This window comes from Tyto alba, unplaced genomic scaffold, assembly GCF_018691265.1.
Source record: "Tyto alba isolate M040663 unplaced genomic scaffold, T.alba_DEE_v4.0 Super-Scaffold_33, whole genome shotgun sequence".
Classification (NCBI taxonomy): domain Eukaryota; kingdom Metazoa; phylum Chordata; class Aves; order Strigiformes; family Tytonidae; genus Tyto; species Tyto alba.
In genome coordinates this window covers 6,472,465-6,575,123 of record NW_024881308.1, presented here as the reverse complement: position 1 = coordinate 6,575,123, position 102,659 = coordinate 6,472,465, and the positions used below count along the sequence as shown (strand labels likewise).

At 53.6% G+C, this 102,659-nt stretch overlaps 6 protein-coding genes across 13 annotated transcripts in view; 2 read left to right on the top strand and 4 right to left on the bottom strand.

The window, feature by feature from the left end:
- The window catches only part of KCNS1 (potassium voltage-gated channel modifier subfamily S member 1), a 14,525-nt gene extending 9,490 nt beyond the window's left edge, over nucleotides 1-5,035 (bottom strand). For 3 of the 8 annotated variants that reach the window (XM_033003599.2, XM_033003598.2, XM_033003600.2), the window contains exon 1: nucleotides 2,950-3,901. The gene's annotated coding sequence lies outside the window, so the exon portion shown is untranslated. Of the gene's footprint in view, nucleotides 595-2,949; nucleotides 3,902-3,960; nucleotides 4,090-4,501; nucleotides 4,573-5,022 lie in introns of those variants that run through there. The other 5 variants (XM_042800938.1, XM_033003601.2, XM_042800941.1 and 2 more) reach the window with 5 other exon arrangements.
- An 11,377-nt stretch (nucleotides 5,036-16,412) lies between these two features.
- Nucleotides 16,413-17,315, bottom strand: LOC104363432 (caltrin-like protein 2). The gene is made up of 3 exons (XM_009969876.3): nucleotides 17,215-17,315; nucleotides 16,870-17,031; nucleotides 16,413-16,665 (listed from the first exon to the last, which is right to left on the bottom strand). The coding sequence occupies exons 1-3, from the start codon at nucleotides 17,276-17,278 to the stop codon at nucleotides 16,661-16,663; spliced, it is 231 nt and encodes a 76-aa protein (XP_009968178.2). The 5' UTR covers nucleotides 17,279-17,315; the 3' UTR covers nucleotides 16,413-16,660.
- A 4,165-nt stretch (nucleotides 17,316-21,480) lies between these two features.
- On the bottom strand, nucleotides 21,481-39,539 carry MATN4 (matrilin 4). Its single transcript, XM_042801267.1, has 11 exons — nucleotides 39,455-39,539; nucleotides 29,177-29,289; nucleotides 27,195-27,764; nucleotides 25,828-25,950; nucleotides 25,241-25,363; nucleotides 25,015-25,137; nucleotides 24,755-24,877; nucleotides 23,871-24,284; nucleotides 23,363-23,515; nucleotides 22,474-22,578; nucleotides 21,481-22,295 (listed from the first exon to the last, which is right to left on the bottom strand). The coding sequence occupies exons 2-11, from the start codon at nucleotides 29,247-29,249 to the stop codon at nucleotides 22,237-22,239; spliced, it is 1,866 nt and encodes a 621-aa protein (XP_042657201.1). The 5' UTR covers nucleotides 29,250-29,289; nucleotides 39,455-39,539; the 3' UTR covers nucleotides 21,481-22,236.
- On the top strand, nucleotides 36,559-53,454 carry RBPJL (recombination signal binding protein for immunoglobulin kappa J region like). Its single transcript, XM_042800743.1, has 13 exons — nucleotides 36,559-36,705; nucleotides 39,084-39,093; nucleotides 39,426-39,498; nucleotides 47,110-47,235; nucleotides 48,776-48,846; nucleotides 49,110-49,225; nucleotides 50,102-50,276; nucleotides 50,677-50,814; nucleotides 51,373-51,482; nucleotides 51,586-51,726; nucleotides 52,081-52,236; nucleotides 52,437-52,540; nucleotides 52,966-53,454. The coding sequence occupies exons 1-13, from the start codon at nucleotides 36,559-36,561 to the stop codon at nucleotides 53,237-53,239; spliced, it is 1,641 nt and encodes a 546-aa protein (XP_042656677.1). The 3' UTR covers nucleotides 53,240-53,454.
- A 10,758-nt stretch (nucleotides 53,455-64,212) lies between these two features.
- On the bottom strand, nucleotides 64,213-83,558 carry SDC4 (syndecan 4). Its single transcript, XM_042801230.1, has 5 exons — nucleotides 83,436-83,558; nucleotides 69,358-69,499; nucleotides 68,373-68,425; nucleotides 67,950-68,133; nucleotides 64,213-66,681 (listed from the first exon to the last, which is right to left on the bottom strand). The coding sequence occupies exons 1-5, from the start codon at nucleotides 83,517-83,519 to the stop codon at nucleotides 66,530-66,532; spliced, it is 615 nt and encodes a 204-aa protein (XP_042657164.1). The 5' UTR covers nucleotides 83,520-83,558; the 3' UTR covers nucleotides 64,213-66,529.
- A 6,114-nt stretch (nucleotides 83,559-89,672) lies between these two features.
- Nucleotides 89,673-92,115, top strand: SYS1 (SYS1 golgi trafficking protein). The gene is made up of 3 exons (XM_033003684.2): nucleotides 89,673-89,865; nucleotides 90,430-90,497; nucleotides 91,081-92,115. The coding sequence occupies exons 1-3, from the start codon at nucleotides 89,704-89,706 to the stop codon at nucleotides 91,319-91,321; spliced, it is 471 nt and encodes a 156-aa protein (XP_032859575.2). The 5' UTR covers nucleotides 89,673-89,703; the 3' UTR covers nucleotides 91,322-92,115.
- The last annotated feature ends 10,544 nt before the right edge of the window (nucleotides 92,116-102,659 follow it).

Below are 102,659 nucleotides of genomic sequence, written 5' to 3'. Positions count from 1 at the left end.
CATCTTTAGGGAGAATTTTAGAGGAAGAAGTGTCAAAACAATTTGTCTGCCTGCTTTGTTTCCTCTTGTGTGTTCTGTCATGTAAAATATTAAGATTATTTTTACAATGTTGAAACATAACAAAAACATGATTCAGAATCATTGGTGACTGAATTAAAAATCTGTACATTGGTAGGGAAATAAAAACCAAAATTTTGATTTCTATTGTGTTTCATGATCTTAAAAGTTTCAGAATCCTGGGCTTTTAGGTGCAGCAGAAATCCCATTTTCTAGTGAGAAGCAGTTAAAGCACCTAACAAAGATCCCATACCTTCATATGCATTTACCCATCTTGACCAGAAGCTTAGAATAAAAAAAAACAAACAAAAAGGTTTGTGATCTTCCTGTGTCACCTTGAAATCAGACTTCTCCACCTACCTTATTCATCAAAACGCCTGGGGATGTGTGGAGCAGCCCCGTACCCACGCGGTCCCCCCCGCTCCTGGTGCGGGAGTGTTGGGTGCGCTCAGGAGGGTCACTGCATTTGCTCTCTTGGTTGAGGAATTACATTTTTCCCCATGCATCAGCTACTTTGGAAAAATCCCACTATTAGGCACGACTTGCTCCTGAGCTCAGCTCGCGCTTCAGGGTCACTGCTGGTACCGACACGATTTCTGCAGCCGCTGATGCTTTTGCTGCAGCAGTCACTGAGGCAGCTGTGACCTCCAGACTGGCCTGTCTCCTGTCTCAAAGGCTTCCCTCCCTGGTTTTAATCAGCTGGTGGTTTATTAGAAAAATCCCTCCCCTTCTCTGTCTTGTGGCACCCACTGAAGTTTTCGAACTTTTAGGTGACGCAGGCACAGAGGCCTCAGACAGGCAGCAAGAGCCGAGGGAAAAGGCTGCAGCAGCTCCCGTGGTGATGCCGAGGAGCCACCAGACCCCGCACAGGACAGTCCGGCCCGGCAGCGGCCACCGAGGGCCAGGTCAGTGACACGAGGAGGGATCCCCCCCTGCCAAAGGGCGTCCCAGTTCCCCTGCAGACCCCATTGCACCCCAGCCCTGCTTTGCTCATCTCATGGGGTTTATGGGGCAAACGCAAAAGCAGGGGAAGGGCTCTGCAAGTTTTTCAGCGTTTGAAAAACATGGTGTAAAAGGTTTGTCAGACTGGGAGGGACGTGGGGGACATTTTCACATATAAATCTGGAGGTCAGAGCAGAGCTGGAGAGAAACAGGTACCAAAGTAATGGTTAAAAACAAACCCAAGGTATGTTTTTTAAGCTGAGCAGGGCAGTGGGTGCAGCAAATGCCAGATTTGTGCGAAATAGCCTGGCAAAGGCATCTGCTAACTCCACTGCATCTCCCAGCCAGGGCTCCTTAAAAACACAGGCTTTGCACCACAAAGCCAGCGCTTCGCATTACACCATGTCTGGAGGAGGCAACCGGCTTGTGATAAGCCTCAGAGCTTAATGGACTCATTGTCTTGCCTTTCAAAGGGGAGGAAAAAAAGAGAAGGATCAACTTTTTTAATGCTTAAGACAAAGGCAAGGAAAAGGGTGTAAACACTCCTTTACAGGGATAAATTGGAATTTGTGACAGATTAGCTTTTCCAGGGAAGACATCACACAGCCCATCTGTGGGGCGGGGATGACTAATCCAGGTTCCTTCCAGAATGATGCTCATGTATTCAGGCTACAAACACACACACAGGGGCCGTGAGGGTGGCTCTGTGGGATCCAGTTTATCCCACACCCACCCTCATCCTCTCTCCACACCCCCCCCATACAGCAGCCGTGCCAGGAGACCAGGCCAAATGTCACCAAAATCAGCGGAAATATCATTTGGGAGCTGGGCTGGGGCACGGGGCAGCCCGGGTGGCTACCGGGGGCTGCACTGGGACGGCAGGACAAGCCTAAAGCGATGCTCCAGTCCAGCAGGACCGTCCCCAGCGCCCGGCTGTGCTGCGCGGCTGCAGCAATGGGTGAGACGTGCCAAACCCCGAGAGCCAGGACAGAGCCAGCTCCCACCTCCAGAAAAAAAAAAAGCAGGTGTCAGTACCCTGCAAGCCTTTGTACCCCAGGGAAATCCCTCCCTCCCTCCCGCGCAGGAAGCAGAGCGAGGAGAAGGGTCGCGAACTGTCTGAGATGCTCCTTTCTGATGTTGGCTTCTGAATAAGAGCAAATTATTTCTGCCCACATACAGCTTTCATCTAGGAATCTAAAGCAGCAATTAATAGTTTTATAACTCTTTTCCCTACTCGCTTCACGACTAGCTAAGCTCAGCTTTAGAACAAAACTGAGATTTGAACTAAGACTTGGTGTGATTTCCCCAGCTGGATCATCAAAGCATGAGCCCGTCTCGCATTTGCAGGGGTATCTATCTGCTGGGAAACAGAAGCTTACTTCAGGAAGGTTGGGTGATTTTTTATTTTAAAGTGCAATGGACAGAGAATACAAATGTGCCTGTCTGGAATAATGTGAATTTGCAAAATTTTCCTTTAGTTAAAGCAAAATTTCCATAAATGATTGGTAGAATAGAACAGATAAATTCAGTCTCTTTCTGGTAAATTTTGAAATATATTGTAAGCTATTTTAAGGAGACAACCATCAGAATTACACAAGCCCAGTGTGAGCTGGGTGTTGGGCATTCAAATGAATATGTATCTTCTGGAGGAAAAAAATCTCTTATATATGCATTTATGACAGTAAAAAATATAAAAACAGATCAAGCATATCTGTAAGAAATGCTAGAAGAGTTTCCCTTGACAACATATTTTTTTCTTAAAGGCTTTCAAATGGAAGTTATGTATATTTATTCTAACTGGCAGAGGGGACCCAAGGGAGTGGGAAGGAAGATGCTAATAGACATTCAAGCGAGGATGCAGCAAGTGCAGGGAGTATTGCACAGAGGGGCTTTTCCAACCAGGTACAACGGATTTAGATTAACAGTCCAAATAAAAAGCCCTGTACTTACAGCTCAGTGAGGCTTCCCAGCGGGGAGTCCTGTGGCTTGTCTCAAAGGAGCCATTAGAAACGCGTAGAGAAGGAGGAAACCCTTCATCTTTTGCCTGTAGCCCAGTCCTAACCGCCCTGTCACCCCGGGCTTGCGACCCTGCACGTCCCAGGTGCGCAGAGGTGGTGGCTGCAAACCGGTGGGGAAGTCCTGTGCGGGATGCTCATGGGGCTGGGGTAGGGCTGGGGGGGCCCCGCTGGGTACCTGGTGGGGGGGAGTGGGGCAGGCTGACCTCCCAGCTCCTGCGGGATGGTGTCCCCATCAGCCAAGAGCTGGGGCAGGGCTGGGGAGACGCCTGCTTTCTGGTCATCCAAAAGTGCCCCTGCAGAGCCCCGACCCCCTCGCTGAGCGTCCCTGCGCTCATCGGCCTGAAGATGCTCAGCACCAAGCGCTTCCTTTGGCGGTGGGGCGGTTTGCCAGGCGGGCAGGGGGGAGCGTGGAAGGGGGATTCCCACTCCTGGCTGCTCCCTCCAGGCAGAGCATAACCTGCTGCTGTACGCTGAGAGGCCACCAAAATGCCCAGGGCTGGGAATGCAGATAACGGGGGGGACACGACATGACTCCCCCCTCGCTTCAGGGTGCAGGAGGGGGTGATTACCAATAGCTCGGCTTCCTACTGTGAGCCGGCAGCCCAGCGCCTGCTGCAGATGATGCCCTGCCCTGTGCCAGCCTCTGCTCCCGGGTCCCACGCAGCGGGTGCACAGCTCTCCAGAGGGGACCCCCGCACCTCTGCCCTGTTCCCTGGGGATGAGGAGGTGCAGCCCCCGTGGGGCTTCGGGGAGAGGGACTCTCCTACACCCGCCTGCAGAGGGACGGGGAGGAGAGTCCCTGTGCCCCAGGTGCCAGCAGCATCCCGGGGTGCATGGCGGCTCCCTGCTCATGCCGGGATGCCGGTGACTCGCTTCCCCTCTCATCCCGCTGCGCCCATTCCTGCTCACCCCCCTCATCCCGCTGCTCCGGTTGCCCTCTCACCCCGGGATGCCGGTGCCCCGGGTGCCTGCCGCGCCCCAGGGTGCAGATCCCTGCAACGCCCGGGGATGCCGGTACCCCGAGTTCCAGGGATGCCGGTACCCTGGTCCCTGCTGTTCCCTGGGTTGCCGATCTCACGGTCCTCGCCGCGCCCCGGGATGCCGGTGCCCCCGGTCCCCGGTGCCTGCCGCACCCCGGGATGCCGGTGCCCCCGGTCCCCGGTGCCTGCCGCACCCCGGGATGCCGGTGCCCCGGGTCCCCGGTGCCTGCCGCACCCCGGGATGCCGGTGCCCCCGGTCCCCGTTGCCTGCCGCACCCCGGGATGCCGGTGCCCCGGGTCCCCGGTGCCTGCCGCACCCCGGGATGCCGGTGCCCCCGGTCCCCGCGATGCCGGTGCCTGCCGCACCCCGGGATGCCGGAGCCCGGCTCTCCACCCCGCCTCGGGATACCGCTCCCTGCCAGCACCCCGGGACGCCGGTGCCCCGGGTCCCCGGTGCCTGCCGCACCCCGGGATGCCGGAGCCCGGCCCGGCGCCGCCGCTCACCTGCCTCGGCGCCGCCCCCGCCGCAGCGTGCGCGGAGCCGCGGAGCCCTGCGGGGCCGGCGGCGGCAGCTCGGCGGGGCCGGCCGGGGGGGTCCCGCCCGCCGCCCCTCCCGGGGGTGCCGCCCCCCGGCCCGCCCACCCGCAGCCGCGGGGTGGGAGCGGGGAGGCGAGGCCGGGTCCCCGGTCCCCGGTTGCCGCCTCCTGCCGCGGGCGCCTCGGCGGCACGGTGGGACCCCGCGGCACGGTGGGACCCCGCGGCCCGGTGGGACCCCGCGGCCCGGGCAGAGGAGAGGGCTGGGGATGCTCGGAGGGGAGCCCACTCCGTCCCTCGGGGAAGCAAGCGCTAAACGGGGGACCCGATTTGGGTTAAAACCGGTTGGCGGGCGGGCACAGCTCCGGTGCGAGGCAGGAGGTTTCCCCTGCGAAGGCAGCGCTGCGGCGGCCGTGTGGGGCTGAGCCAGGGCTGGCAGCGGGACGAGAAACGTGGGCCGGGTGTGGGTACACCTGCCCCCATCGCCTTACCTGCTGGAAGCGCCTTTCAGCAGCCGGGAGAGACTGTGGGATGGCCAGTGGGAGCTGCGGTGGGGCTACGGCCGGCCCTGGCCTACCCCAGCTCTTTGCAAAGCTGCCCAAGCGGGAGGCTCTGCCTTTGGGGGGGCTGAGCCCCCGGAGTGATGTGGAGCGCAGCGTTCAGGCCGAGCAGGGCCCCTGCAGTGGTGCTTCCCGGCAGACGTTGAGCCTCTGCCCTCGCAGTCGCCCTCCATGAGATCCGGCTCCTTCTTCCTTCTTGGGATGAGGGGTGTGTAGGGCACAGGGACAGCCCCCCCCCCCCCCCCCCCCCCCCCCCCCGGCTCACTGAGCTCCCTGTTGTCTCTTTAAAGGCTCACTGGGAGGTGGGTGAAGGCAGCAAGTCCCAGGCACGGCACACCCTGGGTTTCAGGTCAGCGAGCTGCTCCCGCCACCCCGGGGCCATTCCCACACGGCCCAGCGACCGCTGCGAGCACACCAACTCCCCCAGAAATCAGCTGCTGGAGCAGAGAGACGGGAAAAAGAGGGTGGGAAATCTTCCCCAGGGTGAGAGCCGGGGCTGCGTGGCCGCGCAGCGATGGCTCATTGCGCCGGCAGCCAGCGCAGAGCGGCTGTGTCAGACAGGCAGCTTGCGCGGGGCGAGACTTCACACCAACCCCCACATCAGATCTGTTGGCTTGCTGATTCCAGCCCAAGGGGCCGGAGCCTGTGGGTGCTCACCTTTGGGCTTGCACGTGGCCGGCCGAGAGCTCTTTTTGGTGGCGAGCATCCTTCCCCCTGCCTGCACGGCCGCCTCCCTCGGCCGCGTGTGCTGCCAGCCCCATCCCTGTGCCAGGCAGTGCTCGCCGCTGCGGGGCCATCAGCGGGTTTCCATGTGTGTGATGTGTCAGACTGTGTGTGCCGTGTGCTTGTTTACATGGGAAGGAGGCAGCGGAGAAAGGGGGGAAGGGCTGACTTTGAGGGACGCCTCAGAAAAGAAAGGAAAAACAAACCGAGGAGAAAAAAAAAAAAAAAAAACAAAAAACAAAACAAACAAAAAAACCTGATGGAAATTCCTCTGTTCTGTGATATCAAGCAAAAAGCATTTATTTTTATGGCAATTAGGGATGGCTGAGCATCCCTGGAAGCTGAAAGATAAACATGCCCAGTTTTGTCTGCTCTGGGCACTTGCAAGCCCAGCTCAGAGTGGGTGCTGAGGTGCAGCCCACTGGGTGGGAGGAGGGCTGGCTCCCGTGTGGGGCTTTGTCCACCTGTCACTGACATACAGTGATCAGGGTGATTTTTCTTTCCTTTTCTGAAAAATATTTATCAGCCAGCCATTTTTCAGGGAAGGAGCTGTGCCACACGCTGCAAGGGCACCCACTCCATCCAGCACTTTGCCTCTGCACCAGAGCCTCATTTAGGTACTACCACAGGGCAGACCTGAGCCCTGTCCCCCCGAAAACCAGCTCTCCCAGCACCATCAAGTTTGCTGAGTGTCCCCTGGACCGTGCAGAGGAGCTGAGTCATGAGTGGGAAGCAAGGCAGGGAGCGGCCAGGGCTCTACCTGTAATGGAGGGATCACCCTGGGAAGGGGCTGGGGAGACACTTCTGTGTCTCCTGTTGTGGCCCAAAGCCTGGAAGCGGCTGCAGCAGAGCAGAGTTCACCTCCCAGGCTGCAGCGGCCCTGCATAGGCTTGCGCTGCCGTCACAGCATCCTTCAGAGGGGACTTGGCTGCAGGATCAGTAGTACCTGCGGTGAATTTTCCCTTTGCTGCACCAACTCGGAAGCGAAAGGCCTGACTCTCCCGTTAGCTGACCAGAGCTCGTTGGCTTGCCTTCGCGTTGACACTGGCAAGCTGTGGAAGGAAAGGGAGACTCCCATTTTAAGGCTCTTTCGCAGCAAATTAAGGTGCGAGGGCCCTTCCTTGGCACGGCTGGGTTTGCAGCTGCACTGGAAGGGTGCAGCTCCCCGCGGCACGGGCCAGCCCCGTGCCTCCACTGCCACTCCTGAGCTAACTGGCAGTGATGTGGAGATGGGGACAGGCAGAAAATCAGGTCAGCTGGAAACGCCTCACCACCTCTTCATTTCATGTCTCCCCCCATCTTCCTCTCCTGGGGAAGGCAGGTCTCCTTCTGCCGAAGCCCAGGGTGGGGGTTATGTCAATAACCCCATGGCAAATCCTCTACGCAGGGATGGGGGGCAAAACCTCTTGCCATGGTTTCTTCTGCAGTCTGGAAGCAAATGTAGAGGCAGGGTGAGTCTGAAGCCAGCAGCCATTTCAGTACTGCAGTGAGTCATCCCGAAAGGCGCTCAGCTTGTGGCAGCTTCCTTTCTTTCTTCTTTCTGCCTTTTTTTTTTTTTAAATAGCTGATGTAGCAACAAATTAAAAAATAGGGGAAAATATATATATGAATATAACATGTCTGCAGAGCTCCTTTAATTAAAAGAAAAATCTTCAAGCCCTTTTCAGGCCCTCGGACATCCATTATGAAAGGCTGGAGCTGCTGGGTACCTGCCACGTGGGAGGGTGGGATGGAGCGGGGCGAGCGCAGGGGGATCTGTGGAGCCAGCTGCCGCCGGGGGCCGATTAATGCTGGGGACATGAATACAAAGCATTTCACAGATAGTCCTTTCCAGAGGGAAAGATCTAAATTAGGGCAGATGCAAAAGCCTGCTCTTGTGTTTCTCAGTGGCAAAGAAGTTTGGGCTTTCCTTAATATTATTTTTTCCCGGTGGTTTCTGCTTTCACTGGTGTGTTTGTCCCCCTGGCCTCCAGCAAGCTCTGGGAGGGGGTTGCTCCAGATGGAGGGGTTTGGGCTTCTCCTTCCCGTGCCATCAGCTGTCCCTGTTCCCGTGCCATCAGCTGTCCCCACGCAGCCTTGCCTCTTCTTGGAGCCATCCCAAGGGGTGGCGGGAGGGAAAGCCGAGCTGTGATGGCAGCATCCTGAGAGGAGGAGAGGAGTGCGGACCACCAGCTCTGGGCTCCCATCCCTACAAGCCCCGTCTTCCTCCCAGAGCCACAGGGTGTCTACAGGCACGGCTGACAGTGGGTATTAGCCTGCTCCATGCTGGAAATTATTTAACCAACCTCCTTCAGACTCTGGAGCCCTTGGGTGGACCCGTGGCATCCAGTCTGCTGCAGTATGGTGACTGTGCTGCCTTCCGTCTGCGGCGGGCATGGGACAGGCCCTTGGTGTATTGCCTGGCAACAACCCACGGCTCTAACAGCCTGAAACTTCTCTGTCTTCGAGTTTTACTGAGTCCACTGGGTGCCTAAGCCAGGAAAGATTAATGAACATTTGCTGAACTTGCTGGAGACCTTGGCTTGCTGTTGGGCTCCAAAGCAGTAACCAGAAACATGAGAAAATTTGGAGAGTTGTAACACAGCAGTAGCTATTTTTTATATAGATGGGGAACCTCCAGAGAGGGAGAAGGGAGATGCTGCAGTGGAAGGTCAGGCATTTCAGAGCAATGTTTTACTATCTGCAGGGCTTCCACATGCCCCGAAAACATGCACTGCCTCCATCTTATAGCAACTTGCAACGTGCCATGTGCTGCATCCCCTCCCTCCTCTCTGTATCTGCCCCAGGTTGTGTCACTGCCCTCCAAGGCCAAGGGCACATCCCCAGAATCTAATTCAACAAAACCAAGGGCCATTCCCAGGTTCATCATTAACGTGTTGGAGCATCTTGGGGGCAGGGCTTCCCGTGGCCAGGCAGCTCTCTCCAGACCATTCCCAGCAGGGTTAGGAGCCGCTGCAGGCAGGGATGCTGGCAGAAGGGCAGGCAGCGTGGTGTTAGAGGGGAGGTTAATAGTGAGGACTTGGACTGTTCCTTGCCACCTTGTTTTGGTGCCAGAGTCAGCACAGGTACATTTCATTTACTAGTACAAATGAAGACATAGCAACTAATCATCATACCCAAGCTTGCACAGGCAATGCAGGCTCACTGCTTGCTTTCTCCACTGGGAGAGAAACAGGTGAAGGTGGAAGTAAAAATTTCACTGTAATTAAATCTTACAATATTGCAGGTCAAATCATGCGAGTAACCATGAGTGCAGCCCAGCCTTTGGCTCTCCAGAGGCTCGTGCAGTGCAGACGCCTGCCCTGCGCCTCACTTTTGATAACTGTGCACAGCCACGGCCACGGCCACAGCCACGGAGGGAGTGCGTGGTGGCCCCTGGCCCCCACCAGGCACGGCCAGGCAGGATGGAGCAGGGAGGTCCGTCCCCTGCCCCTGTGCTGCCCCGGACATGATGCTGCCTTATAAATTACTATTTAGTGATGATATGAGGAGATAAGTGGGAAATCAGTCTCTTTATGCAATAAGTGGGTCGGGATAAAGGGAGATGCTGTTTCCTTGAGACAGTTGATCCTGCAGGTACTTCCATCCCGTAGCAAACACAGGTGAGTGGCTGGCATCGGTGGGAGCAGGGGCAGCAAACCTGCCCCTTCAGTCCCTGCCCAGCTGTGATGACACAGCTAGAATTTTCAAGCCAAAACTATAAATTGCTGGTGAATTGTCACTATTGTTATTTTGCAGGTGGAAGTGCCCCAGTGGTTTGAGGCTCTCAGTGAGCACCCGTCTCCTCTTGCAGCTCTGCCTCCAGCTGCCCCTGTGCTGGCAGGGCTGTGAGTGCAGAAGCAATTACAGCTGGAGATTAACGGGGCATGGGCTGGGGGGGAAGCAGCCCACCTGCCTCTGCAAGGGTGCTGCCTTTCAGGCTCCCTGCAGGAGGTTTTGGCAGTGCTGGGGGTGATGAGAGGGGATCCAGTGGCAGAGGGTCTTCAGGTCTCGAGGCTCTGAAGGATGCCAGGGGACTTGCTGGCTTCATCCATCCCATCTCTGCCTCTCCCTCCTGCAGACGTCACCCCTGCCTGGGCAGGACACCTCGGCCCATGGACAAGAGCGGGGTGGTGTGTCACCTCAGAGCTGCTCTCGCTCCCCCCAGGGAGCCCTTGACGGCGGATCAGCCCGGCCACGGTTCAGGGCTGGTGACTCAGTGCTGGCCCCAGGAAGGCTGCAGAGCCATGGTGGGGGGAGGGAGGGTGGCTGATGGCTCCTCAGCCTCCTAATAGATATTCCTCTGCTGCTGCATGGGGAGTCACCACTGCCTTCATATCAGAGTCCCAATTTTGCAACTCCAGCTATGGATTTTTTCCCCGCTGCACAGCTAGCCTGGCGTCTTGTCACCGTATTTTTGTAGTTTTGAGGTTTTTTACTGGGAATCTTTGAGTAAGTGGCAGAGGAGCAGCCAGGGATGCAGGGGAAGACCCAAGGGTGAGAGCTCGCTGGCTGAGCCTGGCTGGTTGGGAGAGACATGGGCACTTGTCCTGTGCTTCATCTCCTCCTTCCACCAGCACTGGCATGTCAAAGGGCACCCTTCACTCTTTCATTGATTTACAGAGTTCAGGGCTTGCCTTTTTCAGTAGATTCAGGTACCAAGAGAGGACACATCTACCTTCTTTCCAAAGTCTTGAAGAAGTAGAAGAAGCAATTGCATCTCAAGAAAACACCTGTTGGTAGACAGCCCGCGCTGGGATGCAGCATGGCAACCAGGCAGAAGCCCCGTTTGCCTGGGCCCTAGAAGGAACTTGCCAGTAACATTTCAGAAAAACATTTTTTCTATTTTTAGTGGCCGTAATGCACAGAGCCAAGGAGTCAGCATGTGAGTTCGGAGCACTGGCCCAGTCCATGCTGGAGACTGAGGCTAATGTGAAAAGCAGTCATGCATCTTCGAGGATGCTCGGAGCAGCAGCAGGCTGCCCTGGGCTCATTAACCTGATCGAGTCACAGTTGCTCCTGAAGCAGAAAGGTATTTGGGCAACAGCCTGCTGCCTGATTTTGGTCTCCGCTCAGTCAGGCTCCAGTCATGTCGAGACCAGGGTGTTTCTCTGATTTGCACCATATCTCTGATTTGTGCCTTGAGGGTCCAAACCTCTCCATTTGCTTGCCTGTGCAAGAACACGGCACAGCAGTCCGCGATGCTTTGCTGCTTTTGCCCATCTCTCCCTGATTAATGTGAAACTCAGCTTCATGAATCATTCATGAAGCTTTATTTAGTATAATGATTTCTGACATCCAGTGCCTGGGAATAGCATTTGGGACAGACCGTTTGCGACCAGCAAACTCCAGAAATAATGAGCTGACGTTTATCCCATCTGAACCGGGAACATACAGAAGGGGAGGGAGAGGGGCGAAGCAGCCGTGCCTCCTTCGGAGGGAATCACAGGTTGCTCTCTAATTAGCCAAGTGTGTAAAAGCTAAATATTGACAGAGCTTTGCGGTTCCCTGTGTCTTGCAATCACATTGCATGTTATTAACCTACATAGTTGTCGGGGAAAGGAGCAGCTGTGTGCGCCTTGGCACAGGCAGGGCTGAAGAGGCAGGAATTCCCTCATGCAATGCTGCTGGCGCTAACGGGGAGCCGGTGCCGGGACCTGGAGGAGCCGGGAAACAGCTTCCCCTCCACAGCTGGAGCTGTGGAATGGCAGGAGCTCCTCTGTGCTGCCCTCCAGCACAAATAGCCCAGCCTCCTCTTCCACAGTCCTCTTCCACAGGCCTCTGCTACGGGGAGGCACCAGTTTCAGCTGGGAGGGTCTCTCATCAGGTGAGTGGCCCCATTTGGGAGGGGTGTGCAGGTGCTCTGGTGCCTGCGCTGGTGGGTTTGGGGGTGATGGTGAATTTATGACCTTGACCTTGCCTGGAGCGTGTGTGTGGGCTGTGAGTTGGAATCTGTGTTGCAGTTTGGTGTGCGAGCAGGGGTTGTTGCAGGGCAGGTGCCTATGGGAGGTGCGTTCCTCTCTGCAAGCTGCTTCGTGTGAGTCTTCAAGTGCTCTGCCAGCCCTTGCCAGAGCTGTTACTTGGATAACATCCCAGCTGCCTGGCTGAATGCAGACATCAGCCTGTCTGAGGGACTGCGGGTCCGGCCCTGGAGTCAAGAGCCGGGGATGTGCAGAGAGGGCATGGGAGAAGAGGGAGCCCAGCACCCCCAGCCCTGCCCGCAGCGCTGCCCAGCCTCCTGCCCAGCTCTCACACATGGTTCAGGCACCGTGGCTTCCTGCAGAGGAAAGAGGTTTTGTCCCTTCCCTTCTCTTTCTGCATGGGGACAAGGGACTGTTGGCACGCAGGGATCTCCCCAAGCTACAGGGTGCTGCCAGTGCCTCTTTTTTTTTTTTTTTTTTTTTTTTTTTTTCATTTGGTCTTCTTTTCCTTTTGCTTCCCTGGCTCAGGGAAGTCCTGCCAGCATCTGACAGGCTTCCTGGCTGTGCAAGCCTGTGTGTCTGCAGCAGGGAGCAGCCTGGTGAGGATTCCTGCTGGGATGAAGGGGGGGATGGAGCCCGGCGGCTCGGCACAGCTCTGCTGCCTCTCGGCTGTCTTGGGGCACACAGAGCCGTTTCCGCACCAGATCGAAGGGCTTTGTCACAAGCAGCTTGTGAGGCTTGGCAGCACTTTAGGCAGGAGAGAAATCACAGCAGGCTGCTCTGGCATCATTCAGTCATGGTCCCATCCCCTGCCAGACCCCGCTGCTCTGGGGCTCCCCACCACGCAGGGGGAGTGCGCAGCCGGGGCGGTGTGCCGGCACCAGGCAGAAGGGACAGCTTCCACCCCAGCTGTCTCAAAGGCTTCCCAGTGGCAGACACAGCCTCCCCCCCACCGTGCAGTCCCGGGATGAGGCTTCTGCCCCCCTCTCTTCCTCTGCTCCCCCAGCACTGTGTTTGGGGACGGTGAGAGGGCACTGTGAAGTGTTACTGGTGCATCCTGCCCAGGCAAGCCAAGGCGTGTTCATGGTAAGACTCCAGAGCAGGAAAAAGGCATCCCTGTGTCTTCAGAAAGAAAATGCTGGAGGGTATCAGCTGGTGTGGGACAGCTCTGGCCCTGACCACCCTCTCCCTGCAGCTGGAGGGTGACTCAGTCCAGGTGAGGAGCTGAGTTTATGTAAATCATCCCACAGAAGAAAGCAGAGTAAAGTCATACATCTGTTGACCTTCAGCAATGTGAAGATGGTTTATTTTTCTGCAGAGGTGTGTATATATATTTATTTTATGGTGGCAACCAGAACAGTATTGACTCCTTTTCCCACCCGAAATACTGCTGTTTCTCTGCAGAGGAGATGAGGGCTGTGCATAGCACCCGGCCACAGGCAGAGTCGCTGTCAAGTGGGTCTGCTCAGCCCAGGGTATTTTCTCCTCTGGATTTGATGCAATTGCTGCATCCTGTTGGGACTACAGCTTCCCACTTCTGGGCCAGGCTAGCTAAATAACCCTCCCTTTTCAAAGGTTTTCAAAGCTGTAGTAATTCTTATTAGGCTGGTTTGAATCATCTCTTGAAAAGGTCTCACATCACTCTTGAGCACCAAACTGTTCTGTATTCAAACCCTGACCACCCAGTCTTCTGAGCCAGAGTGTAAAATGTGCATGGAGAAGGCTCCAAGAAAATATTTAAAACATGTTTGGGTGTGCTGTGGGTGAGATCTTGCTTCTCCATTGTCTGCCTTGTCTCCATCTCGGAGTGGACCAAAGTGTGAGCAAGGCTGCCTTCAGGATGCCAATGGCTCCCTGGGGAGCGCCTCTGGATCCCATCCCCTGGGATGTCAGGGAGTGTTGGAAATTTTCTTTGGGATTGGTCCAAGAGTGACTGGCCCCAAAACCCCTGTTTTAAGGGAAGATGGAGTAAGCCAGACCTGCCACGTGCAAAAGAAGCTGAACGGCTCCCTGCCCTGCAGCAGTGCTGCTGCTGTGACGTGCCACGATGGATGTTTCTAACCCAAGCTGGGTCCTGCAGTGCAGCCTTTGCCCACGTTCCCAGCACCACACCTGGTGGGCTCGTCCCAGGAGAAGGTCCCACTGCAGTGAGTCCTGAGCTGTGGTAAGGCCTCGGGCAGAGAAAACAAACCTCTCCATCTCCAGGCTGCTCTAGTGCTGGGGAAGCAGACGACATGGAAAGAAGCACGGAAACATCTCCTCTCTGGCACAGGACTCACTGCTTTTCCTGTTGTCTTGCTGGCACGTACCTAGCATGCAGAGAGGAATTCCCTTCCTCCCCAGAGACCTGGATCCAAAGGAATTTCAGCCAAAGCACATTGCCAGGAGCTTACCACAACCAGTGATCCTGTTCTGGTGCATTGCCCAGCTTCTCCCAGGCGGGTGCTGACTGCAGGGTGGGTACAGGTGAGTCTAATCCATGGTGATGGGAGCTCCCCAGTACAGCTGGGTGTTGCTGGAAATGCTGTGCACAGTGGTAGGGACCTGTGCCTGGGGAGAGGGGGCAGAGGATTTGTTGATGCAACTGCAGGTGGATGTACACGGTGCATTGCCTCAGGGGTTTTTACTTTGCAGTGTCCCCAGACAGAAAGCAGCAGGACCAAGGCAGACCAAATGTCCCCCATAGCATCCCCTGGCCCCAAAGCCACCTCCTCCTGCCTGCCTGGGCCAGCAGCTTGGTGACAGTGGTGACACGGGCAACGGTGGCTCTGATTCAGGGTAGAAGGAGGGACATCACATGGAGAGCTGGAGGCCCCAGGCAGCAGTTTTGGGGAGGATGAAGCCCTCCTGGGCTGCTGCCTTGCCCCTGTCTCTGCAGAAGGGCTGCTGTGCTGGGCATGGCAGCAGTCGGGCTGTGCGGGGCCATGAGCGCTGCCAGCCGAGAGGCACTCCATGCCTGGAGCTCTGTGTTTAGTCAAACCAATTAGCAATTTAATCTTGTTAACAAACCAAGATAATTGCAGCATTATCAAATTAGCCAGCTGTATGGAAATGCCTGCTTAATAGCTGATAATAGCTGGTCCTGATGGAGGAGAGAGGGCTGTGATCTGTGACTAATGACCGGCGGGAGGTGTAATCAGGCTTCTCTGCCCTCGGTCGCTGTGCCAGCCCCGGCTGCCTGGGTAAGGGGATGTCTGGGGGAGTGCTGGGGCTCTGTCCCTGCCACCCCACAGCTAATGTGGCATGGTGCTTCTTGCTCAGAGGGATGGGTTGGTGTAAGGGTGGCAGAAATTATTTTTTTTCTCCAGGCTGGACACTGCACTAGTCAGAAGCAATGTCTGATTTTACACTGAATTTGGCTGACAAGCTCCCAGCCCTCCCTTGGCACTGCATGAGCTCTCCAGTTATCTCTGCCTTCCCTCAGCTGAGCAAAGCAGAAAGGTTGTCTTTCACTATAGGACTTTTTCTTTCTCAGTCACTGAGTAATTTCGGCGTCTTTGCCTCCCTCCCTCCAGTTCCTCCATGGGGGTGACCATGGGTGGACTCGCTCCATCAGATTCTCTCCCAAACCTTGGCCAGGGAGCTTGGGCCAGATATTGATCCCACAGCCAGGGGTTTCAGCCTGCTGTATTTGTGGGTGGCTTAAATATCTGGCCAGTTCCTGCTGCTCTCCAGATTGACTTGCTCGTGCCTGGCAGCAGGGATCAGTAGCTCAGCCCTCGCGCAGCACCAGCTCCCACCCCAGGCACCTTTCAGGCAATGCCTGCAGGTCAAAGGAGATGGAAGCAAAGTGCCTCCCCAGCCAGCCACCCAAATGCTCTTTTCCCCCAGTTGTCCAGCACCCACACACTTTTCTCTCTGTTCTCTCTAGTGTACGCAGACAGACAAGGCTCCTCTCTCAGTCTGGGCTGGGTCCGCTCGTTCAGAGTATGATAATGGCACGTGCAAGCCTGGTGTCAGCGGTGGGGCCGGGCAGGGGCTGGCAGGCCCTGTTTGGTGGGCATCGGTGCGGGCTGGGCGATGCTCTGCCCCTGCAGCACACGGCGGCAGCGCCCGGCTCTGCGGTTGCACCGGGCAGGTCCCTCAGGCTGCACACGCTCTCTTCTGCTGAAGTTTCTCAGCAGAATTGGCCCTGGCACTCTGCTGTACAAAAGTTACAAGGACACCTTAGAGCTGTGGGGTTTTTTTGCCCTGTCTTGAAGCTTTCCCAGGCAATTTTCTTCATCTGAATTTTCCCCACTAGCTCAGGTTCAGTGAGGGACTCATCACCTTTTGGGGTTTGGGTCTATGTAACCCCCCTTCTCTGCCCTCCAGATGTGCCCCAAGTGGGGTACCCACAGGGAGGCTCTACATCCTGCATCACCCCCAGGCAGGCAGGGTCATTCCCCTTCCACAGCCCCATCCAGCTTGGGGCATGCCTGGGGGATGTGCTGCTTTCCTGGGCCTCTTGCAGCCTGCCAGGAGAATCCCCTAAAGCATACACTCCAGCCCCTTCCCACTGCCCTCTCCTCCTGGGTCTGTATGCCTCTGGATGGATTTGCTCCACCAAGCCAGCCCCTAACCACACTCCGGGTGCGCAGCCGGACTGTTTTCTTCCTCCTTCCCAGGAAGAAATTCTGGGATGAAAGCAGCAGTGGGAGCATGTGCCAGGATGGGCCTGGAGAGCGGTGGGGAAAGAAGTCACGCATCAGGAGCATCCCTGGGACAAAATCTTTTATTTGTTAAAACAGCAGCAGGGAAGCGGAGGGAGAGGATGAGCAGGCAGCATGTCAGTGGGGTGGTCCTGGAGCTGAGGTGGCCTCTGAGCGTGGGCTGGTGGCTGTCGCTGTCCTCCCAGGAGCTGGTGCCGGGCAGGACAAGCCTTAGCAGAGGCGTGGGCAGCTGGCTGGTGCCAGGGTGGCATGGGGATGCTGAGAAGGCCCTCAGTCTGTCCTGGGAGCAGAAACTCACACTGGAGAAAAGGAGAGAAAGCAACAGGTTGGGTCTGGTGCTCAAAGTAACCCCCAGCCCACGTGTTTGGTCATTAATCACCCCACCAAGCTGACAGCAGAGGGCTCTGGCAGCTGGACACAGCTCCCTGCCCAGAGCCACCGTCGCTGTGTCCCCCCCCCGCTCCCTGGGGAGGTGGGCGCGGGAGGGTCTCCTGAGACCCTACCGTATGAAATGGCAGGGGAAGGGAAGCGCGAGATGCATTTCCTCCCGCAGAAGGTCTGACAGCACTTCTTGTTCCGCGGACAGTGCCAGTCGCTGGAGCACCTGTTCGGTGGGTTGGCCATCGCGCAGGTGAAGCGGACGGGTGGGCAGGACCAGGCGCTGCCTGCAAGAGGAGGGAGTTGTTTGCTCCAGGCTGCCGGCAGCTGAGGGGTCCTGGGGAGACGCTCCCCAGCAAGCACCCCCCTCCTCTCCCCTCCCCTTCCATCCCCCAGGATCCCTGCAAACACGGCTCCTTCCCAGCCCCTGTACTTTTCCTCGCTGTACCTTGTCCTAGGACATCTCATACCTGTTGGCAGCTCTGTCCAGAGGATGAGCATCCCCACCAGGAGAAGGGCGGCCACCGACTTCATGCTGCCGTGTCCCTGAGAGATGGGAGTGTGGAGAGCTGGAGGACACCAACATTTAAACCCTTGGGGAGGATGGGGGTGGGGAACGGGGCTGGGCACGTGGCTGATGTTTGCACCTTTTTCCTCTGTCATTGCGTTGTGTTTTCTGTAAGCCTTTTGCACAAGATACAAACAAGATTGTTCAGTTGCTCAAAAAGCAGTTATTTCATTGCTCAACTGTCCCCTGCAGCCACACCTGGGGCTGAGGAACAAGCCAAAGGGAGATGGTCCAAGGCATCATTCCCAAGCAGGCTGGAGGTGGTGGAGCTGCTATCTCCTGGGCAGGTATGCTTCTTCAGGAGAAACAATCATGGTGACCATGCTGTGTTTCCTTCTGGGGGTCCATTATGTGGGTTCCCCTCTGTACCTTGCTTCCACATCAACCTGCAAACCAAACGTTACAGCAAGATCCAGATCAGTGTGGGGCTGCCTGTGCTTCCCAGGGGTGATCCTTCATGGTTTTCCCAGAGGAAACCTCCTCCAGCCCCAAACCCTGCTGGTTCCTGTCCCACTGGTGGCATAAGCTAGTTTGGGGAAAGCACCTTTGGATTAGCCAAGGGTGAGTCTTTCCCAAGCTCCATGAGGGTCACCTGAAGCGCAGCATCTTCTCTGGGTGGCTGCTGCCATACAGGAAGCAGGTTGGTGCTGGAAGAAAGTGTCTGGCCTCACCAGGGTACGATCATTAGCTCCATACAGCCCTGTCATCAGCCAAACATCCCCGGTGTGACTGAGCTCTAACTCTGCTCTAACTCTGGATGGCTGTGGGGCTAAGGGGCTGTAGTCCTTGCTCAGAAGGCAAAGGTCTCACCAGCCTTCAGGCCTCCATCTTCTTCCTCACAAGGAGATTATACCCTGCCTCTGGGCAAACCTGTTTTCTTTAGGTGCTCTTGGGCAATGGGAAATTGCTCCATTTCCCACCAGTGGGTCAATGTCCTCCTCACCTTGTGTAACAGGTTCCTGGAGCCTTTTCTTGAGATTTCTGGGGCTGACAGGAATCCAAGCTGTGCTGGAAACAGGCGCTGGGAATGCCCCAGGAAGGGAAAGCACCCCATAGCAAAACACCCAGTTCTTCTGCAAAAGGCAGGCGGGGACAGCCCCTGATTTCGCAACTGGCCGGGGCAAGGAGCAGCAAACCCCCAGGCAATGCCAGTGTGTGCTCCACGCAGCCCCCAACCCCCCCCACACTGCTCTGCCCCAGCCTCTGGAGCCCCCACTTTCCATCCAGGGCATGGGGGGCATCTCACTGTGCCCTTTCCTGCTCAGATTTCCCTTCTCATGTCTTGATGTGCCACACTAACTGGACCTTAACTTGCTGGATATCTGTTAGTTACTGTTCGGTTTCCCTAATGGTTCTGTGGCTGCATTTATCTCTTTGTAAAGTCATTTATTAAATAGCTGGGAGAGTATTTAGCCAACTCAAACAGACTTTCTTGGCCGTGCACCAACAATTTAGCACTTTTAATGAGAAATACAAGCATTGGATTAATTCTTAATCAATCCCTTGGTGTTCAGCTGCTGCTGGAGCTGGAGAGGACAGTGCTGTGCTCCCAGCTGATGCCAAGATCTGGCCAAGGTGGTGCTTGGAGCTGCACCTCCAAGAGAGGAGAAAACACCAAGGAGCAAGGCTTGGATTCAGCTGCAGGGAAGCTGGAGGGAAAGAAGTACATCTAGAGGACTTTAGATAGTGCTTTATCCATAGCAAATCCATTGCTTCTGTTGCAAATTCCCATGGAATAACCCAGACCACGGCATTTCTGTGCACAGGACTGCCTGCCGTCCTCGTGTTGTGCTCTGCCACATGCGCAGCACCAACCGTCCCCATCCCACACTGCTCAAACTCTCCTCCATGAAAAGCACTTTGTGAGCCTCATCCCGAGGCAGCAAGGCCTGAGCTCTGCGATGCCAAGGATGCTGCCAGCTGACACTGCAATTTCCCAGCCAGGCCAGTGCTCTCCAGTTTGTATTTCCTGGAGATGGCAAGGAGGGAGGCCAGCAGCCCTTGGTCCCTCAGCTGAGGGCTTTACCACGGCCAAGCCCCAGCCTTAGCAGAGTGCACAAAACACTTGAGGAACAGTTTTCACCCGCAAAGCAGCCCTTGTGCCCTACAAGGTGATGCAATGGTTTCAGCCTGACTCCCAGCTCCATCCATCCATCCCCAGCTCATGGCTGAGGATGCTCTGCTTGCCCCCCGCCAGGTCCACCGCCTTGGGGTGCCCAGGAGGAGAGGGTGCCCCCAGCCCAGCACACCCTCATTAGCACTGGTGTCTGGTGCCATCTAGTGAAAATCCATTAATGAGGCTCTTCAGGACCACACAGACACAGCCCTGCTCCCAGATGTGATCCCACAGCCTGTCCTGGGGATGCTTTCCCAAAAATCCACCTCAGCTGATGCCCAGTTCCTGCTGCTCTTCCCCAATCCTCCCACCTGCCCACCGACGCTTTGCCATGCCTGAGGTCAGGCCGTGCTGCCAGCCCAGCTCCACTTTGTCTACAAATTCCCTTAGGATTTGCCAAAATCACATTGGGCCAACTGAGGCTTAAACATGTCCTCAGGGCATGCCATTATCTGCTTTAATCAAGCCTGTTATTAAATGCCAAACTCAGCTAATTGCTTCCTTTTGTCCCCCACCCCTCCCTTTTTTTTTTTTTTTTTTTTTTTTTTTTTATTTTTCTTGCAGTTACTGTGTGGTTTTTAGGGAGCTGCATACAAAGCAGGGCAGCCCCAGCCCTACACACACACACACACATACTCTCCCCCCTCCTCCCCGGGCTGTCTGCTGGGCTGTGGGGTAGGTGAGAGGGATAGGGAGACTGGGGAGGGGTGTACATGGATGGGATATAGGGCTGAAGGGTGGGATATGGGGCTGACAGGAGGGCGATGGGCCTGCCAGCTGGGATATGCACAGAGCAAATCAGCGCTGCTTGGTTTGCTGACCCAGCAAACAGCTATAATGAGGCTACAAATGCCCCAGTCCACATCAACGGGATGAGAGCCCTGCTCACAAGCCATCAAGCCCTGACAGCAAACTAGGGAACCCCTGCTTTTGATAGCATGTGGAAAAAGCTGCTCCTTGCCTCGTGAAGCAAATACCTGAGCACTTCCCATAGCCATCCTGGCAAACCCCCACACCCCAGGACCTGCTTTCAGCCTCCTCCTCGCTGGCTCCAAATCCCAGCCTCAAGCACACAAAACATCACCGCATCCCAGCTCCAACCCCCTAGGACACGAGTCCCATGGAGCAGAGCACTCCTGGAAGTGGGGCCAGCAGGCTGTGTCCCCCAGCCACCCCTGAAAGTGTCCTGTAAACCCACCAGGAATATTCATGGTAGTGGAAACACCCAGGCTCTGCAAGCAAAGCAAATTGGTCAAGGTGGGTGCTGGAGCCACTAACAGTGTCCCTGGAGAGAAGGAGCTGTGCCGAAACGCTGTGAGCCCAGGGCTGTAACCCTCTTCCTCCCACCAGCACCCTGCACAGCTCCACGAGTCCCCTGGGCGCACAAATCCCCCCTGCGCAAACTGCTAGTTGAGAAACACTTCGCTCTCACCTCCTGGGTACAGGACCAGCAAGCAAGGTGGGTACATGAAGGGCACTCCAAAAACCTGTCTTTGTGCCTATCCAGCAGATTCTACCTGCATGCAAGAGGCAAGACTAAGTGGAGACCTCCTTTTGCCCAAGCGTGGGGCACGGAGGCTACACCGAAGTGGGCTTCTGTGATCAAAAAGCCACCTCTGCCCCATGCACCTGCAGGAGGTGGGTCCCCAGATGCCTCAGCATCCCTCCCCTGCAGCCAGCCAGGGAGCTCAGTGACCCTCCTGCCCTGAGCAGACATGTCCCAGCACTAGGGCCATGTCCCCCATGGGTGTAAGTGGCCCTGCACCACTGACTTGGCACGTTTACATCCCACTAAAGCAGGCACCGAGCTCCCAGTGCTCTAACAAGCACAGGCTTCAAAGCAAACCCTGGGAATGGTGACACAGCGTCCATGCCACGCTGGCTCCTGCCAGCTGAGACCAGGTCTGCAGCAGTCTGGGGTGGCCACAGAGCAAAGGTTTTCCCAAAGGACGTTTGGAGCCTAAGGACAGGCAGCCTTTGCAAAGGCCAAAGGCCCTGTTCTGATGCAGAGATGCCCAGCCAAAAGGAGAGAGACATGTCATACAAATCCTCAGAGTGTTTATTGTCAGGATAGAAATTTCTTTATATAAAGAAGTGTTTAAAAATAGCACTACCCTGCTCTCAAAATGAAATATATATATATATATACACACACACACACGCATAGATATTTATAGAAAGAATTATTACCATTTTTCTATGTGATAAAAAAACCGAACAAGATAATGACCGATTCCCAAACAATTCTGCCAAAACGAGGGCAAAGAGGTCTGCCGGTTCCTGCCACCCCTCTCCCGTGGGCGCACCCCCGTGCACTGCCCACGGCGCCCGGTCTCCTTGCCCCTCCACTCAGCAGCAGATGCTGGGATGGCAGAAGCTCTCAGGGTGCAATCACTGTAGGCTTTTTTTCTCTTGCAAAGCAGCTTGCTGGGCGCTGGGGGCCAGGGAGGCTGCGCAGGGCTGGTTCATCCCAGTTGCTCTGGGAAAAGGCCGGGTGTCACATCTCCTTGTCCAAAGCCCAGCCTGCCCTCACAGTCATCCCACCTCATCCCAGACCTGCCAGTTCAGAGGAATGAGGCAACAGCAACAGCTGAACCCCTTGGCTGCGCAGCAGGGGTTTTGCTCAAGTTCTTTTTTGTTTTTTTTTTTTTTTTTAGGATTTTGTTTTTTAAATACACTCCACGTTCCCCTGGGGATTTTGCGATACAAGAACAAACACTGATGCTTTACAATAACCTAGCAATAACAATGCCACGTAGCTACTGTAGTCCCCATGCCCCGTTGGAGCGCTGCAGCCCTCTGCAAGGATCACTTCTTCTTGGCAATCTGCTTTTCCAAGTCTTCCAGTCTGACTGTCATCTGAGCAAGTAAATGTGCTAAGGAAACAGTTTGAGCCAGATGATCTGGTGGGCAAAGGGCTTTTTCCCCTTGAAGGAGACTAAAATTTTCCCTAACCCCACATACCCATCCCTCCCTTCCCAGTGTGTGGTCTCTCCTCAGGCTGCCCTGCACCCCGGCAAGACCAGGCATCACCCCAAAGGATATTTTTCTCAGTCAGGCTCTGCAGGATGGCCACGGTGTTCGTCTGGAACTGCACCAGTGCCTCGCACTCACACGGGCTGCGGATCTCCGTCTCCCCTTTGCCCTCCTCTGTGACCGTGGGGGTTTGGGTGCAGTCAGAGCCACGGCCCCGTGGTGCCCGGCTCTCCCCTGCTCCCACACAGCACAAGTCCCTTGTCCCTACAGTCACCCACTGGGGCCGAACTTGAGCCTTGGGGCTCTTCCCCCACCCACTTTCCCCTCTTTATCCAGCCTCATTCCTTTTTGCCAGGCTGCCTCCCCATTAGCCCAGCAAGCTAGCAGACAGGCATCCCATGGAGCTGCCACGCTCGTGGTCACAGTGTGCCAAGGACAGCCAAGGCTGAGCTTTACTTTGCCTTCAAGCCAGTGTGGCAGGGGGCATGCTGACCCCACATCTGCAGCCCCTGGGGGGGTCCCAAGGGCACTGGGGACCTGCAGCCTGCCCCAGGGCAGGGAGACCCTCACAGTACCCCATCGTGGTCCTCCTGCACAGCAGCAGTACAGGTCTGGATGAGACAGGCCATCTTCGGAGCTGGGGCAGCATCCCTCCAGGCAGGGTGCAACCCCAGTCTCTGCCCATGTAGTGGCGCTGGGATGCCTGGTCACATTAATACTTTTATATTAAACCCCCCAGCTCCACCTTCTCCTCTTCCAAATCCCTCCCTGCGACCCACCTCTTTACCCCCAACAGCCTGGTGAGATCCAGAGACAGCCTGAGCTCACCCCAGCCCAGCTCAGCCCTGGGGTACATGACAGGGTGACAGACACACAAACTACCCCCCTGGCTCTGGGGTGAGTGCAGGGCTGCCCCCAGATTGGGGCTGAGCCCCCTGGTGTGGCCAGGGGCACCCACCTGGGCAGATGTTCAGCTTGAAGTTCTCCACGAGGTGAGTCATGGTGGTGAAGTCTGCCGAGTAGGAGAAGTGCTGCTCCACTGGCTCGGAGGCGATGGCTCTCAGCTCCTCTTCCACGGCCTTGCCGACACCCACGGCAAACATGACAATCCCTGCGTGGCACAGACAGATCCTGAGCACTGCGCTGGCCACCCTGCAACAGGCAGCCCCAAGCCCAGAGGGAGCAAAGCCAAGGATGCAGGATTTCCCCTGGGCTTCCCAAATACACAGCAGGAATTTGGGAAGGATGGGCAGGAGCGTGGGCATGGCTGTGGTGCAAGCTGCCGCGCGAAGGATGCTGCTCGGAGCACCCTGCGATCACAGCAGAGGCAGATCTGCCTCTGCAGACACAGGCGATGCAGCACCTCAAGGCTGGATGCTGCAGCCTCCCCCAGAGCCAGCCACACCAAAGAACCATCCCAGGACGCCCAAAGCGCTGCAATTTGGGGTTCCCCGGCCCCCCCGCACCTGAGTCCTTTGCTCTCTTGGCCCATTCGGAGATGTCGTCCTGGGAGCGCCCATCTGTGAAGACAAGCCCAATTCTGGGCACGTTGTGAGAGAGAGGCCTGGCACCTTCCAGCTCAGAGAAGCTGTGCTCCACCATGTGCTTGAGGGCAAGGCCCGTCATGGTGCCTTTCTCCATGTACTCCACCTCCATCACCGCCTTCTTGATCTCGTCCGCGCTGTGGTACTTGTTGAGGGGGAACTCGGTGCGGACGCGGCTGGAGTACTGCACCAGCCCCACCCGCGTGCCGTGCGGGGACACCTCCAGCAGGTCCACGATGCGGTTCACAAACTGCTTCACCAGCTCAAAGTTTTGGGGCCGGACGCTCTTGGAGCCATCGATCACCATCACCAGGTCAACGTGCCCAGCCCCGCACTCTGTGGGCACAGGGGGAAGGTGAGAAGGGACCAGCCTGGCTGGGGACACCGCTGGGGTGAAAATGCCCAGAGCTGGGGCAGAGCTGCTGGGCTTCAGGACATCTCGTGGACCCCCTGGATCTGCAGCCAGGGTGATGCCAGGAAGGGGGGCAAAGTATGCCCTGGGGTCTCAGCTCAAAAACATCCACTGCCACCCCAGTGTCTCCTGAAAGTCTTTTCTAGGTCTCCCTTCTCCTGGACCTTTCCTCAAAGGTTGTTGCATCTTCTGGGACATTTCTCTCAGGATGTGAGCCCTCATCCATCCCTAGAGCAGCCAAGGTGCACCCCGAAGCCCAGCCAACTCTCCACCCTCTTCCAACCCGGCTCAGACAAAGTCCTGGTTAGACCCCCAGCCTAGTTTCAGGTAAGCCCTTGCCAGGAGCATGGAGCCCAGACGAGGAGGATGCCAAGAGCCGTGTCCTGGTACTCACTGCTGCACGCCTTGCCGTCAGCCTGGAGCTGCTGGCCCTCGGGGCACACACAGCGGTAGGAGCCCTCCGTGCTCACACACTTGAACTCACAGCCGTGATCCACCCCGTTGCAGAGGTCAGTGGCTAGAAGACAAGCCAAGGGCACAGGGTTACCCCCATCCAGGCGGGGTGACCTGGGAACAGCCCTTCCCCTGGGGACCGGGCAGGACATAAAGGCATCTGCTGTACAGGGCAGCAGCCTGTGCCATGGCAGGACGTACCCCTGCAAGACCTGCTGTCGGGCTGCAGCGTGAACCCGCTGCGGCAGCGGCAGTAGTGCCCGTTGGGGATGCTCACACACTCGTGCTGGCAGCTGTGGTTTCCGAAGCCGCAGTAATCGATCACTGGTGAGAGAAGGAGAGGGGTGTGCAGAAAGGTAAAGGCAAGAGAAAAGAGGGAGAGTGAGAAGCAAATGGAGAAGGGACAGGGAGGGAGACGGCTACTTACTAGAGCAGCTCCTCTTGTCCTGGTTGAGGTAGTAACCCACGCGGCAGTGGCACGAGTACGACCCACGAGCGCTGACGCACTGGTGCTGACAGCCGTGTCTCCCGTCTGCACATGCATCGATGGCTGCGGGGCAACAGGGCACCCGTCACCCCCCGTCCTGGCCTCCCCAGGGCAGCTGAGCAGGGACTGCTCCAGGGCTTCAGAACAGCTCCCAGCACCATAAGACAACCTCCCGGGGTGGAAGCCAGACCAGCTAATACAGATTTACACTCAACCTACCAGGCCAAAACACCATGCACTTTGGCGGCTGGGACATGCACGCTCTGGTACCCACTGCCCGGAGCCCCTCAGGTGACAGGCAGCCGGTTGTGCCCACGTGAGCCCCAAGTGTCCCAGCCCAGAGAGGTGACCAGGATTTAGCAATGCTGAATGTCTAAAGTCATTACGGACCCGGGAGGCAGCAGGCCCAGTGAACAGAGCACCCAGGCTGCTGCTGGCCTCGCTGGCCTCTGCTGCGTTTCAGCTTCCCTCCATGAGACCTCTGACTGCAAGCCCTCTGAGAGTTAGGATAAAGAAAGGGTTTTTACGGGAACAGGTCTTCTTGTCCATGTTGAGTCTGTAGCCTGGGTTGCATTCGCAGTAGAAGGAGCCGGGGGTGCTGACACAACTGTGCTGGCAGCCGTGCTCCTGCTCCATGCACGTGTCCACCCCTGCAAGACAGAAAGGGCATTGGAGAGACCCAGAGGCATGCCAGATGCATGGGGACCTCGGCTCCAGCATGTGCCCTGTCCCTGCAGCCAAAGCCACTGGGACAACCCACACAGCCCCAGCCCTTCCAGCCCCAGCACTCGCCCACCAATTTCCAGTGCACAGACACGGACGCTGCGTGGGGCAGGTTTCTGATCCGCCACAGCTTTCCGATCTACCTCAGCGCTAAATCAACACTCACTCATGATTAATTGATCCTGTTGATAGCTTGAGCTGAGTAAGCAAACGCTTGAGCTCAGTTGGAACGTGCTGAAGGGACCAGGTCTGCATGTCCATGCGGCCAGGAGCCTGCAGAGCTGGCCGGGAAGCGGGCACCGAGGCAGGCAGGGGACGGGCAGGGCATTGTAAGCAAAGGCATCAGGCACAGCAGCACATCAGGGCCCCGGGGGCAATATCTGGTCAGGCCTGGACCCCCGTCCCAGCAAACAGGGCCTCCCCACGACACTAACGCAGCCCTGCAGGCACGCACGAGCCCCTGACTTGGAAACGCTTCCTGAAAGATGCTGGCAGCTCCCTTCTGCCCTTCTACAGATGCTGAAGCATGTGAGCAAGGTCTGGCCAGCCCACTGCAGTCCCAGGTCTCCAGCAAAGCCTGCCAGCATGGGAGGGGACAGACAGGTCCCAGTCTGCGAGCTCCTGACCCACGCCAGCACAGCCACGGTGCGAACCAGCCTCCCGGCTCCCAGCCCAGACTGGCCGGACACTCCAGAGCAGCACCACGCAGCCAGGGTTTTATTAAACACAAATGTGCCTGCAGCAGATGCCATGCACATGTCTGCGTAGGAAGAGACCCTGCTAGAGCCACGTCTGAATGTATACGGGGCTCTGGGACGTGTCACTTGTCCCCGTCACACCCAGGGAAACCAGCTCCACACGTCCTGCTCTCTACTATTCCCATCGCTGCCACTACCACATCCTCACTTGGGGCAGAGCTACCAGGCACAGGGGAAGAAAAGCACTTGCTTGCAATGCTTTCAAAGCTTTCCTTATCTCACCCAGCAGAGGAAAGGCGAGCAAGAGGAAAAGCCACCTGTCCCAGCACCCCATCGGGGAGGTTGCTTCCCTGTCCACGCTGCTCCTAGCAAGGGCAGCCACCTCAAACATCCATCGGAAGGTGATCTAGCCTGGATGAGGAGCAGGCACCAGGGGCAACCCCTGCCACTCCACCCCCGCAGCTCTCACCCACCGCAGAGCTTGTCCTGGAACTGCTTCCCAAACTGCTGGATGAGCTCGAAGGACTCCACCAGAAAGACGTGCTCCTCCAGCGGCGGCGAGGCCATGGCCCGCAGCGAGTTCATGTCTGCCCGCTGGATGCCCACGGCGTAGATCTCGATGCCAGCGTTGCGGGCCTGGGTGGCCACCTCGGTGACACGGTCCTGGGGCCGTCCATCCGTCACGATGATAGCAATGCGGGGGATCTTCTTGTGCAGAGGGCGCGCGCCCTCCTGCGTGGTGAAGGCCACGTTCATGGCGTACTGGATGGCCAGCCCCGTCATGGTGCCCTGGGCCAGCGGGACGATGCTGTTGATGGCCTTCTCCATGTCCGCTCGCGTGAAGAAGGTCTTGAGGGAGAAGATGTTCTGCACCTGGCTGGAGTACTGGATCACCCCCACCCGTGTAGCGTTGGGGCCCACGTCCAGGCTGCCGATGATGTCCATCATGAACCGCCGCATGGTCTCGAACTCGAAGGGGCGCACGCTGCGGGAGCTGTCGATCACAAACACGATGTCCAGGGGGCCCGTCCTGCACTTCAGGGCTGGAAGGGGGAAAAGAGACAGTTCAGCCTTGCGGCCACCTGTGGGGAGCTGGGCTGGGAACAGAGACACCCCCATGGGGTGGCTTGAGGGGTGCTCAGTGGGGGATGGAGAGGGTAGGTCTGGGCAGCCCCCACAGACCAGCACCTTCCCACTGCCAAAGAAGACAATGGAGGGTGCTGGCAGAGCAGGGCAGGGATGCCAGGCTGGGGAGACGTGCCCTGGCCATGGGGCTGTGGGGAAATGGCAGTGTCTCCTCCTCCCTGACACCATCCCCACAGCCAGACCTGTTCCCTGTATTTCCAAAGCCGATGGCCCCAGAGGCTGCAGAAACACCCGTCTGTTGGCATCTACCCTGGCAAGGTTTAGGCACAGGTTTAGGCAGCGGTGTCTTCATCTCCGTAGGAAATCAGAGCATTAAAGGATAAAACAGCCCAGTGCCTCGTGCTATCCTCCACAAGCCGCAGCTCCTGCTCCAGACCTCTGTGCCACACCGGCTCCCACTGCTGTGGTACCAAGCAGAAAAATACTTCTTTGGGCAATTCTTCTGTCTCCCCCGCACCTCCAGCCTCCCCTGGTTTTTACAGCGTTTTGCTAGTTTCTGCCTAAAATGAGGGCTTGCTTTGTTGCTTTTGGTGTTTGGGTTTGTGTTTTTTTTTTTAAGGGCAGAAAATGAGACAGTGAAAAGCACAGCTAAGGGCACACACATGGCAGGGATTGAGCCAGAGAGCCTCGCTTGGACATATGGGTGCTACTTCTAGTGCAAAGCAGGAGAGTGTTTATCAAGTTAAATGCCAATGAACATATTTTGCTTGGCTTGCATGTATCCAAGCCTGGGAGAATTTGGCCCTAATGGTAAGCAAACACTTTGAGTCCCCTTGGGCTGATGCCCAGCCCGGGGCTGTCATCTCAACTGCTCTGAGCGTCTCTGAGACATACCTGCAACTCTCTCTGTCCGGTGCCTTCACTGTTTTAAAACTGGAACTGACTTATCCCCCTCTGCCCTGAGAGGAGAGAGGCTGGTACCCCTGGGTTTGCTTTGTCCCCCTCATCAGGAAACCCACGTGCAGGGAGGGGGTTCCCCCCGATGCCTGTGCCTCCTGCCAAGGTTGGAGCCTGTGGACAGGAGGGTGACAAGCCCAGAGCTGGGCTCTGCCAAGGCTGAGGACATGCCCAGAGCAAGTGGCACCAGATCCACCATACCGGTGCCAGGCTTGGGTTCCCACTCCCCTGGGCAGCACTGGGAAGTTCGGACTCCATGCCTGGGGGGGATCCTCTGTCTTCCTGGGGATGCCTCCAAAGAAGTGGCATCAGATCCCCCCACCTCAAGCAGCAAGCTGTCCCCCACGGGCTTCGCTGCCCTGACATGCTCACTTCTCTCTCCTCCAGACAATTCCCACCGGCCGGGGCTCACCTGCAGGCTTTGGTCTGGCTTCCAGCGCTGTCAGGAGAAGCAGGAGAGGGACAACGGGCAGGAGCTTCATCATGGCTCTGTGAGACCACACGACTCGGGGGCTGGGGGACTTGCTGCGGAGAGAAGATGACATGCAATCAGTGCTGGGGGTGGGCTGAGCTGCGGGGCCACGCTCGCCTGCGGTGGGTGTCCCCAGGCAGTGCCAAAAACCCTGTAGAGCAGCAGTTTCGACAGATCCGTCCCCAAACTTCTCTGAACCCACGTGGGACTTTTCCCATTCAAGGACTGGCAGTCTCAGCACAGCTAAATTTCATTACAGTAGCAACAATCTGCCAAAGGGTCTGATTTTCTGCTCTGGGTGGAGCTGGCCATCGGACAAGCCTTATTTTCACTTGCAAACCAGGCGGATGGGATGTTCAGCCAAATGCTTTTTCACTGGCGGTGCAGCTGCTCTCCGCAGCCAGCCGGAGGGTGGGAAAGCTGCACCCGGGGACGCGCAGCACCGGCCCGCCTGCCACCCCCTCCACACGGGAAGAGAAGCCCCAGACGAAACACCAGCACAGACAAAACCTGCTCAGAAGTCTCTCAAAGTCACTGGCAAAGACTGTTTTTCCAAGAAGCTCCATAAATTCATTCTCTGCCTTTTTCCAAACTACTTCTGGAAAGCGGAAAGCAGAAGCCTCTGCAGGCACAAGGCTTAACGGTGCCTGTGTGGATGGGCTTGCACCCGCTCTGTCACCAGCACTTTGCAGCTCTCCCCATCCTGCCAGCTTTTCCGAGGGATGCTCTTCACCCTGACAGTTTTTTCATACATTTGAGGTGGGATACTTGAGGGAAAAGATATTTAGACTGGTTACCCAAAACCTCAGTTTGTCACTTGTCTCCCTCCCTGCCCACCTCTGTGTTGTCTTGCCTTGCCTTTCCCTGCCCTTGCCTGGCTCCTGCAGGGACATGGATTTATTTGGTTTCTTTTTCTTTCAGCTCTGGTTGGAAAACCAAGGTGGGGGGAGGGATAAATGCCACAGTTAATGTGGCTTCCCCCAGGAGACATGCAGTGCCACGACTGGGCACAGATACTGGAAAGGTGCTTTTAAAAAAAGTACATGGAAATTCATTTTATCAGTAGTTATCAGCCAATATTTATTTAGCCCCAGGAGGTCTCAGCTGTAATTCATCACCAGGGCTGCCATTTAATTGCTCGGTGGTTACGTGCAGCCCTGAACCTCATGTATTTGATAGGGACGCTGATAATAGGTTTCACAGCTGCATCTTAAAATTGTCTCCAGACTCAGTGTTCACACCTGAAAAATGATATTGAGGAATTAGAAGGACAGAAAGGGGCTACAAGAGGAAACTGGGATCCAGAACAGCAGTCACAAAGTGAGAGACACTGCCTTTTCCCAGGGAGCGTGAGCAGCTCAGCCAGGCTGGGACGGGGGAGCTCTGCAGCGGGACCGGGAGCCCTGGCAGAGCTGTGCTGCGGAGGGGCCGGCGGGATCGCTCGGGGTTGCAGAGGGGAGGGGAGGCTGCAGCCCAGCAGGCATTTTCTAGGAAGCCGCAGGGCCGAGGAGAGCAATGTTTTAAGGCCAGGAGGTCTGGGCTGCCTGTGCCCCCTCACAAAAGCTCCATGTGCAAGCGGAGGAGCAAACAGCCCCTCCTATACCAGCTTCATTTCCCCATTTATTTAACAGATTATTTTTTTGGTGGGGAGAAAGCATTCACTAACTGCTAAATATTTTGGGGACTGTTCTGCCACCTATAACGTTTCTGCAGCTCTCTGCTCTCCAAGCCTCCCTGCAATGGCAGGCTGGCACGCAGCCTGTGTCTCGCAGCATCCAGATAGCTTCAAAGCCAGCCCAGAGAGAGGAATGAGCTCTCGGGCCAGGAACCAAGGAGGAGAAAACCAGTTCGTGACTGATCTATTTTTAACAGCATCTGAGCTTTGGATGAAGTCTTGGCACTCCCCACGGCTGGAGGGGCTGATGCTGCCTGGACAGGGCAGGGCACGGCGGCTCAGCCACGCATCCAGCACCGGTCCCAGGTGCAGAGACCCAGGCTGAGACAGTGCCCTGGTCCCCGATTCAATATAATGCCCAGCCCTGCCCCAGCAGCACGGCTGATGGGGACAGGGGAGCAAAGGTGAGGGGACAGATGCCCCCCCGAGTGTCTCTCGCACCAACTTCCCAGCTGCCCACTGTCCTCACTCGCCCAGGGCTGGCAGCACTGGGGCTGACTTGCAGCCCTGTGGAGGAGTCCCCCCTCCTCCAAAGGCTCCCACACCCCCCTCCCCAAGCCCCCTGCTACCACGCAGGAGCAGGAGGGAGATGGGTGGGAAGCGACCGGCTGGCAGGCAGGTGCTGTGAGGCAAGGCAAACACCGCGCCGGCTGTAACGCCAGAGACCTTGAGATAACACAGAGCTATAAAGGAAAAAAGGTCCAGGCAGGGCAATTGCTGCTGGTTGGACTGGCTCATCCAAACCCCACAGTGACCGAGCCGAGAGGGACACTTGGACCATCTCCTGACCTTCCTGAGCAACGCACGGGGAAAACCAGCCACTGCTTGTCCCTGCTGAAGGAGATGCTCAGTACATGGTGCAAAGAGGGTGACCAAGGGAAGAGCCACATGTAAGGACAGAAGGGTCGGCAATGACCCCAGCCTCTTCCTGACTCTCCTCGAGATCTTGGACAAGGAGGACATGGAGATGAATCCCCAGAGGCAAACAGGTAAGCCAGCACGCCTTCCCCAGGCACCTCCACCGGCACTGCTGCCCCCCAGGGCTCTTGCATCCCTCCCCGCTCCACCACTTGTCTGTCAGCTCTCCCTGCCAAGTGCTGAGTCTCGGGAAAAACAGCCGCTTCGGGTTTCAGCGTGGCCTCCTTGGCAGCTCTCTCCTGGCTACAGGTTAACAAAAATGCTCTGAATATTCCCCTTCTAGTTCATCTGCTCAGCTCGGACCTGGGCACATCCTCCCTTGGGCAAGCCCAAAGGACAGGGCATGGCAGGGAGCAGGGTGAGGGATGCAGCCAGCTCCCTACCCTCCTTGTTACAAAGGTGGGGACCTTATATACTGAATTTTAGAGGGGATGAAGCAGGTAGATTGAGAAAGGGGTGAAAGGCTCAGGAGGTGGCAGTGCATTCACAGCCCAGGAAAAGCCCTGACCATAGTGTCACGAGGAAGAAAACAGGTTGGGGACTGTGGCTATGGAGTCATGAGCCAGGTCTCAGGTACAACCACATGCAAGACTTCATACATCTGGGCACATCAGCCTTTAGCTGAGATTTCCGTTTACGGCAAAAAACACACCACTCCAGCCACCTGCCTGGGCTTGGCAGCCATTTGGCACGCTGTGGGAGCAGCAGCAGCAGCTCTGCCCTGGCTCCGGACGCCACGAGAAGCCAGGACGAGGGATTGCCATGCATTGCAAGGAGTGGGGAACAGCCGGGAGCCCCTGACCGGGCACGCTATTACCCAACACGAGCAAAGCCAGAGGGCTGCCCCATGCAGCGTGCCCACGCACAGGAGGAGGCACTCAGAGCGTGCCTGGGCAGGCATGGCCCTGATGCCACACGTGCTACCAGCTACCAGCACGTATTTCTGTGCTGGAAACCCTGGCCGATGGTAGAGCAGCCCTAGGTGTGATATTCCTGAGACTCACTTGCCTCACCTGCCTCTCCATGTACCCTGTTTCGTTCTGCAGGGCTTTTCTTTGTGGAGACCCAACCAGGCAGTTTTGGCAGGCCATAATTCAACTCCCACATCAGTGTTATTTGATTAAAATGTCCAAAAAAACCCTAACGAAATAAGCTCAGGAGCCTAGATAAAGACTTCTTGTGCTTAGAACGCCAGAGTCCTACCAGGAAAACAGCAGAAAACCAGCAAAAGCTGGCCTCAGGCTGGAGGATGGGGAGAGAAATTTTCACATCCTCAGCAGGACAGCAAGTCCTTCAGATCCATGCCCGAGAGAAAGGCTGCCCAAAAAGCACAAATGGGACTAAGAGGATGGCCAAATTGCGTCTTGCCCCAGGCATAGGGGACAATGAAGCAACCAGAGCTACATGGAGAGATGCAGACAAATCAACCCGGAGGCACCTCGATGTCAGATTTTGCCGTGGAAACCCCAATGGACCGCTGGCATGCTGTCCATGTATTTGCAAGACCCTCACGACATGTGGATGCATAAAGCCTGGGACAGCCCTGGAGCTGGATCCACGCTCTCCTGGAGGGCTGCTCAAAGGTTGGTTTCTCCCAGCACAATCCACAGTCTCAAGGTACTCCATGCCTGCAGGTGCATGCCTCTCAGGGGTGCCTCTGCTGCCCACGAGCACTGCGCCCACCCTCAGGACCATTTTACAGGCAGCATTGACCTTGTGTGCAGCTCCAGCATCTCACTACTCATCCTCCACAGCAGGTGGGTAACGAGTTGCAAATCCCACAAGAGAGGACAGCAATACAGTTTTCAGAGCAAGAAAAAGTCAGGGAGCACAAGCGTGTTGAGACTAGGGAAATGGCATGAATTTCCAGCCAAAAATGGGGGCTTCCCCCCTTTTTAAGGACTGATGTGTCCTTGGTTCTTCCCAAACACACGTGTGGGAGAACAAGAGCAGACTCTTTCCAGGACATCACAGTACTCTGGTTACAACTTTACTGGGCCAAGTGCCACCTGGAAGTACATGTTTGAAAAACAAGGCTGTATTTCTCCAACAGCACATCATGGCTCCAAACCCAACAGGAGCGAATCGGCAGGAGTGCTGTAACAGGAAAACCTTGCTGGATGCATAAAGGACTTCTACTCTCCCCTTGTTCGCCCAAAGAGCCAATTCCCTGCTTTATGGGGCCCACTCCTACACCCACTAGGATTAGCATGTTGACAGGGAGGGCAGGAGGAAGACAGGTTCCTTGTCCAGGTCTGTTTGCAGGCTGAGTGACAGACATCTTTGTCTCACAGCTCATGGACTTAATACCATACAAGTCCCAACAGGCTTGTACTCTGAGATGACATTTGTCGTCCCCTCAGGAGGTAGATGCTGGATGCAGCAGTGGACAGAGCATCCCTTTCTAGATGTTCTCCACAACAGCATGTGCAGTCTTTCTCTGCCACCGACCGATTCCTAAAAGACCTCTCAGTGCTCTGCAACGCAGCTAGGAGGAAAGCCGCTTGCCTTGCCAGCCTCTTCACTGAAACGTGTTGTACCTGGGCTGCTGTGGCAACATCTGGCAAGAATAAATGCCATATTCACTTGTGAATTAAACATGGCCTTTCGAAGCCTGTGTTAAAGATCTAGCCAAGAGGAAAACATCAGATGGTCAGCCAGTCCTTGCTCAACTCATGATGTCAGGATAACTCCTATTTCAAAACTGCTAGTGGCATTTCTCTGTTCCTCAGGCTGCACTTGTCCCCTGAGCTGCATGACAGGCAAACTCAGCATCACTCCTAACTGGTATTTTAAGCAAAACTGGAGGGACCTTGGAACACTTTTAGATTTTGACGAAGAGTGATCAACAGGGGAAAGACCCACCTTACTGACTTTCTTTAAAAAGTAAATGCTCTTCTGCAAATGGGCCCCTGGAGGACAGCCAAACTGGGCCAAGAGACTTCAAACTTTGGAGGAAAGGATATCTGGGCCATTCAGAAGCTGAGGCAGCAATCCACTGCCCAAGTTCTGGGAGGAAGGTGTTACAGTGCATTTTTTTCCGCCAGAAATATACATGTTCAACCACAAAGGAAAGAGAAGTGACCCAGAGCAGCTCTTGGGCTGGGGCAGCGTTTGTCAGCAGAGCTCCTGATGCAGCAGAGGCGGCATCTCTAAGCAATGAGACTGAGAGTTACCAGCAGGATGTCTGTCTCCTGAATCTGCTGGGACCAATATCCCCAGCTGACCTCCAGCAAGTTTACACAGCACAGACAACCACAGAGAGCGCCTGCTATTTCATCCCCGCAATCATACATTCATTGCCTGACCTCCTTCTCTAAATCTTTATATCATATTTCTCACTCTGGAGACGTGACTCAATGTGTTGGCATAAGGAAATACACCAGCAAAATATTCTTGTGCCTCTCCCCTTTATCCTACCCATCCTGCTGTGTGTTTAATTGAAATAGCAGAAAGCGAGGAGTGTTTGGCGGCGGCAGAAAAGCACGTGGAGACTTTTTGGCCCTCCTCAAGACAGAAAAGCAAGCTGGTCGAATTCTTTGTCTAGATACTTTTCACAGGGAGAACCCCAAAGGTAGCACGGGAAACTGCTCTCACCTAACTTCACGGCTGCCACGTCCCTCTGACAGCAGGACAACTGCTGTTCCAGGCCCAGGATGCTGTCAAGCCACACGAGATGCACCAGAGCAGAACTTCCACCAGCGTTGCAGTGGCCCGTGGCCTCACTTCTGCCCACACTGATGAGCAGGTGCCTTGGGGACCCTTGTGCCTCAGCATCATCCTGTTGTCAGCACACATGGATGCCGTGTGGAAACCTCCTGCGAGACCTCCCCGGAGACTCAAAGCAGCATTTGAGGCCATGGCTGAGGACCACTTGACCTCAACCTCACCCCATGTGAGATTAGCCCTTTCTGGCCAACCTGTGAATAACGAGTTAAAATCATCTCATTCTGTTGCATTTACCAAGTTCTTGCCAAAGGTGCCTACAAGGTCTTTGCTTCCAGGACAGATTAGGGAACAGTCCGAGGTTGCTTCACTGAGGCTCTCGGGTCTCATGAGGCTCTCCAAGGAGAGTCCTACAGCATGGCATGAGGAACCAGGGACCAGGAGTGTCAAAGCCACTTGCCCAAGTCTGTGGGAAGCCTGTGGCAGAGCCAGGGCCTGGGCTGGCTCTCCCACCTGCATCCCGGGATGAGGGTGCAGACCCAGCCAGGGTGAAACAAGGGCACTTTAGACAGTTGAGGGAACGTCCAGATGTGCTTTAGGGAACCTGGGCACAGGGCAGCCGCTCTCATCCCCTCATCTGCCTCAACAACTTGACACGAGAGGTTCAGCAGATGAGAGGGAGAGCGAAATGGAGGAGCGGTAGTGAGATTGCTGCCTGGCATCTGAGCACAGACTGAAATGGTTTTTTGGGTCACTCTCATCCTGGCTGGTACCATTAAAGCCAAAGTAAGACGTGAAAAGAGAAAAAGAATGAGGGAGATGTCTAATGTGACACTTTGGGGAAGCCACCCAAGTCCAGCTGCAAGTGTAGGAGCTGTGAATACCCAAAGGCAGGGGTTTTCCATCTTTTTCACCTTGTGAACCCTGTTAATTTTCCAGCCAAGACAGACTCTCGTATAGTGGGTTATCTCTGCTGTCAATAGATCTGCTCCTACTGAGTCCTGCCGCAGACCAGGGACTCCTACGGGTCCACAGACTAAAATTCAAAGACTCCTGAACTTATATGTTGGCAATCAACCAGCAAAGCAGCATGACACAGCCCAGAGATGGGAAGGCTGAAGTCTGGAGAGAAACCAAGTTACTACCACCTCTCTGCAAGGGACCACAGCTGATCCTTACAGAAATCCCTGATGGGCACCAGAGGGACCAGGTTAGTGACGGGGTCGTGCGTGCAGCCGAAGGCTTGCAAGGAGAGAGATCAGAAGTTTGCAGACAAACGCACAGGCAAAGGCAGAAAGTTGCTAGGGAAGACGGATCCAGCCTCCAGTAAAAAACACCAGGAAGGACAAGCTGCCCGAGAATCAGAAAAGCTTCAGACACAGGATCAGGCACAGCAGCTCAGGGACAGCCTGCATGGAAGCGCTGCCATAGCTGTGCACCAGTCTCTGGAGTCTCCCAAGCACACACCTATACCCTCCCCTGCTTTAACAGAGCTGGTTTTAAACCCTTTACCTTTAGCCAGGACAGGAGAGGGAACCAAAGCCTTTTAAGTGCTATAAAAATGTTACTTGATACCTAAAGGTACAGCTGTGCTGCAAGTATCTACCTTGCTAGCCCACAGCAGGTAACAGAAAGTGCAAAGTCCGGGTCCCCACGCCGGGCTGCTCAAGGGAGCCCTTCGGCAGCTGTGTGAGCTCCCCTCCAGCCAGCGGAGCCCAAGCGATCAATCTGCTACTGTTTGGGCCCAAAGTGGAGAAAACACGATTACTGAGAGGTAATGACAAGCGGCAGGAGCCGCTCAGCCTCCTGGCACAGCTGGAGGAGACACGTGTGACATCTGGCACAAGAGGGACTGACTGGTTCTGGGGGACTAGCTGATTTTTATAAGTTTCTTTATAAGCACCACTCAATTTTTTACTTTTTTTTTTGCTGTGTTTTTTCTAGGTCCCATTTATTCACTCACAGGAGAGCTTGTCTGTAATTCCCATGTGCGTGTAGATACAAACACTACTTATCTGCCTCTCCATGTTTCAGCCCTATTCATCAAGCATTTGTAAATGGCATTTTATGAGCGCTGAGTTTTTAACAAGGCAGGCACACTGCTCCAAAGTGAACAAAGGGGCCCCTATTGGAAACTTTAAAGATGTTTAAACAAAGGCTTCTCTTGAAAACCTTTAACCCCTAATGCCAACCTCAAGGGAAATGCTATGTTATGAGCAATTGGAGCACAAACATCTTCTGTGACCGCAGATTGCCTACAACGGGCTGCCTTGTTGGCTACGTCTTTTCTGTTTGCTGCCATTGCCAACAAGGGCAGCTCCCGAGCCCATCTTGCACTGATCACATAAAATTTCTTTAGTTCTTCAAGAAAAAAGAAAGTTACAACTTCCACATAAATCAACAACAGCTTTTTCCAGTTGGATGCAGCAATACCCCTCCTGCTTCAATGGCAAGTGGCATTTTACTACAAACACCAAGATCTCTTCCATGCTCTCCAGACGGGAATTTGTATTTCGGATGAGGCCAAATTTATCCATATCCTGGTGGCAAATACCAAGGATGAGATCCGAGAACAGGTTTCCCCACACACACTTTTTGCTGATATCAAATGCCAATCTAATGAATCCCTGAAGAGATCACAAGAATACGCTTATGAAATGCAGCTTCTACTTGTTACTGAGAACCTGTACACTCACTGCCTGTGATTAATTGCTCCTGTTCTTGGAAAAAGAAAAAAAAAAAAAATTATCTTTACCGTCCAGAGACGCTACAGAGGGTCCCACAGGGACGACTTCACAGGAACTTTATAAATAATCTGGGCTTGACTGAAGCAAAAATCCTATGGGTTTAAGAAGAAGACATAAAGTTGTGTGCCTCATCTCAGAGTCTGGGCTTGGGACAGGCTCCTGTCTCGGATCCCTCTGTCCCCCCAGTCCCACTGCACACACGTGGGGGCTTCCTTGGAAGGGAGACAGTCCCAAATCCCTACCAGCCTTCTCACCGACACCGGTTCCCTGCGTCCCGGCGGGACTCGGCACCTCTCTGACCCGCAGCAGAGGCTGTCCTCACAGAATGGGGGCAAAACGCCAGCGGAGCACGTACCACCACACCGTGTAGCTGCTCAGCCCCACTTATCTCAGATGGCTGCGTGTTAGCACAAATACAATGAGTGCAGAATAATCTGATTTTCCAAACAAGTTTTCCCACATAATTGCTTGGAACAAAAGTGCCCAAAGCTAATTTTTCCCCATGAAATGACTGGAATTATACGCCACAGGCGGTTGATTGCTTGTGCAAACATATTTATGAGTATGCACAGGCTCAATTTTCCAGTCGTGCAGAAACAGCACATAAAAAACTTAGGGCACACTTTTAAGCTTATCGTTTTGCAGGATCTCGATCTCCTACTGCTCAGTACACCCTGCCCAGGTGTACCAGACCTTATTATTCTCTGCGAAAAGAGATCCTGGCTTGTATAAGCAGGAACCTGCCCGATCGCTAAGCAAAAGGTGAGCGGAGCAGGCAGACTGCGAACTGCACCATCCCGGCCGGGGGAAGAGTTCACATCCTCCGCACCGGCGCTGACAGACAGAGCGGGGTACCCTGCCCCCCCCCCACCCCACCGAAAGGTGCCCCCCCCGCCCCGCAGCGCTCGGGAGGGCAACGGCTGCCCCAACAGCACCCAGGCGGGGGGCTCCAGCCCACAGCTTTGGGGGTAAAACCCCCTGTTAAAGGCTCTGCTCTTTCCCACCTCCCCGCCACGGCTTTGGCTTTTTGCTCTTCATCGCTGCCCCCGCTCCCTGCCAGACCCACTCCAAGGAAAAGCCCCCTCCGGAGGCTGCCGACCCCCCCCCCCCGCGGCAGCGCTGGGCGCAGCCCCGCGGAGCCGGGCTCACCCTCACCCCCCTCCTCTCCTCTCCCTTCCCGCAGGGGCGGCGGCCGCGGAGCCCCCCACTCACCCGTGCCGGCCGCGGAGCCGCTCCCCGCCGCGCTACTGGGGCAGGTACGGCGGGCGCGGGGATGCGCGGGGCGCGGAGCGGTGCGCGGCTCGGGGCGCGGCAGCGGCAGCGCTGGGAGGCGGCGGGGCCCCACGGCGCATTTAACGGGGCGGGGGGGGGGGGGGGGGGGCGGCGGGGCGGGCACGGCCGATCCGCCCCGGCCCGGCCCCGGGGCAGCGGTGGGGGGGTTTGGGGTGGGGGGGAGGGGGGGGGGCGGGGAGGTGTCGAGCCGCCCGTCCCGGCGTGGGGGTGTCCGCGGGCTCCCGCCTCCCGCCCGCCCCGCGCGTCGTGTCCGTGCAGGTGCCCACGGGCGGCGGGAGCTGCGCGCAGGTGGGCGCGGCGGGGAGCGGAGCTGCGCGGGGCAGCGGCGCCGAGGTGGGGGCAGCGCCGGGGCCTGCGAGGGACCCCGCGGCCCGCGAGAGGCTCGCGCGTTTATTTTACTTTTCCTTTAAAAAAAAAAAAAAAATAAATTTTTTTTCCTTTTTTTTTCTTTTTTCTCTTTTTTCCCTTTTTTATTTTTTCTTTTTAAAATGTTTTTTTCTTTTTTCTTTTTTGTCTTAAAATTTTTCTCTTTATTTTTTCTCTTTAAAATGTTTAATTTTTTTCCTTTTTTCTTTTTTATTTTAAAAAGTTTTTCTTTAATTTTCTTCTTTCTTTCTTTCTTTCTTTCTTTCTTTCTTTCTTTCTTTCTTTCTTTCTTTCTTTCTTTCTTTCTTTCTTTCTTTCTTTCTTTCTTTCTTTCTTTCTTTCTTTCTTTCTTTCTTTCTTTCTTTCTTTCTTTCTCTCTTTCTCTTTCTTTCTTTCTTTCTTTCTCTCTTTCTCTCTTTCTTTCTTTCTCTCTTTCTTTCTTTCTTTCTTTCTTTCTCTCTTTCTCTCTTTCTCTCTCTCTTTCTCTCTTTCTCTCTTTCTCTCTTTCTCTCTTTCTTTCTCTCTTTCTCTCTTTCTCTCTTTCTTTCTCTCTTTCTTTCTTTCTCTCTCTCTTTCTCTCTCTCTTTCTTTCTTCCTCCCTCCCTTTCTCTCTCTCTTTCTCTCTCTCTTTCTTTCTTCCTCCCTCCCTTTCTCTCTCTCTTTCTTTCTTCCTCCCTCCCTCCCTCCCTCCCTCCCTCCCTCCCTCCCTCCCTCCCTCCCTCCCTCCCTTCCTCCCTTCCTCCCTTCCTTCCTTCCTTCCTTCCTTCCTTCCTTCCTTCCTTCCTTCCTCCCTTCCTCCCTTCCTCCCTTCCTCCCTTCCTCCCTTCCTCCCTTCCTCCCTTCCTCCCTTCCTCCCTTCCTCCCTTCCTCCCTTCCTCCCTTCCTCCCTTCCTCCCTTCCTTCCTTCCTTCCTTCCTTCCTTCCTTCCTTCCTTCCTTCCTTCCTTCCTTCCTTCCTTCCTTCCTTCCTTCCTTCCTTCCTTCCTTCCTTCCTTCCTTCCTTCCTTCCTTCCTTCCTTCCTTCCTTCCTTCCTTCCTTCCTTCCTTCCTTCCTTCCTTCCTTCCTTCCTTCCTTCCTTCCTTCCTTCCTTCCTTCCTTCCTTCCTTCCTTCCTTCCTTCCTTCCTTCCTTCCTTCCTTCCTTTTTTTTTTTTCCCCTTTCATCTTCCCCTGCTGTGGGAGTACACCTGGGAGCCCCATAAACTCAGAACATCCTAGAAAAAGGAAAATCCAAACTTAATATCCATTTGATCTACAGTGCCCCGGGAGTTTATGAACCTCTGCAGGTAGTGACTGCAGTGTGGGGAGGTGGGTTTGAACCAGGGAGCTCTGAGGGCTGTAGAGCCTCAGGTTGATCTTCCAGTAAAAAGGTCAACTGATGTGCCCACCTGTAGTGATGGAGATCATCAGCAGAGGCTTCTCAGACATCCTGGAATTGCCTTTCCCAGCCTTCCACCACTTCTCAGCAGTTAGATCAATCTAGTGGTGGTAGGAACTACCTTTAGTGCTTTATAGGACTGCATTTCAGTGCTTTAACAGCACTTTCCTTCCTCTTTGCATCAACATCAATGGCTACATGAGGTCAGAGAAAGGAGACCAGTAAAGCACCCACATTAGCTAAATTTTCTAGCAGACAAGCCAATACTGGATTATCCAGCTCGGGCATTTTGAGGGTGCTGGTGCTGCTGGGGCAGGCGCAGGGCAGCCGGGAACATGCCCGGGGTGACCACCCCGGCTGGCTCCCGGTCCCCCGCAGAGCTCACCGCCGCAGGGCTTTCGTGCTTCCTCTTCTCGGCTGGTGTTTGCCGTTGGTGTGGTCAATAAATCCCCCAAGCCCAGAAAAGGCTGAATTTCACTTGTGTGTGCAGTGAGGAAAATATAGGATTTATAAATACCCATGCATATACAAGGGCTTGTGGGTTGGATTGGTCTGGATTAAAGAAGGTATTGAAAAATGAGGGGAGCCAGAAACTGCAGGCTTCTCATTTCTGTGATTTCTAATGGCTTTTCCTTTTGCATAAACATTGCATTGACTCCATACCCAAGAGCACTGCAGGCATTTTCTCCCCTGCTCTGTACAAAATATAACCCAGACCTCTAAAATGGATATTTTTTTTTATTAGTATGTTTGGTTTCCCCAAGCTGAGGAAAGAACAATTGCCCTCTGTGGCAGCAAGTCCCCAGCAAGCTGCAGGGCAGCCATCTCCTCTGTGAGGGAAAAGCAGCAAATTCAATCTTGATGCTTGAATTCAGTGTTACCTGCACTTGAGGACACTATTACCATGAGTTAAACTTCTTGCATAAAGAGTCAATTTGAAGACCCGGTTGCTAGTAGCTGCTGGGATTGTATTTTGTTCTCCTGAGTTGGGCACTTTCATTACCAGGGGACCAAAAAAATCAGATGCCTTCCTCTGCAGTCTGAGCTGGTGAACGGGGGTGAACTGGAAGGCAGCAGTGCGGAAAGTGATTTGCTTCTCCTGGTGCCTGTAAAGTGCTTTTTCTGCTCCTGCGGTTGCCCAAAGGTGCCCACACGGGGTGTTTTGGGACTCCCCGGCCTGACCTGCCCTCGCAGAGCAGGAGGTGATGTGGGGACTGGGATACGTCCCGCACCGTGAGCTCTCACTGTCTCGGCGGGGACGTGCGACCCGGCGGCGGGGGAAGCTGAGCTGGGAAGGCCCCTGGGTTGGGCTCTGCCCGGTTTGTGGCAGGGCGGCAGCCGGAGCGGGATGCCAGGATGCACCCGGCCGCGGCGCACAGCCCTGCCCAACCCACCGGGACCAGAAAGGAGAAAATGCATTTCCCAGCTGGAGGCAGGACAAAGAGCTGAGTGATGCCCCCCACATTCACTGCTGGGAAGGCGAGGGCTAATTTTCAGCTGTGGTGTTAAACATCAGCTCTCCTAAAATCGGCGATGTGGCTGCAGGGTCTGGCCCTACCAAAGCCTCTCGGCGCCTGCCTGCGTTCCCTGCCTGCCCACATAAAACAGCCCTTCACGAGATGGTCCAGCTGTGTGGCTCCTGGGAAAAGCACACAGGGCACTCCACCTTTTCTGCTTCGTTTCCCATGGAAGTGGGCACAGCAACACGGCCAGGGCTTGCAAATACCCACGGGTGCTCTGGGTGTCTCCCACCTCCAACATCAGGGCAGAGCCACCCCTGAGATGCACCTCAAAGTGCGCTCGCACCCGCTCCTGAGGCACAGCCTGACCTAAAGAGAGGGAAAAGCCTTGGTGGTAAGTGATGCCAGGTTGAGCAGGGAGGGGGAAAGGCTTACAAAAATCAATGTAGGAGAAAGGTGATGGCTCCCCCCTTGCTCCCCCCCTGCTTCCACATAATGCCTAACTGTGTGCGAGAGCAGTCAAGTCCCAGCTGAGACCTCAGGCTCTGAAAAGAAGGCTTTTAGCATGAGCTCTAAGAGCCCGGCCCATGCAGTGCTGCTAACATGACACTGAACTAACACTGCACTACAATCAAAGCATTTTAATAATTTAATATAATAAATGTCAGAAGGAGTGAATAATTCCCTGTAACCCTGAGGAGGCTGTAGGTGCCAGAAGGAGCCAAGTGGGTATACTGAGCTGCTTTAGCAATAGCCCTTTGACTCTCCAAAGGTAAATTTAAACCAGATGATGGATGTTGGGTGGTCGCCTCCACGGGCAGAATGGCGAGCACTGTTCAGAAGTGCGTCACTGAAACAATTTAGCCCCAAAATTTGGAAGCCAATGGCTGCAGAGAACAGACAAAGAAAAGAAAACCAAGTTCCTCCAGCTACACATCAAATCGGAAGAACTACGGTCTGTTTACCTGCCTTTGGCATGCACGTTCCCACTTTAAGCAGTAAATAGCATCTGGATAATTATTCCAGAAGGCTCTTTAATAAGCTCCGGGCAGTAACCCACGTGCCTCTGGCATTACATACGGATGGCAGGGAGCAGTGATACCTGCACAAGCCTGGCCCTGCCCCGAGCCGGTGCGGTAGGAGGCTCTGCGGAGCAGGCGTTGCTGCTGGCCACGCTGTCAGCACATGTCTTAATCCAGAGATTTTGGCAATTTGCTCCTGAACACTCCCTGCCGCTGCCTGGCCTCGGTACCAGGCTGTTCCTTACTGCTCTGATGGGTTAATGGGAGAGGATCCCTCCAGTAGCTCCCAGCCCAGCATGGATGGGCACTGGTGAGCGTGTCGGTGCTGGTGGGTGACACTAACAGGATGGAGCATCTGTCCCCAGAGCTGAGACACGAGCAAGGACCCAAATCTATGCTCCTTGTTTTGCACTGAGGACTGAATGGTGAGACTCACCAAGAAAGAATTCACACACCCAGCCTGGTTCTCCCCTGCTCTGTGCCCATTGTCTCTGACAAACTAAGGACAAAATGCTACCGAACAGATCCAGCGAGGTTTAGCACTCATTTTTCACTGTGTTACATTAGTGTAAAAGAATATCCAGCGTCAGGCCAATGGACAGACTTTTCCTTGATCCATTTCCACATTTATCCCAATCACAATCAGTAGTTCTGTAAAAAGGAAAAAAAAAAAAAAAAAAAAAAAAACTTTTGCGGAGAGATTCCCAAATGGTTCTTTTAGATGAAGGGAAAAATTGCAAAGGCAGATCAAAGCTGAAATCACACTATTGCTTGGCAGCACAGGAGTCAGACAGCTGCAGATTGCCATTATGGAAAATGATAAATAACTTTCTTATGGGATCTCTTGGGCTTTGCAAAGATATAAACCATTCAGTAGATAGAAAGGTTGGAGTGAAGCTTTTCAGCAAGACTAAGTAACCCACCCTGGAGTGGGCACTGGTGGGATACTGGTTGGTAAAGCTCGACTGCAGCATGCTGGAGCGGGCGTCTCCCAGCCCTGCGACGGAGGGTCGGAGGGAACAGATCCAGCCCTGGCACAGGAGCTGTTACAGGCGAGCGGAGGTTCTATCTGGAGCTCCTTCTGCCTTGACCTGGTGCCAGCCGGGGTGAGCCGTGGCTGAGCCCAGAGCCATGTGCTGGCAGCAGCGCTGGGGCTGCCGCGGGGAGAGGGGCTCGGTTACAGCGCAGTCAGCAACGGGCTCGCCATGGCCATAAAACATTCATTTCCCAGACACAGAGCAGCAGCTAATGCTGTGGGTGACACTGGCACCGGCTGTAAATCTGATTTTGGCAGAGCTCTGTTGATCTCTGCTTGCTGGTGATCCGGCTAACACATCTAGGATAGAGAATGGAGAACAAGGAGGGCAGGAGATTATGTTGACCATCTAGTAGCCAAACAGAGCAGTGATGGGAAAATCTGTGGAGCGGAGAGCCTCAGTCCCTGTGGGACTACCCAGAGGAGACGCTGGGTAAATATTTGCTTGTATGGAAGATGTGTTTGTCTTCCACACACAAACAGGACAGCATCTGCTCCATCCACAACATGGGAAGGCTGGAAGTGAAGGGATATACGTTTAAAGTGAATTGTAACATGGGTCCTAGAAACTGTGAAGGGCACAGCCTTTTTAGAACACACGTGTTGCACTGGGAAGAACAGAATTGGCAGGTGAACTCTTCTAAAAGGCTGCTTGGGATGACTGCTTGCTGCTTCTCTCCCTGGGAGCTTGCTCTGGCCTCTGAGCCCAGCAAGAGCTCACCACAGCCTGCCTTGGGTGCTTGGCAGGATGAGATTTACCTCTCTTCACGCATCTGATCATTTATGCCCTCAGTTACTCTCCATTTCTAGACCATTTAAGAGGAAGAAAGACTGTTTTTATAGGGATGCTCCACTCTGTACCTCCTGGAAGACTTTCCCTCGGTGGCCATGGCTGATAGCCCCCATCCTCACCGCTTCTCCTCCAAGTGATCCCCCGGCACTGCCCGCTGTCCCTGACTGCTTCCTCCCCGTGGCTCAGCAATGTGTTTGCAGCTGTGCCTGGGGCTTCACAGCCTTCTCTGGCCACTGCTGTTTCTCTCTGTCTCTGATGTGAGGCCATCACTGTGTGGGGAGGTCATGAGTGACCCCCAGCAGCTTTGGGAACCAGAGCCTGAAGCCAGTTTCCATACAGCTTTCTCTCTCTTGAGGAAACTGGATCTGGTTTGGGTCTGATGCTCATCCAGGTGGGTCCAAAACCATCCCCTGGGCACGCAGAGCAGAAACACAGAGCTGCTGTCCAAATACCAGCAGGCACAAACACCCCTTTGGAGCAAGGCAAGTGAGCTCAGCACACAGAAGTGAGCTCGGGTTTAAGTCAAGACCTTTTCATAACCAGCCAGGCCGGGTCCCCTTGGTAGGAGCAATTTCTTGAGTGTGCCCAGCTGCCACAACCCAAACATGGGCAGATGTGCCAAGGAGGGGCTCCTGCCCAGGCAGCACCCCTTCCCTCTCCTCTGGTTTCGCCTTATCCAGCTGAGGGTGCTCAGGGGGGTTAGGGGCTTTCAGTAGGTCAGGAGCTAGTGTTCTTCGGAAGGGTGGTCTCGCCTCCTCTGAAAGCCAGTTGGCACCGCAGAAGGTCTCCTCAGCAGACACCCCATAATGCTCCCCCTCTCATCCCCCAGTTCTTGCACATGTGTCCCAGGTGGCAGGGCAGGGCACCTCAAGCTTGGACCCAACTCATCTCTCCCTAGCCAGTTAACGCCCAACCTACTAAGTTAGGAGAGTTAAATGCCGGCTGCATGGGAACTCCTTCCAGTTAATAGAACAGAAGGAATCAGAAAAAACACCCACTTCTTAGGTCTCAGAGAAAAATGCAGCTATTTTCACCCAACAGCCCTTGCAGAAGCTAACGAGCAGCTCCTCCTTGCATGACAGCTCCCCAGCTGCACTCACGGCTCAGCAGCATCATTTTCCTTCTCACCAAAAAGCCATACAGCAAGAAGCACATCAGGTGAAAAAACAAATTAATAATCAATTAGAGCACTGCTACCATCGTGTGGGACTGGAGGTCTTAGAAATCCATGTTTCAGAGCTATAAACTACATATAGGGCCCTCTGTGTGTTTGATCAAAAACTGATGAAGCAGTTATTCAGTTATCCAAACTTTGTATTTTTCAGTACCAGCCCTGGTGTTGCAGCAGCTGAGATGCTCTCTGCGCTCCAGTGCTTTCCGACAGGAAAGCCTTTGCACCTTCCCCACCCCGTCAGGCTGGGCACGGCGGGAGCCCCAGGCTCCCTGCTCGGCGTGGGGCTGGCAGGGCAAGGCGAGGAGCCCGGTTCTGGTGTTACAGTGCCGGGGACCGCTGTCTTGTAGATCCAACCTGTACCAAACCAACCTGCTTCGAGACGGCGTGCGGAGGTACCTGCAGCTGCCAGCAGACCAGACTGTACTGATACTGCATGCCAAAGTCGCACAGAAGTCGTACGGCAACGAAAAAAGGTAGGCGATCACTCCAGCTTCTCTGATAGCTGCTTCCAAACCCAGCTACCTAAAGCTCAGTTTCAGCCTTGCTAGATTTCTCTGATCTAAACTGATGAAGCAGATGATTTAACATATTCCCTCTCCATCCACTCATGACCTCTTTGCATCCAAACCCATTGTTTAGTTTTCATGAACTGAATAACACAAGAAGACTATTAACCCCCACCCACATCCATCCCAGTTAGACATTCCTAGTGGTTAGGTTCCTCCTGTGAAATACTGGAGAGCAGAAAGATGAAGTAAAAGAAGGAAAGTTACTATTCAAATCTTATCGCCCAAGAATTAAATTAGAAATATGAAGAAGAGGAAATGTTAATGTTTTAAGTGCTCTGGAAACCTTATCTTAAAATCTGAACAGCCACGGCAGGGACTGGGGTGTTTCCATCAATGCCCAGGGTCTCCAAAAGCTGCTATTTTTGAAAATCCTTCCCGCACTGCAAAAACACCTTGAGGTTCTGGCTTGAATCTCCAAAATTGCTGTTCCTGGGCAGTGATGTCAGACCGTGGCACTGTAATATAATTAATCCTCCATTAATCCTTGTGATATAAATAATTCTCTGTTATTATTGAGTGTGGAGGTAGCTATGAGGCGACGAGCTCTACCTCTAAGGCATAACCCACCCAGACCCCAGCAACCCCAGGAGACAGCTCTAGGCTGCGCTGGCTGTGCCTACAAAGTCCTCATCACATCCCACCTCCTGCCAGGGGCTGCTGGTCCACAGTTAAAGGTTTTATTTCAGGACTGGGTCTCCCAGCCAGGAGGGAAGCCCTCGTATCACTGAGCCTCTTTCCCCTGCTCCAGACCCTGTGTAAGGGATGAGTGTGAAAATCAGATCCCAGGTCTGGAGAGGCAGAGAAAACCAGCACAGAGCTCCCAGGTTAAAGTTTAAAGGTGCTGGTGCCATTTTTCTTCATGGTGGGAGTCAGTGGCCCGTGCTGTGGATGACTTCTTTAAATAAACCTGTACCCAGGACTTTAGGGCTCTGAAATATCCAACCCCCTGCACTGGTGTTTTCTTTGCTAGCGCCTTACCCGGTATCAAGAGAAGATGAATTTGCACCATTCACACAAGTACAAAGACAGTGGAAACCCAAATAAAACACAGGAAAATAGGTTTCTAAAACCCTGGCTATAGATTTATTTGCGTTGGGCTCTGAATCTGGCTGTGAATGCAAACTCTGTTCCCGACCTGCCGAAACTCCCACATGGCAGGCGGGCAGAGGCAGGGGGCCCAATCCCCGCTCAGCTTGGGGCGGAGGGAGGCCAAGGCACCCTGTCCTCCCCTCCTGGGCCCATCCCAGGGCCAGCGGGCTCATGGCCACCTCCGGCCAGCCCTGCCTGCGCCCCCCAGCCGGGGGTCCCCAGACCCTCTCAGGTTGCTCCCAGTGTTGGTGAGCCCCGGCGAAGGTCTCTGCTCTCAGCGCAGCCATCCCATCACCCCTGAACACCTTTTCTGCACGCTGAAGTACAGTAAGAAAATGCCTTCTTGTCTCTGCAGGTTTTTCTGCCCCCCACCTTGCGTTTACCTGAGTGGGCCTGGATGGAAGTTAAAACAGGAGCAGATAAAAGGTAAGCACTGGGAAGCATCCCTGGACCTTGCCTCCCTCCCTTCCCGTGCCACAGAGAATTGCCCTCTGCCTCCATAAAGGGGAGAGTGACCCAGTTTATTTTATCTTTGTCCCCCAAACTCCTCTTTCCCCCTTGAGGCTGAGCCCTCTACGGTCCAGACCCGGGGAGGGCTGGAGCCTGGGCCACCCACCACGCCTGGAGGAGCCGAGCCCATGCCTGTGCCTGTGCAGGGGCTGGAGTGTGCTTCTCCCCATCTCTTCCAGCCAGGGACCTGGGAGATGCAGATTTTCGGGTGCGTGGGTACATGGGGCTGGACAGCATGGGCAGCACCCTGATGGAGACTCAGAAGCTCAGCTTTGAGGAGCAGCCGGATGCGAAGGTAAAACCTGCTGCTCTCTGGGGCTGTGGGGACCCCTCTCACGCAGGGACCGGGCTGTCCCTGGTGTCACCCCACACCCTGGGATGTCACATCATCCCCTTCCTCAGGATGGCACAGTCCTTCCTTCCCAGCCGTCGCTCTTGCTCTGTTGCCGTGTTGTGGCACGCGTGGAAGCCCGAGCAGCCAGGCAGGCTCCCCTGCCTTGCAAAGAGCCCTGTCTTTCTTTGGCACCATCTTTTCAGGTCGACAGCCCTGTGGCAGGCGAGCTGCCAAAATCTGCACAGCTCCCTCAGCCCTGGTACCTTCTCCCGATGAGCAGCACTGCTGCTTATCGCAGAATGAAAGCCTGCTCTTTCATTTGCAGACAAACAGCTAAAAAAAAAAAAAAAACCCAATCGATCCCAAAGTTCAAGAGCTTCAGCAGAGCTCTGGCATCTTTTGATAGGGGGAAAAAAAGAAGAAAAAGCATTATCTGGGGTCCCTGAAGAGTGCGGGGTCTGAATCAGGCCAGAAACCTTACAAAAAGAGCCTTTGTCTGCAGTGCTTGCGTTGCTGCTAAGGCACGGCGTATCGGCCAGGACGGCAGGGAAACCATAAACCCAGGGTGATTTCTCATGTTATGTGGGATAAATCACACGTGAACATTCATTTCCATGAGGAATTCTCTGCCCCCAGTGTAAATAAAGCTTCTGCCGATCCCTAGCTCTTCATTCCACCTGTAATAACATCTCCGGTCGTTTCCCCCTTTAAATGAACGCAGGGCTCTTTGAAAGGGCACTATTATGTCCTTGCGGGGTGGTGAGGAGGGTGAGGAGGGCGAGGAAGGCTGGCAAGGCTGGGCTGGAGCTGCCAGCAGCCCCTCTCGGCCCTCGGCAGGGCTTCAGCTGTGCCAAGGCGCTGTACATCTCGGACGCGGACAAGCGCAAGCATTTCCGCCTGGTCCTGAAGCTCTTCTTCAGCAACGGGCAGGAGATCGGCACCTTCCACAGCAAGCTGATCAAGGTCATCTCTAAGCCCTCACAGAAGAAGCAGTCACTGAAGAACACGGACCGTGCGTACGGGGATGGCTTTGCAGGGAGGAAAGTGGGTGCGAGCCCAGGGTGGGATGTTGTCTGAGGGCTCACGGCTTGGCTCCAGAGCGGTCCAGGCTGGTCCCGAAGCCCATGGGCATCCCCAAAAGAGGAAGTATCTGGATATGTTGATGTCTCATTTCCAAATGGTTCACCCTCATGCCAGTGTGCTCCCCACGCCATGGGATTCACCTACACCTCTGAAAAGCCCAGCTGGGCTGGCACTCACATACAAAGGCAGACGGGGGGGGGGGGCAGTGCTGGCTCCTGCCAGGCTGGTTACACTGGTAACCAGGACTTGTCCTCCCTTGGCTTGACAAAGCCATAGTTCAAGCCATGCATAGACCTGTCAAGCACTAACCCAGCCACTTCTCCTTGCAGTCTGCATCTCCTCAGGCTCCAAAGTCTCTCTCTTCAACCGTCTGCGCTCCCAGACTGTCAGCACCCGCTACCTCTCTGTCGAAGGGGGAGCCTTCATCGCCAGCGCCAGGCAGTGGGCAGCCTTCACCCTCCACCTGGGTAAGGACCCGCACGGGGCCGCTGGCACTGGCCATGCCCAGGGCTGCCTGCCTCCAGCCCTGGCTCTCCCCTCCGGCAAAGCCAGTTCCTGGGGGCAAAAGGGGTGGGAATTAGCCTGGGGATGCAGGAACCTGACTCAGGTCTCACCTCTGCCTGGTGTTCCTGGTGTGTCTCTGGAGCCAACAGCTGTTTCCCACTGGTTTTGAGGGTTGGTGTCATGCTCTGAGGGCATGTGGGCTGTGACTGGGGCAGCAAGAGCTGTGTCGGTCTGGAGGCTCACAAATCCAAGTGAGTCATTTGCCTGGAAGAGGCCTGAGCCCAGCAGCATCCCTGCCCATGCTGCCTCCTCCAGTGGTGTCCCTGCAAGGTACCGCATCCCAGTCCTGCTCTCCTGTGCTGGGCTCCCAGGGAGCAGTGGTTTCTCCAAGCAGCAAGTACCTGCAGAGCAGAGAAAGCAATAAGCAAGCACCGGGAGCATGCCCAGACCTGTGCATAGCAAGGTTGACCTGCTCCCCAGCTGCTCGGGCTGGTGACTCTGCCTCTCTCTTTCCCGGCAAGCCGATGAGCACTGCGCCCGGAGCGAGTTCCCGCTGCGGGAAGGCTATATCCGCTACGGCTCCGTGGTCCAGCTCGTCTGCACGGCCACCGGCGTCACCCTGCCTCCCCTGGTAAGTCTCCATCCCATCCCTGCGGTGTCGGGCACATGGAACTGGCTGCTCCGTGGCTCCGACCGCAGGGTACCGTCCCTGGGATGCTGCTGCCACCCCGCAGATCATCCGGAAGGTGACGAAGCAGTATGCCATGCTGGATGTGGACGAGCCCATCTCCCAGCTCCACAAATGCGCCTTCCAGTTCCAGGGCAGTGACCACATGTACCTGTGTCTCTCCACGGAGAAAGTGATCCAGTTCCAGGTACAGCAGCGTGCGGAAGGGGTGGGGGCCCCCAGGGTGCTCCCTGTCCTCTCTCCAAGCTCCTCTGTGTTGCTGCTGTCTGGGGAACGTGTCACTGGGAAGGGTCTTCCAGCAAAGGCGGTTTGCATACAAATCAAGGTCAGAACTGCTGCAAAGTCATCTGCCTTCAGCTTGCCTGCTTTGGTGGGGACACTGTCACTGGGGTCTTTGCAAAGGCATCATGATCCCTGTTTCCCAGTGAGCAAAACAGTCACTTGCTGAAACTGAGGCACTGGGGACAGAAGCCAGGCATCCTGGCCTCCGTCCCCTGCCATCCCCACTGCAGTGTGTTTGGAGCTGTGACACTCTCTGCAGGCATCTCCCTGCCCGAAGGAAGCCAACCGGGAGCTGCTGAACGATGGCTCTTGCTGGACCATCATCGGCACCGAGACAGTGGAGTACACCTTCAGCGAGAGCCTGGCCTGCGTCCGCGAGCCTGTCAGCCCCGTGCCGCTCATCGCTGCCCTGCAGGTAGGCACAGAGCTGTCCACAGCCCACCCCCTCCTCTCTGTCACCTGCCTCCATCGTGGCTCCTGCTCCTGAGCCCTCGCGCCCACGCTTGGCACCTCCCAGTGTTGGGATGCTGCGGGAATGGGATGTGCAGGGAGAGCATCGTGCGGGAGAAGGAGTCTGGCTCGTTCCACCACGTAACACCCTGCCACCCGTCACAGCTCACAGGCGGTGGGGACGTGGCCATGCTGGAGGTGCAGGGGGAGTATTTCCACGCACACCTCAAGGTCTGGTTTGGAGATGTGGAAGCAGAGACGATGTACAGGTAACGTGGCCGAGGGGGCTGGGGAGCAGGCAGGGAACAGCAGCCGGGTTTGGGCTGTGCTGGGCAGCTCTGGGAGGGACGTGGCTGCCACCCTGGGGGACAGGGGCACTTACACTGCCCGTTCTGTGGGAGCAAGCGTGAGCACTGCAAGGAGAGGCAGGGACAAGTCTGGCTGGTGCCTGCTCTCTGCCCTGGCTGTAGTCTGGGGATAGCGGTGGGTGGGGGACAACAGGGACCTCAGGGGACTGCAAACGACCAAACAGCTCTGACAGAGAGGAATGAAACACCAGGGAGGAGAGGGGAAACTGGCTGGAGGCTTCACACTGAGCTCCAGGCTGGAGAAGATGTGCTGGCACTCACTGCCAGCTGCTCCTGCATGGGACCCTCCTTGGCTAATGCACGTCTTCCTCTCCCGCTGTTCCCAGGAGCCCCAAGTCCCTTGTGTGCGTCGTTCCCGACGTCTCTGCCTTTGGCAGTGACTGGAGGTGGCTGCGCTACCCCATCACAGTCCCACTCCTGCTGATCAGGGATGATGGCCTCATCTACTCCAGCTCGTTCACATTCACCTACACTCCAGAGCAGAGCTTCATCCCAGGGCAGCAGATCCTCTCAGATGTCCCCCAGGACTCAGACAAATTACTTGACAGCATCCATCAGGAGTTCACCAGGACCAACTTCCACCTCTTCATGCAGAGCTAGCGAGCTGGGCAGGCAGAGTCTTGGCCTCGCCACTGCCCCGGGGCAGGGGAGCAGCCCTGAGCCCTGCCAGGGTTCCCCAGCTGGGGCTTGGGGTGGCCCTGCCGAAGGCTCCTCTCCACATATCGACTGCCCACCATGTTATTGTGAGTTGCTGACTTGTCTCTTTTTCATGGCAGCATCTCACCTTGCTGAGATCTCACATGAGAGCATCAATAAATCAGGCTTGAAGGACTCTTTACTGGTTCAATTGCTTCTTTACTAACGTTCATGATTTACATTCCGTGCTGGCGCAGAGCATCACAGCTCCCTTGATGTCCTCAGTCCATATATTCAAAGGCCAGGAGGGACAGGGATGATGCATGAATGAAACCTTGAGTGTTATTGATCTGTACCGGGAATCCCTGCATCACTCCTGTGCTTTTCAGTAATGAGGAGCTGATTTTCAGCAGCCAAATACCTGGCACAAGATGTTTTGTTTTGATTTGTTTGTTGTTTGTTGTTTTTTGTTTTTTTATTGGAGGCCAAAATGGGGTTATTTCAAAAGGAAAAGGGAAAAAAAGAGAGGAAAAAACTTCTGTGTGAAACCCAGCCCCTTCCCAGCTTGCGTGGCTGTGCCGAGCTCCATTGTTTTACACTCCTCTACACACACAGAAATTGCAGTGCTGGCATCAGCAGGAAACTGCTGATATAAATGCCATAAAAAGAAGCCAAGTTTCTTGGAACTGGACCCAAGCGTTATGCAGAGTGGGTCATACAGCTTTATTTAGTCTTCAGATCTCCGTGGCATCAAAAGGCCCATGGCGTACCTGGAAACCTGCTGGTTTGGCAATCCTGAGCTGGGTTTTGAAACAACCCAACTGTCAAACCCACTGAGGTGTTTAACCCCCACTGAGCTGGGTGGCAGTGGGCGGGGGAGCAGGGGAAGCAGGGTGCCCCATGACCCGCAGGACCCCAGGGGTGCGGGGTGCCCGGCCCCACACACGGGCATCCCTGGCTCATCACCCACCTTACCTGCATGCGTGTTTCGTGCGATCCAGCCCGTTTCGGACACCAGCACTGCACAGCCCGACAGCCCCAGCAGGCAGCCCGGCCTTGGCCTTGCTGTCGGCATCCCCTGCCACGCTGCAGCTCCGGATGCTGAATTTGGAGCTGCAGGGGACCCACGGCCTTACACCCTGGGCGGCAGCTGCTCGGGGCACCCCATCAGCCCATGCTTACCATCCCCTCCGCTCACCTCCCCAGCAAATCCACCCCAGCCCTAATGTAGCTGAGGATGGGAAGCAAGAAAGTCCTTTCACCGACTTGAACAGAGGATCCCTCCTATCTCCCCCAAAAGCATTTCCTCCCTCATTTCCTCGGGGAGGAGCTGGAGGGCAGCGAAAGGATGGGGCCAGACCTTTTGGGTTTTGTCTGTATCCCATGCAGGAGTGTCTGGAGCCCATGGGCCCCTCGACCCGCTCCCCTCCCTCGGGGGCCAGGGCATCATTCACATTTTATGAATGGAAAGCACCTTCAGCTGTATTTAGCAGCAGCCCAGTCCCAAAGGGCAGGAGGAGCACTGCCTGTTGACTTCAAGGGCTTGGAACAAACCTGCCTTGTTATGTTTACGGTGCAGCACTTTGCTGGAGAGGACAAGAAAGCACTGAGCAGCTCATTCTTGAAGCTTGATAGATTAAGCAAATGGCCACAGTAATTCAAGCCACATTGGGGAAAGAGGAGAGGCAACGGCGGGCAGGCTGGGGGGGCCTTGAGGGGCTCCAGCCTTCCCCCGACCAGCCACAGGCTGCATTTTAAACTGCTTTTCACAGCAGGTCCCTCACATGGAAACGAGGAGCTTCGCAGTTCCTGGAGGAGACACTTCCCTGCCACAGGGAACATATGCTCGGTGTCTCGGCGGAGGAGCTGGTAGCATCGGCAGGGCTGTTTATTTGCATAATCATCGATGAACACAAATGTCTCGGGCAGGCGCCAGCCTTCCAGTTGTATGTTCTCGCTCGCCCACCAGTCAGCAGCGCCTGTCTCCATCGGATCCTACAATAACCCAGCATGAGTTGGGAAAACATGCCCGGAGCATCCCACAGGCTCCGGTGAGCTGGGCTGCCTGCTCGGAGCTGGGCTGCTCAGCAGAGCCCGTCCGGCAGCTCTTTTCTGTGCTCCTGAATTGTACGTGGAGCTTTTCCCCATCCCCAAGGCATCCAGAAATGTGGGTATAAAATGAAGCATGAAAAAATCTTCACGTCATTCCAAGAACTGAGGATTTAGGAAAAGCATCAAATGCTTTAGGGATGCTCAGGATAATTTATGGTGCGTGCAGCCGTGGTTGCATGAGCATCTCCAGGCGATGGCGTGGCTCAGAGGCAACAGGGATCCCCTGCTCCCTCTGAGCTAGGGTGCAGCCAGGGCTGCCCGGAGCCCCACCACATCAAGGAGCCATTTCAGGTCCTGGAGGTGGGAGTACCTCTGAAAACATCAAGAAGAAAATAAAATCCTGGCTTTCCCTCCATGAAACAAAATCCCAGAGGAACGTGAAATCTGGTCTTGGTCTGTCTCCTGTTCCGCCTGGGCTGTGCGGCTCTGTCCTGGCTGTTTGGAAAAAGAGTTGCTGCCATCTAGTGAGCCCAGCCACCAGCACCCTGCCCGCTGAGCACCGCCGCACTCATCACACTGCCTGCACCCATGCTGCCCAGAGGCTCAGGCCAGCCCGCGAGCTGCACTGGGTGCTGGGCATCACCTGGGCATCCCTGCCCATTCCCGGGGGATATTTTCTGCCCAACTCAGAGAGTTTGGCTGTTTTTTTTTTTTTAAACAGCCATTACACTGCATTTTGCCCCAAACCATGCAGCAGGTTTCCTGATAGGTTGGTTGAGTGTTTTTTGGAGAGCAGGGGGCAGCCGTGGATCACGGGGGGGTGTGGGGAATGTCCCTTCCCTGCTTACCCAGACCAAATCCAATTTGGTGACACCATTCTTAGCACCAAAGGGGCTGGCGGGCTGGCTTGCTTGTAGGGCAATTTGCAACCACACCTGCAGAGAGGCCAGAAAAATTCCTGTTAAAGGGGATATTTGCACCTCTCTGAGAGCGAGGGGTGGGCAGAGAGGGGAAGCTGGCCAGGGGCTGCAAGGAACGGGGCTATTCTGTACCAGTGAGGCATCTGCCATAGCAAGGGCAGCCCAGGGCAGGTCCCTCTGCTGTGCTGTGGCTTCGTCACCTCCCCGACACGAGCATGGTCAGGGCGGTGGCAGCGCTCCCAGGTCCCTGCCCATCCCCTGCAGAGGTGCACGGGGCTGCGGGTGAGCACCAGCGGGGACCCCGTGTCAGGGGCGAGCCACTGCAGCCAGTGCTGGAAACGTGGGGCAAGCGGGGTTACCCCTCCCCCAGAGCAGCTGGCCTCCCCCTGCCCTAAGCCCTTCCCTGCCCCACACCCCTGGGCAGAGCCTCGGGGTGGTCCAGCGGGCCCACGGCCCACGCTGCTTGGTGTAAATGCCCGCATCACCAGCCCTCAAGAATGGGGGATGCGGGGATGCTGCCCTGCCCGCCAGTCAGGGGAAAGGAGCAGAGAAAAAAGCCCCTTTCTTGGAAACGTGGTGCCCCTGGGGCTGATGCCCAGGGCTGGTGCAGTGCACAAACAGGCCTCAGCCAACAAGACTGAACCACGGGGATGGTTACTGCATCGTGAGCCAGAAAACCCCCTCCCTACCAAGCCCCTGTACTGGTCCCAGCCCTACCTGCAGACCCCAGTGGGTTCCCATCACCCCGAATATCCCTCCAAGGGCACCCCTGGCCCCAGCCCAGTGCAGCCCTGCATACGTGGCCATAGGTTTGGGCAGTGCCCAGCAAACCTGTGCTGACTTTATCCTTTTTCTGACAGAGCTATAAATAACCCAGCTGGGCAGCGGGATGCAAAACTATACCGGGGCCAAAATAAGCTGAGTTGGGTCACTGAGGAATTACAATTACCTGCTCAAGAGACTCCAAGTGTATCGGGAACTGCCCAGGCGTGCAGCCCCACTGGCCAGACTCTAAAAAAAATACCAAATAGCATTAAGGACAGAGTGAGCCAGAGACACCCGTGGGTGCCCACATCACCAGCGAGGGCATGAGTGGGTATTATTAGCCCTGAGATGGACTGTTCAGGGGCAGAGACTGCCGCATTTATTTGCCCACAGTTCCAGGCACTCAGCCCTGCCCATGCAGCCAAAAAGCCTGTGGAAAATTTGGTTTCTTTTTTTTTTTTTTTTTTTTTTTTTTTCCCCTTAAAACAAGAAAAACAAGTTGAAAATAAGCTCACTCCTGGCAAGATCTGGACTCCCTGCAGCCCAGGAAAGGACTGAGCCCAGGGGCCAGCAGCATCCTGCCGGGACACAGGGCTGGACCACTGGCCCAGAGCTGCAGCCAGGGCTCGGTGGCTGGATTAAGGGTGCAGGGTCAGCATGGGACACGACTCCTCATGGCCAGCCCCACGCTGCTGCGCTGCCCGGGGGTTCCAGGGGGCACAGCTAGTGGGGGCAGGATGGAGGGAGCTGGTAATCTACTTTCATCCTGCTCTCAGAAGAAACACTCAGTTTTCTCAGGGTTCACTGGGGAGGAAAAGCAGATTTTTAAAAAGCTTAAATAAACAACTGAGCTTGAAAAGCACAGGCCTGATTTCCATGCATTGCTGCTGTAATTAGGCATGGAAATCAGTCAGACGGTTACAGACCAGCACCAAGAATTAAATGAGTGGGTGCAGCTCCCTCCCCGTGAGCCCAGTGAGGACTCGGCATCCGTGGAGCTGCCAGCAGAGGAGCTGAGCTGCACCCCCGGGTGCTCGTCCGCAGCCCCAGGGCTGCCGGGCTCGGTGCTCCCCTGGTGTGGCTTTGCCCGGAGCACGGCGGGGAGCAGGCAGCACTGTGCAGCGCCGTGCACGGAGCGTGCTGGCAACCCGGCTGCACAGTCACGCTGGCTGCAAGCATCCCCGTGCCCCCTGCACTGTTAAACCTGGCCTCCTGCCCTGCCTGCTTTGGGCTGGGACAGCTTGGGGATTGAAGCCCCAAACTCCCCCATCAGTGCCCCAGTACCTTTTGATCAGGACCTGGCCAGGACAGCCCACTCCAGCTGGTCTCTGTGAAGGGACTGGGATGTTGGGATGGGCACCAGGCTCTGCCAGGACAGCGGCTGGAAGGAGAAGCAGCATCTGGAGGACTTTGACCCCACAGCGATGTGTCCTTGCTCCCTGCCACCAGAACAGGGTCCTGGCCCTAGTCGTGGCCCCAGCATTTCAGGATGTGGGTTGAACAGCGGGCACAGGCTGGAAAAAAAAAAAAAAAAAAAAAAAAAAAAAAGGGAATGAATTGCTGCAGCTTTGATGTGTGAGCACAACTCAGTCCAGTGAACACCTATTCCCAGAGGGGCGCTGGGAACCTCCCGGGGTTGCAGAGCTGGGAGTGAGCAGAACTACCTGCCCCATCCAGACCCTGACTGCCTGTCCCGCCCTGAGACCCGTGTGGGGCGGATGACAGGCCCCCAGCACACTGGTTTTGGGCGGGGATGTCCATCCCAGCCCTGCATAGAGATGCTGCCAGGAGCTGCCTGCCTGACTGGGAGCAAAGGGGTCAGTCCCCCCCACTCCCCCCCGCACTGAGCCCTAAACCAGAACCCAGCAAGGGAGCTCGCAGGGTCCCCCACGCACAGGATGAGGCACCACAGGGCAGAAGAAAAGGCACTTTCTCAGCATATGGCTAAATTAACAAGAGCAGGATCAGTGCTGGGAGGCGGGGCAAGATTTGCTTTGCTTTCTGTCCTGGGGTGCACAGCCAGGAGCGTGGCTACAGGAGAGGAGCCCCCCCGGCCCTGGCTGTGGCTCCCAGGGAAGCTGGGGATGCTCCCAGGGTTTGTCCCCACACCACTGCCCAGCGTCACTGGCCCCACCGGGCTGCCTTTGCTCGTGTGCGTGGCCACCAGCCCCTCACACCCCACCGAGAGCTGACACGTGTGCGTGCACACAGCCCCCCGGGGCTGCACTGAGGGAGTGGGCGGTTTTGAAGGGCTCTTTGTTCCCCTGTGTAATTATACCCGAGCGGGGGAATAGAAATGTGCTGAAAACCCCTCGCTGGACCTTTCTGACAGGAGACGGGGCGTTCGACTGCACAGTGGCCCCATTGTTCCCTCCCGCGCGCCTGGGGCAGCCAGTCCGCCTCCCACCTCCTGCACCCCCCACTTCCCCAAAATAACCAGCCTGTGATCAAAAAATGGGTCTTTTCCCTCCACAGCGTCAATACTGGGCAAAACGCCCCAAGCCTGCTCAGGGCCGGCAGCACAATGCTGCGGCAGCAAGAGCAGTGCCCGCAGGTGTCCCGGTGCCTTTTGGCACTGGGAGCACCCCCAGCACCCCAGTCCCTCACACCAGCCTGTCTGGGCAGAGCCACGGGGACATCTGCACTTGTGTCCCTCCCTGCCTGTGCCAAACCCCACGGAGATCTGGAGACACCCAGTCCTTACCCTGTCCCATGCAGAAACGCTCCTGTCCTCAGGATGCAGAGCAGCAATGGACTTGCGGCTGCAGCAGACTGGTTTCCAACAGCGAACTGGTCACTGGTGGTATGGCTGCTCACCGGGGCAGCAGCAGGGGACAGCGTGCCAGCCTGGCCCCTCATGCTAGTCCTGGCAGGTTGCCTTCAAGATTAGGCAGGCCCAAACTCTGGCTCTGCTTTCAGACTGTGCTTCTTCCCGAGCCTGCTGCAAGGAGACGTGTGAGAAGGGGCCCCAGCCATCATCTTCCCAGTAGCCCCAGGAAAGGCTCAATGGGAGGATCGGGGTTTTGGATCACCTTTGTCAAAGATGAACCTGCAAAACAAAGCTGCAATGAGCCCAACAGCCTCACTATCCTTGGTGGCCGGATCCTGCACAAGGCAGGGACTGGCTGCTGGCAGATGCTCAGCATCTTCCACACCTGGCTGTCCTGGTCACGAGGAGAACACTGGGGACGGGGGACCACGAGTCCTAGGAGAGCATCCCATCCCTGCAGCTGAACAGAGATGCACCCACAGGGCTCAGGATGGCCCCAGTTGGGTTCCCTCCCGTGGCAAAGCACGCAACGGGGAGGCTGAGCCGAGCCAGCATCCCCAGTTTGGGCTCCGCACCGAGCCACCACCGCCCCCCGCCCCGAGGCTGGGGGTGCCGCTGGGAGCCAGGCTGGCTCCACCACACCCTCCACAATGCTCGGCGCAGCCCTCGCAGGTCCAGGCTTGCCAGTGGCTCTGGGGACGCAGCTCCCAGTGCCGCGAACGCGGCAGCTCACTGCAGCATGCTGGTCCCAGGCCAGGCCCAGGGGAACCCCCGGGGCTGCCAGTGCCCACCGTCCCCACAGCCCGGCAGGACCCCTGTCTGGGGTGGGGCATTCGTCCTCCTCCAGCACCCCCAAGCCCCTCTCCAAGCTGCCCCACGCTCAGCACAACTGTGGGTGGATTTTCTCGGGTGAGCTCCCAGCACCGTGGGGTCACAGCAGACACACAGGAGCTGCTCCCCCGTCCCCCCACCACTGAGCTCTGCCTCATCTCGCTGCATCAGCCAGACACACCTTTGCCTCAATGACCCCATATTATTAAGTTTAATCTGTTCCCAAGACAAATGCATCGTTACACCTCTTCCCACCCACACTTTTCCCAAGCCACCAGCATTTTAGGATAGCGGGAGAAATCCCTGCCCCTTCTGCTTTCCATACCGGGACAGAGGATCTGCATCTCCACCTGCTCTGCTGGGGAAAGGGAGAGGGGAAGGGCCCATCCCCGTGGTGCTGGGGCAGGAGGCGGGTGCTGGTGAGCCGGAGGGCTCCCCCTGCGTGGGCTGCGGCATGAGGCACAGTACAGCTTGATCATCTCCTTACATCGGGGTGCAAGGCGGGTGCTGTTGGCCACTGTAGGGGTCCCCCTTGCTCCCAGGCTCACACCACATACCCCCCACCCTCCCCAGCTAACCAGCCACTATGGGTGATCGTCCTTGGTCAGCTGGGGTGTCTGGCCACATGCTGCTCCTCCCCAAAACAAAGCCCCACAAAGCCTCTTTTAATGCCTTTTGCAGGGAAATGGTATTTCCGTGTGGGTCCCAGATGCCTTTCAGAGCCCAAGCCACCTCTGTAAAGCTGCCCCTGAGCTTCAGCTGCAATAGCTGCAACAAAAAGCAACATAACTAATGCCTTGATTTCTCTGAATCCTCCCCAAAAGAAGCACAAACCTGGGCTGGGCAGCACCCTGGGAAGTGCTTGCTCCTGTCTGAGGATTCAGGAGCTGGTTGTACCTCCAAGTGAGAAGCTGTTTCTGTCCCTCCACCCCATTCCTGCTAAGAGCTCGGGGCTGGGGGGGGGCTCGCCCAGGAGGTGGCAGCAAACACAAGGCGAAGATGTCACGCGTGGGCCCGTGGTGCTCGGCTGCGGGGGCAAGCAGAGGGGCACGGGCAGGGCAAGCAGGCAGCTGATACCCAGAGTAACGCTGCTACACCCTAAAGTGCAACCGCCGGGGCGAAACCCCCACCCTCCTCGTCCACGGGGTGCTGCTCGTTAGCCTGCGTGGGCAACGCGGCTTCATCGCACAACATCGAGCATCCCAGCCCTCTGAGTCTGTCTAAAACCCAACCCCGGGGGGGGGGGGGGGGGGCACCTTGGGTACATGTGACTCAGCCCCCCAAAGACACCAGAGCTTTGGGCAGCACCGCCTGTGCTGGAGCTGGCACGGAGCAGGATGGGACAGAGGGTGAAGGAGGAGCCGAGAGGTTTTAGCCCCAACGACAGGAACACCCTGCAGCAAAGGGTCAGCTGCACCCATTAACAGCGAGGAATGTCTGCACCCAGCAGGCCCCAGCCCCACAGACAACCTGCCCTGTCACCGCCTGCACAGCCCCAGTTCATCTGATCAACTGGGAGCCCAGGGACCCCCCCCCCCCCCACGCTGGTGCCCTCCATCCCCTGTGGGCAGGATAGAGCCGTACTGGGATCCCCACCCCCTGGGCTCTCCTTGTCCCCTGTCTGCAGCCACAGGGAGCCAGCTCAGCACCCAGGGGGCTGGGGGATGCTTGTGGGAAACCGTGCCTCCAAGGTGTAGGAATTGTTCCCTCCCAGACTCCACCGTCTCTCTGGGCAGCCTGCGTGTCCTGCCCAGAGAAGTGGGTGCCCTGTACCCCTCCGGAGGTTAGAGGTGGTGGGGACAGGCACCGCCAGCACCAACACTAGTGCACAGCACCCCTGTGACCCATTTGGGCACCTCTCTGGCACGCAGCACAGCACCCACCCCAGCACCACAGCTCACCCTGCACAACAAGGGACCTAAACACCCATGAACTCCACCTCAAAATCCCCCTGGAAGACATAAAGAGGAACAGCAAGGTTACCCTTCATCTTCCAGCCCTTCCACTCATTCCCCAGAGCCCCTCCTGCCAGGGTATGTTTGGGAAGGACAGACCTGCCCCTGGCCCCTTGGACAGCCTGGGAGGGTTCCAGCTATTTTCAAGCCAGGTGAAACAGATCCTCAGGGTTTTGGTTTTAAAACCAGAGCAGCACTGGGAAGAAAAACAACCAAGTGTCATCCCTGGGGTCAGAGCTGAAAACCAAGAATTCACAAGGCATTAGTGCAAGTCACCCCTCAGCTAATGCCAGATAGAGACAGGCTGGCCAGGGAGGGAAGAGGCAGACAGAGGGAATGGTGACAAATCCATCCCAGGCACCACGGCTCTGCAAGGACGGGCAGGCAGCCAGGCTTGTGCTCTAGGGATTTGCAGAGTACATTTGCAAAAACAAGGCGCTTTTACGCTGAGGGCAGTTTTGGAAAGTACACGGGATTCTTGCAACTGAGATGAAACCCAGGAGAGAAAGAAGGGGGAAAAAAAAAAGAAAAAAGACAAACATACGTTGTTCCAAGAAGCACATCCAAAACCTGTCACAGCTGCATGAGGCACGAGAACATGAAGATCACAGGCATACGTCACCAATTTACTGACAAACAGCAGCTCCCACAGAGGGAAGGTCAGGCCTGGGAACACGTGGCTCTGCTTTACTTGGTACTAGAAGCAGATTCTCAGAGGAGTGACAGACCAGGCAACAAGAAGCAGAGCAAGTATTTGCTACTCCCTCACCCTCAACGAAGGAGCCTGTGTACTAGTCCAAATTTGTTTCCTCCATCCCTGCTAATCCTAACCACTCCAAGTAGGAGTTCCCACCAGGGAAAAAGGAATTAGATTTTCTCAAGGATGATAATCCGTTTAAAGGCAGTGCTTCTTAAGACTCGGCACTTTTCCCAGCAAGCAGCCCTGCTCTCTGCACAGCCCACCCTCTCCCACATGCCCAGGGAGAGAAGAGACTGGTTCTGTCCCCCAAGAGCACCAAGCTGTTAGAGCAGAGGGGCTTGAAGAAGCTGCAGCTTCCTCCATGTCTTGCTTAAGAGCTGCTTTAGCACAAAATGGCACGAAGTCACCTGTGGACTTGCTCCCCAGAGCAGCTGATCCTAGGGAAGCTGAAACAGCTCTACCCCCACTTGAAGGCCCACATTAGTTAAACAGGTTGGCTCAAAACTTGGTTGAGTAAGACTCTCTACACTTTGCACTCCTGCGTTTGAGGGCACACAAATGTGCCGCTGTCATCAGGGGACACACAGAAGCCTCCTTGTGTCCCTTCAGGCTGCAAGAGGGCAGCCCTCTCCAAGTGCCATCACAAAACTGATCACCAGAGAAGCGATGGACTCGCCTCCTTGTGCCATGCTGCATCTGTTTTACTTGCCTGAAGTAGCTTCAGTAGCTCCAGAAGCCCAGTAACACTGGTCCTACAGGAGCCGCTTGTGGGTCAGATGCTGAAGACAGCTCAGGAGCAGCTGACAAAGCCCCTTTGAGCTGCAGGCCACTGCCAAGCCAGATCCCAGCGTGCCTCCCCTTTGGTAAACCAAGAAGTTACACAAACACAAGCTCCCTGTTATCCAGCTCTCAGAAGTAATTTCAGATCAGAATCAGTCCAAAAGCCAATTTTAGAAAGTACCAGTTTATTTGAGGAAAAAAAAAAAAAAAAATCAGTAACAGTGGAAAATCCCCAAGAGCAATTACACAAGAGAATCTAAATATCGCAAGAAGCAGACACTGCTCCTGCCTTCCTGGTAGTGCTGTCTGCAGGCAGTGAAGTCCTCCCTCTCTTTCCCACTCTACAGTGAACTCTGTGCAGTTTAGAGCCTGCAGTTTCCTCAAACACACTTATACTGGGACAAAATGAGCAAGTCAACCTGGAGGAGGACCCTTGGGAAGAATCCTCTCACACTGATGTCTCAATACACGGCTGCCCTGCGTCCCCCCCTTCGCCTCCCTAGCTCCGAGAAGCAGCTGCCACTGGCCGAAGCCAAACTTTGTTCTATCGCCTCTATGAATCTGGCCTCAAGCCTACAACAAAGCCTCTGTAAGGAAGCTTCAGGAGTCGATGAGATTTCTGAACAGCCTTCACAACCATCTGGTTTTGTGCAGTCTACCCAGTTACTCAGACTGGGGACCCACACTGTGTGAAACAGAGGCATCGGACACACACCTTACCCTCCGCTCTAGGAGCCCTGGGGGAATTGGTCTAAGTCTCAGTAGAGGTAGGAGCTATGTACACGATATATTAAGAAAGACCCACCGCAGGAGGGTCAGAGCTAGCCATCTATGAAAGCTCAGCGCTCCCAGCTGGGAGGCACCCAGCACAGCGCCGCAGCGGACCCCGCGCCGCAGCCAGACCCCAAACCAAAAAGTTATTTCCTCCCTCCTGCGAGCTTCCAACACCCCCTTCGGAGAGCAGCCCCAGACGGGGATCTCTGCTCCAACTCAGAGGCTCAAACCCAGCGCATCGCCGGGACACGGCCGGAGCCCACGGCGGCTCCCAGCCGCCTGCCCTCGCCCACGCCCGCTGCTGCTCCGGGCACGGCCCTGGACAAACAGCCGTGCCAACGACACCAAGCCTCTCACACACAGTAATGCTGCTGGAGAATTAACTCCAGCCCTCTCACCTTAACTGTATATTTCTCAGTAAAATATATAATATATAGCTCTATAGGACTGATTATAATATATTACAGAGAATATATTATAATATATTACAGGCTAGAAATACTCTCATCTTTTACCTACTTCAATCATATTATGAATCCAATTTTGCATACAGATTAATCCTAGAAGTTATTGCCTGGAATTTTTAATTAAAATTCACATAATAAAGCTTAAATAGTTTTCACAGAGACTCATTATATTAGTGTTTTACCATAAAAAGGATAAAAGATACCAAATAAGAGAGCAGCCATTTCAGAAACTATAAATAATTCTATTAAAAAAAAAATCCTAAAAAAGTTATGGGAAAATCATAAACATCTTTACCCTCTACAGTAGCTGCTATACAACTAGAAGAAACCTGTAACACACTGTAGCTAAGTCTGCTTCAGTTCAGAATATGAATCATATAAAACAAACATCTCTAGAGAAATGCCCGGCCAAAGGAAACACAAAGGGATTGAAAAAATAAATCTGAGGAAATTAAAAAAGTAGATTTTTTTTTTATTATTTCAAAACAATTTCTACAAACTTTATATAAACATTAAGCTATTTTCTTTAAAATTTTGTTATAAAAAAATTCCAACAAGCAATCCTTAAAAAAAGGTAGAAGACCGAAGGCAAGGAAAGGGTGTCATCATAGCCAAACAAAACTGGCTGTCCTGATTTCATGGACTAATGACCCTTGCCTGGGGCAACAGGAACAGACAGAAGTCTCCTGGGGAAGACATTCCCATAGGCCCTTTATGGCATTCAGGGATTTTGAGCCTCTATGGGCCTTTTACTCCCTGATAAGGCAACATTATCTGTAGTGTAAGAGATTCATAAATAGTTCTCTACAAAAATGCTTCACATCAACAGCCTGCTGCAAGACATCTATCAGCAAGGTTTATAAAAAAAGCCATCTTCTATAGAAGCAGCCAATCTGAACACAGCACACTGGATACAAACACATGGTGTTTGCTTCCATACAGTCTGTTTTGTGTTTATATACCCTCTATGAAACCAAGCAGATAATTTGGCATCTTTATTCTTTTTATACTAGCTTTGGAAAAAAATACACTGAGGGGTTTTTTTTCAGACTCTTTGTATTTCATTGGGCCCTTGTTAGCTGAGCAGGATGGGAAGGGTCACATAGGAAGTTTTTTTTCTTTTCTAAGTCGTTTTGAAATTCAATCCAAAAAGAGCATTTGTTCAGCGCATCTCATCTGAGGGCACAGTGTTTCCATACAGTCTGTTTGTCCCTTGATGGGCACAAGGTGCTGCTGAGCTTTAAGCATAGAACTCATTTGTAGGGGCTTTCTTGTAGATTGGTTTCTTCCCAAGATCGTAACTGCCTTCGTCCTTTTTCTTCATGCGATAGACTAAGAGGAGGATCAGGAAGACAGCAAACAGGAGGCCCACTGCCCCTCCTGCAATGAGAGCTGGGGAGGAAAAAAAGAGCATGGAATAAGTCTAAATTCCTGGACAACTCCAAACCATCTGCCACATCTCAAAACTTGCTTCAAAATTACCACCCCCAGCACTGCTCCGAGTCAGCGCTGTCCGTGCGCCTGTCACCATGCATGCTGGCATTTCCAGTGACAGCTGATGTTACTGGAAAAGGCCAGAAACTGCTTTCAGTTCAACCACAGAACAATCACATGTTCCACATTAACCAGTTTGTGTTAATATTCCAGTTTATTGAGAGAAAGAAATTTTGACAGAAAGACATCCTCCCTGTGTGGAGACAACAAAAAACCCACCCAAAAAGCCCCACCCACAACCCACAAACACCACCAACTCCAGGAAAATGGTATAGTTCCGATCTGAATGCTTTAGATGTTAGCTACTTGTATGAGCACACTCTGGGGACTCTGTATTTCAAATTAAACAGCAACACCCCACTACCACCACCACTTCCCTCCAAAAAACACTCCAACAACCAAAAACCACAAACCCACAAAAACACACCAAGATTTTCTCTCTCCTCACACCAAGGGTGGCCACAAGACTTTAATGAAGTTTATCCTTTGCTGTGACACCTACTCACTGCCCTAGATCAGCTTCTTTGTTAGGTGGCTTTGCAAGTCACTCTCCCAGTCCCTCCTCCGACAGGGAGACGGCTGCAGATCGGCACGATGTGCCGAGGTTTGTACTCGGACTGTCAGGCCAAGTGCTTGATGGAGCACGCCTTGAGACAGAACTGTCCCACGTGCTGAGGGGAAGCCAGTCGCTTGGCTTTGCTCGAGACAGAGGTACTTAGATTTGTAGCAGTTGACTAAGTGTTCAAATCCCTGAGAGGGGTTGTTTGGTTCCTGGCAAGGCTCAAAAAAGGCAGGACTTGGGCAGAGGTTAGAAGGAAAACACCTGCATTTGATATGAAAGTCTATGATGTCACTGATTTATGGCTAGATATGCCTCTTGTTGAGGTAGTATCTGGGTGCAGAGCAGCTGCCACATGACTTGTGTGGCCTTTAAGCCAACAGTCAGCTGGCAGGCTCAAAAACAAGCTGTTTATTACCCCAGCAAGGCAAGCAGTAGGCTCTTTGGCTTCTGCAATAGGCAGAAGTGACCCTGCTCAGGCAGTCACAGAGGTAATGCATTTCACTCCCCTTGTCAGTAGGGAACTGCTCCCCAGAGAAACAGGGAACAATAGAAGCCATTTTTATTTACAGTATTAATGATTTATCAGGGCAAGGTGGAGTATTACCTGTAAGAACCTCTGTTCTTTCAAAGATGCTGCTGTTGGCTGTGCTTGCCATGGAGATCTTGTTGGACAGGTTCTCTTCAACAGGTACAGCTTTGTCTGGAATGATTTCATTGTCCACCACTGTGTTTTTCTTCTCACCTTCTATCTTTCTCTCAGTATCTCCAGGGATATAGTTGTCAGATATCTACAGAATATAGACAAACCACACCCATCAGTAAGTAGCACCCAGCCTACTTACAATTGAAAGTAGGAGGGCGTGCAGGAAAAGAAGTTTGCTTAGTGCATTACGAGCACACTGTTCCTGCTCATGCAGTTAAGATTCATCTTGATGCCATGTCTTGCAGGGGGAAGGGTATTCAGAAAGTTTCACAGACAGACCAGTGTAGCTATGTGTTGCTTAAAACATGCAGATGCAATACCTACCACAGGAGTATCCATGGTGGTCAGATATATGGCATCTTCAGAGTCTGAGTAGTCTGCAGGGCAAGGGCGGAAAATAAGTTAAAAAAAGTACACTAAGTTTTCCTCTTATATGACATTTTCCCCGAATTCAGACACTTCCGGCAATACCAGTGACTGCTGACAAACTAGAACTCTAGTTCTCTGCTGACTACAGTTCCCTCTTATCTACTGGTATTTTCACCATTAATGGCTTTGATTGCACAAGACCATGAGATGTAATCATAAAACCAACACCTCTCACATGGGAGGGGTCTTCAGCTGGATCCATTGGCCCCTGCTGCAAATTATCAGGAGTTGCCCTGCAAAGCAGGTCTGCTATAGCTTGCTAAACTAATGCCAATGGAGGGCAATGCTCTCACCACCCATCCCTAAAGGATGGTTCCACAACCCTCTAGTTACCAGATCTGCCCAAACATGTCAGGCACCGATTTCAGCACTTGTTCTTTCCCTTTCAGAGAACGAATGTTCACATAAAGGGGACACTGAGCTACAGAAACTGGTTTGGCCAGAGAGCTTTGCATGTCACAGTTCACTTGAACACAAGTTAGGCCTTTACCTTATTTGGCCTCAGCTGAGATACTAAATTTTAAACACTGCCCCAACAATAGACTTTTTTTTAATTATTATTTTTATTTAAGTTTCTCAGGTCTTTGGAGTTCAACAGGAAAGAGATCCAGCAAATACAATGCCTTTTCACTTGCAGTAAGACAAACTTGGATGGACTCCATCCGTCCTCCCCGAGTGATTCAACATCACAGTACAACCACTTTCACCATTCTCATCTGTGAGTAACTACAATTCACACAGCTTTCTCATCTCCACCTGACACTGTAGTTCCCTCTGGAGCTCTGGCTGTGCACTTAGCCCACTGCTCATGGGCTAGTGCTAGAAGAAATTTCACAGCATCAACTGAGGGAGACCCATTTTCCCCCCTGTCCCCACTTACCTCCAGACCCAGATGCCTCATCTATATCTAACCCATCAGAAGTTACATGAGGCCTGAATTCACCAATGTCTTCATCATCTGGCAAGTCTCCAGAGGCAGGGTAGTCAAGCCATCGGGCATCCATGGTCTCGGTTTCTCTTACCTGTAAAGAAGGGTGGAGAAGCATTAAGTATCAGGCAAGTCCTCAGAAGCATTTCATAGTGTTAGGAGTTCAGAGATTGTGCTGAGCACATCACTTCCATCAGAAGAACATTAAATTCTCTCTACCAAAAGCATTATCTTCATCAGCCAGGAAACAGCTGAATTCCCCTAGAATTTCTCAGAACAGAAGTGAGAGCCAGCCTGGGAGGGGAATTTCCTGAGGGCTACAGATTCAGGAGGTTCACTTGAACCCACAGGGTGAAAATAACACAACAGGATCTTGATCAGGACTTTGTAGCAAAAGCATTCAGAAAATCAGTACCTTCAGTCTGTGATAAGGGGAGATTTGGATTGACATGCTATTCCCAGAGAAAAAGCCTGGCACCTATAGATCAGTTTTTTGCATAGCACCAAAGCCTCACACTAAGGCAATTTGTTGTTTCCTGTATTGAGAACAAGCTTATTTTATCACTCAAGGGTTAAAAACTAGTATGTCAGTTCAGCTGAATTGCAGTGCAATATGGCATGATGTTCAAGAGCACTTGCTATCAATAATGACTTGCCTGAAGGAAGAGCTTCCCCTGCCTCACCTCTTAAAACACACATAAACAAGTTTGTAAAATTAAGGTCAGGCATCCTACAGCCTGATGACTGCACTTACAGACACATGTTAGCAAAATGGCAAGAGAGCCTCCCCGAGAATCAGCTGTTTGGTCACAGTGGCAATTCACACACCAGAGCTCATATGCACTTGGAACTTCAAGGAGTCAAAAGCCCAAACCTTCTGCCCTTACCAAGGTTTTGCCATTTCCCCAGAAGGATTTCTCCTCCCCCCCACAGCCCTGGGGCCAGCCCCACTGAGGGTACCACAGGTATGAGCAATTTGTTTGCTCAACACCAGCCCACAGATTCCAATAGCTCCGGATGCTTCCACAGCCATGAAGTCATTGCCACGGTGGGGGCCTTGACCCCCTCCCCTGCAGCTAGAAGCACAATGCAGATGGATGGGTCCCTTAGCCAGAGGCTAAACTGACAATATTTTTTCATGCTGTCCCCACAGAAAGACTGGGAAGTCTTTCTGAAGGTTTATCCCCCTGGGGGGAGCATTTTTAAAGCATCTTTTACTCCACAGTCCTGTACATCCAAGGGCTCTTAATGCAGAGGTTTACCACGAGTTACATCCTCACAGGGGATGAAGATCAGAGTCTTGTAGGGACAGGAAGAGCTGGGTGGCATCACCTGAGCCCCAGCACTTGCTGCTTCATCAGGGCAGCAGCAAGAGCCTGAGCAGCTGGGATCAGCCTCCCTGCTCACCCAGGTGTGGCCCATCCTGCAGCCCAGCAGTGACACCAACTGATGAATTACATCCACTATTGATCTCACAAGTAAAGGCCAACCATCAGCCACAAGCCATGTGTCAGCTTCCTCTGCCCACAGCCACAGCCCTGCTTCCAGCCCAGGCTTCCCGGCCCATTAGCATACTGGTTTTGCCACAAACAAGGCCTTGTGGTCAGGACAAGATGTTTCTTGTTTTGCATAAGGAGCAGTGGCTACCAGTTGCACTTTTCATTAGCTTATTGAAGCATCTTTGGTTACCCCAGCAACTTTGCTGGAGGATAACCAAATGAACAGCCTAGCATGAAGCGCTGAGGCCAGCTCTCTTCCAAGACACCCCCCCCCCCCCCATCTCTGCTCTGCCCAAACCTGGCACTAGGTGAGGGGAAGGGGGCTGGGGAGGAAGGCCGGCTGGGAAGAAATCCTGGAACCAGGCATTCCTAACGATAGGGATCACTCCCTCCAAGGCAAATTCATTTCAAGATACATGAAACCCAGCCAAAGCCAGACCAGCAGTGGAAACTGCTGCCAGCATTGCAGTAGCTGTTCCCAGGACAGCTTCTGGCCATTTCATCAAGGGGCAGGAAGAGCCCAATTCCCGTCTGCCTGAGCTGGGGCACTCGGACCAGGGGGCACGTTTGCTGCAGATCCGTGTAACCCGCCTGCTGCACCAGGGCAGATCCACTTTGGCAAGAGCCCTGTGCTGAGCCACACCCCTGTGCCAGCTCATGCCGTACTTCATTATGAATCATGGCCAGCTAATGTCCTAATGAGGGCAGCTCAAGAAAACCCGCATTTAAGCCACCGAGTGGCTGGACAGCAGGTCAGCCTTATCAGATCAGCCGTGAGCAAAGCAGTGGCAGCCAGCCACGGTGATTAGTACATACAGTGGAACACACCAGGTTAGGCTATCAGAAAACCCTATTTAAATCAGGACAGACAGTGTTTACACGCCAGAGGACATAACAAGGAAATTACTGACTCATAAGCGTAAATAAGATTATATGGGAGCGTTCCCCGAACTCACTCTTCATCATCCTCTTGTGCAAGGACAGGGAAGTTCCTGGAAGCCACGAGAGTTTCTCAAAACTCTGGGAAACTTCGGTGGGCAATGAGACTCATTTTACAGATTCATCTGCCAGGGAAGTTGCAGGGCTGCTGGGCACCCCTGTACTTACCCTCCAGGTTCAGGACATGCTCTCCTAGGGAGCAGGCTCCTACTGGGAGCTGGGGCATGGGCAGCCCAGGAAGAGTTAACACTGGAGTGCTCACAGGGCAGGTCTGGAGCAGGCACATTCCTCACATGCACACCTGTGAGAGGGCACACAGGCACTTTCACAGACTTAAAAGCAAGGGCTTAGGGCTTCCCAAGTGCCACATGAAGAGCTCCCTGGAGTATTACTTAAAGAGTGAATCCCTTTCCAAGGGGATTCAGTCCTCCCTGCAGCTTCAGTGCCAGGTGAAGAAGCACCACAGAAGGTGCCTGTGCTTCCTCTCAGCTGGCAGGCTGCAGCCAAGAGGAAAAAGCCAGGATAGTGCCGCAGGACAAGTCAGCCCTTGCCAAGTTGTCTCTGGCCACATTAAGCCTAACACCTTCTGCAACTGCCAACTGGAGGAGGGCCCCGGCACTGCCCGGAGTCTGCTTTCCACCACCTGTTATCCCAGAACTGGAGCCAGGCCAGGGACTTGCTGGGAAGAGTCGGACTGGGTGGCTGCACAGCCCCACCTCACCTCGGCAGCTGAAGGCAAGCCCTACTATTAATATGCTCCTCTCTAGGAGAGGTCTGTACAGAAATCAACCTTTCCTGCGGGAGTCTAGTTCCAGGGTTTCCTCCTCATGTTAAGCAGCTTTATCCCCAGTAAGCACCAAGGGAGATTAACCAACACATGGGGAGCAGAAGCTTTTCCTGCCTGCCAGTGGCAAAAACATGAGTTTATTCCCTGCCAGACAGCCAGCACGTCAGGCACGTGAACTATGAGCGTCATTCCTGGAAAAGCTGGGCACAGAGGTCTCATGTTTGAGCCCGAGACAGGCTGCACTGCTGGATGAAGCCAGACACGGCTTGATCAGCTCTGACACAGGAATCGCAGCCCTACTGTGCTCCGTCCCTAGCCCACCCCACTCCATTTTGTGCTCCTGGGCCTTCACTTACAGCCCAGCATACCATGAGCCTCCTCTCAAAGTAAGAGCACCTATTTCTTGAGGCACCAAGCAAAGTTTCTGTCCAATGTGTGAATTTCCCCAGCCACTAGCTAGTTCTGGGAAATAACAAACCCAGGCAGCTCACTTGCCCCAGCCCACACGTCCTCACCACAGTCTTTGCAAACCCTTTAAAAAAAAAAAAAAAAACAAACTCAAATGATGTTTTGGGGCAGAGACAAAGTTTTCCAGACATGGAACTAGCTTTTACAGCTGGCCTTTGTCTCTGATCAAACACACAAGGGTTCATTAAAAGCTTCTCTGAAGGGTCACAGCCAGCAAGCTGCAAAGGGAGCCAAACCTGCAGAGACTCAGGCATCCAAAGCACTGGGAGCTCTTTATCAAGTTTATAACTTTGGCGTGGAGACCCAGCACTTGCTCCTGCATCTCCCTCCCCAGCACTGTGTACACAAGTCTAGGAGTAAACAGGAGCAAGGTGAAAGTCAATCTTTCCTAGACAAAAGCACATGGAGCTGGGCCAGCCTGGGAGGCAGCAGCAGAGGGGGCAGAGGTGTAGAGCTGTTAACTCTTTTTAGCCTGCACAGACATAAATTTAAGGAGCTCCCAGGGATTTTCTCAGGTGCTCTGTACTGGGGGACAGTTCTACACATGACCTCGTTTCACTTCAAGCAGCATGACAAAAATACCATTCCCATACCTGTGCTGTCACGGACAGGTGTCATCTCACACCACCACAATGCACATCTAGATCAGATTAACAAGAAAGGGCTCCTGGCCTCAGAGCCTGGTTATTAAGAGATTCTTCTCACAAAGCCTCCACCCCGGCTCTCATGCTGTCCTGCATTATAAACCAAAGAGAACCAGATCCACCGGGGCATTTCCACTGCAAGGATGCAAAGGTCTGTAAACCACCAAGCCCAAGAGAGGGGATTTACATACAGTTCACTTCCACCAAGCTTTTGCACGAACACACAAACCAGAAAGGTTTTAAAGCTCATGCAAAGCACAAAAAGGAGCAGGGGTTAGGAGCTGAGCTCACCTCCTCAGAGCGTGCCAGCCCCGAAAAAGGAGGAAAGTAGAAGAGCCAGGCAGCGCTGGAAACGGGGCAGCTTAGATTGGTACCAGTCAGCCAAATCGATCTGACCTCCAAGGGAGGGAGGAGTGCAGCAAGGCAATAGGCAGAGACAGCTCTATCATCCCATCTTAATAAGCATTAAAAGAAAGTTATTAGAAGCACCATGAGCTTCTGGCAGAGGCAGGTCCTGACAGACTAGTAAGGGAAGGGTCTGTATTTCCCCCTCAAAGCACCCTTTAGTCTCTCCCATTCCTTCATGCTCTAGTGTAAGGGGGGGAAGTCACTTTTGTCCCAAGAGAAAAGCAAATACCAATATTTCAATCTGCATCACACCTAACTCCTTCAACATATGAGCTGCAGTAAAAAATAATTAAAAAAAAAAAAATCACTTGTGCCAACTCCTTGTGCCCATGCTTGGAGTGTACCATCTTACCTCTCGCTCCTGGTCAGTCTGTCCCACAGAATTTGCAGCACACGTGGCCTGCACTGGCCTCTGTGCCAGGAGACAGAAGTTAAGCAGCTCCTATCCAGGCACATGTGTGCATGAGAGGCTCACCCCAAGGCTTCCAGACATGCTTAAACACTACTGTACCTTTGCTCAACACTTTTCAAGCAGTCCTAGAGCAGCAGCACAGGCACTGTAGCTTTGGACAAAGCCAGCCTTGCACATCTACTCTCTGGCAGCTGCTGTGCAAGTGCACTCCCATCACAGTGAGCCGTAAAGGTAAATCCCTAACCTCTGAGGACTAAGTGGGAAATCAGAGACAGAACTACAGGCCAGGGCTTACAAGCAACTCCTGGCTAGCAACAGGGGATAGCACTGCATCTCCAGTACCCCAGAGCAGTAACTGCATGCTAGCTCTTTATGCCTCTTATCAAAAAGGGAAGAAAATATATTTATTCTTTGAATTGTGCTCAGTAAAACAGCCAAGGAGCAGGGTCTTGCTTAATAAGCTAGAGCAAGAGCAACATGTAGGCTGATGAATTGCTGGGCTGGTAAAAGCATCACTTATTCAAGGTGACTTGAGAAGCATCCCCTGGCCAACCAGGTATCTGTCTCCCTGCAGCCACATAGCCAGTCCTGGGTGCTCACACTCAGCAGCCCACGTCCTGCGTGGGGGGCAAGCACAGGAATGCACGTCCAGCACTAACAGCCTCAGCGTGGGTCACTCCCCCACTTGCCCCCACTCCCCGTGTGACTCTTTAAGCTGTGTCACCACAAGCAGCTCTCCTGGGGGCTCATGCGGCAGCGGAGGCGTCATCCCCGTGACAATGACACCGTAATCCCGGGCTCTGCAGAGCGACCTGCTGTCACTGTGCCTCCCCTGCAGCAGGGATGAATCCTCCCGGGCTCTGCTTGCTCGGAATAGGCTTCCCTGCACTTACAAAGCCAAACCTCAGTTACCTTTTAACTCGCACACGTTTGCTTACACACAGCCTGCTCTCTCCAGACCACACCATTCACACGTGCCTTTCAGGCCATGCCTTAGGAGCAAGGAGGAGGAGGACAGAGAGATTACAAAGGAATGAATTCTTGTTTAACTGCTCCTGCCTGATTATCAACCAAGAGAAAAGCCATAAAGATTGAGTCCTCTGCCAGGCAGGCACATGCTGGGATCTGTTCACTGCAACAGTGGCAAAATAGCTGCTCCAAATACTCAGTGCCCAGCTCCAGAGCCCGATGGAAGGAGAGGACTGCTTCCCCCTCCAGCTAGAGGAGATAAAGCTCAGCAGGCCGTTGCAGATGGCTGTGTGTCAATCACTTGCCCTGAAGCAAATAAAGATAAGGTTCAGAGGAAAACTGCAGGAGGGGAAAGCAGGAGCTCTCATGTGACTCAGGAGGAAAACAACTGTGGTAGAGACATTTCACACCCCTGAGAGGCTCTCCCGGACACGGAGAGCGATACACACCTTGTTCATAAAAATGTTATCTTTTTTATGGTATTTATAAACCTGATCCTAGTCATTTCATACACTTCACTGCCCAGGGCTCAGTTCAGAAGTTGAAGTCTATTCAAGGTTAAAAAAAGGAATTCAGTTTTTCCAGCTCACGCTGATTTGCCCTACTCTGTACCAGAAGGCTCCTACTGCATCATCATCTGTGGAAGGAAAAAAAGGCTATAAAGGCCCCAGCAAAGCAGCTTTTCTATCAAGGACAATTTCTCATGCTGATACTTCAGGCTTGGGATATTTCATATATCATATTTCCCCCCACACGCCAGGGAGAGGCCTGCCCTCACTGTCCTTTCCTAGAATACAGCTACACCCCAATACTTCCCTGGACATGCACACAAACAGAATTTCCACTTGGCAAGAAACACGTGACATGCATTTTCAGGACCTTTATGCTCCCTCATGCCTGAGTGTTAGCAAAATTAAGCCAGGCAGACACCCAACTTCAAAGGGTGCCTTTCCTAGCTGGCTCACCATGCAGCTAATCTCAGCTTGTTTGTACAGTCAAGATTCCCAATGCTGCGCCCTACAAATGCTTCCCTTCCCACAATCCAATTTAATCTAATCAGAAGTAGCAGCCCAAAGATTTAGGTTTAGCCCAGGTGGTTAAGCTCCACCGGCACAGTTCTGCTATTTAAAGTTTTGCTCTGCTGGCAAAGCTAACAGCAAAAAATCATAGAAGAGGAAGTTATCAGCACAAAAGCACTTGAGAGAGCATAGCCGTACCACTCTGCTATCAGGCTATACCCATGTAAGTATTTATACAAACAAACATTTCAACAGCACGGATTCTCCTACTTAGCTACAGCAGCAGAGGCTGGGTTTTCAGTGTGGGGGGGTTGTTTTGTTTTGTTTTAAACAGAGACATTCCTGACTTGTGCAGAGGTTGCCTTGCCTTGGGCCCAGAAAGCAGCAGACACGGCATGTGCTGCTGGGGATAACACAGCTGTACTTCAGGAACCTGTCACTCCCAGGACTTTTTCCCCACCTGGAGAGCTCTGGACTCCCAGCCAGGCTTCCTCCCCTCTCCAAGCACGGGCTGAGCCACTGGCAGCAGTTTCCCAGCTCTCCCTGATCACGTCTCTACACCCACACTGTCACAGCCAGGAGCGGAGGGACCCAGCTATTGTTTTGGTCACTCCTCCCTTGGCTCTGCAAAGCCTGCACTCAGCTGGACTAGCAAGTCCTTTAGTAACCAACATGCAGGACCAGCTCCTCGTACGCAGCCTCGGGAAATTTAGAATTAGCGCCAAGAACAGCCCGCATATAAACAGTCTCCTGAAAGATCCTGGCTCCAGAGTCTGCTCCACTGCACGCTGTGGATTTGCAATAAATATTTATCTTGCCAGGGAACAGAGTCTTCCAAGTAAAAGCTCCTGACATCGGTAAAGACTGTATTTCCATCTGGGGGAAGAGTAGAAGTTTCTCTGTTTTTAAGAGGGGGGCACTAGCCCAACAAAACAAACTTCTGCCACCCTCCTAGCACCACACTGGCCAGGATCTGTCCCTCCACCCATGGGTCCCATTCCTCCCCAGGCCAGCGTGGCAGCACCCCATCACACCAGGCACCCTCCTCAGTAACACGGCAGCCGCGCTGCCCTCAGCCCCCTCGCCTTCTGCACCGAGATTTCTGGCTACTGTACCATGCAGGCCATTGCGGTGCAAGGACAAGGCAGGCACTTTCACAGTCATTAACGAACGTTAACATTTCTTTTTATTGCTATAGTCTGACTGCAATGGCAGCTAAAGGGCAGGAGGCAGGGTTAGCCTCACAGCAAGGTAAACGGGGCAAGGTCACACCGCTTTGTGTTCAAGTTTTACAGCAGACAGCATCACAGTTTTAGTTGAACTGTGGTGGAGATGCTTTTTCCCCTTCAGCAGCTGAGGCAGAACAACATCAGAAGAGAGAAATCCTTCCCATGGCAGGCTTTGCTTTCCCTGACAGAACACTATTTGTTTAAGCAAGAAGAAACCTTGTTTTTGCTTGACAGAACACTAGCTGCTGGGGTAACGGTGCTACAGGTCTCCCAGTCTCCTTCCCACCCCAAGGAGTGTCTCTCTGAGATTTTAATTAACTACTTCAATTTTGAAGTTGTCCTAATAATTTGTCTAACAACATCATCTTGGAATTTTATAAGCAGTCTCAGCCTCAAAGGATTTAAGGATAAAACTGACAAGAGTGCATATTTCCAGCAAAAATAAAACTTTTACAAGTATATTTTTGAAGTCAGGCAGCCTTTAGAAATTGAGAGGGATGCAGCTATATCTTATGTGTTTTCCCCTCCTACACTGACATTTTCTCCAAATTCAAGATTAAGTATTTAACCCTGTCTTGTGAGACTTTCCACTCCTTTTGTTTACTTCAAACACTTTCAGTCATTTCAGACAGGAAAACAGCAGTATTTTCTCCCCACTATGCAACTAATTTTCAACTGTATCTGTCTGAAAATGCAGCAGCCGCAGAGCAAGCCAGTGGCTGCTCAAGACAAAGTCATTTTCTGATCTGCCTTTGACAACACCTATTCCACTAGTGGTAGCAGTCAGGTATCAGAGCCTGGTAGCTTTTTTGCCCACCACAGCCACAACCCGAAGCAGATGAGACAAGAGGCTGCAGCGAAGGTGCTCAGTGCCGAGGCCAGCACAGACCATCTACCACGCAACACTAGTTTTGTCACCCCTTCCCTAACTCCGTGAGATCCCCCCCGTGCTGCAGTGCCTCAGCAGTCCGAGTCATTGCTTTGTGTAAGGGCTGGGGCCGTTACTCAGAGGGTGACAGCAGAGTCTGCAGGATCTGCAGGGCCAGGCAAGTGCCAGAAACCTTGAGTCAGGGTGTGAGTACTGGCAGTCATGGCTGGTGGCCATACACAGCAGAGCTGGTCAGAGGCAGCAGCATTTACTGGACAACCATTCAGGCAAATGCTTAAAGACAAAAAAAAAACAGAAGTCTGAACTAGTCTAGAAGTGCAGCCCTAACAGCTCATTAATGTAGGAGCTTTTGTAGGATCTTTTATAGCCCCTCTGAGGAGTAGCTTATTACAAGTTAAGCTCTGTAAGTAGGCTGCCCTGTCTATCTAGAGTCACCAAGCCCTGTCTCATCACAAGAGTCCCATTCTAGTGCAAATCATTGGAATCCTTAATCTAAAGCATTTGCATTCCACCACGTCTCAAACAAACAGCCACACATGCTCTTCAACAGCAGCCCGGAGGTCAGGCATGCGCAGGGTTTGTCCCCACCAGTTTTGTAGTGCTTCAACTGCATTATCTTCCAGTTTGAGGCTGCAAAAGCAGCACAGCCCTGCTGTTGTTACAGAGCATAAAGAAACAAGCTGTACTGAGTGGAGAGGAAGAATGCAGCTGCAAGGATCTATGAGCAGGCTGAAGAGGGTAAATGTTAACTCAAGAGCAAGGAAGTGTTTTGAAGGATGGACACTCGGTTTTGTCTAGACGAAATGATAGCTGGGGAGTTCTGAGGGATCAGTGAGCCACAGTAACTTAAGTAATCTTACAAGTCAACTTAAGCTATTTACATTGCAGACTGTAGAACCACAGTTATGTCTCCTTTATTGGTAAAGTTACTATCAGTGAATTACAAAAATCAATCTGTCCTACTTAATACACACAAAAGGCAACACAACCTAGTCTTAACTTATAGCCAAGTGGATCCAAGCAGCCAGCACCTTTTAAACAGAGCCTTTACCAGCACCAGGAGTCGGATGGAAGGAAAAGTGGCTGCAGGAGCTGTGCTGAAGTTTGCACGCCAAGCAGCCGAAGTCCCTCCTCTCCATCTTCACTCACTCAAGTTAGCTGCTTCCAGCTTGTGGTGGAAGTGGGACACAGGTGTATCAAGAAGGCAGTAACACACCACGGGAAAACCACTGCAAAGTCACATTAGGCTCCACTTCAGGCATTTTAGAGCAGCAAATGGCCTCCCCACCCCAATCATTCAAACAGCTCAAGGCAATAGTAAATCTATTAACAGATGCTTGGAGGGGAGGACTAAGAAAAAACATTTTCGCTGGTGTTGGACTGGATACAGGCATTTGCAGGATCTCAGAGCTCTAAGGCTTTAGGAGACAACAACACAAGGGGCAAGAAAGAGAGCAATTGTGCTGGCTAACAGCCTGAGCTTCCTAGAGTGAATGAGACTGGTGTCATGAGTCTGAAGAGTACCAAGTTCAGCCCCAATTTGCCTCTTGCATAAGCTGTTTGGAAAACTGAACCACAAGGAAGTGCTCTCCAGCATGGGAGCTGGCAGGCACTTAGGACAGATGAGAACTGGGCAGCAGCTCTGTTTCCCTGACTGAGCCCCAAGCGCTGCGGGGGTGACTGCACCCACCCGTGTGGGTACCTTCACATCTACTATGGACAAGGTGCTGGGCTTCAGAGGGACTGTGCACGCCTGAGCTCCCACCCCAGGGGTTGTGCATGCAGTTCAACAATGTACAAGGTGCTAGAGAGGCTATTTCTTTCTACACGTTACAGGCATTTCATCCCAACAGCCAGCTCTGGGTTTAGATACCAGAGGTCAAGGGCTCCTTCCCTTCAGGACCAGGGGACATTGCCTTAGACACTAATTTTGCTGCTCTGTTTCAGGGAGGCTGAAGCAAAGCAAGGATTTGCTCTACGTGTTCAGCTGCCCCATGAGTTTGCCAAGTCAGAAGGTAAAGTAAAACGTGCAGATAGCAATGTCTTGATTTGATTGGGAGGGACAGATGAGAAACTGGGCAAAGAGCAGAAAGAACAGGCCTCGGGGATCAATGGCAGCAGGACAAGCCAAACCGGTTTTAACATTAATAATGCTGCACTACTTTCCAAACACAGCTATCATCAACAAGACACCAGCTTTGCCAATCAGGAGGCCTCCAAGCATGATTGCTTTAAACCAGCAAACAGAGCCTACAAACAGCACGAAGCCTCCTCCTCTCCCTGAGCCAGCAGCTTCTGGGTTGGATTTCTGCTTGTCCACACTGCTAGGGACACACAAAAAAAGATGCGGTGCTGCACAGAGACTTTTTCTGCCTACCTCAAGGCAGGAAAGTAGGACAGGGGCAACAAACTTGAGGTCCATTAGCACCACTAAGGACCTGCTGAGCTCAGGGCTCTGAGCCCTCTTGCAGCTCAAATAGAGGAGCAGCCCAAACAGCACCTCTGCTGCGAAAGAACACCCCTTGCTTCCCCACTGTGCTGCCAGGGGCACTTTTAGATGCTAAAAGCGCAGGGAGAACTTAACAATGCCACTCCGCCCAAGCAAGGCAGACCTCAAATCCTTTATCAACTCCACTGATCCCATGTCTTGGCTGCACTGGTGGCTTTCTGCCCGTCTCCAGCTGCAGGCCCCTAAAGCATCTTCTGCAGGAACCCCATCCCTGCACAGCACAAGCAGAGAGGAGCACCCTGCCCACAGAGACTTTGCTTTCTGGAGCACCCAACTAGCAAGGGCCGGGGACCACCAGGAGACATCAGGCTTCAGCTCCAACCTCCCCCCACCCCATGGGAACCAGGCGATGCTCTCACACAAAGCTGCTGTAACACAACCCACCCACAGCCCGAGCACCAACGTCACACTTCGGCACTGCAGTAAAATTCCCCACCCTCTTACACATCCAAGATTGCTTCACACAGAGAAATCCCATCTACACCAGAAAGCCATGCAAGGGGAAAGGAGCCAAGGCATTTTTGTTTGTACAGGCTTGGGGAAATATTCAAGTACCAAATCACTCTCAAAAGCCATGATCTTACATAAGCACAAGAAATACAATCCCCGTCTTGTTAAGAAACAGCTACCTGTCTTCACCCTGCCCGCACAGAAAAACCAAGCACCACATGCTGTGCAGCCCTGCACGTTTTGGCAGTGCTATTACAAAAAAAAAATAATATAGGAAGAACGCCAACAGAACTTTCCCAAACAGTGTGTCATCCTCGTCTCCTCCCCAGCATCCTGTAACCCAAACAATTTGTTTGGATAAGGCTTTATAGTAGGCCAGCATTACTTCTCAAGCATACACTCCATCTTAGGTAGCTTAAGAGATACAAATACTCCATACAAATTCTATATAAGGATTTACAGAATATATCTGTGCAAAATTTGTTGCCTTTGCAGAAATCCGATGCTTGCAGACCACTCAGTTCCCCAGGGACACCAAGCTGCATTTCATACCAAACATGGTCAATGCAACTTCCAGATGATGTCTGCCCCAAAGGTTTGCCCCTACTAGTTTGGGCCAGCTCTCAAACGAGCTATTCAGGTGCTTAACAGCAGGGATAAAGACACCAGATTAAAGTGGATTTGGGCTGATTTGGTTTTAGCAGAGAGTAGCTGCCAATTACTACAGATGCTCTCCGTGGGAGTTTCCTACTCTACAACCAGCAACCCCCCAACTCCATGCTCCTATTAGAGAGCAACAGAGCAGCACAACCTTATCAGTTCCGATCTGCCCACCTGCCTTCAATCTAGAACGAAGCAGTGTGGATGATTAAACCTAGTTTTGAGAACCCCTGATCCCCTGCAGTTATCTTAATCTCAGCAGTTTTCAGACTAGCAGAGGAATCTGCCCTGACTGCACTATTAGCAAAAGGGACATACACACAAAAACAAACAACAGGGAAGGCAGAACCCTGAAATCTGCTTCACACTGAAGATCCCACATGCATCTCGCTTGAAACATCCAAACTCTTTATATATTTAAGAGACTCTTTAACCTTTCGTGGTAACGCAACGGTTTTCATTCCCCTGTGGGAGCAAGGAAGGTTTGATACACATAGAAAAACACAGGTACTGGCACAATCAAACTCAGGTAAGACTGGAAAGCTTACCCAGCTGCTGTAATGCACTGCACCTATCTAACCCATCACACAGTCACAATAAAAGAGGGATTAAATGACTGAAATCCATGACCAGCAGTTGGAGATCAAAGCTGTAACGGAGAGCAGTTCGTTTCCATCGTGTACCCTTGTACCCTGTACTGCTCTCATTTCCCTTGCCCTGATTCCAGAAGAGTAAGACAAGGCTCACCAGAGCACGGGGTGGGGGGGGAAAAGAGAACGGGAGAGGTGAGGAGCGTTACAGCCGCCCGACAGCTCCGGACAGGGCAAGAGCTCTGCTCGGGCACGACTGGGCCGGGACCGCGCTGCTTTGGCACCAACCGGAGGAAGCAGCGTGCAAGCCTGGAAGGCGGCAGGGGAACCCAAGGAAGGAGCGGGAACTGCCCTATTGCCATTAACCCGTTTTGTACCCCCCGCCCCCCCCCCGCCTTCCCCGGAGGAGAGCAAAGGGGTGGGGGCAGGTGGCCGGGCGAGCGGCCGAGACCCGCGGCCCGGCGAGGAGCAGCCGGGGCACCCCCCACCCCCCGGAGCACCGGGCCGGGGGGGACGGACGACACGGAGCACCCTCTCCCGGGTCCCGGCGGGACTCACCGACTCGGCGGCGGCGGTTTGCAGGAGGAGGAGGCCGAGCAGCAGAGCGGCGCGGAGCACCGGCGGGGCGCGGGGCTGCGGCATGGCTGCGCGGGGCTGCACGCGCCGACCTGCGGACCGGGCTCTGGCCGCCTCCCGCCGCCGCCGCCGCACTTATAGGGACGGCGCGGCCCCCGGGGGGGGCGGAGCGCGGCCGCCGCCGCCCGCCCCCTCCCCGGGAATGCCCGCGGCCCCCGCCCCGCCACGGGCACCCCCGGGGCCGCTGCCCGGCCGGTTTCCGAAGCGGTTCGGCCCTGCTGCGAAACGCGGGAGGGGGGGGCCCTGCGGGGCTCGGGGCCGGCTCTGCTGGGCGTGTGGGTCGTGGCGTGTGTGTCCCCCCACCCCCGTACAGCCGGCGTGGCCGCAGTCACCAACTTATGGGAAGAGGGGGAAAGGGGGGAAAAGGGGGAAAGAGGGGGAAGGGGGAGCGGAAGAAAAAGAGAGAAAAAGTGAGGGGAAGGTGGAAGGGGGGGTAAAGGGGGAAAGGGGGGAAGAAGGGGAAGGGGGGGGAGAAGGAAGAAAGGGAAAGGGGGTGAGAAGGGAAAAGGGAAAGGGGGGGGAGAAGGGGAAAAGGGAAAGGGGGGCAAAAAGGGAAAAGGGAAAGGGGGGCAAAAAGGGAAAAGGGAAAGGCGGGGAGAAGGGAAAAGGGAAAGGGGAGCGAGAAGGGAAAAGGGAAAGGGGGGGGAAGGGGAAAAGGGAAAGGGAGGGAGAAGGGAAAAGGGAAAGTGGGGGGAGAAGGCATACAGCATCTGCTTTTGCAGCATTTCACAAGTGACAGTCTCACATTTACAGAAAACCAAGAAGGACTTTCTGTGACTCGCAGCGTGTCATCACTGTGGTTATCAGACAGGGTGTTGCATCACACGCTTCTTGTTGGAGATGGAAAATGAAACCGCTCCATCTGTTTTCTCTGTAAGTGGCAAGTGCAAAAAACCCACACAGATAAAAAAGGGGAAAACCCCAACAGCACAGTTTAACTATTTCAGTTTTTATTCCCTCATTCACAACATTGCCTGACCATGAGAATTCCATTTCAGCCCCTTAACAACCCGAGGTGCACCTGAACTACCATACTGGTACACCCTCTGCATCAGTTCCTCGTTCATGCTGCAGTCACATCCGTTTGCACTTCGGCTTTAGTTTGTAGAGAGCAAAATATTTTCTTAACAGGGAAGCAATGCACAGACTACAAAGCGTGTGTGCCATGATCCCCTCTGCCAGGTACAGATGCAAACTCTGCAGGATCAGAACCATCTCATCCCGCTCCAGCACTACAAAGCTACCCCGAGAGAACTTGTAGCCTTCCCCCATCCCATCTTTAGCATGCTAACGCTCAAAACAAAAAGATCCCTAAGGTAAAGCAGCCTTCCTAACTGCCCATTCCTTTGGGAATAAATAGGTACAGAGGGTGTGAGCTGAGGTCAAGAGGTCTCCTCAGTGTTTGTTAGAACCATGCCTGCACACATGACTGCTGGCAGGAGAATCTCCTGGCAACACCATGCTGAACTGGCTGTGGAGCTGGTTGGCATCATATGAAGTGACAAGGAGTGATGCTCAGGGTCTAAAAAAAAATAATATCTGAAGGCAGCATACATCCAGGTAAGGGTAGGAACCAGGCTGGAGGAGGCTGTGGTGGAGTTTCCTGTAGCACGCGACCCTCTGTGCTCAGGACAGTTGACGTATCACTAACCCTCTAGTTTACCTCAGCATCCAAAGCCACCAAGGACGCAAGGGAGGGATCTGTGCTGTGGGATGGGTTACTACCCTTCCTCATTACCCTCACTTCATCACACAGAGGAGCTGATGAAAGTCACTCCTGGTGTGGCCGAGGAGCCCAGCTCCAGTGAGTCTCCAGCTCTGGACACCCAGCAGAGGCGGGCAGCAGAAGATGGAGAGGAACAAGAGTGCATGGGCTGGGTCAAATGTGCAAAAACTCATCCATATCATGACAACATCTGCCAGCCAGGAGACAGCCTCAGCGGCACAATGTGTCCAGAAGCACTGCAGTCCTCCCTGACCATCTAAACGGCACCTGCATTTGTGTGTGTGTAGCCATGACCCCTCTACACCTCCTTCCAGGTAAAGCAGCCACCACAAAGACACTTTCAAAGCCAGCTGCCTGTAATGTGGCTACAAACACTGATAACTTGTCTGTTAACTTCCTCTTGAAACAAGCACAATACACCATACTCCTCCTGGTTGTCATACCCTTCAAAACATCCCCCCCTCCACCAAAAAGTCACCATTTGCCATCCTCGGGAAGTTCTGCTTTGACAGAACAGAGAGGAGCAGGTCTGCCTACCTGGCCCTGGGACCACACACACTGTCCATCAAAGTCACACCTGGACGCACAATCCTTCAAGCAAACTGATAAAACCCTTGGGCTTCTAGAAACAGAAGAGAAAATTAAACTCGACCCTAATGTATTTTTCAACCTTGAGAACAAATTTATGTAACTTGACCAATGATATTTTCAGAGTGCATTGTGTAGATCTGCCTCCCTCACACATACAAGCTTTCTGTGACTGTATCTCAAGAGAATTCATATAAGAGGAAATGCAGCCACAAAAATCGTAATATGGTTCTGTAAACCCATGACGTAAAATATCCTGCTTCATTTTGCTCTTCAAAGGTCCCCCCTCAAAATGTTGACATTCTCCTCTCTCTGGAATAATGAACAAAAAACGTGGGTATGTGACCCTCACCGAGAACAACAGGATAAATGGGCCCAGAGAGGAAAAAAAGCACAACTGAAATGTACTTTCCTGAAACCTCACTACAAGTGAGAGAAGCAGGAGAAAAATAAAACGCATGTTGAGCCACACATTTGTTCTGGGCGATGAATTCTCACATTCAACGTGCGTCGGTTCCCTTCTCCATATAAAAATTACAGTTGGCAAAGAAATAATATAGGCTGGCCACCATTGTTCCTAACTCAGTGTTCAAGAGTGAACTGTTACTTAACTCTTGCATTGAAAATAAAAATAAACACCTGCCAGTTCCCAATACACAACACAAACATGCTGGCAGTAGAATGGAGCGTCCAAATACAATGCATTTGGAGGCTGGGGGGAATCACATTTTTATATGACACATCAATAAATGTCTAGATAATCTTGAGAACGCCACACACAGAGCCCTTTAGACAATTCTAGATGATAAATGCTACTTCATTGGCCAGGAAAAGAGATTATTTAGCCAACCTCAGCACAGTTCCTACAGGCAGGTTTGAAAACGAGTTTGGAGCAGCATTCTCAAGCACAAAAAAAAAGCCTTAAGTAGAGTTTTACAAAAATCTCAACTGCCAAAGTCCATTCAGTACACTGAGCTCTTTGGAAAAAACACACCTGCACATTGCGTAGAAGAAAAAGAGCGACAGAAAACTCTCATCCCACATTTTGAGCTACTTAATGCTGAGTTATTCTGGAAATGTATAATCTTAGCATTACTGTCTCTTTAGCAAAGGTCACCTTAGCATAAATCCTACCTGTCTGGCAAGAGGGAAACAAACCCCAGCAAAGGTCAGCTCAGATAGCACTACCCTTTGTACACCAGCTGGTAAAATATGGATCACCTAAATAAACAGCTTAATGTTTTAGGCAATGATTCCCGAGGAGGAAAAACAATTCCATCCTATGTAGCTATTTCTTATGGAAAGAATCCCTGGCTACATAGGGCATTCTTTTTCCGCACTCTTGATAAAGGAATGACCACGATAGTTGCATGTGAGCTGGGCACATTCTCAGGGTGTCTGCTATGTCCTGGGCATATCGCCACATCTTCTTCCACCTGCTGTTCTTCATGACATGGCAGGTGTCATGAACAAAACAGTCAGTGGTTAAAAAAGGACATTCTAACCAGAAGCCAGGCGAGCAGCACCTACTATGGCACCCTAGAAAGCATGATCTCTGTTGTTTCGACATCCTTTTCCCCTTTAACACATCTTTCCTTCACAGCCATCTCTGACTTTTGTTTGAACTAAAGAGGAAGAAAAGGCAAAATGAGAATGCCACTTAATTCCCCAATAATGTTTGCTTTCCAGGTCTACTTGAAACCCTTCACACAGAGCAGGTGTGTAGGGTGAGGCTCCCCACGGGGAGAACACCCTCTCTACCAGAAGGACACAGTCCCCTAAGCTGGAGCAGCCTGGAGAGGAGGGAGAGCCGAATTTAGGAGTGCAGACAAACAGACGTGGCCATCGTGAAGTCAGCCAGGAAATTAATTCATGAACTGGACTGCAGCTGACCCGCAGCACAAATGTCTTTGTGCCACAGCACTTCACTGCGTCCGTACTGGTACGCTGTCCGCTCGAGGCGGGAGGAAGCCTCAGCTCACACGTCTGACACGCTGCTGCCATGCCGATGCCTTCAATTATGAGGCAGCAACCAAGTAGGGAGGCGTCTCAAATTCCGAAGGAATTCAAGTCGGCACCTCCCAAAACACCAGCTCGTATCTTGTGATCCCTGGGACTATTGGATAAATCAGAAATATTGTTGCTGATGACTTTGGCAGTGGAAAGATACCCAGAAATTATACCAATGGTCCTACCTTACACTAGCTTGGAGTTTTAGTCAGCTATGACTAAATGACCACAATTTTTGCTGGCAAAGGAAAATCAGTCCTATAAAGCTTGAAAAGGAAAGAGGGAAGTGAAAATAAAATCTAAGCTGTGGCTTGCATGTCTCCGAGAGCTAAGCTCAGCAGATCTCAGGAACGGAAACCAATTTCTACGAAGAGTTAAGAAAGGAAGTGTTGAGTCTTGCAATTTATGCTCAGCAATGTGATGGCAGCAGGCAGCCCTGATAGTGCTGGGACTTTCCCATATTCATTTCTGCACTAAGGCTGGTAAGCTTCTGCAATGATAAATTCTGTGAAGGCCCAAGTCAGAACTCAGCAGCGGGTGGCCCACAATCCTTTCTAGGGGCAGCAGGCCCAGGAAAAGGGAGGAAAATGTGTCAAACCTGCCTTGGCACAGTGACATCCACAGAACGAGGAAGGGAAAACACACAGCAGAGCTGCATAGGGAACTTCCCGTATGGGGACATGATAAAAACGTCATGAGAATGTCAGAGATCATTATCTGAGTTCCCATAGCCAGAAATATTCTACAACCATGGCTGACATGAGTCTACCACCTCCCATAAAAGCAGGGTTCCCCTTTTGTCCTCCTCCTCTCTCTTCCAGATGACAAGAGCTCTGTGGCAACTCCCCCATCCACCGGAGCAGCCGCAGGGGTGCCTCCTCTCCTTCTTCCAGCAGGGAACTTATCTCCAAAATGCTGCATTGTCCTATGCAGCCTTGGGGATTTTAGTATTCAGATAGCAACAATTCTCACATCTGAAGCCAAGCAAGCCGGACAGGTTATTGAGGCCACTAAAATGAGCTCCAGCAGCCAAGAGCAGATCACAGAGGAAGTACGGCTGAGCACGAGGGACTCTGGCACCTAGACATTTCATAAGGCATAACAAGAAATGACCATGTACCAGAAAAAACCTCCCAAAAGAAGACGAGCCCTACACACGGCCAGCCTTTTAACGGAAAGGTGCTGCCAGAGCACACCAGGGCTCAAAACATCTTGGTGCTCTATTGCCTAAAGCTAAAATGAGTGCAGCCGGCGAGCAGCTACCAACAGTCTCAGCGCCTACGGGAGTTGGCCTAGCGATGAAATAAAATATCCCAGGACAATCATTTCTTGCATGTTTGGTATCTGTGTCTTTCTAGCAAGGGCTGCTCAGCCAAGTTATCGAATCCACTGAAACCAAGCCTAGATCAGCAGTGCGCAGGAGAGGGGGAAAGCCCAAAGCACACCAGCAGGTGAAGGAGCCGGGTGCTGGCCCCCGGGCAGACAAAACGCAGTCCAAACCCGCTGCCGAAAAACTTCTCCCGTGTAATAAATCAAATACGTGCAGAGGCCTCCCGGGGCTTCCCTGCCGCAGGCCACCCTGCCTGTGCTCCGGGTGCTGAAGGGCGATCCCTCAGCCCTTGCCCACGGCCTAGGAGCTCAGGGCGAGGCCGGGCAGGCACTACCACCGGCCCTGCGCGGAGCCGGGCCCTGTCCACCGGCGGGGCCGGCTTCCCCGCACCGGCAGCGGGGCCGGGAAGCGCCCCCCCCCCCCCGCCTGCCATGTCGCTGCCGGCGGGTCAGCCCCGCGCGCTCCGCCCCGCTAGGGGGCGCTGCCGCGGCGGCGGCGGCCGCCACTTCCGGCGCGCTGCGGCGGGCGGGCGGGCGATGGCGGCGCAGTTCCGCAGCTACGTGTGGGACCCGGCGCTGATCGTGGCGCAGATGGTGCTGCTGCAGGCGGGCTACTACAGCTCGCTCGGGCTCTGGCTCGCCCTCCTCGGCACCCTGGGCAGGACCGGGCCCTCCCTCCACCAGGTCTTCAGCGACGAGGTGAGGGCGCGGGCCCGCCCGGGCCCTGGGAACCGCTGTGTGCACAGGCCCCTGAGGCGGCGGTGGGGGGGGCTCCCGTGGGGGAGACGGACCCCGCTCCCTGTGTTGGCATTCCCCAATATTAGAGGCAGCTCCCCCGCCCCTCGGTATAGCGACAGACCCACTGTCGGTGCCCTTGGTGTGGCGGCAGACCCTTCTCTTGGAATAGTACCCCCGGTATAGAGACAGCACCTCACTATATAGGTGGTACCCCCCATATAGAGACAGACACCCTGTATAGAAACCCCTGGTATAAAGACAACTCCCCCCCTCCCTCCGTGCAGGTAACCCCAGCATGGAAACACACACACACTCCACACCCTGTTTAGGTCGTACCCCTCAGTATGGAAACAGACCTGTCCCTCTTCTATAGGTACCCCCAGTCAGAGAGACAGACCTCTTGGAAGGACTGCCATAACTGCTCAGGCTCCTCTTATAGATTATAATCAGCACAGGGCCGTGCTGATGATTATGTGCTGTGGGCTGTGATTTGTGCCGTGGTTTCCTACTAATAGTCCCATGTAGATTTTAGGCTTCTCAACCCCACCGGGGAGGCTCTCCATGATGGCTTTCATCCTCAATGCGCTCACCTGGTAAGTCAGCAACTAGCTGGAGCACCTGTGTCTTGTTCTTTCTTAACATTAAACTTTAAGAGAATTCAGCGTGATGTACTGCCTCTCTTAAAACATCTCCCGAGAACCTTGTGCTTGGCTGAGTATGTCTGCTGAGGACAGTTGGCAGCTTGAGACTCCTGACTTTCTAGAGCCTGGATCAGTCATTTCACTGCCTCATTCTCCCAGCTGGGAATGAGATTTGCTTCTGTGAGAGATTTTACTGAAAGTTAGAATTAATGGATCTCAGCAAACACTGACCTATAAACAAGAATGTATTTTGCCCTTGCCACTGGGCAAAGATTACCAGGGGAGATATTTTAAAAATTCCTACCTGGCTCCCTGCAGTGAAAACTCATTTCCTTGTCATCATATAATTAAAAAGCTGTAAGCATGTAAGGGTTGCTGCAGCATCCGGGAGAGAGGTCAAAAACAACCTGTCCTGAAAACATTTAAAGTTTTAAAACTGCTAAATAATAAGCACTGACAACTGCTAATAGCTCTTGCTGTATCCCTTTTTCTATAGACATGGCACAGTTTATTAATCTCTGTCTTTGTTTCACAGTGCTCTGGGCTTGCTGTACTTCATCCGCCGAGGAAAGCAGTGCCTGGATTTCACAGTCACGGTTCACTTCTTCCACCTTCTGGGCTGCTGGATTTATAACTCGCACTTTCCCTCGACCCTGACGTGGTGGCTGGTGCACATCGTGTGTACCGCGCTGATGGCTGCCATTGGGGAGTACCTCTGCATGAGGATAGAACTCAGAGAAATCCCCCTCAATTCTGCCCCCAAATCCAACGTATAGACTCACTCTGGCAACAACATGCTACATTGTGTCATCGTTTCCAGCACAAGTGCATCTAATGCCTGAGAATCATCACTGAAGAAGCACAGCAGGTCTGTTCAGACTTTTTTTTTTTTTTTTGGACCTTGGTGACTGCATGAGTGTGAGTATCTCCTCTGGCATCATCTGACAACAGGGGAGGAGCAGATGCTTATTTTGTTAACACAAAACATTTAATATGACTGTATGGCGAGTGTGCTCTTAAACTCTTCACTCACGAGACTGTTAAAAGCCAGGTAGCAAAACTTGATGCCTGAGGAGCATCTGGAATTTAACAAATGTGAGAGTGCCCTGTATGGGTAATGCAACGGTCAGCTCTTCTTGCAGGAGCTGGCACAGTGAGCAGCGGGGCTGGGAGCTGCTGCTTCTAATCTGTAACTTGTTTGGGATTTGGTTGGAAGAGTCAAGGAACTGAATGGATGGGGACAAAGAAAATAGCTGTACTTATCTGAATCACCAGCTGAGACCCTAAGTAACTTATAATGTTAGATGGGTTTGTTTGCTGTTTCCATGTTTAATACATAGAGATGTCAGACAGCAGTTTGCTGAAGAACTCTTTTGTAATAATAAAAATGTTATGTTGCTGTGAGCGTGTTACGGTTCTCCTGGGAAACAGAGTGCTTCAAGAAATACCACAAGTGTCTGTATCATGGCAACAGAAAGATACAGCCAGAGAACACGTGGCTGTAAGACTCCTGCTGTCTAGGGCGCATAAAATTTCCTACAATAAATATTTCATACCTCTGCTCTGAAAAGAAGGCATTGGTGAGTGCTGTTTTAGGCAGTCAGCCAGCATAATCCTTGCTTCAGGAGGAGTGTCAGCAGCCCAGGGTCTCCACGTGTTCAACCCAAGGGTGGAGCTGTCCTGAAGCCTGCAAAGCCATCCTGGAGCCATGCTGCTCTTCCCACTTGTCTGGGTCTTCCTGTCGGGCTTCAGAAGTCTAGCAACAGGTCTGGTCTGGTCGAGGGGATGTTTAGTTAAGTGAGAGACTCCTGTTTGTTTCTCAAACTAACAGGATGTGCCTTTATTTAGAGGTGCTTCGAATAAACATCACCTGGGGGCAAGCAGGGACACCACCTTACTGCTAAGGCGCCAAAGCTGGGTGGTTCCTCCAGATGCCACAGCCCAAGCAAGCAGACCTGCATCCTGCCTGGCTTCTACTGAGGGATGGCAAGTTTTTGTGAGCCCAAATGAGGGCAAACCTAGTTCTAAAGACAGATTTTTCTCCTGTGCAGCATCTTGCTGTAGTAACTTTCCTTTGTATGTTAATATCTATGTTAATTTGCATAAATTATTTGCTAATTCAGCTTGTTGAAAAGTGATGGGATGATCTGAAATGCAATAGTTGATAAACTTTTTGAAGCTGCTCTTTTGACTTTTGTTACTGGGGAAGCTGTATTTCAATTCCTGCTCTCATATTCAGATACTATAAATTAAATCAGGATAACATCCTGATGTTTTAAATACTTGGCAGGTCTGCCACAGAGGAGGCTTGCTGGTTACATTTGTTTAGCCAGAACTTTTTATAACTCTGTTATTTTGCCAGGACCTCTTCCTGACCAGAAACCCCTTTAAGCAGTTTTAAACAGCAGCAGTCTTTCAGAGGGAAGAGTTTACACAAGTTTTTTTCTGGGCAGGAGCCAATGCTTGCTAGAGGGCCACCCAGAGGTCACTTCCAAGGGCTTCCCCTGCAACTCTGCTGTGCAGTCAGCAGGACAGTTCATTCCTTCTCAAAATCTGCTAGTTTCACATATAATAAGGATACTTGCCTTTCTTCCAGTCACCTTCAGCCTGGATATAAACTGGTCTTCCAGTAGGTGCCAGTAGCTCCTTCAGAAACGAGCAGTGAGTGTGCTGCAGTTAGGATCAGGGCACACAGCAGAAGGCGCACTCTGCCTTGGGGCTGACAAACACTGGCTTAGGGTCAGTTGTATTTTAAGACTTCCAGGGTTATTTTGTCCTCTCCAGCTTTTTGTTGCTGTTATTGAGAAAGAGCATCCAATCCCGCAAAGGGCAAGTTTGCAGGTTTAATTCAAGGCTTAACACCACACCAAAGTACAGTGTGAACTCCTGTGTTCTTCAGGGGTGGTCTTAAGACAAATGTGAGATAGAAGACTAATTACAGTGAATATGAGAAAGCGGAGGGAAAGCCACATTCATCCCATTTCTTAAAGGAGAATGGGCAGCTGGTGCCAGAGTTGCTGTGAGAACATATTAAAGAGGTGCTATCTTTGTTCCCCTGTAAGAACAGAGATTAAAACTTTGGATCGAGGAACACTTACCTCCTTACTTTCTGAATACTTGAGACATGCTGCAACTGCTTCAGCAGCCTCCCTTGTGTGTGTGTGTCTGTGTAATCTGGGTACAGCTTTGTATCTGGAGACAATCGGAGCAAGGCCATGAGAAAAATCATTGACAAATGTGGATTTAACACTCTGTGGGACATCCAAGAAGCTGCACTGCATCGGGATGAAGTGTGCTGTAGGATTAGAAGTTGTTTCTGAATGTCTGCTGACTTTGCCTTTGAGGACTGAATCTGTATATTAGTTTTTTTCTTTTTTTAAAGGAAATCTACAGGAAATCTATGGTAATTGTCCTAGTCATAGGGGAAGTTCTGCTAAAAATTAAATTGACTGAGGAGGGAACCTCTGAAACTCATCACTCCCATACTGTGAGACCTAATTTTCACTCACATGCTTTCAGTCAGATGTAGGAGCACCTTTGGCTTTAAAAAAAAAAAATCTGCTGCTCCACACCAGAATGATGGCAGATGGTCTTTGTTTCTTAATGAATCTTTGTTTTCTGTGTGCAGTAGAGTTGAGGTATTTTCTCCCAGGCAAGGTATGCCTCAACACCTGTTCTTCTTAGAGACAGTGGTAGTGTCAGCTGGCCATTTGCATCCATGGTTTTGCAAAAAGAAGACTTCTTGGAGATCTCTGCTGACACTTTAACATTCCTCTTCCCCAAAGCTGTTTAAAAGTAGAAAATTTTAACAGAGGAAGATGCCAAGTCCAAAGAGAAGCTAAGGATTGGGGGGGATTGTGCTTATTTATTTTCATAAAAGGCACTGAACACCTACTCTAAACAAAGAGCAGGTACAGGATTTGGATCCAGAAGACTACAGCCTTGGTTGTACGTGATACCCACCCACTTCAGCTTTCCCCAGATACAAACCACAGACAGGAGAAGAAACAACAGGAGGAAGTGGAATAGGATCAAACAGCATATGCTGCTGTTGGAGAATAAAAGAAGAAAAACTGAAGCAGCCAAGTGGTTTACTCCAGGTTCTCCAAGTGCTCGTTTGCCCTTTCTCCACAACTTACCTTAAGGCTTTGTGTGCCTAAGATGCCAACTATGTAAGTCACAACTCTGCAGAAAGCCTAGATGCCTCACACTGAAGTGCTGTCTGAACCGCAGCTGCTTCTCCCCAACTTATTTCCCGGAATTTGCCTCAATTTATTTGTTCCCTCCTGCACTGTATTAAGTGAAGGGGGAGGGAAGAGGAAGAACATGTGAATGCCAAAGGAGAGCAACATGACTCATCATTAAAAAACCCAACACCGACATTGGTAAAAAAATCCTTTGCAGTAGGAGAAGCTTGCCCACATGCCTGTAATGCATCCAGTGGGATCTCTGGAGCTAGCAGGGTACATTTCCAGGTTTGGGGACACTGTTTCAGAGCCTCCCACTCCATTTATGGCTGGCGGTATCCACTGCTGTGCCTACCCCTATGGCAGGCAGCGCTCAAACCATCAGTGCAAGGCCCTTGTTCAGTGTTTCTCAGGACCATGAGGAGCCATGAGCTTCCCCAGGCTCCGCACAGGGCTGTCCTTTGCTGTTAGCAGCTGCCCACCCCCACTGAAGGCAAAGCAAGTGCCCTGAGAAAGGGTCAACAACCTGCGGAAACAGCCAAAGTGATGTGTGACAGATCTAGGAAAGTCGGGCTGAAATACCTCATTTGTTTAACGTGGAAATTTCAGGTCTGATGAAAGACAGGTGAGTCCCATTATCAGAACATGGAGTTTACCACCACATCCAGCTGTTGAGCCCTAGTTTAGAGCATGATGAAGACGAGCTCCTTCCCCATTCCTGAGTGGCATCACTGCACGGGGAACACATTGAAGCAGCAGAAAGTCCCATCAGGACTCAGTGTGCTGCCTCTTCGTGAGGAGCTGCCCTGAGACCCTCGCAGGAACAGGTTACAGACCCGCTGGGTCACCACGGCTCCTGAGGCCTGTGTGGCCAGGCAGGGCACAGAGCTTCCTTAGCATCCTTAAAACACAGAATTGCATCATAGTGCCCAAAAATACTGATGAGGTTTTTCTAACATACACAGAAATCACTTGCAAATACCTCTCTATTGCAAATACTTTCATGCTTATACCGAAGCTGCAAAAATAACAATGCTCTGAGCCACAAAGGAGGCAAGAAGAGACTGTGCTATCAAACAGGAGGCAGGACAAATAAAATTTATCATGTTGTAGGCTCTACAACAAATTTTAATACTCTGGAATTACACACTGCTGCCCACAGAGCTGCTTACAAGTACCTTTGGAGAAAGCTTTAATGCAAAAGAGTTGCTATAAATCCTTTTTGTTGTGCTGGCTGGACAGTCCCTCTTCCTCCAAATATTTCTGCCTTTGATTTCCTTAGAAAGGGGATTTACACATAACAGGTGAATTATGTGGGGATCCAGATGCGTGCAAGAGAAGAGGTCATGCACCTGTGATTATTCTTCAGCAGGGGTTTCACCATGTCTTCAAAGAAAAAGGGCCAGTACAGGGCAATAAGGTCTCCTTTCTGCCTTTGACAGGATATACAACATCACCTGTACCTCACAAATCAGTGGTAAAAATGCCCATCTTCTTTTCGGTGCCCAAATTAAAAATTTGAAGAGTTGATCTGGTGGAAAGAGTCAGCAAAGTAAACAGGTTTCCTTACAGTAGCCATAGAAGAGTAGAAAAGAATCCAGCGTTCATGATTAATTTATTATTTTTCCTCAAATCCTCTGCCCCATATCTACAAGTTCCTAAATTCTGCAGTCAGCCAGACCTGTGTCTGTGCCTTGAGGCAGAAGGGGACAGGCGTTATTCCAAATTACGGAGAAAAGGCAAAACCCAGGAGATGCTGCCAAGCTCTTCCGTGTCTCACACAGGCATAGGTCAGAGCCAAGTGTTTGCTGAGCACCACACAGTGGATTCCTCAAAGGTCTGGAAAAATTATCAGAAGGATGCCACAACACATGCTGCCACCACCTTTGTTGTGATACTTACAGATCTGCAGTTTATAAGTTCAGCCAAGTGATGATGAGGGGGATGCCGAGGATGGAAACATTGGGAACGGGGGTCCAGGCAAAGCTTTGGGCTGCACTGGGGCTGCAGAGGTCGAACAAGCTGCCTTGAAATTTGATTTTTTGAGACTCCCTTCTCAGCATCTCCCAGATGGCTGCTGCTTCCTTCTGGCACTCCCAGAGCACTGTCAGGGCGCACGTGTGAAATTCATCCCAGTACCTGCAGCCAGGGGAGACACTGCACCATCAGACCGTTTGCAGTAGCACAGCACCAAGGAGCTGGGCAGAACCTTGCTGCCCTGAGCCAGCCCTTTGAGCAGCCTCAGTGTTTTGTCATCAGTCCCCAGAGCATCCTGGCTAAAACTCGAAACATCAAAACACACTGAAATTATTTCATGCTTATTTTTTTATCCCGCCGTTTCTCTGAAAGTCAATAAAATTCACTATTTTCTACCAACTAATGTTTCCTTTCAGCACCGAGCACCCAGAGTATCTAAAACAGGCTGCAATCAAAGGCCCAGATCATTCCACTCATAGCTTTCTCCAAGCTGAGTCAAGGGCCAAATGTGAGCACAAAGCAAGAAGGACAACAGCTCCCACAGACCGTTGCAGCTTTATAATTAAGGTATGGGCAGGGTCAGGAGGAGTTATTCACTGTGTTCTCATTAGACATTTCTCTATTTATCTGCTGGGTATTACCTTCCGCGAGTAGAAACCATTCAGTGGAAAGCGGCTGTTGGGGAGCACCAGGGAAAAACAAGATGGGCAAAGATAACTCACAGTCCTGTGGGAACAAACCCGGAGCTGCTCACTGAAGACACCCTTGGCTGCCCCCCTGGGGACAGCAACTTGGATTTTTTTTTTTTTTTTCAGATCCAGAGCTAGAACCAGGCAGGGAAAAACCCTGGCAGAAACAGAGCTGAAATCCACAGCGCCCGAGGAGACTCTCCCAGGAGGGGTGCGGTGGACACCACCTCGCTGATCTGGCACACTGGGGCCAGCACCACGCAGGGTAACCCCACACTGCATTTACTGAGAGCAGTATCCAGCCTGCCAAGGCTTCATCCCCTCCCGGAGCTCCCTCCTTGCCTCTGGTGAAGGAGCATGGTGGCTCTGAAGAAGCTGATTTTGAGCCATTTCCAAGGAGCTCCCTCCCACAGGAGTCACGCTGAGCAGGGAGGGGTAGGCTCCAGCTCTCCAGGGACCAGCACAGCAGGTACCTGGCTGGGCCATGGCCCCCCACCCAGCATAGGGAAGACAAGAATGGGCATCTCTGCCTGATCTTTTTTCTTGGCTACTGGGCATCTGAGGATAGTAGGGCATTAAACTCTGTATCAGACTCCCGAAAGGCTGCTGTGGGTGCTGCGATGGGGAGGGTACCCACAGCCTGGCAAGTTGCTGCATGCACACTAGTCCCAGAAACCCGAATTCAGAGGGGAGGTCTCTGTTTTGTAGGTACAAACCCACAAAATAAAACAGCAGGAGCTCAAAAGTCTCAGCAAATGCCATGAGCCTTCCTCTCCTCTCCTCTGGAAGTGGCTCCTCTCCAAAACAAAAACCTCCCCAAGGGACAGGTAAGGCTCTACACCACACTTGCCACTAACCTTCCCACCATGGCTTCTTCCAAAGAGAGCTTCTTTTACCTGAAAAGAGCTTCACAAAAGCATTTCATATTGCAGCTTCTTTGGACCAATGCATGTCCTGGCACCTGATGCTGGGGCAAGGCAGGGACGAGCCACAGGCAGCACCCCTGGGTCCCAGCCGGCTCCCCGGCCTCTGCCAGCCCCCAGCACGCCGAGGCGCCCTCCTTCCCCCCACCACCACCTCAGCTTTGCTGTCCCACATTATCTGGGGCTGGGCACCACCTCTAGGCCATAATTCACTGCAAGCTGGACAGGAGGAATCACTCTGCCACCTTCCCCATCCCACCAGGGACATGTGCCACCCCTCAGGAAGGAGGTGCAGCCTGGCTGGCCGAGCCGGGACCCTGCACTTGGGAAAGGGGCAGCTTGATTTTGTCCAAGTGCCCCGTGCTGGAGATGACACCTCGTGCAGACAAGCAGACTCAAGCACTCTGTTTTCCTACCAGAGCTTACATCAGAACACCAGCTGGGAGGGAGTTCATTAAACCGAGTCACTGTGGCAGAATAAATGTCCCCAGATAATGAGAAAAGCCGGTGCCAACCCAAGTAACCTCCCACACTCGCTCCTGAGCTGCGGCAGCAGCAGCAGGCAGCTCTGCCAGGTGAGAGTTAAACCTGGCCCGTGTCTTCAGGCAAAGAGTGGCTGGGGGAAGGTGGGAAGGGTATGGCAGCTCCTGCCTGGTTCTGCTTTCAGTTGGGATGGCAATTCCCAAGATTTCACCAGGTCCCAGCTCCATGTCCGTCCCTCACCCAGGCTCCTGGAGAGGGGACTACAGCACCAGGAACGTAGATGGCAGCAGAGAAGGTTGAGGGTTAAAGGCCAACAATGCAAAAATATTTCCTGGCAGAAATCTGGGACATCATCAACTTTTTCCTCCAGCTCTGCCTTCAGCCAGCACTGCCCCTCTGCAGCCTCCTCCCGGGGCTGCTTCCCTGCAAGGGAAGCGCGAGGAGAAGCCGCCTGCCAACACAAGGGACGTCCCCACGATGCCCTCAGCCGTCCCTCCTCACCTCTCCACCCCCATGGCTCTGTCTCCCACGGGACCAGCCTACACGTTGGTCTATTCCTGGCCGCTCTACCCCGTGGTTGTGTACTGGCAGCGCTGAGCCCCGGCCGGTGCCACTGGGCTCTGGTCCCGCTGCCTGGGGGCCAGCAGAAGAGGGTGGAGGAGCTGCAGGCAGAGGATTTCCTGGGGTACATGGCAAGTGGGAAGCTGCACCTCAGCCCCGCACCTTACGGCCCTGCCTGTCCTGGTCCCTGAGGTAGATCTGCAGGCAGGCGAAGCCAGTGCACGGGCTCCTCCGGCTGCCCTGCACCAGACAGGGGCTGAGGTGCAGCTCCCCACTTGCCATGCACCCACAGCTCTTGTTACCCAAAGCAACTCCATGGGCTCTGCAAATATTATTGCAGAGCGGGACTGGCCAGCTCTAGGCAGCTCCTGGCCTCCTGATGAGTGATCAGTACCATTCCTCAAGGCCAGGCTGGCCCTGTCCCTTCAGCAGAGGGGGCCAGTGGCCAGGGAGGGCTGGAGCAGGTGAACCTCAGCTCTGCCACTGACATGCTGCATGGCCTCAGTCTCCTCTCTTCATGCAGGAGGATAAAAAGGAGCTGCAGGGCCCAGCGAGGTTGGTGGGTTTACTGGAGGCAAACACACCATGGCTGCACATGGTTGCCAGCATGGCTGGGAAGGAGCCAGCCTGCCCAAACTGCGGGGCAAGCAGGCAAGAGCAGACGGCAGGAGGGCTGCCCCCACCCCAGCCTGACACAGGACCCCTCCTTGCTCTGCTCGGGTGTCTGCTGAGGTGCTCCAGGAACGGTCCTTCTTTGCCCAGGGCCAGGGCTGGGTGTCCTCCTGCCCACACACCACCTCCCAGCTCTACCAGCTCCCGTGCCAGCTGCTGGCTGTCGGGGAAACCTGCATGGTGTGGAGCCTGAGGACACGGGGACATGACACCCCCGAAGCCTGGCAGGAGCCTCCCCCAGCACAGCACAAGGACCACTAGCCTTGGGACTGGGCTCCCCTCCCTCGGAGCAGGGCATGGCCAAGGATCCGGCAGACTCCTGGCATGGAGTGGTGCTGTGAACCCCGGCCAGGCGGCACCTCGGCACAGCCCGGGTGCCCCCGCCTTGCCTGGCCTCCCCAGCCCTGCGGAGATGCTCGTTCCTCAGCAGCCACATTCCTTCGAGGGTGTTTATGGCTGTTCTGTCTCTCTGCTGTCCCAGGCTAAAATCGCCCCTTTTAAGGGAGCCGCAGGACCACGGGTTGCTGGAGCCTTGCCTGCTGTGGGCTGCAGGCTGCTCTCTTGCAATGTATTGCCTCGTTTACTGGGAAAGCAGCTTTGCCTTGTTTTTCTCTTGACTTCACAATTTACTGATCAAGTCAAGCTGCAGCTCACTCCCAGCCCCATCCATGCACGCCTCCTAGAGAATAAGATCTATTTTCACCAGCAAGTGATTCACCTGCCTGGCACTGGTTCACCTTTCCCTTAGTAGCCAACTCCTCCCCAGTTCCATCCTCCCCCCCACAGCTCCCTGACTCACCTCCCAAGCCTCCAATAGATGGGAGAAACCTGAGCGGGAAAGGCAAGAGGAACAGGTCACATTACATTTTCTCCTGATGACGGGTGCACTTTGATGCTGGCTCCCCTGGGGACTTTTGGCAGGAGCTGAACTCTGTGTCGTGGAGAGAAGTGGCATCATTCCTATCCGGGCTTGTGACCCGGATCTCCAGCGGACACCTCCCAGGGACCTGGGCATTTGCGGTTAGGGCGAGGGCTGTTGACACAAGACAGTGCCATCAGCCTGTGCTGGAGGCACAAGGGAGGCAGGGATGCAGCAGCCGGGGCAGACCCTGCAGGTATCTGGCAAGGCTTATTCTTAGGACTCCCTACCAGAAGTGGAGACTCTCCACCGACTTCAGTGTCACCTCTGTCCCCTCTCACCTTTTGGCCAGGGGCAGGCACGCTTGGCTGCGAGCAAAAAAATCATTATGTGTAACCGACTTGCATGTGTTGGTTTAATTGGAACAAAATGGGTGCCCCGCTGAGCAGCACAGCTTGTGCTGAAGAGCCGGGATGAGTCAGGCTCCGTGCCGATGATATCACTGCTTTTCCATCCCCCTCCCAGCAAGGCAGGATGGAGAGGCCACAGCAGCAGTGGCCTGGGTGCATGTCACTCTGTGTGGGCAGCACCCACATGCGCCATCCCTGCAGCGGGGACTTGGTGAGCCCTAGGGAACTCGGGGTGCTCCGGGGCACTCGTGTGTGCAGAAACAGTCTCCACGCCTCGCAGTAGTAGCCTGTGACAATTGACACAGGCGCATCACATAGCAGAGACCTGAGCTAATTCTCCAGCCCTGCCTCCTCGCCTTCCCCCCAGCAGGGTAGGGGGGTCAGCGGGGACAGCAGCAAACAGTCGAGGCTGCCCGGAGGCCACGCCAGACCACACAGAGCTGTGAGCAAACCAGAGCTGGCAGGTACCCAGCAAAGATTTGCTCCTGCGGCTCCTCAGACCGTGAGACCCCCCATCTTGCTACACCAGCCTGCCCCCCTCAGCCCTCCAGGGCTGAGCTACAGTGCTGGCATCCCACGCTCAGGTGGAAACCAACAGGCAGGACTGGGGGTGTTTTTTGGATACGGTTAAACATTCATGTGGACAAAGTTCATCTCTCGTAACCACCGTGTGAGCTGAAGCCAGCAGCTGCAGGCAAGTGCGCAAGGTGCAGGCACTGGGTCTCCAGCACAAAGTTGTTTTTTGGCAGCAGGAGCTCCCAGGAGGCATGGAGGGGACAGCAAAGCAACAGTAGCCAAAACCAGAGCTGGGACACAAACAATACCCAGTTATCTTTAGTCATCCAGACAGTGAGAGAAATACACTGAGAATGGAGCAGGCGGGACACACCACAGACTCTGGAAACTCCCTTTCAGCCAGAGGAAAGGGCAGAGTGGATGTCCCTTCCCCCCGTCCCGGCTTGTCAGGGACCAGGCTGCGGGCAGAGCTGGCGCTGGGCACGGCGAGGCACTGACTCACCCTGCTGAGATACAGGAAGGGGGCGGGCAGCCAAGTCTGCTTCTCTGCCAAGGAGCAGCCCTGATGTGCAGGGCTGAACGTGGGAGAGAACACTCCAGAGTGGGATCTGTTGGGGGATGAGGGTCTCCGAAGGTCAGGGATGAGCTGGTGAGGGAGCCCACGGCCCATCCACGCAGCGTGCTGTCGTCTCTCCTGTGTGATTGTGTGAGAGAAGAGGGGAAAAAAAACCAAAGGCAAGCACGGATGGATGGTAACTGTGGTCCCTGCCCAGGCACAGAGCCCCCTGCCTCCAGGCCTGCCCACCCACTGCCACGTGTGGCACAGCTCCTGCTGGA

Bases quoted from the DNA above. Each gene is read 5' to 3' on its own strand.
- LOC104363432 (XM_009969876.3), bottom strand. From the start codon at position 17,278: ATGAAGTCGGTGGCCGCCCTTCTCCTGGTGGGGATGCTCATCCTCTGG. The intron at 17,032-17,214 runs GTATGAGATGTC...CTCCTCTTGCAG, and splicing joins CTGGACAGAGCTGCCAACAG to GCAGCGCCTGGTCCTGCCCA.
- MATN4 (XM_042801267.1), bottom strand. From the start codon at position 29,249: ATGATGAAGCTCCTGCCCGTTGTCCCTCTCCTGCTTCTCCTGACAGCG. The intron at 25,138-25,240 runs GTAAGTAGCCGT...TTCTCTCACCAG, and splicing joins GGACAAGAGGAGCTGCTCTA to TGATCGATTACTGCGGCTTC. The intron at 22,296-22,473 runs ATATCCTTTGGG...TAGCACATTTAC, and splicing joins GCAGAGCCTGACTGAGAAAA to TTGCTCAGATGACAGTCAGA.
- RBPJL (XM_042800743.1), top strand. From the start codon at position 36,559: ATGTTGGCAATCAACCAGCAAAGCAGCATGACACAGCCCAGAGATGGG. The intron at 47,236-48,775 runs GTAGGCGATCAC...TTGTCTCTGCAG, and splicing joins TCGTACGGCAACGAAAAAAG to GTTTTTCTGCCCCCCACCTT. The intron at 50,277-50,676 runs GTGCGTACGGGG...TTCTCCTTGCAG, and splicing joins GTCACTGAAGAACACGGACC to TCTGCATCTCCTCAGGCTCC.
- SDC4 (XM_042801230.1), bottom strand. From the start codon at position 83,519: ATGCCGCAGCCCCGCGCCCCGCCGGTGCTCCGCGCCGCTCTGCTGCTC. The intron at 68,134-68,372 runs GTAGGTATTGCA...TATATTCTGTAG, and splicing joins CCACCATGGATACTCCTGTG to ATATCTGACAACTATATCCC. The intron at 66,682-67,949 runs GTAATACTCCAC...TTTCCTCCCCAG, and splicing joins AAGAACAGAGGTTCTTACAG to CTCTCATTGCAGGAGGGGCA.
- SYS1 (XM_033003684.2), top strand. From the start codon at position 89,704: ATGGCGGCGCAGTTCCGCAGCTACGTGTGGGACCCGGCGCTGATCGTG. The intron at 89,866-90,429 runs GTGAGGGCGCGG...AGTCCCATGTAG, and splicing joins ACCAGGTCTTCAGCGACGAG to ATTTTAGGCTTCTCAACCCC. The intron at 90,498-91,080 runs GTAAGTCAGCAA...TTTGTTTCACAG, and splicing joins ATCCTCAATGCGCTCACCTG to TGCTCTGGGCTTGCTGTACT.